At 41.3% G+C, this 144,179-nt stretch overlaps 1 protein-coding gene and 1 long non-coding RNA gene across 2 annotated transcripts; one reads left to right on the top strand and one right to left on the bottom strand.

Annotated features, from left to right (window-relative positions):
• Positions 1-29,637: 29,637 nt before the first annotated feature.
• CAB39 (calcium binding protein 39) lies at positions 29,638-117,679 on the bottom strand. Its single transcript, XM_058533182.1, has 9 exons — positions 117,430-117,679; positions 80,461-80,616; positions 56,321-56,485; positions 54,024-54,142; positions 48,683-48,851; positions 40,654-40,713; positions 36,911-36,976; positions 32,857-33,000; positions 29,638-32,217 (listed from the first exon to the last, which is right to left on the bottom strand). The coding sequence occupies exons 2-9, from the start codon at positions 80,572-80,574 to the stop codon at positions 32,029-32,031; spliced, it is 1,026 nt and encodes a 341-aa protein (XP_058389165.1). The 5' UTR covers positions 80,575-80,616; positions 117,430-117,679; the 3' UTR covers positions 29,638-32,028.
• An 8,116-nt stretch (positions 117,680-125,795) lies between these two features.
• Positions 125,796-128,813, top strand: LOC131399110 (uncharacterized). The gene is made up of 3 exons (XR_009217058.1): positions 125,796-125,945; positions 127,258-127,354; positions 127,855-128,813. It is a non-coding gene; the product is annotated as an uncharacterized LOC131399110 (long non-coding RNA).
• The last annotated feature ends 15,366 nt before the right edge of the window (positions 128,814-144,179 follow it).

The raw sequence follows: 144,179 nt of genomic DNA, 5'->3' as shown, positions 1-144,179 counted from the left end.
AGATTTATGCCTAAGTATTTGATGTTTTTTGATGCTATTACGCTTATTTATGTCATTTTCCAATTCTTTACTGGTGGTACATAGAATAAAATTGATTTTGGAAAATTGACCTCATATCCTACAACCTTAATATATTCATTTATTAGTCGCAGTATTTTTTTTTATAGATTCTTTGGATTTTCTGATACATGTTTATGTCATCTGAAAACAAACATCTTGCCTTCCTGGTTAGAGCTCCAGTACAATGTTGAACAGAAGAGAGTAGACATCCTCACCTTGTTTCTGATCTCAGGGGGAAAGTGTTCAGTATTTCACTATGAATGTAGTTTAGTTGTGGGTTTTCCATAGATGCTCTTTGTATTAGCTTCCTGGAGCTGACATAACCAACTAACAGAAACTAGGTGGCTTAAAACAAGAAATTTATTGTCTCACAGTTCAGGAAGCTAGAAGTCGAAAATCAAGGTTTTAGCAGGGTCACGCTCCCTCTGACACTTGTAGGGGAGAATGCTTCTTTGCATCTTCTAGCTGCTGGAGTTTGTTGGCAATCCTTGGCGTTCCTTGGCATATAAATACTTCACTCCAATCTTGACCTCTGTCATCAAATGGCTTTCTTCAACCTGTGTCTCTGTTTTCACAATTTCCTCTTCTTATAAGGACACCAGTCATATTGGATTAGGGCCTACCCTAATGACCGCAACTTAACTTGATTTCACCTGAAAAGACCCTATTTCCAAATATAGTCACATTCACGGGTACTGGTGTTAGAATTTCAACATATCTTTTCGGAGGGCGCAGTTCAATCCATAACATCCTTCATCAGATTGAGGAAGTTCCCTTTTATTCCTAGTTTTCTGAGAGTTTTAATCATGAGTGGGTATTACATTTGGTCAAATACCTTTTCTTCATCTGTTGAAGTGACCATATTTCTTCTTTTTATTATGTTAAGGTAGCGAAATGCATTAATTGATTTTTGAATGTTAAAGGAGGCTTGCATTCCCACAATAAACTTCACTTGGTCATAATGTATTGTTCTTTTTATATATTGCTGGAGTCAATTCATTGATATTTTGTTAAAGTTTTTTTGCAACTATGTTCATGAGGACTATCAGTCTTTAATTTTATTTTCTTGTAATGCCAGTTTTTGGTATCAGGGTTATGCTGACTTCATAAAATGAGTTGGTGAGTCTTCCATCCCCCCCTTTTTTCTCTGAGAAGGTTTGAGTGAGATTGGTGTTATTTCTTCTTTAAAATATTTGATGGAATTCACCAGTGAAGCCATGTGGACCTGGAGTTTTTATTATGGGCAAGCTTTCAATTATGAATTCAATTTCTTTGGGCTATTCAGATTTTCTATTTCTTTTTATGTCAGTTTTGGTAAGTTGTGTCTTTCCAGCAATTTATCCATGCCATCTAAATTGTCAAGGTGGTGACATTTTAAGTGGAGAGGTCAGTGTGGAAGATCAAGACCCTCAGCAGGCCAGAAGAGAGAACCTTCGACCCAGGTCTTCACCTGGGTTCTTCAAGCACACTATGGAAAGTATACAGATAAAGTCAACCTGGTGATCATTGTGCCTTCTATAAAGGAAGAACGAGTGAAACGTTCATGGGAGTTTATTGACCAACAGAAAATTCTCATCAGGGAGCAATGATGTGCACACAAGTTTGGCTTATGTGTAAGAGTTTGGACTAAAAAAAAATTTTCAATCTAGTTAGATCACTGGTTCTCAAAGCATGGTTTGGGGACCCCTGGGCATCCCCAAGACTCTTTCTGAGAGTCTGGAGTTCAAAGCTATTTTTATAATAATACTAAAGTGTTATTTGCCCTTTTCAATTTCATTCTCTCTTGAGATTACAGTGGAGTTATTGAGAAGCTACATGACACGTAGTATCGTTACAAGTTGGAAGCAGAAGCAGATAGGAGAATTCTGCTCTCTTCTATTAAGCTGGATACTAAAGATATTTGCAAAAATGTAAAACAGCTCCACTGTTCCTATGATTTTTTTTGTTTTGAAAAATATAGTTTTTAAAAATAAAAATGTTATATATGTTAACATGTAATAGGTTTATTATCATTATTTTTATATGAATTAACAAATAAATATTCCATATATTTCTCATTTTTAATTTCCAATATGTTAAAATATCTTTCAATGTATATCCCACATAGAAAGATCTTTAGGCTCCTTGACATTTTTAAGAGTTTAAAGGATTCCTTTGTCTAAAAAATTGAGAACTGCTGATTTAGACAGGTTTTCGGGGGGAAGACATTTTATTGAAATGTAACAAAAATACAGAAATATTCTTTTTTTTTTTTTTTTGATGAGGAAGATTGGCCCTGAGCTAACATCTGTTGCCAATCTTCCTCTTTTTGCTTGAGAAAGATTGTCCCTGAGTTAACATCTGAGCCAGTCTTCCTCAATTTTGTATGTGGGATGCCGGCACAGCACAGTTTGACTGACGGTGTGTAGGTCTGCACCTGGGGTTCCAAACCTGTGAACCTTGGGCTGCTGAAGCAGAGTGCATGAACTTAACCACTATGCCACTGGACTGGCCCAGAGAAATATTCTTGAATTATAAGTGTGTAGCTCAATGAATACCCACAAAATGAGCACACACATGTAATTAACACCCAGATTAAGAAACAGAACATTAACATTTCCCTTCCTGTCACTACTTCTGACCAAAGAGCGACCACTATCCTCATGTCCTGCACAGCAAGGAGCTTTGCCTGTGTTTAAATTTTATATACATGAATCTCACAATATCTCTTTTCTGTTTGGCATCCTTAACTCAACACTATGATTGTGAGTCGTCCACGCTGACTCTTGGTGGTTGGTTCATTCTCATGATTGTGTGATTCTGCTGTGCACCACCACTTGTTTATCCATTCCATTGTTGATAGACATTTGGGTTGTTTCCAGTTTAAAGCTATTAGAGTGCTGCTGTGAACATTCTTGCACATTCCTCAGTAAATGCATGTACCCATCACCATTGGGTACATCCCTGGGAACTGAGTTTCATTTTTTAATGTGTCTTTTTCACGTCACAGACAGGAAGGTGAGCCTTTCCCAGCAGCCGGAATGTTCCATACAGGGGCCACCCTGCGCAAGGTGTGGAATGACAGGATAAGGAACAAAGCTATTCCTTATCAGCTCAGAATCTTCTGCCGGCCCTTTCCTTTATCATCTTGCCACACACGTGGTCCTAGGTGTGACCCACAGAACTGGATGTGTGCTGTTAAAATATTTTGGTGGAAAGTGTTTCTTTGGAGAGAGGCAGTATGGTAATTGGGATTAGGATTGACTCTTCATCCTCATCGTTCGTTACCCAACTCAGGGGCCTCCTCACTCTCTCACTCTCTCCAGTCCCGGGGCTGTAGGAAGAGGAGACTGACCTGCAGTGACTCCACTAAGAAGGCCGCCTGCAAACCATCACACCCCCTAGTTGCTTTGGCACATACCACCAGCAACATAATGAGCAAGACATTCCCTTCACAACAGCAACCACAAATGTAACATTCCTAGGAATAAATTTTATGACTCACGTAAAGAAAGGCACAGCATTTTACTGAGGGGCATAAAGCTTAAGTAAATGGAGAGGTAAACCATATTCCTGGATGGAAAGATTATGAAAATGTCAATTCTCCTCCAAACTAAAGCAAATCCAATCAAAATCCAAATAGGTTTTTGCAGACAAGCAGAAATACCATTCTAAAATTTGCCTTGAAAAGCCAACGCATTGCAGTTGCTAAGAACTTTAAAAGAAAAATGTAATGATGACTAAAGATTTCAACGTAACAAAAATAACAGTGCTAGAAGAAAATATTGGTGACTCTGAAGTTTAAAGTGGAGACTTTCTAAGTGTACAAGCAAGAAATCATGATGGAATATTTGATATATTTACATATCTGGAAATACCATGAATGAAGTAAAGAGGCAGATGTCAAACTGGAAAAATTCTAGTGACTTCTGATGGATGAAAGGAAGGCTAGAAATGTAGTCTTTTTAAGTAGGTCACAATACGCTCAGTGAAATGATTTTTATTACTAAAGAAGAAAGGGAGAGTGGATATTGGGAATCAGCAGTCCCTGCCACAAAAATGCAAAATTTAAAAAAGAATTCATGATTTAAAAAATAAAAATAAAGAAAATGACTTAGGCATTGACACCGAAACCTCGGGAGGGAAAACAAACCTGAAGAAAACAGAAGAAATGAAATTAATTAATGAGAAAATGGAAACAAGGAAGCACTGATAAGTATCTATTTTTTCTCTTTTCTTGGTAATGTCTTTGTTTTTTCTTTTTTTCCCCACCTTTATTGAGGTATAATTGAGAAATAAAAAATTGTACATATTTATGGTATACAACATGATGATTTGATATATGTCTACATTGTGAAATGATCACCACAATCAAGTTAATTGGCACATCCACCACCTCACATGGTTACCATTTTTGTGTGTGTGTAATGAGAACACTTAAGATCTACTCTCTTCACAAATTGCAAGTATACAATGCAGTATTATTAACTATAGTCACCATGCCGTGCATTAGATCCCCAGAACTTACTTATCATATAACTGGAATTTTGTACCCTTTGATCAATATCTCCCCATTTTCCCCAACCCCCAACCCCTGGTAACCACTGTTCTTCTCTCTGCTTCTATGAGTTTGACTATTTTAGATTCCATGTATAAATGAGATCCTACAGTATCTGTCATTCTCTGCCTTGTTTATTTCACTTTGCATGATGTCCTCCAGGTTCATCCATGTTGTCGCAAACGACAGGATTTTCTTCTTTTTTATAGCTTAATAATATTTCATTGTATATACACCACATTTTCTTTATCCATTCTTCCATTGTTGGACACCTAGGTTGTTTCCACATCTTGGTTATTGTGAATAATTCTTCAGTGAACATGGGCATGCAGATACCTTCTTGAGATACTGATTTCATTTCCTCTGGATATATACAGAGGAAACAGTGGAATTGCTGGATCGTATGGTAGTTCTGTTCTTAATTTTTTGAGGAAACTCCACACTGTTTTCCATGATGGCTGTGCCTGATAAGTATATTGAAGAGATCATTCTTCCAAAAAAATCGATAGAAATAGACAAATCTCTGGAAAATCTAATTAATAAGTAAGAGAGAAAATATTAATACAATGAGAAAGAAGATATAATTATAGACAATGTGGTTATTACAAATTATGAAGTATTTACATACAATTGTATCTAATAAATACAAATATTTCAAAGTGGATGATTTTATGGAAAAGCATAAATGGCCAAAATGGACTCTGGAGGAAGCAGAATATCATAATTCCCTATAATTAAGGAAACAACTGAAAAAAGTTCTCGAACAATTATCTCAAAAAATGGTTCTGAGCAGCTAGACCACCTACCTGGATAGTTCTTTCACACTAAAGGAACAGCTAATTCTATTGATGCTACCATTAACTTTAGGCATAGATTATATATTCTGACACAAAAATCTGACAAATAAAAGAGAAAAACATAATTTTAGTTATGAACAGAGACACAAAAATTCAACAGCACATTAAAAGAACAGTGAAAGGCCATCAGGTAGAACTTCTAAGAATGAAGACACAGATTTCATGATTGAAAATCTATTTGGGGAGAAATTGCTTTGTAAAATAATGCTTAAAAGTAATAGCTATTCAAACTTGAAAAGCGTAGAAAAGCATAAAGAAAATAAAACAGCAATGACGACAAAACCCACAATAACCACTGTTAATATTTTGTCATTTTTCCTCCAATATTTTTTCCTTTATAAATGAGTGTGTGTGTGCTGTTTTCTTTTTTACAAATCTGGAACATTATATGTGTGTGTGTGTGTGCATTCTCAACTGGGGGTGATTTTGATCTTCAGGGAACATTGTTTGTCACAACTTGGGGGGAGTAGGTGCTACTGGCCTCTAGTGGATGGCAGCCAGAGATGCTGCTGAACCATCCTATAACACATAGGACAGTCCCCACAAGAAAGAATTATCCAGTCTAAAATGTCAATAGTGTCAAAGTTGAGAAGCTCTGATTAATATCCTGCTTTTTTTTCTCTTTAAGATAATTTCTGCATTTTCTCATGTGGTAGGCAGACAGAATGCCCACCTTCCCCCCGAGGTATCCATGCCTTAATCTCTGGAACTTGTGAATTTGCTACCTTACATGGTGAAAAGAACTTTGCAGAAGTAATTAAGGTTATGAACCCTAAAATAGGGAAATTATTCTGGATTATTTCCATGGTCCCATTATAATTACACGAGCCCTTCCAAGCAGAGAACTTTCTCCGGCTAGAGTGAGAGAGATGTGGCAGAAGGAGAATTCAGAGAGATTTGAAGCATGAGAAGGACTGGACATGGCCTTGCTGGTTTGAAGATGGGGGGAGGGGACAACGTGACAAGGGATGCAGTTGCCCTTGAAGTGCTGAGAGGGGCTCCTAGCTGACAGCAGGAAAATGGAGACCTTGGTCCTACAACCATACAGAGCTGAACTCTGCCAACAACCTGAATGAGCCTGGAAGCACATTTCCACACCAGAGCCTCTGGATAAGGAGCCCAGGCTAGCCGGCACCTTGCTTTTGACCTTGTGAGACCAGGAGCAGGGGAAACAGCAGAGCCCACCTGTACTGTTGACCTACAGGACTCTGAGCTAAGGCATTTGTGTTGCCACTAAATTTATGATAATGTTACAGCAGCAATATGAAACGAATACATCAGGCATGATTAAAAATGGTCTCATAGTCATGAATGTCTTCAGGTGTAAATCTTTGTCCCCATCTCATGGACTTTTTAACAAACATCTCCAAGCTCCTCTCCAGAAATTGTTTTTTCAAGTTATCATCAGCTGTATTCCAGAGAAACAGCTGCACAATGCCCTTTCCATTTGGTGAAATCATTGAAAATGTCTCCTTTAATTTAATAAGCGAAAACGTATACTTTGATATTATAATATTTTGGCAATTTTTTTTTTTTTTTTTGGTGAGGGAGATCAGCCCTGAGTTAACATCCATGCTAATCCTCCTCTTTTTGCTGAGGAAGACCGGCTCTGAGCCAACATCTATTGCCAATCCTCCTCCTTTTTTCCCCCGAAGCCCCAGTAGATAGTTGTGTGTCATAGCTGCACATCCTTCTAGTTGCTGTATGTGGGACGTGGCCTCAGCATGGCCGGAGAAGCGGTGCGTCAGTGCGCGCCGGGGATCGAACCCGGGCCGCCAGCAGCAGAGTGTGCGCTCTTAACCGCTAAGCCCCGGGGGCAGCCCTTGGCAATTTTTTCATTCAAAAATTTTGAAGTGCCAGATATTTGCTAATTATGTATCCTTTTCAAAGAACTACCTCTTGGATTTATAAATTTTTTCTGTTTTCTAATTACTTTATTTCTGCCTTTAAAAAATTAGTTTCCTTCTCTTTTCTTCATGTTCATTCCGTTCTTTTTCTAACTTTTTTTTATTACTAGTGACGATGACCTTTTTTTTCTCATATTCATTCCATCTCTATCTACAAATTGGGGAAAATAAATAATAATATTAGGCTTAAATGAGATAATAAACAGCACAGAAGCTGGAGGTATTTTAAATCAACTCTCTGCTGCTGTTCCGTCAAGCTGCTTCCAGTTTTTCACTATTATAAACAATGCTGCCGTGGACATCCTCCTTGCTCTACACAGAAGGCATCCAGTTCAAACCCACCAGCTCTGCTCCTACTGCTGCTTCCTTTCCACAGCCCCCCTAGCAAGGAGGGGGATTTTTTTATTTGCCATTTAAATCTAATCTTTTAAAAAAGAGTAATGCTGTTTTATCTGCATTTTTCAGAATACTGTTCAGAAAACGAAAATACTGTCGACAAGAATACAGATTTGAAATACATTTTGAAGCAAGCTGTTTTTACCCAATCAAGTAATATCAGATTCTTAATTTTTATTTAAAATGTAAATACTTTGTTTTTCTGAGGATTGATGAAAATAAGAATAATAAGTTTTCACATATTGAGGTATATGGGGAAGCCATTCTGGTTTAACCCTGATTTGGCCTAAAACTTGTTTTACTCAGAGCAGCCTGACTTATGGCCCACCTAACACGCATTGTACATCTGCTTCAAATATTATCCTAAAGCAAAAAATGCACTCTTTTTAAACATAAGGATGAATATCTCCCTTTCTTTGACTCCAATATCAGCTCTTCTTTGAAGACGAGCTTTCCTTCCCAGAAAACCAAGGGCAAGTTGACCGGATGTGTACGTGCTAAGCTGCAGCAAAACTTCTCCTTGTGACTTTGGGGAAAAAATTGTATTTCTGTCATGCTTGATGTATGTTCTTTGTTCTGAAATAGTATATAACCATGCTGTGAACCACGCTTCTCCAGAGTGCTTTCTTCCCTGGTGGAGACCGCACTTCTGGGCTAGTCCTCGGCTTGGCTCAGATAAATATCACCTTATCTTTCTTATCTATAGATTGGTTATTGATTATTTGTGTCGAGAGGATGAATTAAATATATGCATAGTGTAGAATCAGGCAATATAGAAAGTCGGCTGTGTTAGTCAGCGAGGAGTGCCATAAAAATGTACCATACACAATGTTATAAGCCAATATGACCTCAATAAAATAAAAAGAAAAGAAAAAAATATGGTATATATACATACAGTGGAATACTATTTGGCCTTAAAAAGGGTGAAATTTTGCAGTATGCAACAATGTGGATGGACCTTGAGGACATTATGCTAAATGAAATAAACCAGATACAGAAAAAAAAAAAGTGCCGCAGAATGAGTGGCTCAAACAACAGAAATTTTTTGTCTCATAGTTCTAGAGGCTAGAAGTCTGAGATCAATGTGTTGGCAGGGTTGGCTCCTTCTGAGGGCTGTGAGGAAGAATCTGTTTCAGCCTCTCCCTGGGCTTCCGCTGGTTTGCTGGCAATTGTTGGCATTCCTTGGTGTGTAGAAGCATCACCCCATCTCTGCCTTAATCCTCACATGGAGTTCTTCCTGTGTGTGTCTGTGTCCAAATTTCCCCTCTAATAAGGACACCTACCATATTGGATTAGGGTCCACCCTAATGACCTCGTCTTAACTAATTACATCTGCAATGACTCTATTTCCAAATAATGTCCATTCTGAGGTGCGGGGAGTTAGGACTTCAATATAGGAATGGTGGGGAGGGCGGGCACAATTCAAGCCATACCATCAGCCTTGTCCATAATTACTCTTCCCTAGGATAACTGCTGTTATCAATATCAATATGCAGTTGCTGTATATTCTACATTTTTCTCTACATGCCTATGTACGCTCACAAAGTTTATTTTGTAAAATGGGATTACACAGTTTTCTAACCTGCTTTTATCACTTAAGAAAATGTTCCAAACACCTTTCCATGTCATCGAATACAGACTATATGTTAATGAGTGTATAGAATTCTATCCTTTGATGCACCTTATTTTATTGATTGAAGAATATTCCAGACTTTTGCTCTTCCAAGCAAAGCAGTCATGAAGACAACTTGTATGCAGCGTGTTTCCTAGCTTGCTATTTTTCTAAGACAAATTGCTACAGGTGGGTCTGGTGGTTCAAACCGCCTGCATCTTGCAAAATGTTTTGACACATGTTGACAACCTGCCCTTCAGAAAAGCTGTGACACTCTTTGCGCTCCGGCCATGAAAGCATTTCCTCTTCCACACCTGCTCCTCCGCAGGCTTCCACACTTCAGCGAGGACAACTCTGTTCCAGCAGCTGAGGCCGAATCTTGAAGTCATCCTCGTTGCCGGTTTTTGTCTCACATCCCGCATTGAATCTATCGGCAAGTTCCCTGGGCTCTGCCTCCAAAGGCTATCCATATCGGACTGCTTCTCTCACTTTGGTTCACACCATCCTCTTCTCTAGACTATGTCACCCGGTCTCTAACTTGGACCTTCGCAGTCTCCCCTGCCCCCCCGCAAAGTCTGTTCTCCCTTCAGCCGCCAGAGGGCGCACTTTAAACCGTAAATGGACCGTGACCCGCCTCTGCTCTGACCTCCCAGTTCATTCAGCGTAAACCCCACAGACGTGGCCAGGGGGCTCCAGACCCTCCTCTATCAGGCTCTGCCTGTGTCTGTCCTTTCCCCGTTTTTCTGTTCGACTGCTTATCTTCATAAAAAACAGAGAACATCCCTTTGTATATTAAAATATTAGCTCTGGCCATTAGAAGTCACTGCTTTTTTTCCTTTTCTTTCCATTTTGACATCTGCCTTTTTATTGCATTCATGGACCGTTTTGATCTATAAATCCATCAAATTTTCCATTATGATTTCATCCTTGCCTGTACGCTTAGAAAGACTCGCTCCTCTTTAAATTTATATATTCACCAATATTTTCTTCCGACACTGTTATATATAGAATATCAAAATCTTTAGTCGTTAATTTTTTTTTCTTTTAAAGTTCTTGACAACTGTAATGCATTGGCTTTTCAAGACAAATTTTAGAATGATTTTTCTACTTATCTGCAAAAACCTATTGGGATTTTTATTGGATTTGCTTTCATTTGCGGGAAAGTCGACATTCCTACCCAGGAATATTATTTGTATCTCCGTTACTTTAAGCTCTATGGCTCCCAGTAAAGTTTTTCTTTACATAGGTCATAAAATGGATTCCTAGGAATTCCATATTTGTGGTTGCTCTTGTGAAGGGAATATTTTTGCTGCCAGCCTTCTTCCTGGGGACACCATCCTGCGGTGGGGCTACCTGGAGAGAGCGACAGGCACATTTGGGGCCCGAGAACCTGGAGGCGGCTCCCTTCCTGCCTCCGGGAGCCGCCTGCTGGCCACGCTCGGGGTCCGCCCACCCCCGGCCGCAGCTGGCACCCCCCCGGCCTGCTCTCGGCGATTCGATGGCGCCCCCTGATGGCCACCTCTGGGGCCACGCTTCTGCTAATTTTCAATTCCACCTTCACATCACCTCCCTCGATTTTCCTTTTCTGCTAGACGTTTGAGTCACCTCCCGTGAAGGAAGGCAAACGATTCTCAACATTTTAGATTTAGCAAAATGCAATTTGGACGATGAATATGAAAAACTCACCCTAAAGCCAAATCGACTCTTAGAAAGGTAGCAGCCATTTATTGGTTCACTGGACACCCGCTGGTGGAAGGGATGTTAAGGACCAGCCTGTGGCGATTCACAGGTGAACCAAGACAGACCAGGGCCTTACTGTTCTCTTACATCCTGTGTTCTAGTGAAAGGAGACAGACAATAATCAAGTAAATGAATGTGATTATTTCTGAGTGTTAAGTGCTTTGAAGAAAATAAAACAGCGATGTGATAGGAATGGAGGGAGGGTTGGGGTGGCCAGCATTGGCTAGAGGTCAGGGTGGGCTTCTCCGGCGAGGTGTCATTGAAGTGGAGAGCTGAATGAGGAGGAGTCAGAGCCTGAGGATGCGTGTGCTGGAGAATCCTCCCTCTTGTCTAATCCAGAGTCTGTATTTTTTTCTAGAAGTGGAAATTCAATCAGGAAAATAGTGGAATATATGCATCCTTGTTGCCTTGTCCGTTCTGTCATATTCATATTTTACGACACAGTTCTGTTTCACCCACCAGGCAAGAGTGAAGTGCCTATTCCTCCCACAGGGAGACGGGGGTCTGCAGCCCAGCAATTTGTTCTTGTTTAGGGAACGTGGATGTCGGCAGCTGTGGCCTGGGTGTGGGAGGTGTTTCTCTTTAGACCCTGAGCCGTCTTTTAGGCTGTGCTTAAGGACATATTTTTCTGCCGTAATTATTGTTGTCAATACAAAAGCGCAAGTCTAGGAATTAATAACACATAGTGCTGTGGACTGAATCATGCCCCTCTATCCATATGTTGAAGTCCTAACCCCCCGTACCTCAGAATATGACTGTAGGTGGAAACGGGGTCTTTAAAGAGGTAATTAAGTTGAAATGAGGTCAACAAGGTGGGCCCTAATTCAATATAACTGGTGTCTTTATAAGAAGAGGAGATTAGGACCCAGACATGCACGGAGGGAAGACCATGTGAAGACACTGGGAGCAGACGGCCATCTACAAGCCCAGGAGAGAGGCACCAGAAGAAACCAGCCCTGCTGGCACCTTGATCCTGGACTTCTAGCCTCCAGAATTATGAGAAAATGCATTTCTGTTGTTTAACTGAGCCAGTCTGGGGTATTTGTTATGGCAGCCCTAGCAAACTAATACACTTAGATTAACACTGCCTTTAGAATGAAATTAGAAAGAATCAAGGTATAATGGTTGAAATAAATGACTCACGGTAAGAAATAATTTGTAAATATGGGCTTGGAAGGTCTAGGAGCATCCTGCTAGAGTCAGGGCCATGAGATTGTCATGTGGTGAAACCCAAGAAACCTGAAACCTAACTCATGATGCTGTGCCTGGTGTGAGGAAAGACTGTGTTAACAGGAAAGAGGCAGAGCAGGGAGCTCAAAGGCCTGGGACTGGCTGGCGTTCAGAAACTTATTCATTCACCCAACGTTGAGTAAACGTCACCTACCTGCTAGGCGATGGAAGAGAATCAAGCCCAAGGAAGGGACTCATGAAGTCAGGAACAAACTAGACAACAGAGAGAGGCTGTGGCGAGTCAGAGAGAGGTTTTCAGATTTTTCCAGAATCTGCTGAAAGAGTCCCTCAAGTCGTCCCTACCATTACCCACCCTCTCGTCCTGTCGGATGCTCACCAAGTAACCTTTTGGTTTCTAATTCAGCTTTCCAAGTCCCCTAGGAAAGAGGTGTCCATCACCCACCCTGAGTTTTATTCATTGAGTACCTACTTCGTTCCAGGCACGGAGACACACAGTGAGGGAGGCTTTATATTTTGAGTTATGGAGAGAGGTGAGTGGATCTGAGATCTGTTTGGAAGTAGAGTCAGAAGAACTTGGAGAGGGATGGAAGGTGGGAAGAGAGTTCTCAAAGATGACTCCTAGGGTTGGGGCCTACGGAACACAATGGATGGTGGTGAAATGAGAAGGGAGGAGAGTCTAGAGTTTTCTTAGTCATATGGGGTTTCAGATGCCCTTTAAGCATCCAGGAGACATCAAAGAGTAGTTTGATACGTGAGTTCTGGGAGGAGATTGGGCTGCAGATATAAATTTGAGATTCAACAGCCTCCAGATGGAATTTAAAGTCGTGGAACTGGATGGGGCGACCTAGGAATATCCTACAGATGGAGAAGCGTAAGGTCTAGGATAGATTTTGATATGTTAGGCTTTAATTTTCAGTTATATAAAAATATTTTCTTATTTCTTCCTGGATACATTGATTCCTGTGAAGAGTGTTCTTTAATTTCCAAATATTTGGAGCTTTGAGAGAGATCTTTACGTAATTTATTCCTAATATACTTCAACTGCGTTCAGAGAACATACTGTATATAATTTCAATCCTTTTCCTTTCAGATTTGTTGAGACTCACTTTATGGCCTAGCATGTAGTCAATCTTGACAAACATTGCATGTGTGCTTGCAAAAATGTGTATTTTGCAGTTTGGGGTTTAAAATTCTATAAATGTCAGTTACGGCAGGTTGGTTGATAATATTCAAATCGCCTATATCCTGACTTTTAAAAAAAAATTAACTGTATTTTTTAGAACAGTTTTAGATTTACAGAAAAATTACAAACATAGTACAGAAAATTCCCATATACCCCACACCGAGTTTCTGTTATTATTAACATCATACATTTGTATGGTACTTTTATTATAATTAATGAATCAATATTGATATATTGTTATTAACTAAAGTTCATACTTTACTCAGATTTAATTGGTTTTTACTTAATGTGCTTTTTCTTTTCCCGGATCTCACCCAGGATCCCACATAACGTTTAGTTGTCACATTTCCTTAGGTTCCTCTTGACTGTGACGATTTCTCAAACTTTCCCTGTTTTGACAACCTTGACAGTTTTGAGATATTTTACAGACTGTCCCTCTAAGGAGATTTGTCTGATGTTTTTCTCATGATTAGATTGGGGTGCTAGATTTTGGGGAGGAGACTACAGAGGTAAAGTGCTATGTCATCACATCTTATCAAAGATACATATTATCCACATGACTTATCCCTGTTGGTGTTAACCTTGATCCCCTGGCTGGGGTAATTTGGTCACTTTAACTGGGTGTTCTGTCTTTTATCTGCCAATCCTCTTTAGTGGTCCTCTTCGCCTCTGCCGTTGTCCATTTGGAGCGTCAGGGATGTAAGGATACTCTTCAAAATATTGAAGAATTCTTCCTCAATAATTTTTGTCTGATGTATGAACATTCCTTCCTTAAGTTATCAAGGTTTCTTTCAGCCAACAGAGCTCTCAGCACATTACCATAAGCTTTTCCTCTCATGGGAAATAAGCTATAAGCTGGCCTCGGTAACAGCCCATGATTCTTTTGAAGTTTTCTGATGGAAATTTGGCTTGTACACTATAGGTGTCCAGCACAGCTGATCTTGCCATCTGCTTTGGAAAGATTCTCCTCTAACGTTAAAGAGCAAATTCTCTCTAGATTGGGTATTTAGTGAACATTCATTTATTTTTTCTTGCTGTAATTCAGGAAGGACTTGAAATTTCTGCTGGTGCCATTGCCTCACTCTCTCTCTCTCTGTGTTTTTCTAACTTCAGTGAAGTTTTCTCAGTTTGAAGACTTTAAATATGAGGGCCTGGATGATTTCATCTTCAGCTAATTTGATTTCCTTTAAAGTGTTTTAAAAGAACTCTTTAATTGAGTGGCATCAGTTCCTTCAAAAGTCCTTTTGATTCATCTTCTAGGGAGTCTCTGTTTTCTGGTGTGTTTGTTAGATCTGATTTCAAGCTCCCACCATCCATGTTGTCTTCTCCCAAGAACACTAGCAAGTTATGCCTCTTTAGTGAGTGGCCATCCGGAGGCTGGATCTGGTTTTCTTCAGAGGTTTTTTTTTTTTTTTGGTGAAGAAGATTGTCCCTGAGCTAACATCTGTGCCAATCTTCCTCCACTTTGTACGTGGGACTCTGCCACAGCAGGGCTTGATGAGCAGTGCATAGGTCCACGCCTGGGATCCAAACCTGTGAACCCCAGGACACCAAAGCAGAGTGCTCGAACTTAACCACTATGCCACCAGGCCGGCCCTCTTCAGAGTTTTTTAACATTTCATTTTGTTTAATATGTTCACTCTCCCTTTCTCTTCTTTGGCTTCTTGTGAAAGCAGTTTTGTGCATCCCTGACACACATCATTTTCATCCAGAGCATCTTTTAGTATTGTCTAAAGCTGTTCTTTTTTTATTCTGATGTATTTTGAAGGCTGTTTTGGTTGCAGGTACTTGATATTAGATGTGTTTTGATGAATCTTTTAAAGACTCAATGTTTCTTGTAATGCTAGCCATCAGCTCAACTTGTTCTGAGTGTTTAGATTTCTGTTTGGTACGTCCTTTTCTGAAAGCCTCTATTTTAAGGCTAAGTAAAGAGTTGGCCATTTCTAGCTCTTTATTAACGATCTCCAGTTTTTGGGCTTTTTTTATGACTTTATTTTTTTTTAGAGCAGTTTTAGGTTCACAGCAAAATTGAGAGGAAGGTACAGAGATTTCCCATTTATCCCATGTGCCACACATGCAGAGCTCCCCCTACTATCAACATCTCCAGAGTGGTACATTTGTTACAGTTAATAAACCCACACTGACGCATGATAATCACCCATAGTTTACATTAGGTTCACTCTTGGTGTTGTACACTCTGTGGGTTTGGACAAGTGTATAGTGACATATATCCACCATTGCAGTATCATACAGAGTATTTTCACTGCTCTAAAAATCCTGGCCACTCTAATGGGTGTGTAGTGTTATCACATTGTTTTAATTTGCATTTCCCCAATGACATATGATGGGGAGCATCTTTACATCCACTCATTTGCCATCTGTATATCTTCTCTGGTGAGGTGACAGTTAAGGTCTTTGGCCCATTTTTAATTGTTGTTTGTTTTGTTATTATTGAATTTGAAGAGTTCTTTGTATATTTTGGATACTAGTCCTTTATCAGTGGTGTCTTTTGCAAATACTTTCTCCCTGTCTGTGGCTTATCTTCTCTTTCTCTTGGTATTGGCTTTCACATAATGAAGTTTTTGATTGTAATGAAGTCCAGCTTTTCAATCATTTCTTTTATGAATCATGCCTTTGATGTTGTATCTAAAAAGTCATTACCATATACAAGGTCATCTAGATTTTCTCCTACGTTATCTTCCAGGAGTTTATAGTTTTGCACTTTACAATTAGTCCATGATCCATTTGAGTTAATTGTTGTGAAGGGTGAAATGTCTGTGTTTAGATTCTTTTTTTTTGCATGTCCAGTTGTTTCAGGACCATTTGTTGAAAAGACTGTCTTTGCTCCATTGTATTACCTTACTCCTTTGTCAAAGATCAGTTGACTGTATTTATGTGGGTCTATTTCTGGGCTCTCTATTCTGTTCCATTGAACTATTTGTCTTTCTTTTGCCAATCCCACACTGTCTTGATTGCTTATCTTTAAACAATAGTAAGTCTTGAGGTCGAGTAGTGTCAATCCTCCAACTTCGTTCTGCTCCTTCAATATTGTGTTGGCTATTAGGGGTCTTTTCCCTCTTCATTAAAAACTTTAAGAATCATTTTGTTGCTCTCCACAAAATAACTTGCTGGAATCTTGATTGGGATTGTATTGAATCTACAGATCAAGTTGGGAAGAGCTGACGTCTTGACGTAGAGTAGGAGCAGATGTAGTTGCCCATTTCTTCTTCTCCTTCTCCTTCTCCTCCTCCTTCCTCAGAGCTCTGCTGAGGTGTAATTGATACACAAAAGCTGTGCAGATTTAATCTATACAATTTGATGAGTTTAGACCCATTTCTTCTTTTGTTTCTATGGCTCACTTCACCTCAACTAGCCGTTGAGCAACAGGAAACATGTGAAAAAAAATCCCCAATCTGGTGGGGCTCTGGCTAGTGTGGACACTTCACCCTTGGCAGGACGGAGACCATTTTTCCTGATAGAGCTTGTTTTTGACCACGGTAGAGGTTCCACGAAAGAGTAACTAAACATCCACATCAAAGTTGCACGTATTGATGTACCAAGTCATCCCTCCTACACCTTGTCCAAAGGTTACAAGCTTCAGTTCTTGCCCTGGAAGGACAGCTGCAACCAAGAGCTCCAGAATCTCAGCAAACTGGACATTTTGCTCTTCACCGTCTCTTGTTTCCACCTCTGAGTTACTGGCTCTCCTTGGGGACTTCCCCTGACCCCTCCCCTGGGCTGGGCAGCTGCAGCAAAGTTTGGGAGGCATGCAGAGGATGCTGTCTCTGTGCAGCAAAATTACTGTCTTCACTGGCTTTTGTCTTATTATATCAATTACTGAGAAAAGCATGTTTCAGTGACTTACTGCTGCATAACAAACTTTATGGCTTTACCCCAAAACTTTATGGCTTAAAACAAGAATTTATTATTCCCCATGATTCTGTGGATCTGTGGGGGCAGTTCTGTTTGTTAAGATGTCGGCTGGCATCTCTTGTACAGCTACAAACATCCGGAAATTCAACTAGTGCCGGCCTCCCTTACGCGTCTGGGGCCTTGGCACTGGCTGTTGGCTAGGATGTGTGAGTTCTCCTCCATGTGGGTTCTCTGTCTCTGTGTGGCCTTTCCATATTCAGCAGTCTAGTCCAAGGTGTTTTACATGGCAGCTGGCTTCCAAGAGCACGAAAGAGAATCTTCCATGTCTCTTAAGGGCTAGGGCTGGAGCTGGTACAGCATCCCTTCTGCTACCTTCTTAGTCAAAGCAAGTTGCAAGGGCAGTCTGAATTTAGGGAGAAGAGAAATGACTCCATCACTTGTTGGAGGGTGTGGCATATGGTTGGAGGATGGAGGAAATGGCAGTGGCCATCGTTGGACGCAATCTACCACAGGAGTGTTGACTATCCAGCTATGATTGTGGATTTATCTATTTCCCCATTTAGTTCTGTCAATATTTGTTTCATGTATTTTGAAACTCTGTTATTAGGTGCAGACACACAGGATTGTGATGTCTTCTTAGTGAACGGAACTATTTATCATTAAGAAATATCCTTCTTTATCTCCAGTAATACATCTTGCCTCAAAGTCTACTTCATTGATATTAATATAGTTATATCAGCTTTCTTGTAATTCGTGTTTACATGGGATTTTCCCCCCATCTTTTTACTTTTAACTTCTCTGTATCTTTATATTTAAAGTGTATCTATTGTAAAGAGCACATAGTGGACTCTTGCTTTTCTATACAGTCTGACAGTGCATTTAGTGTAAGTATTGATATGATTGAGTTTAAGTCATTATCTTCCTGTTTGTTTTCTATATATCCTATCGGTTCTTTGCTCCTGGTTTTTCTTTTTCTATCTTCTTTTGAATTAATGAGGTATGTTGTATTACGGTCATGTGCCGTATAGTGATGTTTTTGTCAACAATGGACCGCATATACGATGGCGGTCCCATAAGTTTAGTGCCATATAGGCTAGGTGTGCAGTAGGCTATACCATCTAGTTTGTGTAAGTACACTCTAGGATATTTGCACAATGATGAAATCAACTAATGATGCATTTCTCAGAATGGATCCCCATCGTTAAGCAACACATGGCTATATTCTGTTTTATCTCCTCTATTGATTTTATAGCTCTATGTCTTCATTTTCTTTTATTTGATTTTTTTGTTTTTGGTGGTTGCTTCAGAGGTTACTAAAGGATGCATTCTTAACTTATCACAGTCTATGTTTAATTAATATCAGACCACTCTGTATAACACAAGAAACTTACAATTGTATAATTACTTCCCTCTTGTTTTTGATCTACTGATGTCATATATCTTGCTTCGAAATAAGTCATAAACCCCACAATATATTATTATTTTTGCTTGAAAAAGTCAACTGCCTTTTTAAGAAATCAGGAAAGAGATAAAATAGTCTTTTACGGTTACTCACATATTTGTATTTCTGGCACTCTTCCTTCCTTCCTATTAGATCTGAGTTTCCATCTGGTATCATTTTTCTTCAGCCTAATGAGCTCCCCTTAGCATTTCTTGTACAGTGGGTCTGCAGGCTATGAATTCTCTCAGCTATAATTTAACTGGAAATGTCTTTATTTCACCTTCATTAAAATTTTTTTGGTATGATAGAAATCGAAGTATTCTTCTTTATTTCCATATTACGATGATATTTTACTGTTACTTTGTGTTAGAAAAAATGCATTATTAATTGTCACCTTATTTCTCAATGGATTATATTTAGACAATACAAAAAAACCCAAACAATTTTTATGCTATAGTGTTTCCAAATTTTAAGGCAAATGAATAGAAGTAAAATATTCTGTCAAATATCTTTTTTGGGAGTTAATGTACTACTTTTTTTCAATTCAGTGACTTTTGGTAAATTTATAGAATTGAGTAATCATCCTCACCATCCAGTGTTAAAAGATTTTAGTCATCTTAAAATGTTCCCTCATGCCCATTTGCAATCAATCCTTCCTCCCAACCTCACCCCTAAACAACTGCTGATCTGCTTTCTGCCTCATAAACTTGGGATATTTCATATAAATGAAATCATATAACAGGTAGTCTTTGTGTCTGGATCCTTTCAATCAGCATATGTTTTTCAGGTTCATCTATGTTGTAGCTTGTATCAGTAGTTCTTTCCTTTTAACTGCTAAATAGTATACCATTGTATGGATCCATCACGTTTTATTTATACATTCATTAGTTGCTGGACATTTGGATTGTTTCAAGGTTTTCATGATTATGAATAATGCTGCTATGAACATTCAGGTCCATGGCGTTGTGTGGGTACATGTTTTCATTCTTCTTGGGAAGATTCCTTGGAGTGGAATTGCTAAGTGATGTGGTAAGCTTATGTTAACTGTTTGCCTGGTTTATCTTTCCTTATCCTTTTACTTTCGACTTATTTGAGTCTTTAAATCTAAGATGTGTCTCCTGTAGACAGAATCTAGCTGGATCTTGCTTTTTTACCCAGTCAGACTATATCTGCCTTTTGATTGGGGTGTTTAGACGATTCACATTTAATGTAATTATTAATATGTTTGGATTTATGTTTGCCATTTCGCTATTTGTTTTCTGTCTCCTGTCTTTTTGTTCCTCTGTTCTTCATTACTGCCTTCTTTTGTGTTAAATAAGTATTTTTAGTATACCCTTTTAATTTTTTTGCTGATTTTAAAATGACATTTGAAGATTTTTTTCCTTATTCGTAGCTTTAGGTATTATAATATGCATCTTAACTTACCACAATTTACTTCAGATTGATAACTAACTCAATTCTGGCAAAACATAGAAATTTTGTTCCGATATAGCTCAATTCCATCCCCTTTTCCTTTGTGCTATTATTGTCATAGATAGAAAATCGATCTATTATCTATCTATCTATCTCTCATCTAATAAATACAACACTACAGTGTCATACTTATTGCTTTATACAAACATTTCTTTTAGAAATTTAGAGAAGAAATAAGAGAAAAATATGTTTATCTGTTACATAAACCTACGTTTTCCATTTCTAGTACTCTTTACTTCTTCCTATGGATTTAAGTTACTTCTAGTATCATTTCCTTTCACCCTAAAGGACCTTCTTCAGTATTTCTTTTGAGGCAGGTCTGCTAGCAATAAAATCTCTCAGTCTTCATTTATCTGAAAATGTCTTTATTTCACTTTTTTTTTTCCCTGAGGAAGATTTGCCCTGAGCTAACGTCTGTGCCAATCTCCCTCTATTTTGTATGTGGGTCGTCACCACAGCATGGCCGTCAACAGGTGTGTAGGTCCACACCTGGGAACCAAACCTGGGCCACTGAAGCGGAGTGTGCCACACTTAACCACTAGGTCATGGGGCCAGCCCTTCACCTTCATTTTTGAAGGATCATTTTGCTGGATACAGAATTCTTCATTGACAGTTTTTTCTTCAGCACTCCAAACATGTCATGCCATTGCCTCTGGCTTTCATTGCTGTAGATGAGAGAAGTCAGCCATGAATTGTATTGTGGTTCCCCTTACTGACGAGTTGTGTTTCTCTTGCTGCTTTCAAAATTTTCTCTTTTTGGCTTAAATATAGTTGAGGCCCTACTACGTGGATTTCTCTTTATCTTAGTTGGGGTTCATTGAGTTTCTTGGATGTGTGGCATAATGTTGTGTATGCAACCATGTTGACTGTAAACCCTTTCCTTCATCTGGTGCAGGGAAAATCCTTCAGATCCCTCCTAGAACAGGATGAGCTTTGCCTAGGCTGTAGCTTTAATTCAATTCTTTTCTCTATGCTCAGCCCAACTCCCAGCCTCCTGTGCCACTGCCTTTTCGATCTTATAATTTGAACTGAGAACTGGTTGACTTCAATTTCAGATATTTTTTGATTCACGTTTGGATTCAGCTCTGGCAGAGCCCCAGAATCCAGTCACCACAGAATATTTGGGATTATGCTGTTTCCCTCTACTTAACCATCCTCTACCCTATTGCTGTTTTCTTGGCAAAACTCAAAGGAGGAAATTTTTGGGCCAAGTGTTCTGTTCTTGTGGTTGGGGCTCTTCCAGACTCCAATCTGTCCCAGGAACTCACTCTGTTTTCCAAGATCTGGCTGACTTTCCTCTGTCCTCGTGAAGTCTCTCCATCTGTGGTAGTATTGCTCTCTGCCAGACCAGGCATCACCTCCAGGTCATGGAAGATGCCTCAGCTTTCCGTTCACCTACAGATCCTCAGTCCTCTCAGGAACTCAGTTCATCAAGGCTTCCTGCGTCCCCCACTCTTTGCCAGCTTCACAGAAATATATTATTTCAATTTTGTTTGGTTGGTTTTTTGCTTCGTACCACAGGAATGAAGTCATTTTTGACCTTCTAAATCCTGGTTGGAGGAGAGGTCAAATCTGGATTTTCACTCAGGTATATTGAAGTTTAGAATGAATGCTCTCAACCACTGTGTTTTACTGTCTTCATTCCTGACCTCATGGGGCTGTTGTGAGGATTAGACGAGCTGCAGCACACACACCCTCAGCCCTGTGCCTGGTGGGCAGTCAGTGCTCGACAACCAACAGCTGTAATGGTAATTCCAAAGCACGGTGGCCTTAGGCAGGGCAGGTGCCCGGATGTTTCTAGCACAGCAAATGCCAGTGAAGTGGACTTGCTTTTGTCTATCACACAGGGGTGATGAATCAAGGGAAGGCAGTATTCTGAAGAACACTGCTAAAAATAGGACACCTAACGGTTTTTCCAAGCAAGCATCTATTGAGGACCTACTGTGTGCTGGGCACACTCCTAGGTCCTCATAAATACTGGCCTCCTAGAAAGTCTGAGAGGAGGGTCTTACTCTCCCCCTCCTACACAGAGGTGAGGAGACGAAGGAGAGAGGAAATGCACATCTTGCAATTTCACTTCTCTTAAACTCTTGTATGAACTTGACATTTTGTCTTATACATTTTCAAAATAGAGTAATATTTAAACTGACAGATCATTTCACTGAGACAGTTATTAAAACTTTGTCCTTCACAACTGCAGGTCTGGTGTTATGGACTGTAGGTTTGTGTCCCCCTAAAATTCATATATTGAAGTCCGAACCCCCAAGGTGATGGTATTAGGAGGTCGGGCCTTTGACAGGTGATTAGGTCATGAGAGGAGAGCTCTCATAAATGGGATTAGTGCCCTTATAAAAGAGACCCCCAGAGAGGTCTCTTGCCCTCTTTCAACTGTGTGAGGACACAGGGAGATGGCGGTTGTCTGCATCCTGGAAGAGGGCTCTCACCAGAACCCGACCATGCTGCACCCTGATCTTGGACTTCCAGCCTCCAGAACTGTGAGGAATAAATGCCTGTTGTTTATAAACCACCCAGTCTATGTTATTTTGTTATAGCAGCCCAAAGGGACTAAGACACCTGGATCAAAGTCCAACATGTTGCATGAGGCTCCAGGGGCCTATGAGAGTAGAATATTCCAGTTCTAACATGTGAGGAGGGCGCCAGACAAACAGCCTCTCCTCCTGGGCGTTTAAGGTACACAGTTGATCAGAGTGGGTGGCATTCTGGGACCCCCTTTGCCACCACTCATCGGGCCTCGATTATCTGCTCTTGACAACTTTGGAGGAAGGCAGGCATGTGGAAGTGGGTGTAGAGTGTGGGACTGAAGGAAAGAGATGCTGCCTGCCGAGTCCACTTCTCGCTCTGCTACCTGCTGCTCTGTGGCCTTGGCCGAGCGGCTTAACCTCTCCGTACCTGTTTCCTCACCTGTAAAATGAAGATAATAGCGGACCTATCCATCTGAGTGTCATGAGGATCGGGATCGCCCTTGGTAATCACTCAGTCAATATTAATGAGGATTGTTGGCAATTATGAAGAACCTTGAAAGAATGGGGATCTGTTGACAAGGGTGCTTTAGGAAGACTTAGATGGATTTCTTAGATGAATCAGGAGATTAGCAAATATTTACCTACCAGTTACCACAAAATTTAAATTAAATCGATACTTATTCTGTATTGCATCATCATGCTATTGAATTTCTGTTTCCTAAGAAGGGAAAAGGGCTTTCTTATAATTTTAGAAGCCTTGTTACAATCTTTCCAAGGCCGTTTGACTTGCGACCTTGAGACTAAAGCGCTTCGAGGCAGAACGAACAGGATATGCTGTGGATTGGGTGGGGAGAGAAGGTGGGAGACAAGGCAAGGAACAGAGGATGATTCCCGCATTGCTGGCTTAAGACGCCAGAGCCCTGAGCTTGGAGGGCCCTGCTGGGTGGGCCTGCATGAGTTCCAGTTTGGACCTGCTACTTCCGGGATTGCTGGCGGACATCCACGTGCCATGGTCGCTACGCAGTTGGAGAGAGAATTCTGGAGAAGGTGCTGTGTGTGCTGCTCAGTCCCCACACACCCCCGAAAACCGCACGGCCTTTTGCCTTGTATTCAGCAACAAGTGCTGGGCGCGCGTCCTCTCCCTTCTCCCCGCCATTTGTTTTTTTTTAGTGAGGAAGATTAGCCCTGAGCTAACATCTGTTGCCAATCCTCCTCTTTTTGCTGAGGAAGATTGGCCCTGGGCTAACATCCGTGCCCATCTTCCTCTACTTTATATGCGGGACACCTGCCACAGCATGGCTTGATAAGTGGTGTGTATGTCCATGTCCGGGATCCTAACTCATGAACCCCAGGCCGCCAAAGCAGAGTACAGGAACCCAACCACTATGCCACCAGGCCACCCACCCCCTGCCATTTTTTTGATTACTTGTTTTGTTTCCACCATTTTATTATGAAACATTTCAAGCATACAGAAAATGGAAAGACTTTTACAGGGGAGAACATTAGAATGGGAGAGAAGAGACAAATCTCTTATGTAGACAAATTCCAAATAATATATATGTAGGTACTTACTCTTGAGGAGGTGGCCCCCAACCCCCAACTCCTTGAGGGTGGGCTGCACAGAGTGACTCCTCCCTAAGAGGATAGAATTGAAGAGGGAGGTGACGGAGCAGCTTTATGCCGGAGGAACCTGACAAGACAGCCTCAGCCAGGTGCCCACGTCAACAGCAGCTGGGACAGGCTGCTGTCACATGATCCTGATAGGCTGCAACGAGAATGGCACTTGATCTGTATGGTCTTCCTTCCTCAAACCCACAATCTCACTCTGATCATGAGAAAAACATCAAACAAATCCCATCTGCAGGAGATTCTACAAAATGCCTGACCAGAACTCCTCAAAGCTGTCATCAAAAACAAGGGAAGTCTGAGAGACCGCACAGCCAACAGGAACCTAAGGAGACCTGATGAGGAAATGTCACGTGGGATCCTGGATGGGATCTTGGATCAGAAAAAGGACATTAGGGAAAAGATAAGGAGATCTGAATAAAGTATGGACCTTAGTCAATAATAACGCACCAATGTCGGTCCTTTAATTGTGACAAATGTACTGTACTAATTTATGATGTTAATAATAGAAGAAACTAGGTGCTGGGGTGTATATGGGACTTGTTGCAATTTTTTCTGTAAATCTAAAACTCTTCTAAAAAATAAAGTTTCTTAAAAACCAAAATAATTTTATACCCACCACCTAAATTCTACCCTTCACACTTTACTCCCTTTATCACAAATTTATCTATCCCTCTGTCTCTTTTTTTTATAACCTCTCCTGACTAGCCCCTCTTTTTTGCTGAAAAAGGCACTCAGGAAGCCCGGGGCAGCTGGCACACAACACCCAGGGTCTCCGGGTCCTTTCATATTTGTTAGGCTGGATTTGCTCGAAAATGCCCCATTCTCCAGGCCCAGCTGCTGCTAAAAACAAGGCTCTCTCCTGCCACCTAGTGGATTTTTTTTTAATTAAAGAATTGCATGCAGGACAAGCTGGATGGAGGAGGCCCTGCAGGGGGAGGGCCCCTCAGGCTGGGAGGTCTCTGAGCTCTGACTCCACACCACCCTCGCCCCTTCTCCGCTGATCCCCATCCCAGTTTTCGTGGAGACCTGGGCATTTCCCAACTCTGGCCCCAATTCCCAACTGCGCAATCACTTTGTAGGGTTATACTATACTTCTCAAAAAGTCTTTTCTGGAAGGGGGCAGAACATGAGGGCACTGGGAATTTTTCCAGTTTTGCTAGCATTTTTGATGACCATCAAGAACAATTTTGGGGCAGTGGGCGTGGTCTATTCAGCTGCTTTTGAAAGATAAGAGTCTGGAGGCTTCAGCTGACTGGACCTCGGGGCCTGGGGCCCGGGGCCTGGGTCTGGGGCCTCAGGACAGCCTCCTCGGGTGGCAGCAGCTGTGGTCACAGCCGCCTTGCTGTGCTGGGCCCCATGGTACCTGGTGTCGGGCCTTGACACACACACCGTGGCCACAGTCTCTCCTAAATAGTGGGGCGAGAGGGACAGGAAGGGTGCTTCCCGAAGGGCAGCAGCACTGCTCAGCCGTCCCATGGCCTCCTCCTCTGAGGGAGGCCCCTCACCCGGTTGACCCAGGCGTGGTCATATGAATGACCTCTGGCATGAGCCTCTGGGTCCGGAGAAGGAACATGACAAGCATGTCTTAGTTTGGGTTTCCCCAGAAGCAGAGTCTGGGCCAGGGTTTGAATGCTAGTCATTTATTTGGGACTTGATCCCAGAAACCCTGGTACCAAGTGGGACGTGAACCAGGGGAGGGAAAGACTCTGATAAAAGATTGTCATCAAACCATTAACCTGGTGGCTTCGGAGCTCAGTCGTGCTGGGGAGCAGCTATCCCAGCTGAGGGCAAGGACGCTGGGGCGAGGGCTGCTTCTGGGGACATTAGAGGCCGCACTTCCAGTGCCCCAGGCCACAATGAGCCGCGGAGAGCAGAAGTGGGTGCCAAGGGGATGGGGTGGGGCACTGCCAGTCCTCTTAGTGTGTTCATGTGATGAGGGTTGGCACCCAACCCTACCCCGCCCACCTCATCCCCCGCGGATGGGGGTCCAAGGACCATGAGATTCAACTGAGCAGAAGGCGCTATCTGGGTTAGGACGGGTCCCGGCACGATGGGACCCTAGCTGTGTTCTCCACACAAGTGAGACTCTGTAAGGTGGGAGACAGCAAAGATCTCAAGAGTGGAGGGGAGTGTGTGGGTAGCCCCCGGTGAGGAAGGAGAGGAAGCCAGCTGAGGGGCAGCCTGATCTGGAAGCTTCCTCTGGGCCCGCCTGAGGCCTCTCCTGCGGCACCGTCCACAGCCCACCACTGCACGGCACTTGAATCTCCACCAAATGAAGGACCCAGCGACTGAAAACTACAGCGGGACGTCATTTCTCCAGAATACCAAGTATTTAGCTGATAAAAATTTATACCAAGGAACAGAAGTTCTGATGAGCTAAAGCTCATCTTGTGGAGAATGTTGAAAAACATAAATCTTCCCCCCAAATCTCTGGTCTGTCTTCCTGAAGTGTTACCTAGAGAAAAGTATTTCACAAATTGCAAAGGATGTAACCTGCAGAGACCTGGTGGTCACCCTACTTGGAGGCCAGGATCCCCAGGGACACGCCCGGGGACTTGCCCTCAGGTGCATGTGCTCCGCCTTCCAGCCACAGTGAGATGGGCACTGATGCCCCTGGTTTTCAGCTCTCATTTGATACCACACAGGGAACCAAACATTAACAAGGCCTTAGAGGCCCCTGTGAGCAAACTCAATATGAAAGCCTCACGCAAGCTGTGAAGTGATACGGCCCTGTGCAACCATCACCATCTCCTCAGCATGAACTCTGGGAGGTGAAAGTCCCCGTAAGAAGGTTTGAGAGCGTTGTCCCTATTAACTATGCTGTGGGTTGTAAGTGCTTGGTGGAGGAACTCGGTTGATCAGAAGTGAAATGCTGGCAGGCGAAGCTGATGGTCCTCTCTTAGAGTTGAAGTGGGATGTGTTGACTGCTCCTGAGGGAGGTCTTTTGGTGGGTTGGTTTTGGGGAGCCACCAAGATGTGAAATTGTAGCGTGGGGAGTCTTACCTTGTCCTTCACACCTTCTGGAAACCCGGTGTCAGACGGGGTTAGCAGGCTCTGAAAGATGTGGTGAGGACAGAGACATGGCCAGGGGAGAACACCCCGTATAAGCCCAGGAGTAGCTGCCGGGCTGGCTGTCCCATTCCTCTGAGGGGCATTTTTGGCGAATTCTCATGTAGCATTACTCATTTCCTCGGAGTGGCTCTAGCCGCCAGAACGACAAGGTGTCAAACACCGCGGCCCTCAGAGGGCTTTCACAGTCATTACCTTGTCTGATCCTTAGAAATAAGGAAGGCGGGGTAAGAACCACACGTTACCAATGAGCAGCCTGACGCCACGTCCCGGGATTTTCTGGCAGGGGGGAGGGTACACCCGATGGGTGGCGGTAGGAAGTAGAACTTGTACTAAAGTATGAATCCAGCTCTCAGTGTGGCCACTTCCTGTCTGATGTTTGACTCCTGTGTTCACCCAGAGAAACGGCAGTCACAAGTTCTGACCTTATGGGACCCCGTCATCTCTGGAGAACCACAACATACAAGTAGACTGAACTACCTCGAGATGATAATAAACAAGATGTTTACTCTTCAGATGAACAGACGTTCAGATAAACATTCAGATGAAGTGTTTTTGGCAAGAGCATGTCCCTTGCCATCACCCCAGAGAATGGAGATCACTTTACTGACAAGGATTTACTGACAAGGATTAACACACAAGTTGAGGATGGGGTTGAGGACCATGCTACAAGGCGGCCTGGAGGACAGACCTTCTTTCAGGTGCCATTTAACATGGTGCTTCCATATTCTTTCACCTTCATTATAATTTCAGTCTAGCAACTTCCAAATACTGCTGCCAAGTGCTTTAATTTATCTTAGAGTGTTGATAATAAAGGATCAAAGAACCAAAGAGAAAGGATGTACTCCCCAAACGTTATGGCCTAAAAAGTGATGCTGTTAAAAGGTGTAATAAGAATTCCCTGTCTACTCAGACAAGGGAAACAAAAGAAAAAACAAACAAGTGGGACTTCATCAGACTAAAGAGCTTCTGCAAGGCAAAGGAAACCAGGATCAAAAATGAAAAGACAACCCACCAGCTGGGAGAAGATATTTGCAAACCATATATCCGACAAGAGGTTAATCTCTGTAATATATAAAGAACTCACACAACTGAACAACAAAAAAACAAAACACCCGATCAAAAAATGGGCAGAGGATATGCACATTTTTCCAAGGAAGATATACAGATGGCCAATAGGTACATGAAAAGATGTTCAACATCACTAATCATCAGGGAAATGCAAAACAAAACCACACTAAGATATCACCTTACACCCATAAGAATGGCTATAATCACCAAGACAAAAAATAACATGTTGGAGAGGCTGTGGAGAAAAGGGAACCCTCGTTTACTGCTGCTGGAAATGCAAACTGGTGCAGCCTCGATGAAAAACAGTAGGGAGATTCCCCAAAAAATTAAAAATAGAAATACCTTATGATCCAGCTATCCCACTTCTGGGTATTTATCTAAAGAACTTGAAATCAACAGTCCAAAGAGGCTTATGCACCCCTATGTTCACTGCAGCATTATTCACTATAGCCAAGAAGTGGAAGCAACCCAAGTGTCCACTGACAGACGATTGGATAAAGATGTGGTGTGTGTGTATATATATATATATATATATACACACACACAATGGAATACTACTCAGCCATAAAAAAAGACAAAATCGTCCCATTTGCAACAACATGGATGGACCTGGAGGGTATTATGTTAAGTGAAATAAGCCAGACAGAGAAAGATAAACACTGTATGATACTGTATGATTTCACTCATATGTGGAGTATAAACTAACACAGACTGAGAGAACAGTTTGGTGGTTACCAGGGGGAAGGAAGTTGGGGGGGTGGGCACAAGGGGTGAAGGGGCACATTTATATGGTGACTGACAAATAATAATGTACAACTGGAACCTCACAATGTTATAAAGTTTTATGACATCAATAAAAAAAAGTTAAAAAAATAAAGATGTAATAATACTTCACTGTGAAACAAACTAGGCAAGGGAGTCCTGTAACGTAAATGATAATCACATTCTTGACACCAAAAATAAAACCCTGAGTAGGAAAAATGACTTAAGAGAGGCACTTATGTTAATTGTTTCCATTACAGTCTGTGACAAAATTTGTGCTGGTGTGTCTCCTGACGGGGCTGTTCACAGTGACACAAACGCAACTATCTATAAGACATTATAAAAATGGACAATGCTGTTTCTCCAAAATTTTATTTTAATTTAAATTACAGGGCCAGCCAGGTATTCTGATAAGAAATTTACTTTTCCTCAGGAGAAAGGAAATGCTTTCATGGCATTGTTAACAATTGTATACATCTCACCTTTTTTTTAAGGGTTAAAAATCACATTGAGTAACTGACTTACAGTAAAACTAAACCTTTATAAGACAAAAAGAAACCACTTCCAGTATAATAGTTTTGGTAATATGAATATATTAAATGATCATAACTTCAAATGCAACTTTTCAACTTTGAATGTTTTAATATTTTTGTTTAAAAACAAAGTAACCCAAAAAAAGTCTTAACTCTCTCCAGATTCCAATGCGCTAGTAACACATCGATGTTTTCTCTGACATGCTGCACCCTCACTGTTTCCCACACAAAGGGCTCTAGTGCTGATGTCACTGCCAGCGTGGAAGCTGTTCTATTGTTCCAAGTTCTAAGAACCAGCTCGGCGAGGAAACCTTTCCTCCACTTGGTGTAACTGATGTTTTCACACTACATCCTGATACGTGGCACTAGACCACGAGAACCAGAACATTTCACCACAGCCACGTCTGCCTTCCTAAACATTGGATATTTTCATTTCAAGGAGCTTGGATTGCTTTCCCTACTTCCAATAGAAAAACATGAATTATTTTACACAGATTTCGGTCAAGACAGCCTTGGAAAAACCAATTATAATGTAGACTGTCATCTTAAAGAGAATAAAATACATCTGTATTTTCTGGAGCTATTTTTCTAACTGGTGTTCCTAGAAGGAGGTCTTAAAACCTGCTGAAACCTCACTTGGGAGTCTTGTTTTACTGGCTGATACATAATTCAGTTAGTAAGAGAGGCTAGCAAAGGATAATTATATAAATTTCTTAATCAGCTACAGCCATGCTGAACTTGAACTGGCAAACTCAGATTTGTAAGTTGTTAGTTGTGATCTTTGCATCACTAAGATGAACAGACACCATTCTAAGAACTTGACACTGATATATTCTAGGAGAAGTTGTTCTGCCGTGGTCACAGTAACAAAAAGTGGTGCAAAATCAGTTACTTTATAAATACTGATAATTTGCAGCATTAAGGAACAGGACGTTAAAAAAAATAAATTTCCCCATAGGACACCTATGACTAGAAACTCTTCTTTTCCTAAGAGAAGCCAAGGTTTTAATTATTCAGTTTCACAACTATTGTACTGGATTACTTACTCTAAGAAAGAAAAGGTGCTCTACAGAGGTTCCCACACACACAAAGAATCGGCATTAATTTAGCATAATCGGTATCATTCATAGACCTGGCAAACTCATGACTCATTTTAAATGAATAAGGCCAATATTATGCAGGAAAGTGTAGCTGATTGAGTTCCAGGTCTGTATTTTAGTCTATCGATGGCACCCCATCAGATAACTGAATACAAAGGATTGGTTTACTTTTTTTTCTTTTAATGCTGTGATACTTAAACGTTAAATCAGCATTTTCATGTGATCTGAAGTATTTCAATTACATACGAGCATTCATTTTTTGCAAAAACTCAATATTAGGTAATAGTTACATACTAATACAATAACATTCCTCTGCTGTACAAATTAAATCATTTAAAAGAAATGAGCATTCTAAGAATTATATACAAAAGAAACCTGTAAGCATTGTTGAAATGAAATGCAAGATGTCGTTGCTAGCTCTACTGTTTTAAAATACCTTCAAAAAGTAAAATTAACAAATACCCTTCAACATATCCAGGTTTACAAGTCTCAAGAAAATCAAACGTCAAAAAATTCTAGAAAGCTGTGAAAAGCATATATACATTTTCCTTATGACCTTATGAAGCTTCACACTTTCGAGAAGTTGCTAAGTTTCAGTATCAATTTATTCGCATGCCAACTTTATCCGCCCCAAAAGCTCACATCTTGGATACAGTTCCCCTCTGATTCCAAACACAGCTCTGCACAATCTTCCTTTAGTGAAGGCAACAATCTTACCAAGGATCCGCGCTCAGATCTTTGACAAAGATAAATGCAAACACGGAGGTGTGATCTGATAATATCAATGCCCTCCTTCCCTAAACCACTGTCATCCATGCATTTGCCTTCATGAACCCAGCCATGTTCAGAACTCCTACAGCCAACGGAGTCTTTGAATTCTGAAATGACACAAAGATCAAGAAAAAGTCCACGTGTGCTCTAGTGTGCAAGAAAGCAGCAGCTACGTTCTCCAACTTGGACTAAATAAAAACAAAAAAGGTAAAATGAAAAACCGTTCACTTAACAGCAGATTAGTAGTAATGTTCCTCATGAATCGATAAGAGTGCCTGATGCTGAATAGCTAACAGCAAATGCTGAATTTGGATTTAATATTTTAGATGTTTATTGGAAATTAGGCTTCTTGCTGAGCTGGTCTCTTCAAATCCCTGATCTGTTTAACTAAATAGGTCTTCTCATCGTTAAATTGTTCGTCCTCGGTCCTGTCATTCTGAAACTTGCTGAGGAACTCGATGAGTTTGGTCTGGTTCTTGAGGAGGATGTCTAGGATGGGCTGCGTCTTGTTAGGATTGGCTACAAACACCTGCACGGAGAGAAATCAACATCAGTCACAGGGAAGAACCACACAGAGCCGCGTGCGCTGCAGCTAGCAGGGCACATGCAGTACACAACCAACATTCCTTGGGGCACGTGGTGAAGTCAGGAAAATTACTCCAGGTTTCTGGTTTAGAAGATCTTATTTTACAATTTGGAAAAAAAAAAGAATTACATGTTTTAGCACAAAGAGGACTGACATATTCATTTATGCTCTGAAACTTAGTAGCTGATATTATATATATATATGGACTTTGATTTTAGGATAAAATGGGCAGAAATTATTTCTGGGCACAGAAGGTCAGAATGGATTTTAAGAATAAAAACCTCCATGTAAAACACTAAGAAATGGATTCCCCTTTACTTTGTGATTAATAATCTTCCATGCCAAAGATAAATGACACTCCTCTATAAATAAACTTTTCTTGTTTCCAAATACAAATGGTACACCCTGTTTCTGGGTCTATTTTTCTGTTTAAGTGTTGTATCACACAAATATGAAAATTAACTGAACTGAACTGTATCACTTAGATGACCAAAATGAGGCTAATAATATTTCAGAAATTTGTAAATGAAATGAGACTAACAACTCTAGAGGAAAACATTGTTTATGGTTTTAGTACTCTACCTTAAAAACGTGAAAGGCCTCAAACTGGATGTTACGACTTTTGTCTCGTAGAAGGTTCATCATTAATTTGAGGTTCTCTGGTTTACTGATGTATTTTGTCATAATTGTGAAGTTGTGTCTGTCTAATAGTAGTTCACCGAGAAGCTGAGGAGACATTTAAACAATTACTCTTACATTATCATTAAGATTTGAAGTAAAACCAAAGTTTACAAAAGAATTCATTTTACAATCATCATTGTTAAGCATAGAATATTAGTAGGCACTCAAAAGACTGATGAGCTAAACTGAATTATGACCTAAAAGGCTATCGAGTGCCCACTCTCTGCCCCTTGAACACCCACCTTTCCTTTTGGGGTTTAAGCCTATGGTGAGTTGGACACTGTTCTCTGAAGAGGACACTCAAGGCCCATCTGGCCCAGAATCTGAGACTGTCAGAGCCTCCTCTTAACATATGCATTGTGTCATCTCACTAAAAAGAAACTATCCAAGAAAATGGTCAGAAGCTAGTTATTGATAATTCCTGTTTAACTAACTACAAACTTCAGCTTAATTTAAAAATGTTATTTTTTACTTGATTTATCTGAACTTCATGGACAAAGGGTTTCATGTCCAAAGTTTTCCATACACTTACCCCTAAACATGCCAAAGTTGTTGTTTTATCATATCTGACTCAGAAAGATTTATAAAAATGAATACTTTTCTGTTCCTTTTTAAGCAAAGTACCCTGAAGATACTCCAATTTTTTCTTAGTGACTCCTCATCATGACTAACAACATCAATTAAGGTAAATAAAGTCTGTGCCTTCAGCACTGAGTTCTACAGAGTTGATCATACCACATCAGCCCTAAACTTTTAAACTGTCACTGCTTGTTTTGAATTTTTCTTTTTCTGAAACCAGCAGTCAACTCTTCATGCTGTCAGTGTGCCAGCTTCTAGTGGAGGTTGAGCGCCAGGCAGTGTGACCTGCAGTGGGGCAGGAGCCAGGCTGCGGTCCTTGTGGGCAGAGGCAGAAGCACAGCGGTGGAGGGCCTGGCCTGGCACCCGCCTGCCTGGGTTTGAACCTGGCCCCCTACTCCCTGTGAGCTATGCAACCCTGAGCACGTTATTTAACTTCTCTGTGCTTCAGTTTCGTCTTCTGCACGATAGGAGTGTATTAATAGTACCTACCTCTCATACGAATGTAGTAAGAAATAAAACCGTGAATCGTGCAAAGCACATTAGATCTGAGTCTAAAGGGAGACACGGAGTGGGGTTCAAGGGAAGGAAAATGCATGAATAGAGCTACTTCAGCGTGGTATAATTGCCTTTGTTAATTCCTTTCTGGGTTCCTGGCTATGTTCTAGATACCTGAAGTTTCTAGATAACTGATCTCTAAGTAAGTAACACATTATCAAACTAAATAAAAAATAACTGGATGTGCAGTAAAACAAATCTATTCTAGGGCCGGCCCTGTGGCTTGGTGGTTAAGTGCGCGTGCTGCGATGCTGGCGGCCCGGGTTCGGATCCCGGGTGCGCATCGAGGCACCACTTCTCCATCCATCCTGAGGCCGAGTCCCACATACAGCAACTAGAAGGGTGTGCAGCTATGACATACAACTATCTACTGGGGCTTTGGGGGGAAAAATAAAATTAAAAAAAAAAAACAAAAAAAAAACAAAAAAAACCAAATCTATTCTAGTTAGGATTTATAAAGAATTTATAGGAAGAATTCAAAAGCACAGAGAGGCCTCACAGCAATCTGAATCACAAAATTTATAACTTTCAAGGTAAGAAACAACCAGTATTTACTCTTTTGAAGACTCAGAAATTAGTATGAAGTATGTGAAGGTTTATAGCTTTATTGGTGTTCATTTTCTATCACAGAAAGCAAAGAAATACTGAAAATGGCTCATTTCAGTTTGGTTGTCTAGAGGAGGATGACTGGTAATTCTTTCAATTTCTTTTAACATAAAAATTAAAAATTGGAAGTCTCGCACAGGGAATACAAATTTGCTGGTAAAATAAATATAGGAATAAATAAATGCCAACGTGGCTGCAAAAAAGACAGTACTAACTAAAATCCATCTTAAAGTCCCATTGGGCCTCACAATTGCTCCACGTGCTCACGAGGCACTAGGAGCTAAAGGGAATTACAGGAGGGGAGGACGTGATTCATGCCCACCACCAGATCTCACACAGGGCCGCCTCAAGCTTCCTTCTCAGGTTGGTGATTCTGAAGCGGCAGAAAGGTGTTGAAAGCCCTTCTCCTTATCTAAGCAGCCCAAGAGTTCAGAATAAGGTCAAAGTCTACTGATTTGCCAATAAAAATTTTTCCCCCTGTGAGGAGGTCCTAGCCCTAGAAGCTACTATCCGAGGCAATCTTGTCTGGCCTCCTTGGCCTTAGAAGACACTGACTCCACGCAGCTGCTCACTTGGCATGACTGCTGGGGAGAGCAAGACACCTTGGCCCTTGGATAAAAGAGGTCCCTGGCACAGGTCCACTTCACTCTGAGGATCACAGGGGATCCTACACTACATTACACTGATGTACAGGGAGGAAAAATTCCTTCAACAGCTGCCAGAAGTATTGCACCCACCCCTGAAACTGAAGACTGTTCTTATCAGCCATTAGAGTCACCAGCAATCATCTAGCTGGCAGACCAGGAGGTGGGGATAGGCTAAGGATCCCCGACACTGGACTGGGGTGGCTGGGAGGCCAGGCTCAAGCAATAGCAATGAGCGGAAAGCACCCCAGCCTGACTGGACTATTTTAGTAGTGACACATTTCCAAGCTGTGGCTATGATTAGTCCCTGATTGTGGGAGTTACAGCCTTAAGGGGAAAGAAGGAAGCAGGTGGCCAGATGGAGAGGATTCTTTTGGAAGTCTGGATGGTAGAGAGTGTTCTCATCAAAAGACACAAAGTTAACAGATGCTCCTGACGTCCTTTAGTCAATTTCCATAGAAAGCTAAGGTCCTCTGGAGTGATCTCCCCATGGTAGGAGGGGAAGCAAGAATGAAGTCTTGATCAGAATGAATTCAGACACCTCTCAGGGGAAGAACCCTGGGCAGAAAAGAAATTTTTTTATTTTTATTTTTATTTTTTTTGAGGAAGATGAGCTCTGAGCTGACATCCGATGCCAATCCTCCTCTTTTTGCTGAGGAAGACTGGCCCTGGACTAACATCTGTGCCCATCTTCCTCCGCTTTTTATGGGACTCCGCCACAGCATGGCCTGACAAGCAGTGCGTCGGTGCGCGCCCAGGATCTGAACCTTCTGGGCTGCCGCAGCGGAGTGCACGCACTTAACTGCTTGCACCACCAAGCCAGGACCAGAAAAGAATTTAAAGTGGACCTGTCAAAAAATATAAATGGAATTATAACTTTTTTTTTCCAAAATCTTTTGTGATTCCATCTATAGGTCCCGTCAGGATGACTTAGTGACACAATGAGGGGTGTGCATTTACTAACTGCAGTAAGAATTTTCTGGAGCAGGAATCAGCAGACTTTCTGTAAAGGGCTAGAGAGTAAATAAAATAGGCAGTGGGCTGGATTTGGCCCATCGGCTGTAGTTTGCCAACCCCTGGAGTCATAAGTCTCAAATTTAAGTTTCCAATGGAACTGTGTATATCCTATTTTGATACAGAGCAGCCGAACCTGTCTATGGTCCCTAGTTTCACCACTCGCACCCGTCCCCCTCCCCACACAGCAAGCCTGTGCCATTTGGGTAGCATCCTAGGGAGCACACCACCTGCAGGGCCTTCATCTAGTTGATACGATTCTAGGTTTTAAAAATACGCTTCAAAATCTAAAATACTGCATTGCTAAAAGACAAAGTCCTCTTCAAAATTTTGTATCTTCCACTTTGGCATCTCTAATTTACAAGATGGTGGGCAGGGGCCCTGTGTGGACCACTGCTGAACTCCATTCCTTTCCACAAAAATCTTGACCGTGGACAAATGTATTTTCCCCCTAAAGGTCTAAGACCCATACCAGCATTATCTTCCTTTCCTCAAATCTAAAATTCAAACACAGGGTAAAGAGAAATTAACTACATAAAGTCAATGATCCATCATACCTTCAGTGACTGTCTTTTTGTCACATAATTTTCCGAATGAAGTAACTTCTCATACTCACTGAAGAACTAGGAGACAAGAAAACACATTCGGGTTATTTTTTTTTAAAAGATTGGTAGATAACACTACAAAGTTTGAGTAAAACTTCTAACACTGCAAAGTCCAATCGGTGCCCAAGCTCGCCTCCTCCCATCTGTTTCATACTCTTCCTCTCATGCGCTCAGAGACCCTCAGGGTGATGCGCGCTGACTATCTCCATGAAGAGGGCTCCTGGGACCGACCCCCTCCCAGCTCTAGCCAGGCCCACAGAGAGCTTAAATCTGGTCCTCTTCCAACACCCAAACTCCATATGCACAAAACATCACTCCCATTCCCCCCACCGTTTCCTCACTGCTGAGCCAGCTCTTATTTCTTGGTGTTAGATGAGAAATTTACTTTATAGACGAGAACTCAACTAGTCCAAAGTACAACCACCAAGAGAAAAGTTACCTCTTCTTTCAATGCATCAAGCAAGGAGAGAAAATAATTAAAAATAGAAGAGAGGAAAAATTCAGCCCTGTGTTAAACAGGTAGAAGCCTGAGAGAAGGTAGGACTTGGGCTCAAACCTGAGTAATGGGAGGGATTTCATTTAGAAATGAGGAGGAGAAAAGAAATTCTTGGGGGATAAAAAGGGAAGAACACATGAGTGAAGACCTGGAGGACGCAAAATGCTACAGATGTAAGAACTGACAAGGTCCACTAGATTCACAACACGGCGCTCTGGAACGGTGTCACTGGAATGGTGAGGAGCAGAAGCCGGATTACAGCAGGGAAGTAGGAAATGGAAACGAGGGACACACAGGGGCCAAGGCCACACTTTCAAGAAGTTAGGAGAGAAGGCAGATTAGCTTTAAGATTTACACACACATACACACACACACGTTTTGTTTTAACTATGGATAGGTTTTAAAAGTTCCAAAATTTTGCAGTACTAGTGTGACTCTGTTGGATATCAGTGCTTTATTGAGGTTTTCCATTGGCTGTGGTGGGTGGCAGACGAAGCCTGCTTTGCAATTTGTCCATGCTAAAACTATTAGCGCCTATGCTTTATGATGGGTCCTCGTCAGCCATTCATCTGTGGTTTAGAGGAGGGATTGGCAAACTATGGCTCACAGCCCGCTGCCCGTTTTTTATAAATAAAGTTTTATTGGAACACAGCCATCCTCATTAATTTATTGTAAACGAATTCTTTTATGTATTGTTTCTGGCTGCTTTCACAGTACAACAGACAGGAGAGCTAACAGACAGCACACGGCCCACGAAGCGTCAATATTTACTATCCGGCCCTTTGTGGAAAAGGTTTTCTGACCCTTGGTTCAGAGCTAATCCAGAACTGCCTGTGCATTACTTCTTCTGCTCACCTCTCGGCAGAGGTGGGATGGTCATCTATTTAGTATGCAAGCAAGTTAGACTTCTCTCTTTTCAGAGAAGGCTGTTAACCCTACCTTCTCCTCAAATGATCATCAAACCAATGACCAAAACAATTGGATTTGTCTTTAATTAGTAACAGAATATCTACACCTCAAGTTCTTGACAGAAGATGCAAGTTAAGATTTTCTGCCGCATAATTCTTAGTTGTAAGAGAGTTGGAGGAGAACCGCCTAAGAGTATGTATGCAGTCCATGCATTCCTCCAGATATGTTAGATTTTGTCCCTGGATCAGGACAGAGGATGGGCACTATTCGGGCTCCTCAAGGATGTGCTCTCAGGAACTGCACTTTAGTTCAGCATTTTATTGACTGCAGAGTCACCTCGAGGACTGTGTCCACTACGTGACACTGTAATTTAATTCCCCTCTAAGAATGCCAGTGGCAGAAATCTGTTTCAGGTCCTAGGACTAGAAAATGCTGTTTCTTTTGAGCAAGAGGCATCAATTTGGCTTTACAGATACTGTGATCTTTTAATAGATTTTGTTTCCCTCTATGCTTTGGTTATTAGAAAGCTCAGAGCCAAGGTATGCAGGATTTTAGAGCCTATATTTTTGTATAATAACCTCATCTCTTGCTTAAATTACCTACATCTCCCTACTTCCCTTCTCCCTCCCTCGATCTGACTGCACTGTATACATTTCTGTTAGTTGCCTCACATGAATTTTTCTAAAATCCTGTTATTCAATGTTATCCATTAATAACATGTAAGAAAATATTTTATTGCAAAATTAAACCAATGTCACTGCAGTAAATTTCTTGGAAATTAGTTTGTATCTTTGGTAGGCTTTAAATTAAGGTACGAGTATGTTACAAAAATTTGAGACCATGTGTTAATAAAATAATACAGCTAATGTTTATTAAATGCTTATTGTTCCAGGCCTCGGGTCATGCACTTGACACACACATTCTCATTCAATCCTCACAACCACACAGTAGTAAGTTACTGTTCTGAGCCTTCTTTTAGGGCTGAAGGTCCTCAAGGCACAGAAGGTGAACGAAGGCAGCTGCCCAAGGTCTGGCAGCACACAGCGTGGGACCTGAAGCCAGACTCCAGGCTTCCGCTGCCACGGCCCACGTGTCTTAACTACTGTAGAAAGGCACCAACGAAATGACCATGCTGTCATTTTAAACCAGCAAACACACAAAAAGGAAGACACCCATATCCAAATGCACATGGGCAGAAATAAAAATGACCAGCAATGTTTAAGCTATTCATGAGGCTATTTATAAAGGCCCTATTATGTACTCAGCATTGCATTATAATGATACTGGGAGTGGGAGGGAAAGACAGGGAAAAAGGAACACATAAGAATTAGAAAGCATAGGTTTTGCTTTTATAAGATTTTATAAGAATCTTATAATCTAGTTGAAGAGCAAAGTGAACAATGAAGTATTAACAATATCTAAGATTTCAAAAATTCAAATGACGAATGGAAGAATGAAAACCTAAGCCAAATCTTGTGGGAGAAATAGGAACTTTAAGTGGATTGTTATTACTGTATCTTCTCTAAGAGCACCTATGAGATCTTGGACAACGTGTAAGTTAAACTAGCATGGCGTAAGGACGCATGCATGAGCATGGTGGAGAGCACAGCTGGCACGTGGTGGAAGAGAACATCTGAGACTGTGGCCTGGAGGTTGCAGAAGGTCAAGGGCAATCAGGTTATCAGAGCACTCAGGATTGGTTACAAACCTCTGGGCCCTCTATTACCAAGAAGTCTGACATCGACTCAAGCTGGAAGGGACCTTACTGCTGGGCTAGTCCAATGTCCTCATTTTACAAATAAGGACAGACTTCTGAGTCCCCCAGTGGTCATGGCCTTGGCTGTGGCCACAAGGAGTAAGCAGCAGAGCCAGAGCAGAACTGGGTCCTGCCTCCCCTAGGCTAGTGCTCCTCTCACTCCATCAGCTGCTGCCTCCCTTTCTCGCTATTTGCAGGCAGCAGGAACGTGAGCCACTGAGGGAAACGGAGGAAGAGTCAAGAAGTCAGATAATAATTTTCCTTTTATCTTAACTGGAGATTACCATTCAGCAGCAAAGTGCTTTATTTTCCTCTTCTAAAGCAAGAAAAGATGCAAAGTGCAGTGTGTCAATCAAAAAGATAAAGTCTGCTTCTGACCCAGTCACACTCCACCTTGTTTCAGTACAGAAATGACTACAGCACCTTTTTAAAACATTATGCATGCAAAATAAACATTCTGGCACAAAATCTAATCTAATTTCTAGTAACAAAACCGACAATTTGCTATTTCAGGAGAGTATTTCATATACTTACTCTATCATAATGCTGTTCCAAAAATTCTGCACTGAGCAATTTATGTCTTGTAAGTAAATCCTAGAAAAAGAAAAAATATATTTTTATAGTTGTTTTGCCTTCAAGTTCTTTTAGAAAAGTGAATCCTAAAACATTCTGCGCCATTTTACCTGATAAAAACTGTTGTTAAAAATTACTATACTTAGGGCTGGCCCTGTGGCTTAGCGGTTAAGTGCACGTGCTCCGCTACTGTCAGCCAGGGTTCGGATCTGGGTGCGCCCCGACGCACCGCTTCTCTGGCCATACTGAGGCCACGTCCCACATACAGCAACTAGAAGGATGTGCAACTATGACATACAACTATCTACTGGGGCTTTGGGGGAAAAAAGGAGGAGGATTGGCAATAGATGTTAGCTCAGGGCTGGTCTTCCTCAGCAAAAAGAGGAGGATTGGCATGGATGTTAGCTCAGGGCTGATCTTCCTCACACACACAAAAAAATTACTATACTTAAAAACATTTGAGCATGAATTATATCAAAAATGTTGATTCTATATCAGGGTAAATAAAATCCATAATCTGAAATGGTGATTTAATGATTATGAATAGTCCCGTGTCTGTATCTATAGCTCTTAGAAGGAAAAACTAAAAAACCAACATATAAGGGAAGGGAAACATAAACTCAAAGAAAGGGAATAAAGAATCGAAGTGAGGACCGGCCCCGTGGCTTAGCGGTTAAGCACACGCGCTCTGCTACTGGCGACCCAGGTTCGGATCCCAGGTGCGCACCGATGCACCGCTTCTCCGGCCATGCTGAAGCTGCGTCCCACATACAGCAACTAGAAGGATGTGCAACTACGACATACAGCTATCTACTGGGGCTTTGGGGAAAAAAAAAAAAAGGAGGAGGACTGGCAATAGATGTTAGCTCAGAGCCGGTCTTCCTCAGCAAAAAGAGGAGGATTAGCATGAATATTAGCACAGGGCTGATCTCCCTCACACAAAAAAAATAATAATAATTGAAGTGACACAAAAGTAAACAGTTGTGGTAAAATGTCAAATAGAATACCGCTCCTGGTGGAGAAAGAGGAAATTTCTTTTATTAGAAAATGTATTGGAGGTTCCATTTTCTTCCTCCTAAATTCAATTACATTCAGTTTCGCATCTAAAGCAATCTTTTGCAAAGGTAGAATGTTTTTTAAAAGCCCCATCATATTGTAAACATTAGTTCCTAAGTAAGCAGAATAATGCTGCAAAAATGTAGAAACAAAAACTAGTATGACCTTGAGTCCAATTCTGCATTACTATGAAACAGAGCTTATGCTTCACACCATGGATATTCCTGGAAACAACTCAAGGATCATGCATTCAGAAAATATCTACCATGTGCCAGGCAAAGTTCTAGGTGCTGGGGCTACAAAGAAAAAAGATGTGGTCCCTGCCTTCAAGGACCTGGAAGTTAGCAATGGATCAGCCTTGGTCTCACCAGGTGGGAACGAGAATGGGGACACATGACAGCAGGAATGGCCAGTCAATATTTGGTGAATTAATGAGTAAAATTCCTTTAGAGCTGCTTACTGGAGAGGCTGGCGCCAATAATCCGCTTTCTCTGAAGCAACTTTTCCTAACTTGTTTTCTTTGCAGTTTATATTTGAAAGTTACCCAGGTTACAATGAACTGGTGTTTCCTGCAGTATGTCCAAGGGTGATACTGGCTCTAAGCGCTCTAAGAAATGTCCTACGGCCAAACAGATGTGGAAAAGTGCTACAGCTCTGGTGCCCTCATGGGGATCCCCCCGGTCTTGAGAGATTCTGCAGGGAGCTCTTCTGCCGCCTACTTTGTTGAGGTCCTTCCCAGAAAGGCCTTCTCTGCACGCACTTTCCCCTCGGCCCAGTTACCTATTATCTTCAGACCTCAACTCAAGCATCACCTCATAAGGAACCCTCCTGACAGGTCACCAGCATGAAAGCAAGGTCACAGCTGTGACTTTACATCTGTGGGATTATTACGTCTACTGTCACGCTAGACTGTAAATTTTATAAATACAAGTGTCATGTCTATTTTTACTAATCTTTGAATCTCCAGCACCTATGCAGTGCCCAGCACATAGTAAGAGCATAATATTTAATAAATAAACGAATGAACCAACAAAATCAGGGAACATGTTTGGGAAAACATCACATTAAGTAGTCTTCAAACTGTGCTTTTAAGAAGGCTTCTAACTCCACCTCAAAGACTTAAAGGTGTTCAAACTGCTGGACAGGGTATGTGTCTATGTCCAGGAAAGACCTACCCAAGTTTTCCCGTATCTCCCTTGGGGATTAACCAGGCAAAATTAGAAATTTGGAGTTTATTTTAAGTATCTGCTATGAGGCTTCTCCATATGGGGAAGGAAGACATGGCAGGAGTAGGAAATTATATTTCTTAGTATATTGGTCCACGGGGTCACAGGCAAGGGAGAGAGAAACGTGAGAACTTTAAGCGAACATATCAAGGGTGTGTTAGGGAGAACTGCCCTCCTTCTAACATGCTACTGTGGTCTGTTTATGGGGGTTTTCCCCTGTGTAGGAGCCTCAAGGGTAGGGGTTTCTCTGTACAGTCACTGCTGAACCCCAGCACCTAAAGAACAGTGCCTGACGCAAGGCAGGCACCCAGAGACTTGTGGAATGAACCGAACAAACAAATGAGTAAGCAGATTAAAAGATTTATGTGTCAGGATCCATGTGAGACTGAGTGTCAGTTCTACATTTTTTGTGGCTAAATCATTTTGGAGGCCAATATGAGGAAGTACAGCAAAAGGAACCCAGTGCTCGCTGCTCTGTCATAATGTGACGGAAGAGAATGCCAAAGGAGGGGTCTTAGAGACACTGGCTCTCAACTAGGGTTGGATTCTTAGGAACAGGTAGGTAGAAAGCATTACTCTAAAAAGCAAAGGTCCTAACCATGGGTGCAAAAGAATTTTACTGTGAGTAATGTGACTATTTACTCTGAAGGTTATATTTCAAGTAGGAGCAAGAGGCTCACAGCTGGGCCACACATGAAAAGGGGAGCCTCCAATATCTCCCCATCTATGGGAGATCCTGTTTGTTATCATCTGTTTAAAGAGACCAGGAAACTCAGGAAACCATTGCCAATCTAGGAATCAAATCTCAATGGCCTTGGGGTAGAGAGATTGAAAAGGGGTGCTCTGACACTGCTAATGTAGGAGCTGGGCCCCAGTGCATGACAGGATGGAAGCCCTATGTCAGGAAGGGCCATGCCAGGGCCTGGAGGGAGAATAAAACATTAGTAGGAAAGGAGCAGCTGTGGAGAGCCAGCACCAAAAAAAAGACTGGTGCTCAGCTGGGAAAAAGGGAGGTAGGGACTTGGGCAGAGCCTCTATTTCCTGAGAGAGGAGAAGGAACCTTACCCCAGGGACTAGAGCCAAGAGCTTTGGAGAGCTCAAACAAGGGGGGATGACAAAAACCAACAGCATAGAAGACAAAGGGAAGAAGGTCATGCAGTAGCATCTGGTCAGCAACCCGCAAAGTTCACAGGGTGCATGTGGTCCCAGAGCAGCAGAGCTGTCAGTCAGCCAGCAGTGGGGAGAAGAACAGGATTCCTGATTTCCCACCTGTCTAAATTCCAGTAGATCCAAGGCCCTGGCATAACTTGGAGAAAGGTCACGGATCATCTCCCAAGTCCAGCAGATTGAGCAGCCAACTTTTAGGGTGGGCTGAATTAAAAACAGATTCCTAAAAGTTATGTGAGTTTCAGCCCCAAACATCATGTGATAAAGACAGCCCTGGAATCCCTGAAGAAATGCTGCTAATGCAGGGGGCTTACTTTCACAGAGCCTTGGCAGGTCGTTTGGCCCAAATTTCTACTTCATGCTTGACTATGTCCAAAGACAAGAAACTCAATTCTTCTAAGTGTGTGGTTCATGTTTGGAGCTCTTAGACTTAGAAAGTTCTTCCTGTGCTAGAGTCAAATCCTATCCAGAAGCTGTCAGAGCCAACAGAAATAGGTTTAATCCATTTTCTACAGGACCCCACTTCAAATACAAGCAGTGCTCCCACGGCAAGTCACTACCGAGTCTTCTCTTCTCCAGGCTAAATACGTCCAGTTCCTTTAACCACTCCTTGAATGACAGGTTCTGAGTCCCCCTCACCATCTACTGTCTTCTGAAAGTCATCTATTTGTCTATGTGCCTCTTAAAGGGTAGCGCCTGGAATGGAACACATTTATGTGTTGTTACCTGGTAAGCTTATAGTGGGGTGAGACCTTTAACAGCTCCTTAGGTCACACACTATGTGGTCACATGTAGCCTTGGGGCAGCATCATCATACTGTTTAATTTTACTGGACATATTCAGAATTTTGATTACTCAGAGTGGGCTCTGTAGTCAAACTGCCTGGATTCATATTCTGGCTTCCCCATTTATTGTCTGACTTCACTCAACATTTCTATGCTTCAGTGTCCTTATCTGTAAAGGAGATAATAACAGTACCTCTTTCATAGGGTTGTTTGAGTATGATAAGAAAGTTACCTATATTTTAGTAATTATTACACTCTAATTATTACATTCAGTGTTAACTGTTATTATTACGCCCTATTCCTCCAGTCCACATTTATACAGTTGGGTCCTCTCAAGTTATCTGTATTTAATTTCATCCTCTTATATTCTGGCCTCGCAGGATCTTTATGAAGCTTATTTTAGGATCACTGTTATCTGCTATCTCTCCCTTCATGGCTATCACTTACCCATTTGATAAGTATGCCTTGTCACCCTTCATCTAAGTCATTAATAAAAATGTTTAACTGGGCTGAGTCGAGACAAAACCCAGTGGACATCCACTGGAAATTTCTCTCAGGGTGATGGCAATCCATTTTGCAGCACCTTATGGATCCGGCATTCGATTAGTTGTGAATTACTATACTGAAACTACATCTAGCTCCTAATCTTTTTATTGTTTGCATGAAAATAGATCTGTACAATTACTCAACATCTAGCATATCCTCACTGTCATAAAACAATAATTCTAACAGCTACTGTTTACTGCACACATACTGTGTGGGGGACAATAACCCTGACACACTAGTATTATTACCCACATTTTAGGTGGTGAAGAGATTGAGGTTAAACCAGCAGCAGAGCTGGGAAGTGAACCCAGGCAGACATGCTGTTAAGACCCCTGATCTACTGGCATCTAAGAGATGAGTATGACTGAACTTACTCTTAGTGAATCCATGCTGGCTGTGGGTACACGGTTTCCTTTCCAAAGTGCTCAGAAATCATCTCTTTAGAAATCCTTTCTAGAACCTTACTCAGGTATAACATCAAGCTCCAAGCTCCACCAGCCTCTCTGGGGAATCTACCTTCTTTTACTCTGGAAAATTGGAAATATATTCGTTGGCCTTCTGACACCCCTCCCAGCTCCTTAATGCCTCAAAAAAAAAAAAAAAAAAAAAAGAAAAGAAAAGAAAAGAAAAAAATCGCTAACAAATATTGGACACATTTAAAGCAGGTAGTTTTCATTTCCTTTTAAGACTCAGCGCCTTTTCCAGGGCTTTAAATCCAGGGTTATGGGTGAACCGCATTTGTGTGAAAGCTTTTGTGCGCAGACTACATTCTCTGGGGAAGTAGCTCTGGTCACATTCTCAGAGGACAACATGAACCAGGGATCTAGTCTCCTTTTCCACGATAGAAACAGTCTCTGCAAAGAGGACACCAGCAAAGCAGGCGAGGAGCAGCCCTCTTCCACCCCCATGGGCACCTCTGGTGCGAGGCTGAGAGACTGCCCCACTTACCCGTCTCCCTGCTCTGTGCAGCTTCTTCTAGGCAGGGGGAGGAGGTGGCTTTGGTCTGTTTGAAAGGTCTGGGCCTCTCTCATACACTGTCTTGGTTTTGGCCTCTCTCTTATTTCTTGAAGAGCTCTCTGTTCAGGGGCCTCTGTAACTAGCTCTCCCCTTTCTGTGTGATCAGGAGCAGCAGAGATACAGAAGCCAAGCCAGCTTCTCAATGCTCCCTCTTTTAGAGCTCATCCTTAGAACCCTGTGTTGTTTTTTAATGTTTCCCTACTTCAAGGAGAGACGATTTGCCTTGCTCTGCCCAGTCTTTCCCTCTCTGGCTACTATGACCTGACAGGGTTGCTTTACCCACAGTGATTCCATTACTGCCATTTTTTTTTCTTTTTTGTGAGGAAGATTAGCCCTGAGATAACATCTGTTGCCAATCCTCCTCTTTTTGTTGAGGAAGATTGGCTCTGGGCTAACATCCGTGCCCATCTCCTTCCTTTATATGCAGGACGCCTGCCACAGCATGGCTTGATAAGCAGTACGTAGGTCCACGGCCGCTATCCGAACCTGCAAACCCTGGGCTGCTGAAGCAGAGTGCATGAACTTAACCACTATGCCACTGGGCCAGCCTCCCATTACTGCCATTTTTCCCTTGGTGAGAATTTAACTCAAAGAAGCAACCCTAAGTGAGATGAAATTATCAGCAAGGCCAATCAAGATTTTGTCAGATACTGCAAGTCACATTTCTGGCATGTAGTTGGCACATCTCTCTCACTTTTTAGTCAATTTTGCCATCTGTGCTAGGAGCATGTCATCCCTGTCCTCCACATGGTCGGGTGGTCTGCTGCACCGTCCCACACACTGCTGCTCCTCTCTCCTCTTCCCCCACTGTCACGCTCCCAGAGTGTTGCCACTCTCACGCCCATGGCTTTTTTCCCACACAGGAGTATCTCTTCTTGACACATGGTGCTACTAAACCTCCCTTCATGACAGGTCTGTTGCTTTTGAATGGGGCACAGCCTTCTACCACTAGGTCCTGTCCCACCAAGTGCAGTAATACGTAAGACCTCATATTTACCACTCCATGCTGTAATCTCAAACTCATTTCATTGTGCTTTGTACACTGACCTATAGATATCTGAGGTCTTACCTAAGGCTTCCGAGATCTTCTGTAATGGTTTCAGGAAAATAAATCCCTACGTATCTCTCACACTCACTTTATTCTCATTTAATGTGAAGCCCTAATAACCAGGCCCCCAGGCTTTCATCCTATTTTGAGGGTGTTCATTTGCTCCCAGGGACATATTTTACCCAGAGACCAAGGCAGGTATTCATTATCTCAGGAGCTCTTTATAATCATAAAACTGAACCCTCACAAGAAAACTGACCACTTCTCACTGTAACGGTGTTCATGGTTTCTGAACACAGTAGTCTGCAGATTAGTATACTAAACTCTGATCATATTAAAATAGCAGTTCTAAATATTCACTTACAAAGTTAGACATTTTATATAAGGGAATGCAACATATAAAGGCTTTCTCTCATTGTGAAAAACACTAATAGAGATTACTGCTTTATTTATATACCTTAAACAGCACAGAACCTTGCAATTCAAAACACAACTGTCCATGTTATACAGTGGTATCACACCACATGTGTATTTAATTTACACAAATATACAACAGAGAGATAAGGTGGACAGGGGAGGGAGAATACATAATACTTTGAATAGTAATTCTGCCCTCTCCTCCCATTTAATAAACAAGCTCTGGCATGAGCATGAGATGGGAGAGGTAAGTCTATTGTTCCCTCAGCGATGTCCACAATGTGGAAACTTCTGTCCTAAATGTGGTTCGAGTATTTAAAGATATGTGTATTCCAAATTAATGTAGTCCTGACAAGAAGCTAACTACTTCATCTGGTGCTTGACCAAAGAAACCACAGCGTGTTGCAACAAAGGAGCAAAACCCGGTTGTCAGAGGTACCGTACATCTATTTACCGTACTTGATGGGTAACTGAAGAGAAAAGTGTATTTTTGACCACACAGGACTTCTGCCTTTTAGACAGATGTTAGAATCTAACTTTTCCACCCTTTTTAAGCTGTGATTCTACCACATATACCTAAGTCACAGACACATATAAAATATATCTTCTCTCTTCCCGCTAGAGGGCAGCCGTGTATAGTCTAGGAGGGTAGAGAGGGTTTAGGAAAAACAGCACACCTGTTAGTCTGACTTATAAATATATTTAGAGTTCTATAGTTTTTATGTTACCTTGAATGTGGCAAATGCATCTGAAGCTATGTCAAATGTTGACATTTCGACATATCTGAAGAAATCGTAAAACTGTTCTGACCACAAAATGATTTTTGCAAGTGGTTCATGTCTGATGCATTCTCTTAACATTATTCCACAATTTAGAGCTATTTCTGGAGATTCATACCTGCAAAGAGAAAAAATAAACACGGCTGCTCTTTGAAAACTCCAACACTGAACAGTTCACATTTTTAGAACAGGAAGTTGTAGACATGTCCTAAGTGACCAGATCAGGTTACAAATGGCATCTCTCTCACACAGAATATGTGCTCAGGTGGGTTTACTTTGGAGGGGACACACACACACACACACACACACACACATTGATGATGATTGTTTTAACCCAAAGAAAAACCAACAGCCACAAAAGCAATCGTGTGAATAAAAGTTCATTATTTAAAGCTAAAAGATTTGAAGAGAAGTATTTAGGGTCACACCTCCAAATAGGAGTTAGTTTTACATGTGGTGCTCTCAACACTTCAGAAAAACTGAAGGCTGAATCAAAAAACAACATGAAACAAAATAGTTTTTCAAATTCACAGCATCTAAACACATCTATCAAAAACACAGCATTTATACTTCGTTGTCTCAATTCAATACTCCAAATAGCACTTTCAAGACTCTTGGCGACACGTAAACTCTACCAAGCTGAAAGCCTGGCCTTGAAGGCTTTACAAAGTGCCTCATCCAGGATAGCCCTAAAGACTCTCACAGGGGTACAGGGGACCCCTGGCATCAGTTCTCCACACACAGCCTTCCTCTACACCCATCTCCGCATCTCTCGCCTCTCTGTCCCCTGCGTTCAGAAAGAAAACCTCGTTTCCTCTCAGCTAAGTGGCCTTTTCCCTTCTGATATGCACCAACCTCTCAGGCTGGACTCGGCCATTCTGCTCAAACACATCGCTCTCTTTTCCTCCACTGCCCTTCAAGCTGCACACAGTGGTTTAATGTCTTTGCCACTCACAGTCTCCTCTAGTCTCCTGCAATCAAATTCCATTTCCCAACATTCTACTAGCAAAGATTTCCTCTTGGCTAAAACAAAAGGTCTTTTCTCATAACATAAATTCTACTACATAGTCTCTTGACAGTGCTGATCTTTGCATCTCTTTTTAAAAAGAGAAAGAAAACCTCTCCCAGTTTTATTCCTCTGACTGTTCCTAGTTCTTGCCAGGCTGATGTCTTTCCTCCGTTGCCTCCAGCCTGTGAATGAACGCCCATACCATCTCCTGGCTCCCACCAGGAGTCCTAAATTTCCCTCGCTCAGGTCTACTCCTGAACTATGTCAGGCATCTTCCGTGGCCTCTGGACAACTTCAGGAAAAGGTCTAACCACAAACTCTGTCTAAAATCAAATCTTATCTCCCTCCACAAGCCAGCCCCGCTCCCCTGCTTCCTCATTTCTATGATTTGGCATCACTATTTTGTTTCAGATACCCGGCTCTAAAATGGGTCTAACAGAACTTTCTTTGATAACGGAAATGTTCTATATCTGTGCTGGCCATTACGGTAGCTACTAGCCACATGTGGCTACTGAGCACTTGAAATTTGGGAAGCGTGACTGAGAGATTGAATTTTAAATGTTACTTCATTTATAATTAAATAATTACTCGTGGTTAGCAGGTACTGTATTGGACAGCACAGTGCTAAACCTTCCCCTCTTTACTCCCAATCTTCCCATCTTCAGTGTCACCAGTCCTTTGAAATACCTTAGTTTCATTTCCTTTTATCCATTCCCACTGCTGCATTAACTCACACCTAAAGAACTGCAAGTGTCCCCTAACCAGCCTCTCTGTTCAAGCCCTGTCTTAACAAATCTACAAAATCTACAGTGACATACAAGTATATCAAAAGCATTTCCAGCTTAGGAGCTTAAAATGATTTCTTCTTGCTAAGCAGATAAAGACAAACTTCTGGGCTTCATGTCCAGGCCTCATCAGACCCACTCCTCTGGTACAGCGCCCTTTCCCATTCTGCCATAAAACGTTCCCATTATCTCCTTATTGTTGCCAGTCACTGTGTTCATTCCTGCCCCTGTACCTACTCTCTTTTTCCTGCCTGTGCAAATGCTAAACCATCTGGAACTTCAATCTTAAGTCCCATCTCTGGTACTGACCCTTGCCTTGTTGACTAAACCCTCATGTATCCCCTGAAATCCTACAGTATAGTTAGCTAGTAGAATTATCCTTTTGTTGTACCTATGCTCATCACAGATCCTCAACAAGATCAAAATGCCATTCCTTTATATCACCCATGGCATGGCAGCTAGAACGCTGACTGGTTCTTAGGTGATTAAAATGTCTGCTCACAAAATGGCTGATCATACAATTCATTTTTTCTGATCTTTAATAGGCAGAGACTAGGAAGACAAGGGTAAGACAGTTTGGTACAACAAGTTGGGCAGGTTTTGATGGCAGTTTGTCAAGCTTGTCTTAAACGATTAAACCATAAACCAATAAGTACAAGGCAAACAGTTATGCTGTACAACCTGTTAGCACTAGAGTGGAGAGCCCATTAACATTTAAATCGCCAGCGAAAAAACGATTGCTTCCTGATGCAGTCTAACACTAGCAACAAGATTATTTCCAAATGCATATTAATACTGGCAGCATAACTCCCCCGAATGTATAACATCAAACTACATATAGCCTGAGCAGATAGTCACCTTGCATGAAAGGAGTCTAATTAATCAACAAAAGTACAAAAATCTTAAAAGGTAGTTCACAGGGCTCCTTGAAGAATGGCTGTTTCCAGGTCTGAGGTACATACAAAATGAGCAAGGGACATCTCATGCCAGAAAGCAAGGAAGCTATCAAAGGCTAATGGGGTCTTGCCAAAAGGTCACGGACTCATCTTGAAGGAGCTCCCAAGGGCCTGAACGGGACAATTTGGACATAATGAACGCAAATGACTAGATGGAGACACATCAAATATTTAAAAAAAACCCAAAACTTGAGTTCATAGTGATGCTCAAAACAATAACACTCATGGCTCATCTATGGAAGTGGCTAGGGCACCAACTGATTATACAAAAAATGATAAAGTGAAAGAATCAAGCGTTTATTCTGTCTTTCCCAAACAGATTGTATTTTAGGATAACTAAGTCATTGATGAGGAAAGAAACACACTTAATATACAGAAAAGGAATAACAGAATTAGGAAATCGCTATTTGAATCTAGGCAGTGATGTCAGGGGATACTAAAACCATCAGGGGAAGCGTCCATGGAGAACTTCATGATGACGGATTAGACCGACAACACCTGCGTCCACTGATCAATCTGAACATCATCAGAAGTACGACAAGTAGTGTTGTCCAACAGGAAGTCCACAGTACCATCCATGAAGAATTCTCACCCCCCAAAACTGAATCTGAATCTAATCAAACCTTTAGACCTGAGCACTAATTTAAAAGAACAGAGGATAGAGGAACACATTACATGTGAAACCACAGGGATGCAAATCCAAAATATGTGATTTTTCTACAAAACAAAGGACCCAGTTGCTTCAACAAATAAACGGTATTAAAAAAAACAAAAAGAGGGAGCAAGAACTATTCCACATTAAAAGAGAGTTTAAGAGTCCTATCAACCAAATTCAGTTTGTGGACCTTGCTTAGAACCTGATTTAAACAAACTAACTGAAAAATGGCATTTTTTGTGAGAATCAAAGAAATCTGAACATTCACCGGGCATTAGATAATGTTTAAAAAAATGGTATTGTGAGTGTTAAAAAATCGTGTATGTATTATGTACTGAAGTGATGTTCTGTGTGAGGAAGAAAAAAAAAGAGGCAAGGAACAGACGAAATGACGAGAGAATGTTCATCATTGTTGAAGCTTGGTGATGGGTAGGAAAGGGTTTGTTACACTATTCCCTCAAGTTTTATGTATATTTTCCACAATAAAAGCTAAAAAGGGTGGCGGAGGGGGTCCTGTTGCATCCCAGCGCCAGAGGCATTCTCCAGGCTTCTCCCTGCTCCTCCTAGCTAGGCTTCTGCTCTGGCCAGCTCAGATGAGAGCTTTCAACCTTTTCTTTCAATTGTATCTCACAAGTCTTACTTTACATGACATTTAACAATGTTCTTATCATACCCCTGGCTACTCTAAAGTGAAAACATAGGCAGAGTTAACTAATTTATGAATATTAATAACCACTGCTTTCCATGGAAAAGGAAATATTGGCTTTAAAAATACACAAAGGCATCTGGAGGCTGCTCTAACAACGCCAAAATTTCAGACTACTCACTACATGTTTACACACGCACTCTAGATTGATACAACAAAAATTAGATGCCAGAAGTTCTGTATGGCAACATCTGAAGAAGCAACATAGACAGTTAGAAATAGAAAGAAGGAAATAGAATACTGGCATCCAACACACGCACTGACTCACACTTTGTCTAAACAAGTTTGAACTTGGGGGAAGTGTTAAACCACAGAGATATGAATCAGAGTGAGGCAAGCTATAAACCCAGGGGCAAGAGAGCAAGCTGATTCACGCCAACAGCCATGCCAGGAAAACGCTCGCCCGCCAATTTAACAGAACCCCACCAATGCTGGGACAAACAGATGCTCACCGTACCTAGAGCCGGCCAACGCTCTGCTATGAAACAATAGGAGGTTACCTTACCAATCAGAGAGGCTCAATGATGAGGGATAAGAGGATTTGTTTTTTTTAAGTTTTAGTTTTCACGCTTTTTTGGGTTTTGTTTGATTTTTTTTTTTTTTCTTGAAACTGACAGACTACCCAAACATAAATGCCTGCTTAGTCCAACAGTAATTCCAGGAAGATGCACTGTGAATTACTAAATTAAGTGGGTGAGTGAGTGGACACACACAGGTAAAAAGTCCACTTCATAAACATGGACTTTGTTGACTGAAGCTATATAGCAGCCAAGCTCCATTTACTAGGCAGCGTTCATTGCCCCACAGTGTGCATGTATGTCCAAAGAAGATGTCTTTAAATACATGCATTAACTGATATTTCGTACAATTAAACTTTTTAAATCTTAGAAAACAGAAATAAGACCACAAAGGACTTATTTTTTTCTTCAGTCATTTGTGATTTGAGAATTTAAAAGTTCACAATTCACCTACCTTTAAACTCCCATGGGCATTTTCAAATTCAATTTAGCTCACAGGTTGAATTTTAAGGAGGGAAATACGTTCAAGATCCACGGAAAAATGAGCTGACCAACCTATAGAGAAAATGCTTTCCCACAGTCACCATCTTGTTTTTGCCCAAGACCATCCTTCCTTTTTATATTTTAACTGAAAATATAAATTTTAGTACATTGTACATACCCTTTCAATAACATGAACAAAATATTCTGTTGGGTGCAGATGTATTCAACAGTAGGAGTTCTTGTACCAATTTGTCTTCTGAGAATATTGTTGAAAATTTGAGCCACGTCTTTTTTGCCCTATTAGGAATACAATCATTAAAATATTTACCTGACTAAACATCAAAATGCCCATCCACCCTCCCAAATAAACTTAAATCAAGGCATTGCAGATTTCTAATTATGACTGAATATCTGACTTGAAAATGTTCATAGACATTAAATTTTCTTATTTTATTTCTTCATTATAATTGCAAATTCTAAGTTTTAATAGTATACTATTTTTAACATGAACAGTGCATTGATGAAGTGAAATCCCATATAATTTCAACAATTTCTAACTCTGAGAATCATGCTGACTCAGACATGAAAAACAAAACCTTTGCTATATGCTTACAATGTTCAGGGATCTGATTCCCACCCAAATGGAACAAGCAGTTTCAAATAGGATGCTGTATTGTAAACAATCGTATACTTTCCTTCTACAGTGATGGAAGGAGAAGAAGCTGTACTCTGCTAGTAACATAAAAAGAATTTTGTAAGAAGCTGAGCTTTAATGGCAAGTAGACATATCCTCCTATTAAGCTAGGCCTACTTAGGAAAGACTTTATATAGATAAATAATGAAGGTACTAAGTATCACATGATGCAGCAGTTCAGCGATCAGAACTTAATTACACCACTGTACTTTACTAAACAAAACAGCTGGACATCACCACCATACAATGAATCTTATAATCGGAAAGCTGCACAAGAAATTAACAAATGGAGAACTGGACCCCAAGAGATGTTTCAGAATGGCCACTTGTTATGAGGCTAACAAGCCTGCAGGAGAGTGAGTGAAATGCTAGTTTTCCAGCACCAGAGATCATCCTGGGGCCCAGGCTAGGTCAGGAGAAGTATGGCAATCTCTAATAACCAGTCTCAAGGTCACATACTTCTTTTAAATTTATGTCTCTAAAGTCCCAAATGAATACTAAATTCAGTGTCCAGGATGGGGAGTGGGATGGGTGGACAAAGGAGAAAGAACTAGATGTTCCAGTACATTCCCAACATTGCAGAGGAAATAAAAATTGTTGTTGTTGGAATTTGATACACTATTAAAAATACATGATATCAGCTTCATAAATGGAAATATCAGTATTATCTGGATCTATCTAGGATAGAAATAAATTTTAATTCTCTTTTATTATCAATATTATGTTCAAGTAACCTATGAACCACACCCTCCCATCCCTTTCCAAAAGTGAATCTGGCTATACGTCTGTCATTTTCTCCCATGGTTTTTCAAGCACCTGCACAGACATCCAATCACTCAGGATGATAAACACTGGGGCTTAAAACAAAGCACACCCACGACAAAGAACCAGAGAGGAGACTGTTCATGACCATGCCAGAGCCCTTCACTACCATATATGCTTCTCAGACTAGTTTACTCAGACTGGTATCAAGAACCATTATTCTCCCTGTTAAATTCACTAAACATCTAACACGGCATGATCTGACTGTATAAGCTTGGGCGACAATCTCAAATACCTACCAAGGTCAGGCAGGAGATGCAGATGGGTAAAGCAGGCCCTGAGATAGAAAAGCAAGCTGTGCCGTCTACAGCACATCCACCAGGGGTGCCCTGCATCATGGAGTAGCTGCTACTCTGCTCCAGCTCAGGGGCCACATAGGACTACAGGCCCAACGTTGCCAGAGTCAAATTTTTCAAAAGAAGCCAGAAATTCAAAATTGTGTATATAATCTCCCACTATTTAAATGTTATCCTAATTTAAACATTTAAAAGCAGTGCCAAGCAAACAAAATACATATGATCTCTGCTGTAAGGAGTTCTCAACAGGTAAAAAGATCAAGATATAACTGAATGTTCTCTAAGATCTCATCTACTTCGAAAATTCTAACCTTCTATGGTCTTGTTTAGATTGTTTATTCCTTGACAGCCAAGGACCAGCAAATTATGTAAACAGCAACTGTTTATTAAATACAACCTAAATGAAAGGGCACAACGAACACCTGAGAAATGTCACATACGATGTGGTGAAGCAGGGAGAAGAAAACCAGCCTGACCTGAGACACCCTTGAGTCCCTGCCCCGGCTCCACCCATTAGGCAGGCAGCCCGGACATGCTTACTGACCTATAAGCTCCTCAACCAGGAGCCCAGCAGGAATCTTAAGATGTTTCAAAGGAGAGAACACGTGGAAAAGGACTATGAATAGGGTACTGTTTTTGAAAAACAAGAAATTGATTTCTTACCTCAAAGTCAATGAGCTGTAAGTCAGCGACCAGGGTGCTCAGGAGCCCACTATTATAGAGTTCTTGAGCGAGCTGTGCCACGGCTTCTGTCTGTGGCTCTTTTTCATTTGTGCCATACAGAATTTCTTTCATGGCAACCAGATTTTTGGAAACTTCTTCTGTAGCCTGAGTTTGGGGGAGAGGAGAAAAACAATTTTAACAAACAAATATAACACACCTACATTTGTTAAATACCTTCTCTATATATTATATACCCATGGACCTATTTACAAGACACTAAGGTGGGCAAGCTCCAGCCCTGCCCATGGGAGCTGAACACTGCATGTGTGTGTGCACATGTGGGGACTGACATACATGCTCAACAGGGAAGGCCAGCAGGTGCCCAACAAGCACACTTGAACACAGAAAACAATGTTTTATGGTAGAAACAGAAGGGAGAAAAGGTTCAATTCCTCCTCAAATGGGAGGGAAACATGGAAGAGGCACCTGAGTTGACCCTGAGAATGGAAAGACACTGACAAGTACCAGGGAAAAGGAGATACAGGGAAAACGAATGGCTGAGCAGGGAACAGGGGAGAGCAAAAAGCACAAGGTCTGTCAGAGAAAAGGTGTGGAGGGAATAAGGAAGTGATAGCAGAAAATGAAGCTGAAAGAGGCTTTGAACGCAAAGCTAAAATGTTAGCAATAAATAAAAAGTCACTAAAGAGCTTCTGCTTCTGGCCAAGATGGAGGCACAGGTGCCAGATTTACTTTCCCCCATGAAAAAGATGGAAATGAACCTCACAATTGCCCTAGCTTCCTGCCTGGAGAGAATTTCCAGGCCACATCACAGGGAGGGGGAAGCCAGACAGAACAGGTGGTCTCCATGAGTTGAGAAGACAGATCTGGGAATCTGCAGAGGCCAAGGAGACTAGAATTTGCAGGGCAGAGTACCAGAGAGGAGAGAGCTCCAATGAGGAGAGGGTTAGAGATCTGCAAAGACTCACTTTGCTTCTTCAGCTGAGAACTGATAAGCATATGAATATGAGAAAAGCACCCAAGGCCAGGAACAGAAACACAGAACTCACACAAGGCTGGAAATAGTTCTTGTTCCCATCAACCTGATGGAAGACCTCCTATTCACAGGGCATCAAGCAGAGCACTCAAACAGTTTTGTCTCAGTCATTACACAAACTTAGCCCTAGACTAAACTCTGCTCTGGTCTATAAGCTTAAAAGCAAGCCTGGAAAGGATCAAAACTGGAAAACACAACCAATAATGAGGAGAAAAACCAATCAACAGCAAGAGCCCTGGAAATGACACAGATAAAATTATTAAACAAGGACATTAAAAGTTATTATCAGTATAGTCAGTATGTTCAGGAAAAAATGAGCATGTTAAGCAAAGGTATGGAAGACAAAAAAAAAGACCCAAATCAAATAGTCAGAAATAAAAACTACAATGTCTAAAAAATTAAACTGGATGGGATTAACAGCAGATTAGACACTGCAGAAAAAACAGTCAGTAAACATGAAGACAGAGCAATAACAACTATCCAAAATAAAACAGAGAGAGGGGGAAAAAAGATAACACAGCAGTGAGCGGCAGGGTGACTGTAACCAGTCTAACGTGTAACTGCCAGCCCCACAGGAGGGGAAGGACAGACAAGGGATTTGAAGGCAAGGTGGCTGAGCAATTTCCAAGTTTGATGAAAACTATAATCTTATGGAGCCAAGAAGTTCAAAAAACCCTAAGCAAAAGAAACAGGAAGAAAACTACACCAAGGCATGAAATAATCAAATTGCTTAAATTCACTGAAGAGAAAATTTTAAAAGCAACCAGAGGGAAAAACCATTACAGATAAAGAATGAAAGAATGACGACAAACTTCTTGACAGAACTGACACAAGTCAAAAGATAGTGGAGGAACATAAGGTTCTGGAAAAAAACCAAATTGTCATCTTAGAATCCTATACCTGGCAAAAATGTCATTCAGAAATGAAGGAGAAATAAAGAGTTTTTGAGACATACAAAAGCTGGAAGACTTCATCACCAGCAGACCTGATTACAGGAGATGTTTAAGGAAGTCCTTAAGGACTTGAATCATAAGGAAAATGATTCAAGATGAAAATCTGTATATACACAAAGGAATGAAGAGCACTGGAGATATTGTGGGTAAACATAAAAGATTTTTTCCCTCCATTATTTTAACAAACGTCTTTAAAAGATAATTGGCTGTTTAAAGCATAAACAACCATGTATTCTGGGGTTATGACATTTGTAGAACAAAAATATGTGGTAATAATAGCTCAAAAGGGGGTAATAGAGTACAGTGTGGTAAAGGTCTTGTACATGAAGCAGTGTAATATTTCTTGAAGACAGACCGCAGTAAATTAAAGGTATATACTGTGAGTCCTAAAGGAACCACTAAAACTGCAAAACAAAGAGTTATAGCTAATAAACCAACAAAGGAGACTCAGTAGAACACTAAAGATATGTGAAAAATATCAAGGCTATAAAAAGCTATATAAACTGAAGTATTTATGACCAGAAATATAATTCATGGAGATTACTTAGCAGATTCACAGGACATCAGCATTTAATGGTACCTAAAGAATCACCTAGTTCCACGGTACTCCCTTTTACAACCTTCTAACCTTCTTACCAAACGATCCTATTGCTTCACCTTAAACATTTCCAGTGTCCAGTCATGCAGTATTAGCAGATTTCAGAATCAAATAGCAGTTAGAAAATTTTATAATGAGACAAGCATTACCTCATGATAGTGCCTGCTGGTCCTGAGTCTGCACTGCAGATCAGGCAGTATCCTAACTCCCTCCACATAAGGCTCCTCTTTGGAGGCAGCTTGCCTGTCTTCCCTCAACAGTCTTTTCCAGAAAACCTCCACTCAGCTTCTTTAACTATCCTCCTAAAAAGATATGGTTAATGTTCCAACCCTATCCAGAATGGAACGGTGCAGAAGACACTAGGCCACAGTTTCCCTACAACTGTCGCAAATGTCACCCAAGGTCACCTTTAAGAGTTTTTGCAATTATAGCATATAATTCATTCAAAGCCAGATCTTTGAATGACACTGCAATGAGGGCTTTAACTCTTCACACTATTTAATTTAATCTCATTAACAGCCCATCATTCAACACTGTGGAGGTATTTCTGGATTCTGAAGGACATCCAATATACCAGCTATTGCTCTCATATTTGTATCATTTGAAAATCTGATAGGTATGCCTCCCATGGCCTCAATCATTAACCAAAATGCTGAAAGGAAATAACTATGAATGGCGTCTATCATTATGCCTTTGACTCATCATGCTCTTTTCAGATGATCTACTAATCATCTTGGGGCACGGTTGCTCAGCCACTTACATATATACCTATTTCCAAATCATATTCAAAAGGTTTCTTGTTAAATAACTTTGGTAAAATAAGAATATACTACCTCTTCCACATTTTCTGAATATAAGAAAATGAAGTAAAGTTAATTTGGTCCAACCTTTTTACTAAGCCTATGCTTATTTCTACTGACTACTACTTTCTTTTCTAAATGCTTATAGATCATCCTCCTAATAATCCCATTATGAAACCTTAATCAGTATCAATGTTAAGTGGAATCTTTTCCTTTTCCAGTCTGCTATTACTACCCTATTCTGTTAATGCCTCAGATTTCTGACGGTTTGTCATCCCATACACAAATTTTAAGTACCCCAGAATGTATTTAATTAATTTTTATTCTTAATTAATTTATTTTTATTCTTAAGATGATTCTCTGTGACAGGCAAGAATCCGACATTTGGTAGGTTTTCTGAGTGTGTCATCTGTTGATTTTATACCGGTGACCCTAAATCGTCAGCCTCAGCCTCCTTTGCTTCTCTGGTTCGATCAAAGTTTTGAGGCCCTTGGCAACCCTTTAGATGCCACAGTTTCTACTCTTCTTCGAAATCATGACATGATTTTAAATCTGAATTGAGACCATATTCCATGCTCTCTTCTGACAGCAAAAGATGAATACGAAGGGGGTGATAGCTAAAGGTATGGGGTTTGTTTTTGAGGCGATGAAATGTTCTAAAATTGACTGTGATTACAGTTGTACTTTATCTGTGAATAAACTAAAACCCAGTGAACTGTACACTTTAAATGGGTTGACTGTATGATATTTAAGTTATATCTCAATAAAACTGTTTAAAAAAAACAGGGAAGAGAGAAGCAAGGAAATGGAAAGCTATTTGGTACTTCTGAGATGAAAAGGAACCTGGATTCACATGTAAAGCCTTCCTCTTTCAGAAAATGACACTGTTACCTACATTACAGGTGGGGAGGAAACAATGATGAAATTCCTTCATCTGCTAACCATATTCATCTACCTATAATATATACCATATAATCCTCCCTGCTTCTGGATTCCACTCACATTCTGCCTTCTCAGAAACTCACCCTGTCTGTCATCTCCTTCCCATACAGTCAACTGCTCTCACTTTGTTTTCCCCTCATCAGTTTTAAATACGATCAAGACTCCCATTAACAAAATCAAATAAGCTCTCCCTCGACTCCACAACCCCCTCCCAGCTACTGCCCACCCATAATTAAACCTCTCAAAACATCCACTTGTGTTTGCTCTTTATTCTTCAGCCCAATCCCATAAGGCTTCTACACCCAGTACTTTACAGCTCTTAGCCAGTCACCACTGACCTGCCTGCCATTAAACACAATTTTGCCTTCATCACATGTGAGCTCTTGGCAGCATATGACCTTGTTGATTACACCTTTCTTTTAAAACCGCTCCTCCCTTGTCCTCTGTGACTCACCACCACCCTAATGTTTTCCTTCCTGTCTCCCTGGTTGCTCCTCTGTATCCTACTCCGCTCATCCTCCTTGACTAGGCCATTTAGATATTGGGAATTCCTCAAGGCAGGGTACAAGGCCCTCTTCTCACTCTATCATCTCTCCCTAAGTGATCTCATCCACGCCCACAGCTTTAATTAACACCTAAATGCAGATGCCTCACAGATTCCTATCTCTAATCCAGTTCTCTTATTAGTACATTCAGAAGCCTACTGGAAATGTCTTCACTTGGATGTCTCAAGGCACCTCAAACCTAGTGGATCTAAGACAGAACTTGGGAGCCTGCCCGGATGCCTGCTATTCTGCCCTTGTTCTGTTTCAGGGGATGATTCCACTTCTGATGCTCTTATACGCATCAGAAACTTAGGAGTCATCCTCACCTCCTCACTCCATCTCACCCCACCCCAGTATCTAATTCATCACCAAGTCTCCCAAATCAATCCCCTTATCCCCACACTCCCACCCCCATCACCACCCAAGACAAAGAGTTCCCATAGCTCTTGCTTGGACTACTAAATAGCCCATTGATTGGTTTCCTTGAATCTCCCACAATCCATTCTCCACATCACAACTAGAATCCCAACTTTTCATAACACAAACACAATTAAGTTATTCCCTCTGCTTAAAACGCTTCAATTACTTATTGCTCTTAAGATGGAGAAAATTCCTTCTTAACATGGTCCATAAAATCCTGCGTGGTCTGACCCTACCTCTCTGACCTTACCCTGCACTACAATACCTCCCTCCCTATCCATTCACCAATGCTCTGGTCACACTGGTCTCATTTCAGGGTCCCTGCACATGTGGTTTCCTATGCCTGGAATGCTCTTTGTGCCCATACCCTGACCCACCTCCTGGCCAACTCCCACTCTTCCTTCATTGCTCTGCTGCTCAGTGATCACTTCCTCAGAGAAGTCTTTCTAGGTAAATTCTATCATAGACTCTCCTACCACCACATACTTCTTCACAGTGTTTCTCACAGTTGTATACAATTCTGCTTTTTCTTGTGATTTCTAATTAATGTCTGTTTCCCTCTGCTCTATGAGAAGCCCAGTGCTCACAGGTGCTCCACACACACTTGAAGAATGCTTGAACATCAGCATACTTGATCACTGGGATATAAAACACAGATGAAAACTGGATGTAGAGAAATGTGTGAAACCATAAAGTCAAGGAATTCCTAAAAAATGCAGTGCAGATACAGGGACCTGAAGGAAGAACAGCTTGCAACATCTCACCAAGAAAGTTAGGGGAATCTATCTGACAGTTACAGTAGTGAGCAAGGAACCTAACTCCTTGTATTCTCGCAGAGAAAATAGTCTGGAAGAATACACACCAAATGAGTATAGTCTGCCTATGGGGAGGGGTAAGAAGAATACTTTCACTCTCCACTTGCTCTATTTCAGATTCGTTTCATTGTTTTATGATTCACATTTTACTTTTTTTTTTTAAAGAGCAAAATAATGGAATGAGATAAATAGATCAAAGTGTTCACTATGTTCGTACTAATTGGTTTATCTTCTTATTTCTGATTCCGTTACACGTTTCTACTCCTCCTCACAAGACACCCCCCGAAATTTTTAAGATTTATTTCTAACAAATAACTATGTAGGTTTACATATGTAAGTAGGTCTACCAACCACACCTTGAAAAACAGTGCCACAAACAATGCCAGATAAAAAGCTAACGACTAGGGGGCCAGCCTGGTGGTACAGCAGTTAAGTGCATGCGCTCTGCTCTCTGCTTTGGCAGCCCAGGGTTCGCTGGTTCGGATCCCGGGCACGCACCGATGCACCGCTTGTCAAGCCATGCTGTGGTGGCGTCCCATATAAAGTAGAAGAGGATGGGCACGGATGTTAGCCCAGGGCCAACCTTCCTCAGCAAAAAAGAGGAGGATTGGCATCAGATGTTAGTTCAGGGCTGATCTTCCTCACACACACACAAAAAGCTAACGACTAGAATAGGGCTTAACAGATAAAAGGCTGTCTCAAACTATTCAGAAGTAGAGAATGGCATTGGGGATAAGAAGAGACTTCAAGCCTGGGCATTTCCACGGTTAGTTACCATTTACATAGGGTAATCAGCAGCATGATATAAAAGAAAAGCTAAAATTCATCAAGTTTATTATTTATTAGCAGCCCCGATGAGAGGTTAAGTTCATATTTCAACCGATGACTTTTAATTTTATGTATACTTCAACTATGTGACTTCTGTTTCCCATTACATGGACAATTACAAGTCAATTAAACAAACCTTTTTTTCACCAAAAAGAAAGAAATATGTCAAAATATTGCTAAAAGATGATCAGAAGAGCTTATGAAGTCAAGTATTTCACCAGAAAAGGCAATGCAGCAAGTATTTACTGAATGAAGATGCCACACACAGAAAATGAACTTGGGCGTTCTTGTTTTTTGACTTGGTTCTGTTCATCAGCATTCACATTAGTGACCGTGGCCAGTCCTCATCTCTGGCCTGCCTGCATCATGTCAGGATGTTTTCTGCCTCTCTGACTACATCCTCCTTATCTGTCACCTCCTTGTCTGTCCCCTCACACCTACTGAGTCAGCTATTCACACTTACAGCTCCTCCAAACACTGTACCCTTGTCAAGCTGCTGAGATCATCATGTCACCTAATCCACTGGGCTCCTTAATGACCATGTCACCTATCCTGCTACAGACTGCATGTTTCAGTGCTGCCCATGCTCGTAGCTCCAGGTCTCTTGCTCCCCTAAACAGAGGATATCCTTTACTGAAACTTTCTCTACTTCAGCTCCCAGGGTTCTGAGCACTGTAGAAAAAGCAATGGAACCTGTGCACTTGTGCATACCTGGTTCACTAAAATTCACGCCATTCAATGCCTTCAATCCAGTCAGAAACATTCCTTTAAACTGGGTTGATTTCCAACCTGTGACTCCTAGCAGCAAATATTTCAAAATTGCTCCACTTTCCTCAAAAGACTTTAGTTTCTCTCTTTCTCTGCTCCGTATCTGAGCATCTAGCTTCCCCCTTCCATACTGAGATAAGACTTTCTAATGAAAACAGCCTCGACTTCCTCGATCCATCTTGATGCATTTCTGCCACCCTCCTTTGTGTCAACTCTGGAGACACACCAAAATCACTTGGGAGACTTAAAAAAAAGATGCCCACCCCCCCCAAGAGATTTACTAATGACAAAAGGAAAAATAGTACTTTTACATGGAGACACAACCCTAACCACGTGACCAAAGTGAACAGCAATGACACTATTTACTTCATGTGTCTCCTGACAGGACGCACTGCAAACAAAGGGCACAGCATTACTTCTGCGGTTATCTTGCCAAAAAGGAATGCAAAAAAACCTGCACTGAATCATGAAGGAAACATCAGCCAAACCCAAATTCAGGGATATTCTACAAAATAAATGGCCAGTACTTTTCAAAAGTGTCAAGGTCATGCAAGTCAAAAGAAGACTGGGAAATTATTTCAGATTAAACGAGACTAAGGAGGAGTTACAACTAAATGCAATGTGTGATCTTGAATTGGATCCTGGTGCAGAAAAAGGATGTTAACAGGACAACTGATGAAATCTGAAAAATGTCTATGGATTAGTTAATAGTATTATTATCAATGTTAGTTTCCTGATTCTGATCACTGTACTGTGGTTATGTGAAATGTTAACATTTACGGAAGCTGGGTGAAGGGTACTCTTTTTGCAACCATTTTCTAAGTCTAAAAAGTTCATCAATTCTTTTTATTTTCCTTTTCCTTCACAGGTAAGAGGCATCCCTCCTTAGTTCCAAGGCTGATGGCTCCATGTATGTGTGCTGGAGACAGGGCCCCCAGCAAGGAGGAGGCTGGCCTACCTCAAGTCCCTGGCGCAATCTTGCCATGTGTGTGGCCTCACGAAATGTTGTTAGGCCAGACACTGCTGAGATCTGTTCCATTTCTTAAGATCTCAGATTCCAAATAAATGTCTCCCAATTCCTTTTTGCCCCATCATCTATTCTCACTCTCTCACCCTAGACATCTTTGTCTCTGCTCAAGCGACCCTGAAAGCTGAATACTCACACTCCTACTCTCCACTCTCACGCCCCTTCCCTCACTCCCACACTCTCCTCCTCTGTGCCCCAGAAGTTGTCACCTTGTTTCACCCTGGCGTTGTAGTGTTATCTTCTCATCTGTATCTCTCATTTCCCTCACATATATTCAAGGGCTTTGGAAAGGGCTTGCTTATACTTCTTTATACTCCCCCTGCCTCCCACGTCTAAGAAGGTGATTTACACAGGGGCTGACTTCATGATTTTGTTAATTGACTGAATTGTCTGGGACATTTCGTCAATTGAACGTGGTGTTCCGAGACACAGATGCTATACTTGTGTGGCCAGTAAGCCTCATATTACATTTCATGGGCACAGACTGCTTTACTAACAGTAGCCAACTGTATTATATATACACGGTCAGGAAGAGAAGCATGTGAGAGACCAGCCCCCTCAGGAGAGCCCACTCACTTGACTGGAAAGTGCTGTGGACTGTGCCGCACTAACTTGCTCACTGCTGTCTTGTCTAGGTGAGAGGCACAGAATTTTGAGTTCTTAGTTGTTTTCTTGCAGCTTTTGAGAAGTGGTTTACCCTGTGCGATTCCACTAAGCAGCCATACATAGTGGGAGTTAGGGGACACCCAGCAGAGCACAGTCACAGAGGAAAGAGTCTGGGGCTTGGCAGAGCTTCTCGGAGTCAAGGCTCTGAGTTGAAAAGCGTTGTCCCTAACTGCCAGGGGGGCCAGGCATATTAATCATGCTCCATGAAGCCTCACTGACTTCTACATACAACCGATTGGTAACAACTTTATTTTTAATTAATATCTTTTAAAAATATTTTTAAATTAAACTATTTAAGTTACAGGATCAACTTAAGCAGTAACGAATATTCCAAAGTTCACACCTAATGCTCACACCTCACTAGTAACAATATAAGAACTATACTTCTTTCCCTCCCAGGGTGAGGAGACAGTAACTACTTCAAATTTTTAAGGATAGTGTCCATATTAACTTCCCCAATTAGAACCAAGGCTATGAGACTTTCCACTGCCTGCTTTCCCATTAAAAAATAGAACAAGGTGAAAAAATAAGCAATTAGCAAGCCAAACATTGGGACAAATGGCCTATTTCAAGACTTCCAAAAACTCAGAAGATTTCATATTAAATCTCTTACCTTAAACCCAATATTCCCATGGTACCTATCACCATACTATTTTACCATCATCAAAGGCAACTAGTCAGATACAAAATTAGTGATGCAATAATACCATTTTAGAAGACTAGAGGAGATGCTCACTTACCCATTAGTGCTTCCAGATCATGTGCCTGAAGTGCTCACAGCCCTTAGCACCCATCCCTCCTCTGGTTCCAACCAGGCTCAACTACTCAGTAGATCCCAAAGTGGCCTCATTGTAGGAAGTGAAAGGTGACAAGCTGGCTACTCACAGATGGAGGTACAAGGTCATATCTGGTGGGGTACAATTCTGGGCCTGCCCTCCCCCTCGCCCCTGATTTTTAATAGACAGTTTACTGATTAAGCCTAACCTTAATACATAAAGCACACTGAAACATAGCAGGAGTAAAATGGTCAAAGTATAGAAATGGCTAATTCCAAAATTAAAAGGCAAATAACTTTAAAAAAAGATATTCTACTTCATAATAATAATAAACTTAAAACAACACAATATTCTTTTTCCTCCTATCAGAGGCAAAGACTTCTATAAGATACTCTGGTGGTAGAAAAATAAACTGGTACAATTTTATTGTAGGGCAATTTGGCAAGATGTATCAAAAAGCTTTAAAAGGTGCAAGTTCATCTTCTGCTATTATGTCTACATTCCCAAATACACTTCCAATCTCACCCCATCTCTGACTCTGAAACATTGCTAGTGGGAATGTAAAATGGTACAGTGATTCTGGAAAAGAGTTTGGTGATTTCTTATAAAACTAAACATGCGCTTACCATATAACCCAAGAACTGCACTCTTGGGCATTTATCCCAGAGGAAGGAAAACTTATGTTCACACAAAAAGTGTACAAAAATGTTCATAGAAGCTTTATTTGTAACAGCCCAAAACTGGAAACAGACTAGATGTCCCTTAATGGGTGAATGGTTAAACACACTGTGGTACATTCATAGAATGGAATATTACTCAGCAATCAAAAGGAATTACTGATACAACTACTTACATGGATCTCATGGGAATTAAGCTGAATGAAAAAAGCCCACCTCAAAAGGTTACATACTGCATGTCTATTTATAAAACACTCTGGAAATAACAAAATTATAGATTTGGAGAATGGATTAGTGGTTGCCAGCAAGGGTTAAGGATGGGGGAGAGGAGATGGATGCGGCTATAAAGTAACAGCAAGAGGCGGGGCTTTGTGGTGATGGAACAGTTCTGTATCTTGATTGTGGTGGTGGCTGCTAAGAAACCACATAGCTACACAAGTGATAAAACTGCGTAGAGCTGCACACATACACACAATTGTAAAACTGGTGACATGTGGACAAGGCCTGTGGACTATACCAATGTCAATTTCCTGGTCTTGGTACTGTATATAGTTATGTGAGATGTTACCATTGGGGGAAACTGGGTGAAAGGTACATGGGATCTCCCAGTATACTTTTTTGCAACTTCCTGTGAATTAATAATTATTTAAAAATAAGATTTAAAGCAAAACAACAACAGCAAAAGATGTCTTCAGCTCTCTCAGTATATTTTTAGGTTGTATATAAAGCCCTTTTCAAGGGGGCTCACTTCCCACCATTCCCCTCTATCTCTACCCCTATAAAGTCACCCTGAACTTGTCACAGTTTTCTGAACATGCCATACTTTAGGCGGTTTCACATTCCGTTCCCTCTCACTCTTTGCCTGCCAAACACCTTAAAAACCAGTTCAAATGTCACGTCAAACCTAATGCTATCTCTGTACCTGTCTCTGACAGAGGTAGTAACTGCTTTATCCACTTGGTCCCTACAGAATTTCATTTATACCCAAGTATATCTATACCACATTACATTATTCACATACCTATTTCCTCTACTAGATTATAAACTTCTTAAGAACAGGGACAAAATTTGATCCATATGCATGTCTGTCTGTCCACATATATGAGGGCACTAAAATGTCTGTGGAGTCAATCAAGTTGGGAAACTTTTGCAAAAGATGACAACGGAAATAATGACAGTAATTACTTCCGCTGTCATCTTTTGCAAAAGATTGTCCTGCCAACTACTGTGTGCATGAAACGCAGAATAAAAAAATGTAATTCAAGTGAGAATCATTTGTTTATAAAGTCATCTTTTTTAGAAACAATTTTAAAATGATCTATTAAGCAGAATTTTCCATGCTTCTTTCTGTTCACCATTAGTTTACATAATTGAGTTTATTATAATTTACATGTAACTAGTTATTATTATTAAGAAATGCCTCAAAGAGCCCAGAGGTTTTTTTTGTGTGTGGGGGGGATTCTTATATCATTTATTACTTTGTCTTTCATTTTTATTTGTTTGTGTTACTTTAGACCCACTCTTTAGCAAACAAATAATTTTAAACAAGAGTCCTCTAAATATATACCAACCTATATTTACTGCCTTACATATCAATTCATTCTCAAAAAGAGATCTATTAAATGACCTCATTGAAAAAAGGAAGTTCTTAAATCAAAGTAAGTTAGGATAAAGGATGTGAAATGGAATCTAAAAGTAAACTGAGAAATACTGCTGGTGCCAAATATTTGATAATGAGAGCAATTCTATTATCACATTAATTCCTGTATTAAATTTTTTTAAAACAATCCTATGCACACACACGCCTCTCTACTAAAGAAAACGTCTGAGTCTTCTAAGCTGAAAGATCATGGACTAAGAAAAACCTATTAATAACCTGGTGTCAAAGATTACTCTAAACAAGTTTAGGAACCATGAATCACTGTTAAATGGCTATGCTATGAAAAGGCTATTCCATTCCCCCCTCTTAAACATGCCAGCAAACTTATTCCTCTCATGAAATGAGTGAATATAGCCATTCAACACTGTGAACACATGTACTCACAGTGATGAGGAGAACCAAGTATAAGCTGAGCGAGGCAGCCATGCCTTCTTTATACAGCTTGCAGTGGGCAAAGTGTGTGTAAACAGTCATCAGGTACACCAGATCTGTGTGGCTGTTAGCAATGAAAGAACAAATTCCACCCCACCCCACTCCACCCCCACGCCCCAGTTACCTAAAAATAAGGATGGGAAGAGAGACCATTTTTTGCTAAAGGTATAGGGAAAGTAGTTTTCAAATTCTTTTTAAGAGGTGTTGCATAGCTCCTAACAGACTCACCTATTTGTATCATACACAATTCTTAATATGGAACTGTGTACCATGTAAAACAAGTAAAAATACCAACACACTACAAATAAAGGAATAAACATACAAATGTTGTATTTATCATTTTGTCTATAAGATCACAAGAAACGAATGAGAAAATGCCCATGGATATAATGAATGAAGCAGAAACAGGCATAATTTTACCATGGGTTTGGCAGTCCTAGGAGTGAATTTCATTCCTGACTCTATACAATAGGTTACTTAGGAAACAACAGCTTTCTTCATGTGGATCATGAGAATAATAACAGGAAACCATTCTATATTAAAATAAGATGGAGGCCTATTCCAAAGCACCTTGCAAAATATGGTGTGTCAATGTAAGGACATATCAACTATGCAAAGCTTGAATTCCTTCTACAATACCTAAGTGGTCACCTAGCCTATGCCAATAAGTATCCAGAGACAGGAAGCTTGCTATCTCCCAAGAAAGCCAACTTCCACTTATTATTTTTCCTAATAAGACGAAATTGGACTCCCTGCTTTACTTCCACTCATAGGTCTTAATTCTATCTCCTGCCACCGTCTGGAACTTTTCCTTTCCTCATATTAGATGATCCCCTAAAAACATTTTACTCAAGAGCTCTAGGGCTTCCCTTCTTCCTACAAAGTTACACTGCTCAAATTTTGTTCTTTCTACACCTCACATCTCTAGTTCATTCAATTATTCCTCATGGGCAGAGTTCTGAATTTCTGTGCCAGCCTGGTCACTTCTCTCACGACACACTCTAGTTTTTTAACAACCTCAAGTATGGACTTGTCTACACAGAGCAGAAGATGATCACTTTGAATTTAATTAGTGTATTTCTACCATTGCAACCCAGGCTTTCAACAGTCTTTCTGGGTGTTTTATTACATGGTCTATTCTCAGGGGATACACATGTGGTTTCTAAGCCACTTCTACCTCAGTTGGTACATAGATAGTCCTTTCTTACTCTCTTTATTGAGTTATAATTGACATACAACAAACCACACATATTTAAAGCGTACAATTTGATAAGTTTGGACTTCTGTATATACCCACGAAACCATCAAGATAGTGAACATGTCCATCACCACCAGGATTCCTCAGGCCCGTCTGCAGTTCCCTCACTCCACCAGCCCCACTCTAACCCTCCACATCCCCTCCAATCCCAAAGCAATCACTGATCTGTTTTTTGTCATTATGGATTAGTTTCATTTTCTAGGGTTTTGTATAAATAGAATCATACATTATGTACTCTTTATAGTCTGGCTTCTTTCACTCAACATAATTATTTTGAGATTCATTCATGTTGTTGTATATAGCAATAGTTTATTCTTTTTACTGCTGAGTAGTATTCCATTCTATGGATGTGCCACAACTGGTTTATCCATGCACCTGGGCTATTTCTCGTTTTGGACTATTACAAATAAAGCTGCTATGAACATTTATGAACAAGTCTTTGTATGGACATATATTCTTGTTCTCTTGGGTAAATACCTAGGAATGGAATGGCTGATATAAGTTTAGCGTTCTAAGAAGATGCCAAACTATTTTCCAAAGTGGTTGTATCATCTTATATTCCCACGAACAGTTCCAGTTGCTCTGCATCATCACCAACATTTGGTATAGTCAGGATTTTATTATATATTATTTATTATTATTATATTATGTAATATATTTTATTATAGCCATTCTAACAGGTATGTAGTGGTATGTCATCATGGTCTTACTCTGCAATTCCCTAATGAGTAGCATCTTTTCAAGTGCTTATCAGAAATCTGCATATCTTCCTTGGTGAAGTGTATATTCAAATTTCTTGCCCACTTTTTACTGACTTGTTCGTTTTCTTATTGTTACGTTTTGAGAGTTCTTTATATATTCTGGGTGCAACTTTTTATCAGATACATGCTTTGTAAAGATTTTCTCTCAAAGTCTGTCATTTGTCTTTTCATTCTCATAAGTGTCTTTTAAGGAGCAGAAGGTTTTAGTTTTGATGAATTCCAATTTATCAATTTTTTTTTATAGGGTATGTTTTTGGCGTCATATCTAAGAATTCTTTGCCTAGCCCAAGGTCACAAAGATTTTCTCCTGTGTTTTTCTAGAAGCTTTATAATTTTAGGCTTTACATTTAATTGTGTGATCCATTTTGAGTTAATTTTTGTATACGGCATGAGGTATGGGTCCAACTTTTTTTTGCAAATGTGGCTATCAAATTGTTTTAGCACCAATTGTTGAAACAACTATCCTTTCTCCATTGAACTGCGCTTGCTCCTTTGTCAAAAATTTTCCACACATGTGTAGGTTTATTTCTGGATTCTCTATTCTGTTCCACTGATCTATTTGTTTGTCTTTATATCGATATCACAGTTTTGATTACCGTAGCTTCATTAATTCTTAAAATCAGTGAGCTCTCCAACTTGTTTTTGTTTCAAGTTGTTTTGATTATTCTAGGTCTTTTACAATTCTATACGAATTTTAGAACCAGATTGTTGATTTCCATAAAAAAGCCTGCTAGGAGTACAATGAGATCAATTTGGGGAGCACTGGCATTTTAACAACATTGTCTTCCACCCCATCACCAAGGTACATCTCCCACTTATCTAGGCCTTTCACCTCCTAGCAATATTGTGTAGTTTTCAGCGTACAGATTCTTCACTTCTTTTGTCAGATTATCCCTAAATGTTTCATTTTTTTTTTAGTGCTATTCCAAATGGTATTTTTTAATTTCAATTTCTGGTTTTTCATCGCTACTATATAGAAATACAATTGCTCTTTGTATATTGATGTAACCTGTGACCTTACTAAACTCATGTATTAGTTCTACTAGCTTTTTCATAGTTTCCTTCAGCTTTTCTATGTAGATGATCACGTCATCCACAAATACAGTTTTACTTCTTTCTTTCCACGCCTGTTATTTCTTTTTCTTGCCTGACTACACAGGCTAGAACCTCCAAGTACAATGCTGAATAGAAGTGGTGAAGGTGGACATCCCTGTCTTATTCTTGATCTTAGAGACAAATGATTCCACCTTTCACCATTATGTATAATGCTAGCAGTAGGGATTTTGTAGATGCCCTTTATTGGGTTGAGGAAGTTCTCTTCTCTCTCTCTTTTTCTTTTTGGTGAGGAAGATTGGCCCTGAGCTAACATCATTGCCCATCTTCCTCCACTTTGTATGTGGGACACCACCACAGCGTGGCTTGATGAGTGGTGTGTGGGTCCGTGGCCGGGATCCGAACCCACGAACCCCAGGCCACCAAAGCGGAGTGTGCAAACTTAACTACTATGCAACCAGGCCGACCCCATGAAGTCCTCTTCTATTCCTAGTTTACTGAAAGTTTTTACCAGAAATGGAGGCTTTTTTTTTTTTTTTCTTTTCATCTACTGACACACAGCTTGTCAATACAGTGAATTACACTGATCACTTTTTGAATGTTAAACTAGCCCTGCATGCTGGGACTAAACTCCATGTGCTCATGATGTATTATCCTACTGTTGTAAGATTCAATTTGCTAAATTTTGTTTAGAATTTTCGTATCTACGTTGATGAGGGATACTACTCTGCAGTTTTCTAATAATGTCTTTGGTTTTGGTATCAGGATAATCGTGGTCTCATAGAATGAGTTAAGAACTATTCCTTCCTCTTAAATAGCCTGGAAAAGTTTGTGTTATTTTTTTCCTTAAATGTTTGGTAGAAATCTCCAGTGAAGCCATCTGTGCCTAGGTTTTTCTTTGTGGGAAGATTATTAACTAAATTTGGAATTATCATAATAGATACAGGGCTATTAATGTTATCTATTTTTTTTCTTGAGTAAGCTCGGGCAATTTGTGTCTTTCAAGGAATTTGCCCAAAAATTTGCCCAAATTTATTGGTATAAAGTTGTTCATAATATTCTCTTATGACCCTTTTAATATATGTGGAATCTGTAGTGATGTCAACTCTATTATTCTAGATTTTAGTAATTTGTCTTTTCTCCTTTTCTTCTGATCACAGTCTTAGCTAGAGTTTATTGATTTTATTCATCTTCTCAAAGAACCAGTTTTTGGTTTTATTATTTGCTTCTGGTTTTTATTTAACTGATTTCTGGCTTTGATTTTTCTTTCTTTCTTTTCTCCTTACTTTGTGTTTAATTTTGCTCTTCTTTTTCTAGTTTCTTAAGGTGGAAGCTGAGACCTTTCTTCTTTCCTAACGTAAGCGTTTAGTACCATAAAATTCCCCCGAGTAACGCGTGTGCAACATCTCACTAATTCTGATATGTTGTATTTTCATTTTTATTCCACTCAAATAACTTTCTAATTTCTTCTTTGATCCATGAGTTACTCAGAAGTATGGTATTTCATTTCCAAATATTTTAGAATTTTTCCAAGGCTCTTTAATGTTACTGATGTCTAACAATTCTATTGTAGTCATATAATATATGTTACATCAATTTATGTTTTTAAATGTATTGAAACTTCTTTTAAGGCTCAGAATATGTCTACAGTTACCAAAAATGTTCCATGTGTACTTCAAAAGGGTGTAGGAATGTTCTGCTCTTGTTGGGTGAAGTGTTCCATAAATGTCAATCAGGTCAAGTTGGTTGACAGCATCATTCTGTTCTACCAGAAAATTCTTGCTGATTTTCTGTTTACTTGTTCTAGCAATTATTGAGAGTGGGGTACTGAAATCTCCAACTATAATTGTGGATTTGATTGTTTCTTCTTGCAGTTTTATCAGTTTTTGCTTTGTTTCATTTTGCTTTATTCTAATGCTCTGTTATTAGGTACGTAAACATTTAGGATTGTTATATCTCTTGGATTAACTGACCTTTATCTTATCATAAAATGATTTTATCCCTGGTAATATTCTTTGCTCTGTGATCTATTTTTGTCTGATAATAGAGCTGCTCCAGCTTTCTTTCAACAAGTGTTAACAGGGTATATATTTTTCCATCCTTTTACTTTTAACCTAATCATGTCTATCTTTAAAGTGCATTTCTTGTAGGTGCATACAGTTAGGACTTTTTCAATCCAATCTGATCATCTGTGCCTTTTAATTGGGATGTTCAGACCATTCATGTTTAATGTGATCAGTGATACGGTACATTTGAGTCTATCATCTTGCTATTTGTTTTCCATTTGTCCCATCTGTTCTTTAATCCTCTTTTCCTCTTTTTCTGCCTTCTTTTGGTTTAATCAAGTATGGTTAGTGATTCTGTTTTATTTTTTCCTTTGGCATCTAGTCTGTTTTTTCAGCTCCTAGTACAGAGAATTTATCCATATTGCATTTTATCAGTTAAAATCACGTCCTTCCTCCCACCCCTACCCCACCACCCCCAGCTAACTGACCCTTCTTTGGTACCCAATTCAGTCACCTACGGAGTTTGCTACCCATCTCCAATTTTTATCATTCATAAACACTGCTAAACAAGCCCTTTAATTCTCCTCATACATATCAATGACAATAAATGTCAAACAGTTTAGAGTTGAGGATAGTATCCTGCAAAAGATCACTGGAACCCTGCCTAGAAACTCAGAGTGATCCAGTCATCAGATACACTGGGTATAATTATTTATCAAATCATGAAAAATGTCCTCTGAGAGGCCAGCCCGGTGGTGTAATGGTTAAATTTGTGTGCTCCACTTCGGTGGCCCAGGGTTCACGGGTTCAGATCCTGGGCGCAGACCTACACAACACTTGTCAAGCCATGCTGTGGTCACGTCCCATATACAAAATGGAGGAAGACTGGCATGGATGTTAGCTCAGGGAGCATCTTCCTCAAGCAAAAACAGGAAGATTGGCAACAGATGTTAGCTCAGGGCCAATCTTCCTCACCAAAAACAAAACAAAACAGTCCTCTGAGCATCCTGAACTACAGGGGAAGATAACTAATGAACACAAAACTATACGTAAGATACTAGGACCAATAGGGGAGATCTCTTGAGAAGGGTCACTTATCTCACTACTTCTGTGGGTGATGGCACTAAAAGGGAATGTGATACTTGGCCACCACCACACAATTCAGGGGATACCTGGTTATGATATCCTCTTATTAGTCACAAACTCACATACAAATTGTTACAATACTCTGAGTAATACTGTTTTATCCTATTCAGTAGAAATTAAAGAGTTCAGAACAGTGACAAGGTGACAGTGTTGCATGTTAACTCTGGCCTGTATTCTATTTTCAATAAATGCAAATAGTTAACTGAGCTCTGTCTTTGGGAGGCTCATATCTAATGAGGAAGAAATTGTACACAAACATCAATAAGTACTATATTAAAGATTTCTTTCTTAAGCGCTACTCAGAAAAACAGAGCAAGATCGGGAAAACAGGTACGCCAGAGGGCACCGTTGCATTTTAAATATGGGGTTGGGTAAAAAGTGACATTTGGGCAAAGACTTGAAGGTGATAAGAGAGTAAGCCAAGCAGAGAGCTGGGGGAAGAACATTCTAGGCAAAGGGAACAGCCAAATGCAAAGGCTTAAAGACTGGAGTACATGAGGAAAGGAAGCCAGTATGGGGACAGTACTAGGAGAAGAGACCATTGAGGTCAGGGGCCTGACTGTCCAGGGCAAGGGTCAGCATTTATTTTTCTGTAAAAGGACAGACAGTAAATATTTTAAGTTTTGCAGGCCACATAAGGTCTCTGTTGCATATTCTTCCTTGCTTTTTAAACCAACCCTTTAAAAATGTAAAAACCATTCTGAGCTCATGAGCCTTACAAAAACAGGCCTAGGCAGGATTTGGCCTGTAGAACTTAGTTCAGGCCCTTGTAAGGACTTTGACTTTTACTCTAAGGGAAATGTTATTTGACTCATGTTTTGAAAGAATCACTATGGTTGTAGGGAGGCAAGGCAGACCAATTTAGAAGGACACTGCAGTAATCCAGAGCAGAGATGAAGGTAGCTCATTCTAGGGTGGTAACTAGGAAAATGGGCAGAAGTTGTTAGATTCTAGCTTGAAAAAGAAATTTTTTTTCCAGATAAAGTAGATGGATTTGCTCATGAATTGGATTTGGGAAGTGTGAAAGGAGTCATGGATGACTCAAGATTTTTGGCCTGAACAACTAGAAAGATGGAGTTTCATTAAGCATGATTAGGAATTGTGTTTTGCTCCAAAACAAAGTAGAATTCATATTCCCTAAATCTCGCCCCAACTTTGCAGCTATTTTATTTATTCTTCCAGAACTTCAGAATCGTTTTTTGTCAAGTCATAAGAAGATCCTGCTGTGATTTAAATGGAATTGCTTTAAGATTAAAAATTAATTTGAGAAGAAATGGCATCTTAGCTATATTCCATCCAATAACATGGACCAAGTATTCTTTTGTGCCTCTGAGTAAGGTTTTACAGTTTTCTTCATATAGGTTCTGCATACTTCCTGATCAAAGTTATTCCAGACATCTTCTACTTTTTTTGTTGCTATTGTAAATGAAATACTTTTTAAAAAAATTACAACTTCTAGATAGTTTTGATTGGTATTTAGGGAAGCTATGAATTTTCTATTTATTTAGCTGCCCTAGTGAACTCTCATTTTCGCATTGATTCTCTTGAGTTTTGTAAAGATACATGACTATTTCAACACTGTAATTTTCCCTCTTGATTTGCAATAGCTGTATTTTTAATTTCTAAACCACTTCTTTCTGCATTGGCTAGAATTTCCAGGATAATGCTATATAACAAGTCAGAGCCAGCACTCTGGTTTTAATGAGACAACCTTGAAGTTTTAAGTCTTAAGTATGACATCAAAACTGTTTTCCATGGTTTTTAATTTAGTGATTAGATTTTCATCTTTCCATTGTTGTCAGGTCTCACTTCCCTCATCTTTACCATTTGTACTAGTTGCTACCTCCTTTTAAATCTTGCTAAGAAAATGAAACAGAAATTTCAGGCTTTTCCTCTCTATTCTTAATCTATTTCAGAATAATTTGCATGGATTACTCTTCAGAGTTGTCCCCTTCTTTTGAAATGAAAGTTATTTTTCATAAATTCAACTATCTTTCTTTGCTTTGTTTACCCTAACAGCAGGAGGTCTCTTCTTGCTTAGGTTTAGAGCAGCAGTTCTCAACCCCGGTGTTACTGACATTTGGGGTCAGATAATTCTTTGTTGTAGGAGGCTCTCTCATGTTTAGCAGCATCTCTGGCCTCTACTAGAGGTCAGTAGCAGCCCTCCCTCCAGTGTTATAACCAACAAAGTCTCCAGACATTGCTAAATGTCTCCGTGGAGGGCAAAACTGTCTCTGGTTGAAATCAAGTAGATGATGTGGATTCCATCAGACACTAAACTTGTTTTCTATCATTAGAGGACTCCAATGCCACCTCCTCAATAAGGCTTCCCCATAGAACCCATCTAAATTAGGACACTCCCCTACCTGATGCCTCCTACACATACACCTTCCATTGGCTATCACAGTAGATTTCAGAAAGTGTGGACCCCTTGGGGTCCCTCGAGACGCTTTCAAGGGGTCCATGAGGTCAAAGCTGTTTTCATTTTAATACTAACACATTAATTGCCTTTTTCCACTGTATTGCCATTTGCACTGATGGTGCTGACCCCTTAGCCTGAGTAGAGGCAGTGGCACCAAACCGGGTATTATTAGCCATTGTTGTAATCTTCATTACCATAAACTCACTTAAAAAAAAAAAAAAAGCTAGCCAGTTTCACTTAAGAATGTCACGAGGAAGCAGAAAAAATATTCTTTAAAAAAATATTTATTAAATTTTGATCTTTAAAATGTCAAAAAGATAATACACATCTTTTAAACATTTGGTGTGATAAACAGGAAATACACATAAAACACCTTCTGCCCCTTACTGAAATACGATTGGCTGACTTAAGGAAAAGTACTTGTATGATTGTTTGAGCTATGAGCTCAACAAGCTGCTTTTTTATGGAACATCATTTCTGCTTGAAAGAAAAACTGATAAATTATTCAGGCTTGGATATTTGGCAGACATTTTCTCGAAAATGAATGAAGTGAACCTGTCACTTTAAGGAAAACAACTAACAGTATTTGTTGCCAAATGTGAATTTTGAAATTTAAATACAACATGAATAAGTTTGACCACTTCCCGATGTTTAGATTTTTCTGACGAGATCAGTGGTGATATTTAAAGATGTGAATTTTCAATACTGTGTCAACATGTGCAAGATGTATATAAATCAGTGATCCAATACTTTCTAAATGGCCAATGCATGTTTCAAAATCATACATGGATAAAAGATCCTTTCAAAGTGCAGAGTATGAAAAGTTCATTCATATAGTTTCAGACTGTATTACAACCAAGAAAATATCAACTGTCATATTTTTGTGTGATATCAAAAAATATTCAAAATTATCTGAAAGGCTATTAAAATACTCCTCTCTTTTCCAACTGTACATCTGTATCAGGTCAGATTTTCTTTATATACTTTAACCAAAATAACATATGACTGCAGATTGAATGCAAACGCAGATATGAAAATCCAGCTGTCTTCTGTTAAGCTAGACATTTTTAAAAGAAGTTTCATCATATTATTAACATTAACCTACATCGCTTACTACAAGTATGCAAGAAACTGTCTAGAATTTCCACGGAAGATCTAAAGTAAAGTCGAATTACAGAAAATTTTTACTAATTGTAGACTGCTTCCAATGACAGAAAGATATAGCAACTCAATAGCCTGTAATTACAAATCTTAACCCCATGAGTGAAATTCTTTTCCTTGCAAGAACACAGGTAAACCGCAAAGTCTTAGACTTAAAAAGATGGTAGCAGTTAAGCAGTCTAACCTTCAACCCAAAATAGAAAACAAGCTCCTAAAAGAAAAGATAGGGAGGAAAATGCCACTCTAATCAAACACTCATTTAACAAATAGCAAGCATCCAGCCTATGGGAGTCAGGTACTGTGGAGAAAACAGGTGGGCCAGAAATGATACATGGGTCAAAGAGCTCATGGTCTAGTAAGGGAGACAAAAATACAACACAAAATACAACATAAAATCAGGCTGAAGATGGTGGCAGTCCTGGCATTTCCAAGGGAGGTGGACAAATGGTAGAGATTTATTTTAGGGGGCAAGGGTGGGGCAGGAGAGGGAGTATTCTGGGGAGCCATCTAGGAAAAAGAAATGCATAGTGTGGTTCTGAAAGATGAATGGGGGCTGAGGTGGAAATGGAGTGGGGGAGAATAACACAAAGTCATTAAAAATAGTACAAATAGCTGATTATTTCCTTTAGTTGCTTTCAATGAACAGAGGCAGGTTGAGATTGCTAACGCATACAGAATAAGGGAGAGAGGGGTTGAAATTCATCTACAGAAGCAGAGACCAGGTCACAAAAGGTCTTGTGTGCCACGAGAGGAGTCTGCACTGAAGCTTGAAGGCAGGGGAGATATTTTAGAAAGAGCACTAAGGAGGCTACTGCTAAGGTCCAGAAGAAAGGTCATGAGGATCTTCCTCAAGTAGGAATGGAAGTCATGGTCAATTCATAAACCCCTTAGGAAGTAGAAGTTCATACTATTTAGTGAAAGATGGTGTTTTAGAGAAGAGAGGGGCGAGAGATTGGGATGAAAGTCAGGTTTTGGACAGTGGTGATTGCGTAGAGAGAGATGCTCATCATGGATACAGGGACCACAGAAAGAAAACCAGGAGAGCTATCTCCTCAGGAAGACTCCCAGTGGAAACACTGATTTGAGGAATCGACAAACCACTTCAGCAATGAAAAAAAACACAAAATGTAAATAAACTTGAAAACCTCAAATGAAAAACTGAGAAAAAAGTTAGAAATATATTTGTTAGATGGTAGTACAGGAGAAAACAAGGTATGCAAGCAGCAGCAAACGCCACTTTAGGACTATCTTTTAAAACCCCCAAATAAACCCAAATTGGGAGTTACTGATTTTTAAAAATCACCTCATAATTTGTCTTACATTTCCCTCCTAATCAAAAGATTCAAAATATAAAATAAAGCCAAATACATACCTTTTCTGCTTTTTTGTCAGAAATGTCTTGCTTTTCAAGAACGGCCATGCTCTCCTTCAGGTTCTTCACAATGTCTGCTGGCGATTTGTGAGACTTCCCGAATGGGAACGGCATGGCGGCAGCGACAGACGCCTCGCTGGGCTCTGCCTGCTTTACCTGAGGACACAGCACAAGACACCAGTAAGAAAAAGCGGAGTCAACAGAAGACATACTTTCTAATTCCTAATCTGAGAAGAAAACCAGTATTTGAGAAAGTCATTTTACAAGACTTTTAAAATCAGTAGGAACTGGGAAACGCACAAATATGAGAGAAATGATAATACAGAGATGTATCTTAGAATTACAGAACACTTCGTACTTTTCAAAACGTCTTTTTTATCACATCCTCTCCTAACCACCCATTTGAGGAGGAACATGCTGGTGCTGATGATGTAGGCGGCAGCAGCTACCACTCACAGGCAACTAGTACTGCCAAGCCCCAGGCTAAGCATCATCTCGTGGGATCTTTTCAACCATTCCCTGAGGGACATTATTACTCCCATTTACAGGAGAATTTTAATGAGGTTAAGAAACGGCTCAAGGTATGAAGTGCTAAAACTGGCTCAGGTCTGTCTTGATCCAAAGTGTCCTTAATCACCACAAGGCACCTCCAATTAATAGATATTTCTATTTCACAGTTGAGAAAACTGAAGCAAAAGTCACGTCAGGAGCTTAGCTAACAAACGTCACTAGCAGTCCACTATCTAAGTCTCTCCAAATGCTCCTTTTCCAGTGTTCTTGCTGCTTCCTCCTAAGCACCCCAGTAGGCACACACTTCCTCGGCACAGCCATCTTCCTCTTCAGTCAGTCAGAGGGTCTCAGAACTGAAAAGAACCTTGGACGGAGCCTTGGGCAAATCTCCCATCAGATCCTCCCATCCCCTCAGTGACAGTTTCACTGTGTGCTCTTTCTGCCTGGATGTGACTATCTCCTACAAAGGAGCTCACTGGAGAAAACCCTGGGGATAACGAACTTCTGAAAGTTCTTAATTTTTTACAGGTAGCAGAAAACGACATTTCAACCACATAAACCGCAATCTTACATCATGCAAAAGGAGGACATCAACTATTCCAAGAAGTCACCATGAAAAAAACAAAGCTAACAGGACAAGCAATGGAAGTAACTTGGGAACATGCCGGAAGTTCTAATTTCTTTCACTAAATAAACTAAAAGAAGTTACACTTGTAGGCACTAAACAACCTCATATGACACCAAAAGATAACACTTTTGAGAAGAACCTTATGGATCACTTAGATCGGTGGTTTTCGAACAGTCAACTTCCCAACTCCTACCTTTAACTGCCCCTGGCACCTACTCCCCACCTCCGCCAAAGCAGGGAGAGGTGGGTCTCAGATATCCCAACCCTACTTTGTCTTCTCCACATCATCATAAAACATCTCCACCACACAGCATCATAACACTTCTTTTGAACTTTGCCTAAGACCTCATTTGAAAAATTTATGTGAATGTTTTTTCTCTAAAGTTTGAGATACAGTGATCTGCATATCTCTTTACAAATAAACACTGAGGGGAAAAGAGCACGCAAATGAATGCTAATGCTAAGCCTACAACTAAATCATGAACAAGTGTGTTATTTCTTGGCACGTTTTGATATGAACAGCTCTGACCAATCTCTAGACCCAAATATCACCTATATAGCTCACCTTCTCTCAGCTTGAAATCTTTTTTGATCAAATTAAAACCACATCTTCATTAATCAAAGGAAAATGTCCTCAAACACAGGTTGTCAAAATTCAAAGATGCATAAATTTACTTCTAAATATCCTTTCCATGACAAGAAGTTTTGATCAACCACAGGTGATTTACCTCCAAGTGGTGTTACACCATCTCTCTGATTACCTGGCTAGATGGAACACAAATCCTGGATCATTCTTTTCCATTACTTTTTCCTTTTTAATCTATTTTTTTTGAGGGAAGTGCAGGGCAATGCAGGTTGCTTCTCCATAAACAGAGTGGACTCACACTGAGAATAAATCCTCTGAAATATAATCTTTCCTATTTGTACTCTGCAAATAATAGCAGTGATGCTACAAGTCACTGCTGGGTGGAGGGTGGGAATGTAATGGTATTTTGCAGGAAGTGTTATGGTGCTATGCAACAGAGATATTTTCAGCTCTGGCTCAACAGTGGAAGAAGTGACTCTCCAGGGCAAAAGGGGTTTAAAAAAGTCCTGCCACACACCAAATACTGGTCACAGCAGAAAGAGTATAGCTGTCAAAGAGAACACATATGTGAAATGCCTCTGCAAGGGAAAGGGGAAGCATGACACAACCATTCCTCTTTATTAGTACACAAGGCAGCCAAGATTCTGCAGAACATATAAACTATTAAGACTGTACTTTGAGGAAATACAGTTAGCAACAAGTACCCAAAACAAGAAGTGGACACTCCTCAGCAGGATCCAATTACAGTGGTGAAGCTATTCATGACATGCTCATATTTTCTCCTCCCCACCCTCCCTCCCTCTCTCTCTCACACACACACTTTATGTATTCTTTTATGATTTATTGTTTTTAAAATGCAGAGTATAATCATTAAGTAAAAGAATAAGTACTATATAAATAACTTTATTATAAAACTTATAAGAATTATCTAGTTCTTATTTTAAAGTATGAGTGCAGTAATTAAACAAATCCTTTTATTTCCTTCATGTACATCCTCAGATTCACTAATTCTTATGCAACACAACCCTCCAAGATTTTGGGGGGCAAAAACAAAGAAATCACAGCCCTTAAAACTTTTGCATTAGAATTTCTGTTTCTTATGTCTAAGTTTGCTACATATTAAGCTTAAATATCTTATACTAATGATATAGTGTATGCCACTCAGTGATCCAACTTTTTAAAATAATTGAAAACAGAGAAAAGTTTAAAATTCATGAATGGCTTCTAAGTGATGACAAAGTAGGTAGACAATACATACGCCTAGAACATTGCTGAAAGGGTAAGAAGAGTAATGCTTTAAGAAATAAAGTTCTTAATAAACATGTTAGATTAATATGCATAGAGCTACTAAGTATTTATTGTGTTACTGAATTTACAACCAGTACAATAAAGAAAACAAAAGCAGCTATTGAGGCTAATGTTACAAGTAATATGGTGAAATCATGGATGTGTCACGTAAGCATGTTCATTAAAGATGTGGAGAAAGATTCCAGAACAATCAGTCAAGACTTGAAGGGTGCTGCCTCCAGAGAGCAGGAAAAAGGTGGGGGCGCTGGTATTTTTTCTTATAAGCCCTTTTTGTAACTATTTGCTTCCTTCAATTATACACTTGTATAATTTTGATATACATAAGAACTGAGTTTAGAGAAATCAATGGATGATATAAAACAATCTATCTTTAATACATAAAAAGTACTACCCATAAAACATTTGAATGGAAGGCTAAATGACAGAGAAAAGTAAGGCTGCCAATTTACTAATTTTACTTTGAAAGTTAGAGCCAACCGAACCAGCAGTTTTTCAAACTTTGATCATGATTTACAACAAACAACTTAATGTTACACACACGTGCATGCACACATACACACACACAAGGGTAAAAATTTCTATTTTATTCAATTCTTTTTTTTTTTTTTTTTTTGTGAGCAGGACCAGCCCTGAGCTAACATCCAATGCCAATCCTCCTCTTTTTTTGCTGAGGAAGACTGGCCCTGGGCTAACATCCGTGCCCATCTTCCTCCACTTTATATGGGATGCCGCCACAGCATGGCTTAACAAGCAGTGCGTCGGTGCACACCCGGGATCCGAACCGGTGAACCCCGGGCCGCCACAGCGGAACGTGTGCACTTAACCGCTTGCGCCACCGGGCCGGCCCCTCAATTCTTTTTTTTTTTAAATGATCAAACAGCACTTTTCCAAGAATTATAGAGTTGTTTACTATCAAGAAACCTAAACATTTTATACATCAAATCCATAGGAAACTTTAGGAAATATATGGTCATCTCAATAGAATTGATGATTGTGTTCTGGATCTATTTTTTAAAAAATACGGGTGACTAAACAGATTTCATGAATCACTAAATGATTTTAGTGATAATAAAGAGGAACAAGAAGATTTAGAACCAAATACAAACTTAGTTTTAAAAAGAGTTGAGCTTCATGCTTCAACTCTTGCTTCAGTCTCCTTACTTCAATCCTTACAAAAAATGAAAGTTAATCCCTTCACAGAACAACACATGACCTTCCAACAAGGCTCAAATGCTCACAGCAAAGGCATCACTAACTCTTCAGCCCCCACGCTTTCTCCCTGGAGTGGAGACGGTGTCTTCAAAAGGGCCTGGTCCACCATCCAGCGGTACCATTCAAAGTGCTCTGACCCTGAAGGACGTGAAACACATAGGCATATATCTGAGCTTTGGAAATGACAATCCCAAGAGTACGGAGAAGCCCAAGCTGGAGGCAGCAACGGTTAAACACAGGTTAAGATGGTTAAAAGACAACTTTCACCATAACAATCTGCTTGCCTTTCTCATTTTCCCCTTGCCTCCTTTATCAGCAGCAGTATTTCGTTAGAAGTATCTGGCGGAATTTTAGGGAACAATAAGAAGAATCGACTGACTAAGGCCCTTCAGTAACTTTCCATTGCCCTTATTATAATAAAATCCGAACTCCTCACCATGGCGCTCTAGGCTTTACTCACCTCTAACTCACAGCCTGGCACTCTGGCCTTTATCACAGAGGTCCAGCCCCACTGATGTCCCTTCTGTTCCCTGAATACGCCAACTGCCTCTAAGCCAGAGTACCACATTTGCAAATATGGTAAAAATCTCAGTGTGTAAATCTAGACGGTGGGAATATGGGTTTTCATTGTTACTCAACTTTTCTGTATGTTCAGAATTTTTCTTAATAGTGTTTTAAAACTGCCTAATCTATGTTTTGGACATAACTGGAGTTCATGAAGGAAAATGGACAAAAATGCACATTATAATTGAAAAAATTCATTTAGCTTTCAAATACAACTAATTTCCCTCTGTCCCTTCAAAAAAAAAAAAATTGGTTCATAATAAACTTCAGCAGGATTCCTTGGGCTGAACCAAAATTATTAACACAATTGGGATAAAGCCAGCCACTGTCAGGATTCTAAGGAGGGCTGTGGAAACCCACACCTACCATCTCTCAAACTGGGCGTAAGCCTGCTCCTGATGGTAATTAGTGATGTATGCTTGAATCCCAAAGATAAAGAAGACTTGGAGGGGAAATTTAACTGGAAAATTTGGGGGGCTGGTGGAAGGGGAGAAGCAGAGAATAATTTAACATCCTACTCTCATATTAAAATTAACATTTATGGGGCTGGCCTGGTGGCGCAAGCAGTTAAGCGCGCGCACTCTGCTGCAGCGGCCCGGGGTTCACTGGTTTGGATCCCGGGCGCACACCAACATACCGCTTGTCAGGCCATGCTGTGGCGGCGTCCCATATAAAGTGGAGGAAGATGGGCATGGATGTTAGCCCAGGGCCAGTCTTCCTCAGCAAAAAGAGGAGGATTGGCAGATGTTAGCTCAGGGCTGATCTTCCTCACAAAATAAATAAATAAATAAACAAAATTAACATTTATGGGATTGCGTGCTAAATTTTGCATGAACATTTAGCACTCTACACCCCCTTAGCTTTCATGCATTGCTCTCCCCTGTTTTCCTGTCTCTCCAAATGCCCTTTCTTTCTGCATTTAATTCAATGGCTCATCTTTACTCCAATGTTGATGTCCTTAAGGTTCCATCCTTGGCTGTCTTCTTCCCCTATATTCTCTCTGAGTGATCTCATCTACCCATGATTTCAACAACCTGAAATCTATCTCCTGCCCCAATCATTCGGTCTACATGTCCAACTGCTACTCCCTATAGATACTCTCCAGACAACTCAAACTTCATCCCCAAGTCCTGCTTCTTTTTCTAAGTTCCCTTTCATGATGAATGGATCCATTGTCAACCAATCACAAAACATGGTCACCATACCAGACTCTTTCCACTCCTTAACTCTTCCATATACACTCGGTTCACAGTTTCAGTCAATTCTATTTTCTGAATTTCTCTATCCCTACAGACACCAAGTGAAGACCTTCACTATTCTCCACATAGGGCAGAAGTTGTCAATGGAGCCAATATCACTCCTAGGGGATGTTTTGGAAAATTTGGTTGTTGCAATGATTGGGACATTTATTAACCACTGGAATCATTAAGAAAAAAAAAAAAAAAGAAGCACTGCTTTTTGTGCTGTTGTTTACATAAGCATAGCCTTCTGCTAGCTTCTGTATCTTTGTGGCCCGGGGGCGGGGGGGGGGGGAGGTGTCAGAATAAAGAAAATCTATCTATTCCTGCATCTAAGTCCACCACTGAGAGTTAAACTTCTAGCTTTTAAAAAATGATTATGCTGTTCATTGTGCAAAATTCAAACTTTAATGGGACTACATAAGGTAGAAAGTGAAAATCACCCACAAAGCCTGTAGAGACAGCTGGTATTAACAGTTTAGTATACATTCTCCTTTTCATCACTTGCTCTATATTTGTGGTCTTTTGCACAGGGAGCCAACTCTCTTCTCTGAAACAGATGGAGACCAACTGATACTAGAAATGGTCACTTCCATCTTATAAAGCACAAAAACTTCAAATCACTGCTCTGTTACATCATTAAAGTTAGGACTGTTGGTACTGCCCTTCTTAGACAATGTGACTGCTTTTGGCTTGTGCGATATACTCCTAACTATAACTAACTCTATTCACCTATGTATTGACAAATCCTGGAAAGTAGTCAAATGGTCCATAAGCCACTCATTAGGACATTCAGTCACTCAAATACCAACTGCACACTCACTATATGCCACAAACTTAAGCCATCAAGAGCGCCTGCTCTCAAGAAGACAACATTCTGGTGTGTACGGATGTGGGTGTGTGTTTAAAGATAATAATGAAAAGCTGCTGAATGACAACACATTCCTAGACAGTTGAGTTCATAAGACTCTACACTAACATATCTGTTAGAGCTGACTCATAAACTTGGTGGTCAAATGCAAGAACTGCAAACAAACAGAAAACCCCATACACAACAATAAGATTGTCGCACACAAGGACTATTAAGGTACTTAATCAAGCAATTGTGGCAAGGGTGAAATGTTGTACACACCTGAACACATTTCTTTAGATACCCCGCTCTGACTGCTTCTAGGGTTAACGTTACTTAATTCAAATAAATACTGAATATATACAATATGCCAGATATTGTGTTAGGTGCTACTCTCAATTTAACAGTGCGGAGCAATTATATAAAGCACAGTAGTTAGTTACATGGGCTTTAAAGATAGCCTGGGTTCAAATCCTAACTTCACCATGCCTTAGCCGACTTAAGACTTTTCTAAGCTCCCTTTCCTCATCTCTAAAATGGGAAAAATGATAGCTACCTCACAATGTGGTATAAGAATTAAATAACGTGTTTAAAGTGCTTAGCTCAATATCTGGATGTGGTAAAATCTGAATAAAGAGTAGCAAAGGATAGTTATGTGGGTTTTTTTTTTTTTTTGCTTCTAAAATCTGATTCATGACTACTATTTCCACAACCAAAATGGGAAAAACAGTATCTACACAGACTGGATAGCAATATAAAATGAGTGATCTTAGTTTTCTTTTTAAACCTATATCTAAAAGTTTTGATTCAGCTTTTGGATTTGTAGCTTCTTAGCTACAAATAAGATACAATGACTTAGTTGCATTAAGGTAAACCACCAGCAGTTTGAGAAGGAGCTGAAACTCTGGTTAACTACCAAAGCTACCAAATACACTGCTCCTCATCAACTATGTCAAAACCAAAAGTAAGGGTTCAAGTGCATACAAGACTTTGGAGTGTGTTTTGCCATGAATATATCTTGACCAGACTTTCAGGGGCCAGTGATGTTCTACATTGGATACTATGCAGCAGTCATACTAACACTCTTTTATAGCCTAGCTGGTAAACCAGGTGGTTGGAGTGGTGTACTAGTAGCAGTATTTAAAATAATGTAAGATCTCTGAAGTACTACTACTCTTTACAATTTACAAAGCATCATCACTTCTCTGTTCAATCTCTCCCCTAGTGACTTCTCATTTCACTCAGAACAAAATCCACTCCTGACCATGGCCTACAAGGCTCCTTGTGACCTACTCCTCTCTGTTCTCATCTCTTACATTCAAGGCTTCAGCCACACTCCCCGGTTTGACAGCCCAGGGCCAGGCCTCCCTGGCTAGGCCTAAGTACATTCCCCATACTGTTCACGGAGAGCTCGCAGCTCAAATCACCATGGCTCTCTTCCTCATTTTACTCACACTTCTACTCAAGTGACAACCTGTCGATAGGGTCTTCTCAGACCACTGTTTCCAAAATAGCACCTCTCCTCACTCGCATCTCCTTATCCTGCTTCACTGCTCTTCCAGTACTTATCACCACACCCCGACACATGTTTACCTGCTCCCTTCGCTATTAATATTAATCTAAGTCCCATGAAGACAAGGATTCGTTGGTTTCACTCATTCAGTGCTGTATACCCAGAACCTGGAATAGTGCCTGGCACACAAAGAATATCTGTAGAACGAATGAACTATTTCTTTTGATCTTCAAAGAAACAGTAGAACTCTTTTGATCCTTCATTCCTAAGAGAAGTTTTTTTTCTTTTCTATCGATGAGTAAGCTATGGCTCAAAAATATTGGATGATTTGTTCAAACACCACGAAGCTAGTTAATAAAGTAGAAGAGCTGGGACTTCAAGCAAGGTTTTGACTCCAAATCTTATGCACTATCTATCAGGTTATCCAGTATCTTCCATGTTGCAAAGAATACATTCATTATATATCAGTCTGTTTAAAAATGCTTCTCTCTTAAACCTGCTTCTTTACGATTTATATATCAAGATGGCAACCAAACAGTTATTTAAAACTGGAAAAAGGGGGAAAACAACAAAATCCTCAGACAACATAATTGAACATTATGAAGTCATTTAAAATCAATGCTTCTGAAGATTTCTACTAACACAAAAAAATGCCCACAGTTCCTCTTAAGACACAAAGGTGCGTAAGTATATATTATACTCTCATGTGTGATCTATACATGCAGACACATATGCTAACCAAGAAATAAAATAGCAAAGGTTAATAATGTGGTAGTGAGAATGTGAATTGTATATTAAATTTTTCTTAAAGTTAAGAATTTACAATGTGCATGTAATACTGTTTTTCCTGCTTATGAAAGTGCTATTTAAAAAATTAAGAGAAGATCATTCCCACTAAAAAGAACCAGGGCTCCATGAAGGAGCAGGAAATACACAAGATGAGTCTGGGACACGTTACCTCAGAAAGCAAAGATGAATGGGGTCATGCCAAGCAAGACAAAAGGAGCCAATCTGAAAGGCTCCCTCAGGCCTAAGATGGTACAATTTGGGCATAAAAAAGAAAAATGACCACAAGGAACTGACATGCAAATTAAACATTTGCATATATATGATATATAAATTATTATGTATATAATATATACAATATACACATATACACAATAATATAGCTAATATAAGTAAAACATTAAGATCTATGAAAATTATAACACTAAAAAATAAAAAATTCATTGGTCACCTTGGAGTATGCGGGAACAACAACTCAACACCCTAAAAATTGGTAAATACAAGGAAGGGAATGGCACATTTAGCCTGTTTTTTCTGTATAGCCTGTATTTGGGGTAACCAAATAAGTCACAAGGGAAAGTTCGTTATAGGAGATTCACATAGTTAATAAATGTAGAAAGAAAAACAGAAAATACCATTTTGTAATCCTTGGTGAAATAATGGATCTAGGCCACAATCATCAATGACCACTAAAACCAGTAGGTGAAATGCTGATCGAGAACTTCCTAGTGGATACACTGGAGCTGACAACTTGGAACATGCCGATCTATCACTAAAAATAGGACAACAAGACATCAATGTGTCTCATGATACCATGCAATAGGAAGTACAAAGCTCCATCTATAAAAATATTTGACCTCCTTTCCCCCACTAAAAAAAAAAAATTCTGAATCTAATCAAGCTTCTAGATCTATCAGTCTACAGGAAACAGGGGATGGAGAAACAAGTGAAACAACAGCACAAGGAAGCAGTGAGTCAAACCCGGAACAAGAGACACGACGAGACAAATACTGCGTTTCTCCAACAAATCAAATAGCACCAGAGGAGGGAAAAAAAAGCAGCAAAGAATGTTCCACGATAAAAGAGGCTCACTAGACATAGTCAAATGTATGGACCTTCTCAGGACCCTGATTCAAATAAACCACAATAAAAAAGATATATTGGAAATTATATACTGGGTATGATAATCAAGGAATTACTGTTAGTTTTGTTAGGTATTATAATGGAAGTAGCAGATATGTAAAAAATGTCCTTATCAGATAGACATACATACTGAAGTATAGTGATTTGGGATTTGCTTTAAAATATTCCAGTTCGACCCCTCCCTAAGAGTAAGTGGGGGGCTAGATGAAACAAGGCTAGCAAAATATGAATAACTGTTGAAGTTGGAAATTCATTATGTTAGAGTCTATTTGTATATGCTTGAACATTTCCAGAGTTTTCTTAAATTAGTAATAGGGCAAAGTTTTAATTCTGAAGAACTGGTATGTTTCTTTTAATTACTATGTCCACTGTGTTTTGCTTTGGTTTTTTTCCTCCGTATTTGCCCAAACATTCAAAGTTAAATGCATGTGTAACTGCAAAACGACCACCTTAATCCACACTTCTGATATAAAAACAACCCTTCCTCCTCTATAGAGTCTCGAAGCCACCTTACTTAACTGTTCCAATCTACATGTGTTTTCATTTTGTCCAGTGCAATTCAATAAACAAACTAATCTGTTGACAGCAGATAAGAAGAGAAAGAGTCTCTATAGAGGAAACAGGTTTATGGGCAATGCCTTCAATAGCTGACTTGTAGTGCCCCTCTCCGCAATAACTCTTGGAAAACTTCAACAATGCCAAGTTTTGGCATTGTGTAGCCCCTCCTTGGGAATGCTCCCACTTCTCTACTTGTCCAAAACCCTGCCTATCGCTAGCTCTGCTTTTAAATACCAGCTCCGTCATGAAGGCTCCCACAGTAAAAGTAATCCCCCTCCTCATACTCCTAAGCTTTTAAAATCTTGATTATAGTGTGCTATTATTATTTACATATGTACCACCCCCAACTAGTCATAAAGCTGCTTGGTGGCAAAACTGAATATTAGCCATCGTATTATATACTCATAACATTTGGCATACTGCTTTGCATAAGACTCCAGACACATTTACTGACTGGAATTGAAAACCACTTCTCAAAACAAAAACAAACAAACAAGGCCACAGAAATGAATGATACATTAATAACCAGAAGTTAACTATAAAGTTTTAATCTGAAACCCAGAAAGGGATTAGTGGCCACCTAGATGGTCTTGGAGGGTAAATGAGCAGGAAATCTAGAAAGCACCTATAATTTACCTATTGCTATGCACAAAGCCAGACCCATACTTATTGAGCAACTCTAATTTGTCCACCTGTATGCTGTCTGTGCCACAAATATAAACATGGCAAAATTCTGACTAAAGTGTGATGGATTCGTGTAACTAACCAAGATGGAATACTGAAAGGGCTGGTCTGGGTTCTCAAGACTGTGGCACAACTTGTAGAATCATCCTGCTTCGGATCTTCACAATTTTGCATTGACTGTTTTTATTAATATTAAATTAGAATGAACTTAATAGCACCAATCACTTGGGCATTATATTGTGATGTGTATTCTCTAATCCAATATCTATAACACTCTCTATCCATGAAACTACCCCTGCCCACTTTTTCCAACTCCTATAGTAAATACTTCCTGTATGTCTTCAGATTCACATAAAAGGCTGGCCTCGAGATCCCATATTGAGCATATGCGTCAGGATTCAAGGCAAGTCTCTTGACTCCAAGTTCTACTCTTTGTATTTATTTGTCCTGTCATCTTACATACGGATCAAGTATTCCAAAAATGTACAACATAAAACTATGATTCAACTATCAAAGACAAGTAACCAGAAATAAATGTTCACTGAGTGATTTTTTAAGAATACTGACTTTTAAATTCTGATCAAATAGGCAAAAGGCAATTCCTAAGATTATGAGTTAAATAAATATGAAAAGGATCCCCCCGAATGCTCCCTTACCACCCTCCCCCCCTAAAAAAACCACCAAAAAACAAAAACTGGCCCATACCTTCGTTTCATAGCTTTTGAGAGGATTCTTATTTTATTGCTCATCATTGACAACTCAAGTTCCTTTTCTATTAAATCTCAGAAATGTGTTGCATGGAGAGCTGGGCTACGAATACTGTAGACTACTTTCCAGTTCCAACCCAGTCTCCCAAACACATGCACAGGTCTGAGTGATCACGAGCTTCTCCATCCACTCATCCTTCGGGAAGATGCTGTCTTAACTAAAACAAAGCTCTTTAGGTATATGCTTCTATTTTTCCAGAACATTTTTTAAAAAGAGATTTTCAGAGACTTCAAATCTTTTTAACGTTTTCAGAATTTAGAGGTGTAGGTGAGGGTAGACTCTTGTTAGTGGAACATTCATGATCCTAAAGCTAAATGTACTATTATTATATATGTCATACGGACTGTTAATTCCATTTTTGTAATCTGAAATATTAAATAATTCTTATGTGAACCTATCTTTAATAGTATTTGCACAAGTTTAAATTTTTAGAACAAAAAATCCTACCTTAAATTAATAGCTTTTGTTCTGAATGAATTACAGAACAAGTACTTAATGAAATGAGCTTAGTAAATATAATGTTTAGAAATAATTTCACTTCATGTTCTTCTAAAACAGGCTTCTGTTAATCCTTGAAAGTTTCTTTTACTCACACTAAACATGAGAATATCAAATTATGAATGTTTATGAAATATGCTCTAATGGTAAAGTTGATTATTCAAGCTACAAAGCAAGAGACACCTGCTTATAGGACAGGGCTTTGCTTTAGCAGCTGATTTTTAGACAAAAGTAATTTTACAAGGATTTTTCTAAAGCACCAGCTCTTGTAAAAAAAACTGTGTGTTAATTTTACAAACAGGAACCTCATGTTAAACCTCAAACACTAATTGAGAGAATCATACTACTAGTGTCAAGTTTTACTGTGGTAATTTCAGTGTACCATGCAGTCATTATGGATTTTAAGACTAAAGTTATGATGATTAAGTACATTAGAATATTTCAAGCTGCCTTAAATCCTTTCTGCAACAAGGCACGGCATGTATAAACAACCACTTAAATAGTTCTAGAATTCACTTAAAGATATGATTGGAAGTATTTTTACAAACTGAACATAGCTAAGTAACTCTTAGGAGTTAAGAATGTATCATGTATCAGAGGTCTATGACTTCATTCTCGTTAAGTTTAAATAACCTTTAAAAAATATGTATATATACACACACATACATACACACGTACCAACATGATTTCTGACTTCTGCAGAAAAGTTTGCTCTTTTTTATTTTTGTTTTTTTGTCCCATTTGAGTAGTGGCTCCAGTAGCAGTTTTCAAATGTCTTTTCTTGTTTAAAAGAAAGGTAGTTTGCTCAGGACTGAAGTAAGTTGCCATGAATGGGAGTACTCTTCTAAATGTTTTTCTTCCAGTTGTGACTCAACAAAAAGTTCTAAATCAGGTTAATAATACTACAAAATAAAGTTTTAAAAATTAAGGTCTATGTCCTTATGTTTCAATTTTCTATATGAACGTAGCTGGGCAAAACTTTTAATATTTTATATAAATAATTCCACATAAAATATGCCTTTAACAATGTCTTTTAAATTCATTATAAAAGTAAATTACACGCACACTTTCTTCATAACTGAAATTGTTGGACCAACACAGCTTGTTTCTGAGTCAGCAGGGGGTCACTTCAGCATTTCTCCAAAGGACAGACTGTTTTGTACTTATTTCAGCAAAACTACTCAGGTCACAGGCTTTGTGTCTTACTTCTAATGTGTTACTACACGTCCCTTCCCGTCTCTGCAGGACCTGCCCAGCTTTACTTTGTCTTAAGGACCAGCCCGGTTGTCCCTTATCTTTCTCTCTAGTAGTCAGACCTATATGACTCAGGACAGTCACTGAACATAAGTGTCAGTTCTTCGTCTTTATAAAAACCGAAGAAATGACCCCTGACCTGCCCACAATAGAAGGCAATTTTTCATAAAGAATGACTAAACAAAGGGCTGCTCTGGCCACAAAAGAGCACACAATGTTCTGTGCAGTTCTGTATATCAGATACTATAGTAAAAAAAGCCAAGGAGATTCTGAGTGACTCAGGTAAGATAGCAGTCTGGAGTCAAAACATGACAATTCTTAACTTGTACCAAAGCTTATGCCAATTTATACTGTCATCGACAGTGCGTGAGGGCAGCCATTTCCTCATCAGCTAACCAACACCAGGCCCTATTATTCCTTTTGATCTTTGCCAATCTGTTGAATTAAAAATGCTATTTTCTTGACCTCTTCCTCTTCCCACCCCTCTCTTCAATTCAGTTCTTTTGTTTTGAATTGCTGATCACTGGTGACAATAAATATATTTTCGTGCCTATTATCCATTTGCATTTCCGTAGTAAAACTGTTTGTACATTTCCACTGCCCATTAGTCTACTGGGTTTGGAGTCTATCTTTTTCTTATTGATTTGTAGGATATTGTATAACTATGAATATTATCCCTTTGGCTGTTATTTTTTTGAAAATGTATTCTCCGAGTTTGCCGTTTGATTTTCAACTTAGTCACTTAATGTATAAAGTTTTCATCTTCTCTTAGCTTTATCTAGAATACTTTTCTTTGTGAATTCTGGATTTCCTATCAGGCTTATAACTGCATGTTGAATACGAACGCAAGATTTCATATTTATAGGTATCAGACACTATTTACAATCAAACAACAGTATCCTTTTCTGAAATAAGTTTGAGTAGAATCTATTTTACCAACCTCACTATATTATCCAGTTTGACAAAGTGTAGCAACTTTCACACTAGCATTGCTTAGTTGTGGGAAAAAGTCAAAAAAACCACTCTAACATGAATTCATGATCTTTCTTCAGTTAATCACCAACTAATTAAATTATCTGGGGGGAGGGGCGCAGAATATACTCTTTATATATGGTAACTAAATTTAAATACATATTAAGTATGACATTAAATAAACATTCAAATTTGATATTTTTCAAAATTATAGGCCTATGATTTGAGGATATTTGTAAAAATTAATTTATAGATGCACCTTTTAGAGATGGATTCAACCGATGATGTGACAGACTTCTCATTCCTAGACTTCATCTCAGTCTAAGCCAAGCCACAGGCAAATACTAGGATTTAGAAGTAAATTGACAGCATATACCATAAAATCTGGGCAGCAACTTCAGTGGGCATCAGGTAGGAATATTTTGCAACAGACCTGTATCCTCATGTCCTAAGCACTGAGGCATCCAGGACTGGAATACAGTCATGCATCACTGAACAACAGGGACACGTTCTGAGAAATGCATCGTTACGCAATTTCGCCCTTGTGAGAACATCACAGAAGGTACTTACACTACATGGTATGGCCTACTACACATCCAGGCTATATGGTACTAATCTTAGGGGACCACTGTCGGATATACGGACTGTCGTTGACTGAAACATCATTACGCAGCACGTAACTGTAAAGTGAAAGTGCGAGATGTCATACAGAGAGAACTCAAAGTATTTTGAACAGTTCAATGAGACATGTTAACATATAAATTACCATCACTACGTGAGCCTGTGATCTGTCTGGGAGCAAGAGCCATAAATTCATATTCCATCTGCACTACATTTAGCCTAGTTGGCAACCAAATTCCTATAAAATTTATCTACTTGTGGTTTTGTTACAGGTAAAGATGAATCTTGGAGGAGCTTACTCAATCAGAGGACCCCCTCAGTTATTCTCCAGGCATTCTAGCTTGTCACCGTCCCTCACAAGAGTGTGGTGTTTCAAACTGCACTCTATACTCTATATGTGATCTGACCAGCCAAGACTACCCATCCATATATTTCATAAACGTAGTCTTAAACTCCATTAATAGTTTTGATAGGTCACATTACATGGCTGCTCTTTAGTGAGCAATTTAACTGATCTACATCTTTTCCACATATCCCATAGTGAGCCACATTGTTTACCATTGCATTTTAGGACATACCTGCAGGACTGAACAATTATTCCTAATAATTCCTTCTGATTTAGATTCAGTATACCGTACGACATTTAGAGTTTCTTCTTGGATCTTGACTCTGTTATCCAGTGTATTATTAGCTTTCCCCATTAGATCCCTGTAACTACAAATCTGATCAGCAAGCCACACAGGTCTTCTATTACTCCCTGTTAAAAGTACAAATACTGGAGCTTTCCAACTAAAGCCTGCCACCTATCTGTATCAGGTGTACAGTCATTTAAACAACCATAAGGCCTCCAGGCCACCTAGCTGTATTACCACTAGCAGTGATCGTGTACAGACTTCTCTGACCTCACGACACACATCTATTCACGTATAAGAAATAAGTATCCCACACGCAAAAAGTATACCATACAAAATAACTATACAAAATTACACTGATATTCTCTATTCTATTTCCTTCTATCCTAGTCCCTTGCTCCCTTCCCTCCTGTCTAAAATGCTATTCATAGCCCACTAAATTGACTTTACAGCCAACTAATAGGACGGAACCTGCAGTTTGTAAAATACATTTGTAATCAGTCTGAATAGCTCTTTTACTAATGATAGCTATCTTATTAACAATGCTGAACTTCTCAAATTAACACAAGGCAAAAAGATTTCATCATTTGGTTTAAGACTTGAAATTACATTTACATATCACAAATCATTATTTAGAAACATCTGTAATACCTTAACTGATTTCCATGAATATGTGAAAGGTCTTTTATCAATAAGGATCTGCCATCTCTCATTTTACCTACACTGATTCATTCACAGATATCCAAAGGAATTAAGAGTTACGTTATCATAGTTTTAGAATTAGTTTCAGAAAATATGAACTTCAACTATTTCTTTACAAATTAGAACTGTATTTTAACAATACAAAAGGTTAATCAATGTCCGCATTTGAAAATGTGAAACCACCAGTCTTCAAGGATGAAATTATAAATCCATTTTTCTTCTGGTTAAATTTGCTACTCACTTTACTAAAAGGTTATGTAAACACAGTCCATACGATTACGGGCAAACATCACGGCCTCATCCACGTTTTGGTAAATAAGAAAAGCAAACAGCCAATTCTGCACTTTTAAAAAGATGATAATTCCTTAAAATGAATGTGTAATTCAAAACTTGAACTGTAAACAAGTGGGAAAACTTAAAACCAAGTTCAAATATAAAAGAAAGCCTTTTTAGAAAATTTTTGTGTCAAAAATTAAGATAGATTAAAAAAGTAAGAAAATGCTGTGGTTCTATAAAGCTACACCTAAGAGGGGTGAAATGATTTTTATTTTTTCCCTTTAGTCCTTCCAATGAAGAACTGTATTTTGAAGCAACAATTTCCTTTTTTAAATTTACAACCTTAAAACTTATTTCTAAAGGATCAGATGTAAACCTGGAAAATCACTCTCCTTCAAGCATTGCTATTTCTGTTCTGGCCAAATGCCCACAAAAGCACAAACATGCCACAAAACCAGCCTGAGCTGAAGCACCATAGTTGGAGATCTGAAGGTCTGTTTTCTTTTTAAACTGCTCAAAGGCCGTTGTATGGTGGTATTTAGTGTAAATAGACTTTTTCCAGCAGAAATATTTAGAGTCACAGAATATACAATTACATGGCCCTTTAGAGGATCCTGTAGAACATTTTACCCAAGGATGACTTCTCTGAGAATCCTAACTGGTCAACATATCCTTTCCACTCTTCCATACCAACACCCTAACTGGCATATGGAGGCCCTGCTAGGTTGAGAGAAAAATTCTAGATGAAAGAATAAGGCTAGAAACCATTTCATTCCAGAGCAAGTCACTGAAGTGCCAACTGACTGGCATGATCAAATATAAAAGCTCTTGCTTGTGCTTTTGGAAGAAACAAGTTCCCAATCCTACAGCCAAACTCAGCTCGTGGACAAAAGACGTGATCACGTCTCATCATGTGGTGCACATCCACTGGGAGCTGTTCCGGGACTTGGAATACAGCTGGGAGACAAGGCATACACACAGGAAGACTGAAATCAATGGGAGACGAACACACGCCACCAGACCTATGAAAAACCCAAATAAGTGACATGAGTGGCAAGTTCAGAGGACGGACAGGGCACTGTGTACTGAAGGCCTCAGACTTCAACGAGACGCTTCTTGAGCTGCGCTGTGTAGACAGGATAAATTTGGATAAGAGTCAGAAAATGTATTACAATTGACTGCAGAGCGTTATGCAACAATCTGAACTATGATAAGGAAACAAAAATTATTTTGTAATTTCAGCAAGCTCTGGTGTGTAATAAAGTATCGAGTGAAAAGGAAGGCAGAAGGTGAAAAATTCACTGTAAACCCATGTGCTGTTTACAGAATAATCACATGCCTTCTCTTATTGCTCAAAGAACATTCCACACTTTATGGAGTGGTGCTTTCCAGGTGAGCGCTGACATCACGATATAGTCACAATGGAAAATTTGCCTTTTAATCTGAAAGCTTTATCTAAAATGTACAGCAAAAGCATTTTATAACCAATGGAATATAAAAAGTTTTAGGTAGAGGCCCCAAAACGTTCAGAAGAGCTACAATGGATACATCTACTTAAAAACTTATTTCCTTCTATAAAAATTTTGAACGTAGGATTTCATTTTTCCTTTATTATTTCAGCAGAAGAATGTTACTAACTCAAGTGAATGTGATGGCTAAATAAAATATCTGTGAAAGTGTTCTGTAATCTACAAAACAAGCATACAAATAGAGACTATCATTTCTGTGCAGGACTCAAAAATCTACCTTCTTGGTTTTTAACTTGATCTTCCAAGTGTTGGAATTATTGCTAACTATACTGCCAACCTGTCAGAATCTTAGTGGCTCAAACAGGAAGTTAATGTTAATTAAAATTAGGTTTTCTACAGGTGTTCATGGGGGTAGGGGGTGCATAGGTTGAGCCTGCTCCATACAAGTGGGAGCTTGGTGATCCAGGCTTTGAAATTTTTCCAGACTAAAATGACTGAATCTCACTGTGGCTTTTAAACCTCGCTCTAAAGTCTGGAGCAGGTGAGGGTCCATCTCCTCTCCAGCTTAAACACCTCTCTCCCATCAGTTTTTTATATTGGGCTTCTGTGTCAGAAATTTAACCAATTTTTTACACTACTAATTTGTGACATAATACAAGGTACATTAAAGATGTCTGCATGTTGGACACAGAACTATTTTCTGAGGAAAGCACTGACCTGGGCTCCAAGTCAATTTTTACAAGTAGATTTAAAATCAAGTCCTAGGTAAGCTTCTCAATTTTCAAAGACAGATACTGGTGCTGCCTGCCAGCTCAGCTAACTGTTAAAGCAAAGTAGTTACTAGAAAACTATAACCTTGGACTTCTCCAGTACCCATTTTTTTTTTTGTGAGGAAGATTAGCCCTGAGCTAACATCCGATGCTAATCCTCCTTTTTTTGTGAGGAAGATTAGCCCTGAGCTAACATCCGATGCCAATCCTCTTTTTGCGGAGGAAGATTGGCCCTGGGCTAACACCCGTGCCCATCTTCCATTGTTTTATATGGGACGCTGCCACAGCATGGCTCAACAAGCGGTACATCGGTGCGCGCCCGGGATCCGAACCTGCAAACCCTGGGCCACTGAAGCAGAGCACGCGAACTTAACTGCTACGCCACCAGGCCAGCCCCTCCAGTACCCAATTTTAATAAGAAGTTCAGTGGTATGAATAATTATAGAGGGCGGCTTCCAAAGCTCCAGAGCATCAGAAAAGTAATGACTTAATTAAATCACATTCCAGCCTAATATTATTCCTTATGTCTTGTACTAAGATAGCTTGAACTTGAACTCAGGTACTTCACTTTTACAGACACTGTAGAGAATTGAGAGAAGTGTACTAAGGACCCCAGAGTCTGCATTAATAGAGGATCCACAGGGTCTCGATTCTTGGAAAAATTATGCTTCTAAGTGGCTGGTTTGTTTTTTACCTTAGGAACACAGTCTTGGAATTGATCTTGTTTTCTTCTTTGTTCTGGCTACTCAAACCCAAAGCCAAATGTGTGGTCCCCATCTAGCTAGTGTAAAAGACATGCATTTATTTGTGTACTAAACCTGCTCCCAAAATCATTTTATTTGTCTTATTTTTCCTTTGCTCTTATCTAATTCTTTGGGGTGAGAGGGAAGATGGGACAGAAAAGGGAAGAGAAGGAACCATACCCCTAATTTTTTCCATTTCCCTAAAATAGAAGGCAAGGAACATGAAAAAATAACTAGCTAATTTTAGTGTGAGGGTATGGCTTTTACCTTACCACCCTGATAAATTTGTTAAATACTGCAAGATCTAGTGTCAATTTTCTTGCTCTGGTGGAAACAGGTGACACTGCTAAGGGGACATCCTGTCTGGTGAGAGGTTACTAAATTAAGTCTAACAGGGAAAGTGTATCAAGGCAATCAACACGTACGGTGTACAGGAAAGTAAGGTGCTTCCATCATCTTTCTTCAGAGTCAAATAATTTCTATCTGTGAGTAACAATGGCCCAGGCCTCCTTTGTAATGTGTGAGATGGTCATCACAGCCCCTCCATCTCTCAGAGAGCTCCTACCCCAGCGTGCAGTGCCTGTTCAATCCCTGTCATTCTCCTTTCTGGTAAGTAAGGATAAATAAAAATATTTCAAGTTTATTCAGTATATTTTTCAAGCCCCTATTATGTGTGAGGAATTACAGACATTAAGGTCTAAATGGCTGCTTTTATAGAAAAATATTTTTTAACCAGTTATACAAAATGTATTCTATTCAACTAGTGTAAAAAATACCATTCATAAATTAACAGCTGAGCTGTACTTCCAAATCTCTATTCTATATTCTACTCCTATTTCTGGGAAATTAGGGAAAACAACAGAAGATCCAGGGAATGAGGGTAGCGGGGGAGGCGACGGGCGAAGGGCACCACGTAAATGTAAAGGAGAATGAGGAGATAAACCAAAATGCTACCCAATCAACAAATGCTGGCGTTTAGACTGAAAGCAGATTGACAAAGCAGAACAACGTTCCATCCGTGGGTAGCAAACACTTATCCCTCTTTCTGTATTTCTTGGATTGTTGAATGAATATAAGCTAGGGACTTTCTAGTCAGGGGTGGAATTCCTTTGGGATCCTGCAGTCCAGTCCTTTACAGACTCCTCTGGGCCCTCAGAATATCTATGGCCAGAGGAGCTTTCTAAAAACGGAGCCTGTTTTTAAGGCTAAAATGAGAGAGAAAGCACAAAATAAGAATAGGAAGGAATATGTGGCCTCAGGGCAGATAAATAACCAAGAAGTCTGTTAGAACTTATATCTTGGACATCTAAACAAATCAGACAGGAGGATAAGAACCCCAACAATCCTCATAGTTGGGGAGGTCATAGGGTCACTCTATATTGCCCCCAGCACCATCTCCTGGCAACTGCCCTCCCCCAACACACACCATCACATAGCTCCAATGGGAGGCGCTATAGTCCTATAGGAACTATACCTCTGCTGGCCCCAGCAAAGTAACCTAGAAGGCAGGCAGATGTCCCGTTAAGTCTCTACGGAGGGGCTGAAGCTCCATGAAAGAACATTTATGAAATGCAGATGGCCAGGATCTCTACCAGGAGAAACTGGTCTGCACAGAGGATGGAAGGGGTAAGCAGAGAATCACAGCAGCAAATGGACAGTCATAATGGAGTCTGGTTCTGGCTGTTGGTGAGACCCATGTGCACCTCTGCCTTTTCTCACACCTTGAGTATCTGACTTTTCCTCGAGATAAACTTTCACTAAATTCTTCTCTTGTTGGAAGAAACAAGAGAGTTCCAGGTAACACAGAGGTGCCCTCTTGGGTATCACTGCTCCCATCCTCTGCCCCATAAAGGCAGCTCTAGGAAGGGCAGGGTTCAGGCACTTCTCTTAACCTTGTAGAGGGCCCACACTGGCCTGGTGGAGACTGAGAGTGGCACTGTCTTTTATTTTTCCACGTACTCTGCAGACCTACTTTTGGGGTTGGAGATCTGAATGTGTCATTAAATGACAGAGGAAGAAACATAAAAAAAGTGAAAATGTGAAAACAGATAAGTCTGTTTATTCTCACAAATTGAGAATAAAGTTCAAGATTATATCAGCAAAGGCAAGTTAAATACAATTTTTTTTCCTGGCCATCCTAAACTGAACTCCCAAGACAATCTTGTGAAACTTCTGATCTTTCCCTTGGATACAGCTGGTCTAAAACTTGGAAGAAATATGGAAAAGTAAGTATAAAGAAATAAAGATTACATAAATATCTAAGTGTAAGAATACTAATATATCATCTTCGTAAACAGTCCTTTCTAAGAGTTATCCGGCATCCAATAACAACCATTTAAAAACTACAATTCCCCAACTTCTCTTTCTTCAAAAGTTCCTGAGAAGCTACATATCTGAGAGTCAAACGGGGAATTCAGGTGTAAACAAGGTGTTTACATTTAGACTCTCTCCTTTCAAGAGTCTGACTTGAGGCAAAGCTGAACACTTGAGTTAGAACATCACAGTTCCCATTCAGAGAGAAAAGTCAAGGCAATCTACTCATAACCCTTTTGGTTCCAAAGGACCAGTAGCTGCTATGGCTCCAGAATTAGCGCCTCAAAATCAAATTACTATAGGGGGAAACACCTGAGGATCTGACAGCCTTGCACCCTAAGCATCAAAAAAATGAGAGGAAGTGGCCAAGAAACAGCTAGCTTTGCAATTGCTAAACGTTAGATGACATAATTTATCATCCAAACAAGGACAATTTGGGGAGTGGAAAAGAACACAATGAATAATTACATGGGGACAACGGGTATAAACCTGAACTTTCCCTGGCAAACCAGGACACTTGGTCACCCCTCCTAAACTGTGGCTATCTTGCCTCCCTGATGAACAGCCAACTTTTCTGTTCACGTAAACTCTTCCATTTCCCCTGATCTGGCAAGGGCAAAGCCACCAACACTTAGAGCAGGGCCTAGCAGGGTCACCTGCACATAAGCATTTGTTAGCGATGATGAAAATAAGTCTCTAGGCAATATTTGGTATTTCAAATCAACAAACATCTACAATTTACTAGGTTTATGGAGGAACACACCCACGTCATAAATAACTGTAACTCTTCAACCTCCCACCACTACTCTTTCCTCCAGGGCAGGTGGTCAATGAGTTGCCAGTTCCCCTACAGGCACACGTTTCAATATTATCATGACTCATCCCATCCTGCTCTCACTGTGAAGGGATCAGAACAGGCTGATCTACTTGATCTAATTTCCCCAACAGACCAATATCTCAGTGTGAGCTTTCTTCCCCCCACTGACCCTCTGAGCTTTTTTACCTTGGCTTATGCACTCTCATACCTAAAATTATAAAAAACACATTTCATGCATCCCCCTGGAAAGCAAGGGATCTTCATATACTCTTCACAAGGTGGGATACTAAAGGAAAACCAACAGTGAGATTGTGTTTGTGTGCATACTTAACTTTTAAATGAAGGTGAGGTGTATGGTGTTTCCTAAAACCCAAGCATGGGGTGTTAAGACTGACTCTGATAAACCTGAAACTATAAAACTTCTGAGCTCTCTGCTAAGAGATGACTTCACTGGGCTACCAGCTCTCTCCTTTGACCACTAGGATATTCTCAGCACTAACTCCACCTTCTTTAGGTTTATGATACTGCATCAAATAGAATGTACCAATAAAATCAGTGTGACATCAATTGGAAGAATCTAATGTGTTCGAACATCTTTACCAATTCAGTGATTCAGAGAAGCAAACTCTATTCTTATCTTCCACCAAATAGCTAAAATAGCTAGATATTTTAAAATAGCTTTATGGAGATACAATTCACATATCATACAATTCACTTATTTAAAGCATACAATTCAATAGTTTTTAGTACAGTCACAGAGTTGTGCAGCCATCACCACACTCAATAAAATAGTAGGTTTTTTTTAAGACACTGGAGGTCACTTGTAGTAAGAACAGAAAAATAAATACACATTATTTCATTTTTCCCTGGCTTACATGAAATGAACATCTTAAGACTCTGAATATGTATCGGACCAAACTATTTCCCAGAAAGGCCCAATGGGCAGTATATGAAAAGCCTTAGCTCATGTCTCAGGGCATCCACACTAGCATAAGCACTACCACTTTTAAAAATCTCTATTTAACAAGACTCCCGCATTGTTTATTTGAATTTCTTTTATTTAGCCACTATCTGAATTGACTATTTGCTTACCCAGTGTTTCAGCCTTTAACTTGCTTGAAAAATAGCATGCTTTAAGGGTTGAGAGCATAAGCTCTTATCAGACTCTAGTTTGAATCTGCCCTTTGGTAGAGTTGTGCACCAAAACCCTCGGGCAAAACATTTACCTCTGAGTCTCAATTATTTACAAAATGATAGGATGATTGTTAAAATTTTAACATGAATAAAATGCTCAGAGTAGCATTTGGAGCCTACTAATAAATGGCAGTTATGAGTTTGTCTCAGCTTGTACTACACGGAAGTAAATACTAACCCTTTGTCTACCATCACACAAAATTTTTTCACCCATTTATCTCAGGTTTTTTTCTTTCCATTACTTGACAGCAATGAAAATAAGCCTGCTTCCTCATCCAAAGGTCTGATAAATATTCATATAAATGTTCTTGTAAGTTATGTTTTTTAAGTCATTCTTCCATCAGATTTATTTTCATAAAGGGTAGCTTAATTATACTGATTTTTCCCAAAAATAGATGACCAATTGCCTGAAAACCTTTTGCTAAATAATCCTTCCTCCTTCTCCACTGATGTGTCACTCACATAGTAGGTGCATATATAGCTTTTACTGAGCTCCCTAAGTTGACTTTTAAAAAATATGACATATTCTCTGGCCAATGGTACACTAACTTAACTTGGGCAATTTTCTTGCTTCATAACATTCAGTCTTCACATTCAAGAACATGGTAACTCTCCATTCTTAAGTCTTTTTTCACTCAATTAAGTTTATAGTTTTCTTCAAAGATCCCAAACATTTCATCCCCCCATCTTAGGTATTTCATTTTTTGTTGTTATAATGAGATTTTTCTCCCAATATTTTTATTACTGGATATTGCTAGCAAGAAAAACACTACCAATTTTTAAATATCTTTATGTGGTATACAACTATTTTACTGAACTCTTATTTTTAGTTTTTCAATTGATTCTGTTGGTTTTCCTAGGTTTAAGATTGTGACATTTGCAAATATTCCTATTTCCTATTTTTTCTTAACAGTTATATCTCTTTATTTGATGTATTCTTGCATTAACCAGGATAATATCAAACAATGGAAGTGTTATTGGGCATGTTGTTTCATTTTCTGATTTCAAGGAGAATTCTATCAGTGTTTTCCCATTAGTAGGTTGTTTGCTGTTGATTTAAGACAGATATTCTTTTATCTCCTATTAGCTTTTAAAGAGTTCACAATCAGGAAGGACTATTTTTTTTTTTGTGAGGAAGATCAGCCCTGAGCTAACATCTGATGCCGACCCTCCTCTTTTTGCTGAGGAAGATTGGCCCTGAGCTAACATTCGTGCCCACCTTCCTCTACTTTATATGGGACACTGCCACAGCATGGCTTGACAAGCAGTGCATCGGTGCGCGCCCTGGATCCGAACCCTCGAACCCCGGGCCACCACAGCAGAGCACGCGCTCTTAACCACTTACGCCACCCGGCCAGCCCCATAATCAGGAAGAACTGTTGAATTAACACTGTTATCTTGGCACATACTGGGATGATACAGCATGAGGTTCAATATATGCTGGTGCCAGACTTCAAGCGTTCAAAACCAGGCTCCGTGACTTACTAGCAATTTATCCTTGGGCAGACTATTTAACTTCTTGGCCTAAATTTCTTAATCCGTAAAATGAAGATAGTAATAATAACCTCTTTCTTAGGGTTGTTGTGAGGGTTAACTGAAATAATGTATTAGAACAATGCCTGGCACAGAATAAATACCAAGAGTTACCTGTTATTTGCCCTCTTTAATTAAGAGAATTTCTTATTGAATTAAATTTGCTGATGTCTTACTTAGGATTTTCATGGCTACTTTCATAAGTGAAATTGGAACATGGTTTTCTTCCTTTGCACTGTCTTATCAGGTTGCCTTTCTTATATTTTGCTAGGTTTCTAAGAGTTTATGGTAGTTTTAGAACATGTATTTGGTATCTTTTGGTATTTTTATAGAATCTAGGATAAGTGAGACAGTTTATTAAGTTTTCCCAAGTTTTTAAAAAGAACATATAATGTCTCTACTATCTAGAGGTCTGGAGCTCCTCTCCCTTTTTTGGTTGGGAGGCCATGGCCTTTAATATATATTTAATATACTCCCTGATTAACCATCTATTCAAGTGCTTTACTTCTTAAGACAATTCTGAAATGCAATCAGTTCCATTTTCATCATTAGATCTTTCGAAGTTGTATATGACATACAAATTTAGACCAAGTGTCTCTCTGGTCACTTCCTTCTGGATGTACTCCTGTCTTGTCCCTTTTCCTCCTCCCTATTTCTTATTCCTTCGTCCTCTCAACAACAACAAAATCCTCTGTGAAAGATAGTTTTGCCCTTTCCAAACACCTATGGGGTGCTTGTATACAATACCCTATACTAAACACACTCATCCCTCTGTTTTCCTTTTACTACACTTAATTTTAAAAGTGGGGGAGCTTTCATAAGATAGAAAAAGCTAACATTCTCTGCCCTCATCACCCCCCTCAAGTCTTTAGCTTCTGTGAGGAAGGAGTGCACTCTACTGTCTAGCCTTCTTCCCATCAACTCAGCTTCTACGCATTCACTGTGGAGTCTTCAGGAACAAGAGCAAGACCAGCTCTTGAGTCAACAAATGGGTTATGACCAATCTTAAAGGACAGGGATGAACAATTTCAACAATATGAAAGTAGGAAGTATTTACTTTGCTGTGTGCACACACAGGAAGATGTTACCAGTTCTAGTTCCTTCTTGCCTACTTCAGAAGGCAGGGCACAGGGATGCGGGCCACTGTATCTGCAACTAACCTGCCATATACAGCTTACAAAAAGCATATTATATAGCTATATTCTAATACAATGAACATAAGTAACATGATCTTGTAAAAACATCAAGATGGCTTTTAAGTCCTGGAAAATATTCCAACTTAAATGATATGATTTAACATTTTTCAGATAATCTCAAATATGAATGAGACTATTAATCCTTCCAGATATCCATATCCTGCCTACATCCTTTTCCAATATCCTTAACAGAATCCTATTAGGAAAGGAAAGAGTTAATAAATGGATGGTAGCTTCTAGAAATCAACACTTTGCAAAAGACTCACTTCCTTCTGGAATTTGTCCAGCAATCAACATCAAGCTCAGTCTCTATGATTTGTGGATTCCACCTGTTCCTTTTTTGGAAAAATAGTACATTAGCTTCTCTAATCTTCCTGCACAGCTCCCTCCCTTACAGCTCCTCAGACCATCGACAGTAACTCAGTAACCTGAAAGTTCTCTCAGTGTCCTAGGATATCACACATCCTGACCAGAAGGTTTGACCTCATCTGTCTCTGTAACAGAAATTCCCTATGTTTCAGGATGATTCTACACCCATCCAGTATATTGTGGCGGAGGCAACAGAGTATGGTGGGTAAACAAGTGCATGCTCTGGACCAGGGTGTCAAACTTCGGGCACCTTTGTAGGTGTATGACTGCAAATCAATAACTTAGCTTCTTTTTCTCCGTTTACTCACCTGATAATATGGGGATGAAAATAGGGTTTATTATAGGATTAAATGAGGTAAATGTATATGAAGTCTTAAACTTTATACCAGCAGGTAACAAAAATGTGCCATGTTAGCAATTATTTATTCTTTTTACCTCATTCCTTTTGCTTAGACAAGTAGAGAATCTTTATGCTACTTTCATACTGAACTGGTATGCCTCAGTGATGCTGATTGGAACCTCTCATTTCAGCAACTTCAGTCCATACTGAGGACAAATGGATAATAAAAAAAACAGAGAAACATTTAATCAGAGCTAGACAGCACAGATGCCTCAGGAGGTAGCATAAATGTACGGGGTAGCCAGCTACGTTCAGGACAACAGGGAACAGTCTGTGGACTGGATTTGGCCCCACCATTGTTAATCTCCTCTAAATGTCCCTTTTCTTAGGTCAGGACACAAAATTAAACCCCCAACAGCAATATAAAATATTGAGCATGGGGGAATTTAAAAAACTGCAGAAACGGGGATAGAACGGAAAATAGCAACTTTTACCTTATTCTTCTTTTAGTGAATTAAAACTATAAGAATGCCAAATTAATCACTGTTGTAGGTATGTGCATATCTGTATTTAATTACACGCTATAATGAAAGATTATTCTAAATTTAAGATATTGTTAAAAAAGAATAGTTTAAAAAATACACAATAATATAGCTCAGCAACTATGAGTCCATCTGCAGCTATGAGGCACATCAACTTTAAGTGGGTCTTTTTGGCTATTTTAAAACTTAATATTCCAGAGGGCTGGTATCACAACAAATGATACATTCAGCCACAGATCAAGAGTCCAGCTTCATTTGAAGGCTGTCTCAACACTTTCAAAGACTTAGAATATTTTTGAAAGTATGCATGTCACAGTAGAAAGAGTTTCAGAGTTTCAGCTATCATAAAAGCCAAAATGTTTTGGGCACTTACAGCACGTCAGACACACTGCGCAAAACATTTCTCAGTGCACCCTCCCAACCGCTCTTGCTGTTTTACAGATGAGAAAGCTGAGGCAGAATGGGCAGTCAACACCTTCCCCAAGAAAACACAACCAGAGTCCAAATCCAGGAATTCTAAGGCTGGAGCCCTTCTTCTCTCTAGGCTGAGTTTTAGTTTTCTCCCTCATAGTAAGGCCTATGTATTGTTTCATGAAACTTCTTTTTCAGTTTTGACAGTGCGTTTATGCAGGTGCTGGGGCACTGATCAAAAATGTAATTTCTCACTGTGGGCTGAAGTAAAAAAAAAGGCTTGAAAAACTCCTCACCTAAAGTGTTCATTCTTTTCTGAAAATAAATGGTTCCAACCTTAGCTGAATTCTAAACCTGATATAAGTAATCATCCCAATCAAAAAGTCAACGCTTTGACTTCCATACTAATTCCATACTAATAAGTATGTAAATAAGAGGGTTCCCAAATTGTGTTCTAGTAGAGACCCTCTTCAAGATATCTGCGGGTATTTCCTGGGGGAGGGGGTGTTCTTGTGACTTGGCAAATTGGGAAATATTGCACATAAGATTTCCTTCCTGGACACATGACACAATGCACAGTCACAATGCACATTATTAAAAACACCAACAAGCTCTGCAGAAAAGCAGTAATATAACCACTATGAAAAATTAAAATCTGATTAACTGTTTTTAACCCAGTGTGTTCCCAAACTTAAATTTCGTTCTGGAACCTCTCTAACCAACAACTATTAATCTCTCATAAGACTAGTGTTCTGCAAAACACAATTTGGGAAACGCTGCTTTATGTGAACTCATCCAGAAAAGGGAGATCCTAATAAGCACCAGCAATTATAGTATGTAAACCTCATTCAAACAAGCACAAATATAGCAGAGAGAAACAAAATTTAATTTTCTGTGTATTTTATTTAAGTATTTCATCTCTGCTGAGCAGTTTTATCAGAATATTACATAGCTGTATCATTTAATAAATATATGCAGAAACAATGTATTATAATGTAACAACACGAGGTGGGGAAGAGGGGAGAGAAGAGATATGAAAAAAGGTAAAAACAAAAAAAAATCTGCAATTCAAATAAATTAGAATCTAGTGTACAAAGTTTACATACATACGAAATCTACTGAGACAAAAACTTAAGTACATAGGAAAAACTTACAACTCACACACCAACGAAGGCTGAAGAGAGAATGAAATCGTACTGTAAACAGAGAGCCAAAAGATCTGCAAGGATCATGCTGGTGGCCTGAGTGTGTCTCCCTGCGAGAAAACCCAGAAGTAAGTGACACGGCTGACAACATGCTATCAGAGGGGAAGAGCTCTTTACTTAGACTAGGAACCCTTTGAGACCGGCATATAGAACAATACCCAGCATAATGGGCAATGAAAACTGTTTGTGGAACAAATTAATTCATAATAAATGTCTAAAGAATAGGAATGCTCAGGGTGGTGACTATCACCATCACCTCTTATCGGTGACAGAACACCGCGCTTTTTGGAAGCAACCCTCTGATCGTGGCCAGCATACCACCTTTATGTAGGTAGAGGACCTGTACCAAATACAGCCAAAGAATACTATCTTAAGCATATTCTTCATATCCTCAAATTTGATTCTATATTTTTGGTTCTTTCTTTTCCACTCTCATTGCCTTTGGTTAATGTTTTTCCTTTCCCCAAAACAAAGAGCTCACAGAACCTCACAACACATAGTACTTAAAAGTTGACAATGAAACTTGATGTGAGGCTTGAGGATTTGTTAATCATCAACTCGACTTACTAAGCTTGTACTTTACAACCACGTAACATTTAATTTTTAACCATTTATTCATAAGTACAAAAGTAGAAAATTTAAAAATATACATTTTGATGTTACTCACATTACCTGAAGCAGAAAACTACTATACTGTGAAATTACACCAGGCACCTGACCAACCAGGAGAAAAAATGTGAAAGCATGGTTACATGCCATAAAGCTCTCATAAATAAACTGACTTCAAGACCACAGGCAAAAGGAAAGCTATCAGTACAGGAGAAAAAGGCAAGTCTTAGAAAGCCTACACCTAGGATCACTGAAAGTAAGAGCAAAAGAGACTGAAGTGTTTTTCAATCTGGTCCCTTTGGTATAATCATGGGATGACTGAAGCCCAGAGAGATGGAGTGACTTGCCAGGCGTGACATGATTAGTCACTGAGTGAGGACCCAGCCCAGATCTTCCAATTCCCAGGCTTCCCACTGTAACACAAGGTCTCCCATCTTCTCTACAAGACAAAAATGGAAAATAAACACTACCTATTGGCCTAACTAAAACCATAAACCACTAATCAGATTATGACTCTACACTACTAGAGCATTTAGAATTAACTATCTCATTTTGTATTATAACATGTGGTTACTGTCTGGAAACCTATTAAAATCCTCATTAGGCCATATTTACAAATCTTCATTCTAAAGTACTAAGTCAAAAACGGTTAGCAAGAAACCAAGACCCTAGGGAGGACAGTAAAACTATTTCATATGAGAAAGTCATACCCTACTCCAGGGAGCATGCATTTTGAAGTGAGGCAGATCTGGGTTCAAATCCTAGCTCAACTGTGCAATTTCTGCATGACCTTGGACAAGCCCCTCACTTTGGTTTCTGACCTGTAATGATGCTGGGGGACACTGCTACCTACCACAGAGGTTTGCCCAACATTTAATGGTACTCAAATGGTAATTTTCTCCGCTAATCTATTTTTGTCCATCTTTCCTGATTCTTGGTCTATTTCAACTTTTAGCCTCATACAACCACCCCCCCCCAAATTTGCCAGACACATCACAATTATAAACATTAGTACATTAAACATCTTTGAAAAAAAGGATTATGTGCCAAAGAGCACTTAATATGTGAATATAATCTTTGTAAATGTTAGTGAAAAGGTTCAAAGAAAACATTACTGCATAAAGTATCAAAATTTCTTTCAAGCAAACTGGATAAAGAATGAAGAGAACCAGGCTCTAGATCCAGTCCTATGGCTAATAAGCCGCATAACCCTTAGCAAGTGACTCCACGTCGCAGAAAGTTCCATCAGGTACAGCTCAAAAAAAAAAAACCCACTGCTCTAGTTACGATGAGCCTCAGTGTTCCCATCTGCAGAAAGTTCTCACGTTTCTTCCACCTGAAACAGTCTAGCATCAGCATCAGTATCATCATAAAACTTATTATGTCCAGCACTTGGTATGTACCAGGCCCTGTTCTAAGAACTTTAGACGTAGTGACTCACATAATCCCCGACAATCTTCTCAGCTATGGTCTATATCACTGCTATCCACGGATTCTAAGCTGGAGAGAAGGGAAGGAACTCACCTAAAGCTACAGAGCCCACAGGAGGGGCGAGGATTCAACAGTCTGGGGATCCGGCTGCACCTGTGCTTTCACTGATTTATTTATCTTTTTATTTTTATTTTTTAACCTGGCTTCTCCTATTTGTTTGTTTTCTTGAGGAAGATAGGCCCTGAGCTAACAGCTGTAGCCAATCTCCCTCTTTATCTTTTTTCTCCCCAAAGCCCCAGCACATAGTCGTGTATCCCAGTTGTAGGTCCTTCTAGTTCTTCCATGTGGGGTGCCGCCTCAGCACGGCTTGATGAGTGGTGAGTAGGCTGGCACCCAGGATCCCAACTGGCGATCCCCTGGGCTGTGGAAGCAGAACGTGTGACCTAACTGCTACGCCACCGGGCCAGCCCCTGCACATGTGCTTTTAATCACTAGTAATACTGCCTCTCAGAATTCTATAAATCCCAAAGTAGACCTAAACTATAGACAAGTAAACAGAAATCTGTTCATGCTATTTTGTTCTTGTGCCTAAATACAGCTGATATACAATCTACTGTGGAGGGAGAGAACAGCGACTAACATGTTAACAGTACCCTGTAAAAGAGCAAGCTACAGTCCGTTAGACAAAGTTATAAAGTTGCAACTTAATTAAGACCAAGCTACAAAATGTATATTTTGTTTCTCAAACATTTTATCCAAACAATCAAAGTGCTGTGATGTTTTAACATCATCATACTTCCTTGTCATCAAATTTATCTGCTGTATAATGCTCCCAAGGAATAATTATCATGTAAAATCAGACTGCCACTAAATATTGGTTAAGTAGATTTTCTCAATCTTTGTAACTATGCATGTGAAAATGCATATATACATATAAATAAGCAAACACAAATCTACAACTTAAACACTGTATTGTGAGTATCAAAATCTCAAGTTACACACAACGTAGTAAGGATTGTGCAAATAGGTATGTGCTGGACAATGCCAGAGGAAACGGCCAGGGCAGGCTTTACCTCCCTCCTCTGAGGCCACTTCACACCTGACTGACCTCTTGCAATTCTCTGAATGCCATTCTTCCTTCCTCTGCCAGCTTAACATCACAGTTGCTAATCAACCACAATTCTGCCGTGCTCTCACCCCTTCTATCTCAAGCGAAAAGTTAAAAGCACGGTGGGGCCAGGAAGCTCAGTGAGATAGAAATGGCACATCAGAGGACAACACACACGTGCACATGCACACACACCACAAAACAGAATTCTGATGGCAACCAGCTGTTAACTTTAATTTCACCACCATCAGTATATATCATCTGCCACCCAGCCCTGTATTAACTCTTCCCACAATCCTTGGAAGGCCTGAGAAACAGAAGCAGAACAAACATTTAGCGCTTACTCCCAGACGGGTCTACTTTACAAATGCTGGTGGTAGAAATATTTGCCTCACTTTGCTCTACCCCACACTCCAGACTGATAAAGGCAGCGATTAGGGTCCAGTTGGATAGTCATTAGAGTGGTGAGACACCCAAAGCTCAATTCCTTCTTTAATTAAGGATGGCTCCAACACGAGTCTTCTCTCCAATAAAAACAAAATATACACTGATGACTAAATGTTATGCAATTTTTAGACTACCTGGCTTGATCTGCATTCACACAAATACAAGATCTTTACACCTCAATAATTAAATAACAAAACGAGTCACAAGCAACCTAACCCAGAGGTTCAGAGATTTGATCTTCTTTCCCACGATTTTATCACACAACATTTTGCCAATATCCATACTAATCCACCTATCACATTCCTATTTCTGTAACACCAGACAACATCCATAAAATCAAATTCCTAATTAAAAGGAGCCATGGAAAAGAGGAAAATAGATTTTTGAAATAGAAACAACACCAGAAAAGTAACCAGAAGACACTACCTGAAATGAAATTCGGCCCTATATTGGATTTTATTTTTGCATGGTGTTGGGGGGGTGGAGGCGGGGGGGGGGGGCACGATCCGGATGTATGTCTGTATTTTTATGACAGATGGCAAAACTGTGAATGATCAGTGATCAATCCCTCCTGGAAAAAAGGCAGTGATGATAGAAATCTATAACCTACAAAAGTTGATCAAAAGAAAACACTTTAGTAAATATTCAAAAGTAATAAACGATGCTTTGTGGTATACATACTTGCAATATACAAATAAAGATTTAAATAAAACCAAATTATAAAACCAAACCCCATACTTAAACTGGACTTTCTTAGCTATTCTTTTATATTAACTTTATGAAAATTTATACAGTCTAACTCAGCTTCTCACTTTATACGCCATTAGAAAGAGAAACAGAGACCTCATTAATACATTTTAAAATGTAAAGCACCAGGGAAAAAACTGGTTTAAACAAAAACCTGCAATCTGAAATGCTAATGAACTAATAATGAAATGCTAGTGAACTGCTTTGAATCAAAAAACATAAAAGCCCCTTTTGTTATAGCAGCAAATTATTTCATGATAAATTCTATATTTTACTAAAGAAATACCAATAGAAAAACTAAATACATCTAGCCTGAATCTTTGTGATGTCATGATCAAAAAGTGGATGGCCCTAGCATAAAGACTATTTTTTTCGGGGGGGGGGGTGAAAAGGGAAAGTGAGGTGCATTACTGTATGGGAGATTATACCAGCTATGAAAGTAATCTTTTTATAATGCCTTTTTAAAAGTACATCCACTCATATAGCAGAGATGTGAGATCTCTCCCATACCTGATGACAGCACGCACCCCTAGTAATAAAACCTTTCTCTAGTCAACAAGCAATAGGACTCAAATCTTACAAAGAAGTTAATAAATACACTTCAAACAAGAAGCCTTTATAACAAGTTCTGTCCACAGTAGCAGTTATTAAGCATGACTACTGCATTTTATCTGAGGTAAATAATGCAACCTTGTCCAAAAAAAATAATACATTTAAGACTTCCCTTACTTGAGTAAAAATATTTTTATATGAAGACATTTAATGACCAAAAAAGAAAAGCTTAATAAAAGTTTTTTACACATATGCAGTTTATTTCATCATGTAAAGAAAAAAAAGACTGAAAAGGAAACCAACAAACGTTCTAAGCTGCTCCCATAAATCATATACCCTAGACTTCAAATACAGCTGCTAATTATTTGCTACTAATTAGAAAAAATGTACAAAATAAAGCTAAAGACTCACTTCTGGCTCTCCTATAAATATTTTCATAACTAAAAACTCCAAGAAATTTTTACCTTTCTATAAAAGGGTTCTATGTCCAATTTTCAATCTCAGATTAGTAACAATCTGATTTCTTAAAATCATCAATTTAGATTGGTTTACACAAAGGCCATCTCAAAGAAGTTATGTTCAGCTCAGTAATCCTGAAGTGTAGACACCTAATACACAGCGCAAGAAGTTTTGGTGCATTTTAGTGAACTGCACCAACAGAAACGCCTCATGCGCACACGAGCTTATTTTATTCACATCTTTCCATTAACTCTTAAGAGCCTAACATCTAATGAAGCTTTTTGCAAAAGGTACTTTGCTTAGTCTGGACATGGATTTATTTGAATATCCGGGAAGCTGTCAAAATCGATCTCAAAGTGCATTATATTCAAGGCACAGAACGTCAACTCCTTCCTGGGCTCCTCTCTTTTCTTTCACAAGAGCGCCTTTAACATCCCCTAGCTTACATTTCCGGACTCATGAGTCACTCAGAAACGAGCTCTAAGTTTCCCTCAGAATGGCACTCAAACAGCTCCTCTACAGCATTCAAGGATCTGGCCCCCAAATACCTCTTTAGCCCATCCCCACTCCCCCACCACGGCCCTAGGCAACAAACTGAATTATTCACTATTGCTAGACTACGTCTTTTTACCTTTGTCCTCTAGCTTTGCTGCCCCTCCACACATCGTCTCTTCTGCAACCCTCCTCTCCCAAATCCCATGGGGCCTTCAAGACCCTGCTTGGCACCGCCTCGCCCAGGAAGCCTTCCAGATTTCTGCTGGGCGGAAGTGATCGATGGGTCGTGTCTTCCCTGGGTGCCTTCCTAGCACCTTGCAGTTCTTTCACGGGACTTATCACCTCCTTCCTGGTATCGTATTATTTGTGTGCTACTCCTCTTATCTCCCACACCAGAGCGGTAGCTCCTCGGGGGAGGGGACCGCGGGCCCCGCTTCACCTTTGAATCCCTCGGGCGCGGACCGACCGGGGCGCCAGCACGCAGTCGGCGCTCGAGGTGGCTCAACCGAACTCGGGGACGCTCCGGCCGCGCCGTTCCCGACCGGAAATCGGTTAGGCATTTTCCCGAAACGAGGATCACAGAGATGCGATCTGCCTCCCGGGAACAGGAAGTTGCCCCGGGGCCGGGAGCGGGGCGGCCGGGCCTGGGTGCGGTAGGAGTGACAGCTGGCCCGGCCCGCACGTCCCTGCCCTCCCGAAGCCGGCCGGGGACGCCCCCGCGCCGCGCGGAGCCCCGGCCGCAGGCCCCCGGGCGCCGCGCCGGCGAGGGCAGGGGAGGCTGCGGAGGGGCCCGGGCCGCCGGGCAGGGCAGGCCCGAGAAAATGGAGGCACCCCGGGGCCGGTGACGGGCCGGGCAGGGCAGGGCAGGCGGAAGCCGGGCAGCGTCCGCGCCGCGAGCAGGGCCGGGGTCACTCACGGGGCTCGGCCGGGCGGCTCCCTCTCCGCCTCCGCGTCGTCGCCGTCCCCGTCCTCGGCCGCCGCCGCCTCGGGCTGCGCGCTCGGTCCCCGCGGCGCGGCTCGGGCGCTCGGCCCCTCCGTCGTCTTCCGCCCGCTCCTGCTCCGGGCGACGGGCTCCCGCGGCGGCGGCGGCGGCTGCGCGGGCGGACGGCGGCCCAGGGGCTCCCGCGAGGGCCGCCGCACTGCTGCTCGCGCTCGCGCGCTCGGGCTGCGGCTGCGCCTGCTGCTGCGGGGCCCGGCGCCGCCTTAGCCCCCTCGCCTTCCCCGGCTCCTGGACGCTCGGTCTCCCCCAGGCCGCGCCGCTCCCCGCTCGCGGCCCGAGCCCGGCTTTGACGTGCGCACTGCGCAGCCGCCGAGGGCGCGACGTCGGGCGGCGCCGCAACGCCCCCCTCGGCCTCGGGCGCCCCCGGGCGGCCGGGCGGACTCAGCGCCGGAGTCCGCGCCCAGGCCCAAGCGAGAGCGGACGCAGAGAAAAGCAGAAGCCAGGGCGAGAGTTCCTCTTCTGTCATCTGCCTCTTAAATGTCGGTGCTCAGCCCTTTCTCGTCTGTCTAAGCACTCGTCCTGGCGGAATCCCTCGCCCGCTTTCTACGACCACTTCCTCAACTCTTAACAAAGCTTTATTTCTGCTAAAGGCCAGGAGCTGACTTGGTGTAGACGACTGTTTCGTACTTTCGATGGACTTAACTCTCACTTGAGCATCCTCTGTAGCATCCTCTCCTGCGTGGAAAGTGATGGAATGATCCAGATTAATAGGACTCAACAGCCTGGATTTAAGTCCCAGCTCCAGGGGCCGGCCCGTGGCTTAGCGGTTAAGTGAGCGCGCTCCGCTACTGGCGGCCCTGGTTCGGATCCCGGGCGCGCACGGTCGCACCGCACCGCTTGTCTGGCCATGCTGAGGCCGCATCCCACACACAGCAACTAGAAGGATGTGCAACTATGACATACAACTATCTACTGGGGCTTTGGGGAGGAAAACGGAAAAAAAGGAGAAGGATTGGTAATAGATGTTAGCTCAGAGTCGGTCTTCCTCAGCAAAAAAGAGGAGGATAGACATGGATGTTAGCTCAGGGCTGATCTTCCTCACACACTCACAAAAATAACAGCTGAAGAAATAAAACATATGTTATTTAAAAAAATAAATAAATCCCAGCTCCATCATTTAGTATCCATGGCCTATTTCATGTCCCTGTGCCCGGGTTCCTTCACACACACGCAAGTGTAATAATAATAGAGCACCATAGGCTTATGAGAATGAAGGAGATAATGCATTGCAAGGCTCTGACAAGAGACTGGTACATAAAAATGCCATACATGTATATTTTTGTTTCTTTGTTTTTAATTGGTAATTGAACAGGTATTTTCAGTATCCACTGTGTGCCAGGCACTATTCTAGGTGGTGGGGCAGTGAACGAAACTGTCCCTGCTCCTGAGACAACCAACTAAACAAACCAATACACATTATGATACTGGATGGTCTTAAGTGCGATGGAGAAAAACAACACAGGCTAAGGAGGGGAGAGAGTGCAGGGTATCTATTTATAGTCCTCCCACAGGGAGCAGCTACAACAAGAAAGAGCATGCTGAGAGCTGCGTGCGTGGAAAGGCAGAGGGAACAGCAAGGACCAAGCTTTTGAGGTGGGAATGTGCTGTGGAAGCTTGAGGGGCGCAGTGGAGCGCATCAAGGCGAGAGCACTGAGTGAGGGGAGCCGGTAGAGATGGGGTGAGGGGTGTGGGTAGCGTATAGACGAAAGTGAAGACTTTGGTTTTTACTCTGAACGAGATGGGAAGCTATTTGGAGGGTTTTGAGCAGAGAAAGGATGTGGTCTGACATTTCAAAAGGATCACGCTGCTCCTGGTGTGAAGACCAGCCTGAAGGGCCTGAGGGTTTCAGCTGGGAGACCAGTTTGAAGGCTTTTGAAACAATCCTGTCAAGAGAAGACAGGTTTGGTCTAGGGTGGTAGTCGTGGAGGTGTAAAGAAGCGGTCAGGTGCTAGACACATTTCAAAGGTAGAGCTGACAGGATTTTGCTGATTTCTAAGTTTTTTTTTGTTTTTGGGTTTTTTGCCCTAGCAACTGGAAGATACAATTTGGTGAAGTGGGGAAGACAAACAGAAACAGATGTGAAGGGAGGAACTGGGGAATTTATTTGGGGGCATATCAAGTTTGAGCTGCCTGTTAGACACCCAAGTAAGAAGCTGGATCTAGAAGTCTGGGGTTTGAAGGGGAGGTCCAGGCTGAAGAGAGAATTTCGAGAGGCTTCAGAATAGGTAAAATCTCAGGACTCAATGAGATCATTTAAGAGAAAGAGTGTTAATACAGGGCAAGGCCAAGGACGAGGCCGAGGCCCCCGACACTGAGAGGTCAGGGAGATGACAAGGAACCAGCGAAGGATTCTGAGCAGAGGGTGGCAGAAGGAGACCCAGGAGAGCATCGTGTGCTGGGCGACCAGGGATGGAGCATGGATCAGTGCCACGATTGCGGCTGTAATGCAAGGAAGGTTGATGTTGGTGTCAGCACCACAGAGGTAACCAGTGGTGTGGGGAAAAGCTATTTCAGCAGGGATGGGTAGGAAAGCCTGATTGGAGTGATCTCTAGAAAGAATGAGACCTAGAAAGATCTCTAGAAAGGATGGGGCTCTAGAAAGAGACACCACGAGTGTAGACAACTTTTTCTTGAAGTTTTGCTCTACAGGGGAGCACAGAAATGGGATGGTAGCTGGAGGGGAATGTGGGGTCAAAGCTGATTTTTTTGTTTTATTTCGTTTTGTTTTGCTTTTAGGATGGGAGCTATTACAGCCGGCTTAAGTGCTGATGGGAATGATTCAGTAGTGAGAGAAAATTTGATGATGCAGGTGGGGGGGCATTTTCTGGGGAGCTGTCCTTGAGTGAGCAAGAAAAGGTTGCCGCGCACAGCGGAAGGGCTGGCCTTGGATACCAGCAAGGCGGCGTCCACTCACAGTAATAGAGGGCAGGCAGAGTGTAGGCACAGAGGCAGGCAGCCAGCTGGACAAGGCGCTGGCACATGTGGATGTTCCCTTCTGAAGGCTTCTGTTTTCTCAGGGAAATAGAAAGCAAGGTCATCAGCTCCTCGTGTGGAGGGTGGGGAGGTGTCAGAAGTTTGAGGGGAGAGGAGATGTGAAGAAGGACCAGTCAGAGGGGTTATTCTGTGTTTTTCTGTTGGCCACGTTTTGCTGGGAAGGTGCAGGCACAGGAAGGTGGGGAGTTGGATGCAACCAGGGTTATTTCTGCTAGATAACTCCATGGAGAGAGAAAGGGGAAAGGAAGGCGAGGGTTATATACAGGAAGTAATAATAATAATGACCAACTGTTGAGTCCAAGCCAGTAAGGAGGGAGTGAGAAAATGCAGATGAGTATGGGGGCAGTAGGAGGGGAGACACCCTGTAAAAGTGATAGGATCAATGGAATGAAACGTGTGTGAAAGGATTGTTAGAATCAGCACCGTAGGGAGAATGAGCTGGAAAGGAGGAGGTGCTAGCTGAGAGCCGGGTTGCTTACACTGAGATTACGGAAGGAGCAGTGTACAGTAATGACAAGATCTGGGGCGTCTTCTCAAACGGTAATGTCCATATGCGTTACCAGGGGTCTTGTTGAAATGCAGATGTCGATTCCATTGGTTCAGGGGAGGGCCCATGATTCTGCATTTCTAACAAGTTGGGAGTCGGATGGGATGCTGATAATTCTTATTCTTGTTACGGCCATGATACCAAAGCCTCAATAAATACAACACACACAAAAAGAAAGCTAGACTAATCTTGCTAGAGAATATATATGAAAAACCTAAATAAAAAGTATGAAATAGAAGTAAAATAACAGCGTGTTAAAAGTGAAGTCCATCCCAATCAAGGACAATTTATCTCAGGCAGAAGCCATTAGAAAAACATAGCTGTCTAGGGACTGTTTCGGCTCGGAGGGAAATCAGCTGAAAAATCCCTAGCAGGCTGGTTCGTGGAGCTTCTCTTCGCTTCTCTCTAGAAACTGTGGAAGGGAGGGAGGTGCACCACCCTCTCCAGTGAGCCGACTGCAAGTTTTATCTAATTTGAAACTTTGTTCAATAAGACTTCACTCCCACGGCTTTTTTTTTTTTTTTAATTGTAGTCCCAAGGGGAGGCCTTTATTGGGCTGATATTCCACAAAAACAAGTCAGGACCTAATTTCTCACAGAATAAAAGAACGCGTGGAAGTGGATAATCCTATATGCAGGAGTTTGAGTCCTTTGCTTTAAGGGTCAGAGCAGGATTCCAGGTTAATCTCTTCACTGGGATAAGCCCACTACAGTTGAGAATTGTGGCAGCCAATTTCTGGAGAGGGATTTGTAACAAATTCCGAAGCCAAAGTGGAAGGAGCCATGTCATTTGCCCGCTTGAATTTACACTGGGAAGACACCTTCTCAATCCTTCCACTGAGCTCTCTGGAAAGCCCTTTCTATTAATATATTTCTTTGTAGGTACAACCTCTTTCTGGGAAATTCCACCACCTCTTCATCTTGAAACCCTCTCCAGAGGCCCCTCACTCTCCTGTGCAGTGTCTGCAGAGCTCAGGTTCATAAGGCAGGGTCGTTATTATCCTGGAGTCAGTGTTGATCCTGTCAATCCTGTAACTCTTCCCTCACTTTCATTTCCTTTCCTCTCCTCCGATGAAGCTGGGCCCTCAGTGAAGGCACCTCCCTGCCTTAATCACACCATCTATGAAAGGACTTTGGAGCCTGACTCATGGCTTCCTTGCTTACCCCACCCCGTATCTGACGTCTCCTGGGCAACGCAGATGCCACTCATCCAATACGTTGGGTCATAATTCCCTCGTATTCTCTGCTCCAGTGACCTTCACTTCCATTCCTCTTCAACAGCCACTTGGTTAGCCCCACCCTGGTCTCGGCCATCACCACGACTCTCCCTTTGAAGCTTGAACTCTGTGACTCTCGTGTTTAACTGCTCCTCCCATCCACCCACCCTTCCCACTCCCTCATACCCACCAAACCTGCTCTAAATCTCACTGAAACTTTGTTTATTCAACAAATACTACTTGAGAGCCCATAATGACTGGACACAAGCAGTGGGGATGAGACACTGAACAATACATGGACCCTGATCTCAATGAGTTTGTAGTCCAGGAGAGACACACCAGTTGACAGGCAATTACAGAAGAGTGAGACATGAAGCATGAATAAGATTTAGCCTATTAAAGATGGGGGTAAACATTCAAGGAAAATCATGTGAATAGCACCAAAAGCAGAAGGCACAGTGAATTTGGGGAGGTGCATATGATGGCTCAGTATATAGAATTTAGAGTTTGGGGAATGGAATTATTTTTTATTGCTATTTTTTTTCCAGCTGTATTGAGATATTATTGACATATAAGGAAGTTTAAGGTGTATGATGTGGTGATTAGATCCATGTACATATTGCAAAATGATTACCACGATAAGGTTAGTTAACACCTTCATCCCCTCACATAAATTATGATTCGTGTGTGTGTGTGTGTGTGTGGTGATAACATTTAATATCTACTCTCTTAATAACTTTCAAGTACACAATGCGGTATTGTTAATGATAGTTGGCATGCTGTACATTAGACCCCCAGATCTTATTTATCTCATAGCTGGGAGTTTGTACCCTTTGACCAACATCTCTCCATTTCTCCCACCTGAAGCCCCTCGCAACCACCATTCTACTCTCTATTTCTATGAGATTGGCTTTTCCTGCATATAAGTGAAAACATACAGTATTTGTCTTTCTCTATCTGACTTATTCTACTTAGCAGAATGTCCTTAAGGTCACAAATGGCAGGATTTGAGGAGGGGAGTTGGTACCAGATAATGTTGGAGAGATAAGCAAAGGTCCAATAATGAAGAGCCGTATCATCCACGTTTAGGAGACTGGGTTTCAACACCCCCAAGGCAGTGGGGGTAGGTTGAGTGGAGTGGGCATTGAAACTTTAAACCATGGAATGACAAGCTCAGATGCGTGCTTTAGCTTTAGAAACAGCGCTCTGATCCTGTGTGCACTGTGGATGGGAAGAAGATCAGATTAGGGGAAGTGAGACCAGCAGGAGGTTATTCTCATTCTGGCAAGAGATAATGGGGCTGAGCTAGGATCCTGGCAGTGGGTATGGACAAAAGGGAATCAGTTAGGAAAAAAAAATATTTAGAAGGTAGTACTTGGTGATTTGATGGATATAGATGGTAGGGGGGAATGAAGAATATAGGATGAAAATCAGGCTTTTGACATGGGCAACTTGTTGCATACTAGGGCTATTTACTTAGATGGACACCATCTAGGAGCAATCAGAAGATAGGAGGAAAACCAGGGAAGTGTTATGTCCCACGGGCATATTTTAAGAGAAAGAATAGTCAACAGTCTAGTGCTGCAGTAGGATCAAGTAATACAAGGTTGGAAGTTATCGGCTGGATGTGGCAACAGAGGATTTTGGTGACCTTGGAGAAAGCTGTACCAGTGGATTGATGAGTGAAGAAGCACCCGGATGGCAGTGGGTTTAAGGTGCGAATGGGAGATATGGAAATGGAAATAATGAGCATAGGTGGCACTTTTAGGCAGGAAAGTGGAGAGGAAGGCCTGGTCAAGAGAGGGTCTGGAAGATAGCGGAGACTTGAGCATGCTTAAATGCTGATGGGAAGGAACAGTTAAAGAAGAGGTTGAAGATCCAGGAAAGAGAAGGGATCACAGATGCCTGGAGGTCCTTAAGGAAGGAGGAGGCTTCATGGGATCACAGGAGAAGGAGGAGGGCTCCTTCTTTGTAACAGAGAAAGAAGAGCATAGAGGTCCAGGGAGAGGGCGGCTGAGTGAAATAGGAGGGAAGTTCCTGGGAGTTGAGGTATGCAGGATATGTTTTGTTAAAGAAAAAAAAGAGTAGTCTTGTCTTAAAGCAAAATGGCTGGTTGTTCCAGAACGAGAAAGAGGAAAGTGCAGGACACAACCTAAATGGATATAGAAAGTTATAGAAGCTTCTAGAAAAGGGAATTATATTTGTCATGGTCAATGCTGGCTAAGGTTTGATGGATTTATTTACAAGATTTTGAAAAAGAGATTCAGTATCAAATATACTGATGTAAAACTAGAAACCTGTTTTCTCTCTGTTAAAATGACAAAATTATAGGTCTGTCCTTCATGAGAGGTATGTGGTAGATTGAATAATGGCCCCCTAAAGATGGCCACAGCCCAATCCCTGGAACCTGTGACTATGTTACCTTACACGGTAAAAGGAACTTGCAGATTAAGTTAAGGACCTTGAGATGGGGGAGATTATCCTGGATTATCTGGTGGGCTCAATGTACTCACAAGGGTCCTTATAAGAGGGAGGGTGAGAATGAGAAAAAGGTGATATAACAACAGAAGCAGAAAGAGATTGCAAGATAGTTTGCCGCTGGTTTTGAGGATGAAGGAAGGGCCACAAGCCAGGAATGAAAAGGGGTGGAAAAGGCAAAGAAATGGATTCTCTCCTAAAATCTCCAGAAGGAACCAGTTTTGCTGACACCTTAACTTGAACTGAATGAGACTGATTTTGGACTTATGATCTCCAGTACCATGTGATAATAAATTTATGTTGTTTTAAGCTCCTACATTTGTGGTAATTTGTTAGAGCAGCAACAGGAAATGAATATGAGGTTGTAAAAGGTTATTCTTTGCCTTCTGTATAGTTTGCCTAGATAACAAAGATGTCGTGTTTTTGGACAGGGAGAACAGTTTGGTGGTTACCAGTGGGTAGGGGGTTGGGGGGTGGGCACAAGGGGTGAAAGGACACATTTATATGGTGACTGACAAACAATAATGTACAACTAAAGGTCACAATGTTGTAAACTATTATGACATCAATAAAAAGAAACCTTAAAAACAATAAAAAAAAAGTCATGTTTTACCAGAATAACCTTCTATGATTTATGCTGACTTTATTATGTCCTTGATTATTTAAGAGAACAAAGTTTTCTCACTTAGGAAAGAGCTAAGATCCTTTACAATCATGTTGCCTCCTATGTTTATTTTTAAAGTCCTTTATTATCAGTTTAAGTAAGTAGCCAAGTACTGTTTCTCAGGAATTCATGATCTTATCTTATAATCAGGTGTTCAAATCTCTTGACAACTTTTGATTTTTTGCCTTGCCCAAATTGATTCTAAATGATATCTTTTGCACCTAAAATTGTCTTTGAGATTTCCTTAGAAAAAACCACAGAGGATTTGTTCTCTCATCTTGTAAAAAGAGGAATGCTAGGAAATAATTAGGTTTATTTGAGGGTTACTATTGATGAGTTGCATGGGAAGGGTTGTTAAATCAGAAGAGATGTTGCTTAGCCTTCCCCGGGTTCAATCAGCCAGCATGGTAAAATGTAATTAAATTCAGATTTCAGGACCTGTATGCTGTGTGGGAAATTCCTAGAGCTTTGTCAGTGCCCTCGCTGGCCCTGATGGTTCCTGGTGCTTCTGTACCTGACAGTAAACAACCACAGTAGGTGTTGTCAGTCATAATTTCAGCTATTTCTTAAATGGTAACTCGGTCACAACTTCTTTACTTTGAATCTAGCATCTACTAGGGCAGCAGTTTTCAGCTGGAAACTCAGATCCCTTAACTATGAAGTCATATGAATATGCAAGTGTTTAGGATCTTTTCCAGATTTCCAGTTTCTTTACTTGATATTCTTTACATCTTCTTAGTGTATTCTAATATATGTTCAGTAAATTCAGGGAATATTATGTCAGCATTATTATATGTTATATCTGAACATTTTTTCTCTATAAAGATTTTATTCCTCTATTTTTTACAAATTAGTTATAATATCCACTCATCTTTGAAAATAGAGTTACTCATTCTATCGATAGATACTTTGTCTAAAATATTTTCTGGATTGACTGTATTATTTTGGTTTGTATGCCACAGAAACAACCAAGTTTCCTTGTCAGTTGTACTATTCTTGTTATGAACTCCCAGCAGATCTTTTGCTTTTGAAAATTGTCAGTAATAGGTTTACCATAGCCATTTTATTCTGTCATCTACAGATAGTTTTTTGTTTTTCTCTGATGCTTCTCTGAGAGCACTTGCAATCAGCGACAGACTAGAGTGAGTGTCTTCGACAAAGAAGGCCTGTCTCAGAGCGCTGTGGAAAAGGACTGTGTTAGGTACTTTTGGGTGCAGGCTTCTGATGGCCTCGTTTGAACAACTTTGAGCCCATACCAGTGGACTGAGTCAGGATTTCTAGAAATCTAGTCAAGACACAGATGAGTTCATGAGACCACTAACCCAAAGTCCAGTGGAATAAGAATTAATTACCTAGGACTGAATGAATGGATGAGGGATGATAGTGAGTTTTGTTTGGAACATTGTTGATGTTGTTTTAATACTCTGTTTTCTGGATATATAAAGAACCTCATTCTCTTTTCTCTTAAGCTATCTGTAATTTATAACAATTTAGTAGACTATGCTTTGCTAACTAGAAATGAACCATTTGTGAATATCTTAGTCTCCCTCCTTGACTTCTCCAAAATTCAGAAACTCTTATGAGTATTCTTAATTTTGTCGCAATATATTTATCTGCATAGGTTCAATCAGAATCTGTCTTCCTTGTTAACAGAACATAATTGGAAACATTGGTTATAAACTCAAGGCTTCGCCTGGAAAATCATGTTTGAAAATGTTGCTCATTTAATCAGAAATGATCTTACACTTTTAAGGAATTAAGGTTGACTTTGTGGAGCCAATGCTTACAAAGCTGTATTGGGAAAACTGTCCTGGTGCCTGGCTTACAAAGTTCTCGGTCTTACAGGTGAGTGGAAGGTCACTTCCTAGCAGGCCCATGAACCTTAGGATATTTGGAGGACCTTGAGAAGAGAGGAATTTGCTCAAATTTATAATTACTGCTGGTGAGTTTGATGGCAAGTTCTTGGCTTGGCTTCCTAGCCTCAAGAGGCTTTCAAAAGTCCAGTCTGAGGTTCCTTACTAAAGCTTCCAGCAAAGCAGACTTAAGAAGGTCTATATGGTAAATTGCCTTTCTTGCTGAACCATGTAAATAGTCAGGCCAAATCCAAGTAGTCAGGTCAAAATCAGACCAGCCTTACTTTCCTTGAGATTATCTTTGTCAAAAGAGGGGTGACTAAAAAGAGAAATTTTGTGTTTCAGTATATAGTGCACCCTTCTAGCCTATCAGACTTTCACTATGTTCATTGCCTTGGAGTTTTCTTGTACCTCCTTGTAAATTGCAGATACCTGATAACTGTGCAAACTGTCTTGTCTGACGAGATTTCATTGACTTCCTTCCCCCACCCCTCGTGGAAAAACCAGTTTTGGTACCTTCCTTTAAGTTGAACTGGATCCTGTTGCCTTGTTTGAGTGTCAATCCTTACCAAATTTTCAATTCTTTCAGTTCTGACTGCAATCCTCCAGACTAACTTCCAATTTTCTTCCTCCCGCCTGACTCGGCATCACCAAGAACTGAAACTTGACTGCCTGGATCCCTCTTAGCATTCCTGGTCACCTTGCGGCTGATCTTTCTCCTCAAGAATCTGAAAAGGCTCTGCAAGCTGAAGCCCGGTGACTTTGCATTCACCTTGAAAGACCCAGCACTGCAGCAGACCATGCATGGGCTGGAATTCTTCCTGGACAAGCCGCTGCTGGACCACTAAGGAAGTACAACAAAATGATCGGGTCATGCGCGCCCTTGTGTGAGAGGTAGCCAAGACTATGCACAACATTACCAGGAGCATGGACGTCTTAGCTTCAAGAAACTCAAGGAGTGGTGCTGCAAGACTTTCTTCAGCTGACCTCTGGAACCCACGGGACTGGTGAATTCTCCAGGTTCAACCCCTGGCTCTTTACTTTAATACAACTTTTACAGTATTATTTCTCTATTTTAGGCATCTCTCTTTTAAGATGTCTGATCTCCAGGACCCGAAAACAACTGACCTTAGCCACCACCTCTCTACAGATGGTTCAACTGGTTTTATAAAAACAACCAGCAAGAATCCTAGAGAGACAATTTCTTAGGCCCTGCTTCATCCCACTCAGGAGATGCATGCTCACCTCTGAGTTGTTCAGTGATGAATGATATTCATCTTCAAGAAAAGGGATGCAACCTCAGCAGTGATGGTTAAGAAATCCTCCCCCCACGGTTGTGTTTCGGAAATGACAAACCAGCTAACCACAAAGGACCACACTGTCCTCAGAGTTTCCGAGAGAAGCCTCATCTCCATCTTTCTTCATGACTCCCATAAGATGACTCCCTTGTTTACCTGCCTCTATAAAAGCCCAGACCCCTTCCTTTTTTTTTGAGATGTTCCTCATTAATGAATGTTCTTCTTAGTGCAATAGCCTGAATAAAATTATCTCCTTAATTATCTGGTGAATTTTGTCTGTCTCAGCTTCAGTGAGGACCTCGCTTTGATGGCAGCCAACACATCACTCCTGACTGTCCTGCTGGAGTGACAATCATCTGTGCCCTGAAGCTTTGTGCTGCCCTCCTGTGACTTAATCCTGAGGACAACCACCCTTTCAACAGCTCAAGACATTAAGTAAACTCAGAGAAGGACAGCATGGCCCTAGGTACCTCAGGCAGTGGTGGAGTTGTAGAAAGGAAATGCCCACATCCTATCTTAAGTAGCACAGAAAGGAATCAGTCTGAGACACTTCTGAGCTGAGCTGGAGGTAAACACACCCAGTTATGCCTGTAAAGGAAAGAGGAAATGATATCAAGGCAGCTGAGGTCCCAGCATGGACAGGTGCTGGGCAGAGCGCAGGCTGAGGCAGAGCTGGACCAGAGCAGGTGCCACCCAGGTCTGAGGAGCTGGCAGCGTGACCAGGATGAAGGCCAAGAGTGAGCCTGGAAGTCGGAAATGCCAGAGCACAGCCCTAAAAGCTGGGGGAAGGGGATGCCCCAAAGAGGGAAAGTCCAGGGGATCAGACTGGCCAAAAAATAAAGGGTGTGCAAGCCTTTAACCAGTCCTGGCCTGTCTCTTTCCTCTTCTTGGCGGGGGAGTGGGGGCAGGCAGAGAAGGCTCCACTGGGTAGAGTGTGCACAGTCAGGGGTGTTTGTAGGCAGCATATGATAGGATTAGCCACCTCTGCAACTTTACAGGAATCAGAAAGTGGCCATCCCAATTTCAGCACAGGCATGTTGCCGAGAAGGGTGAGGAGTCCAGATGATGTCTCCATTCTGGAATCATTTCTCTGTAGCCTGAGGGCTCTAGACATCCGTAGTAGGTTTTTCTCTGATGTGTCAGATATCCGATTCCACTTGGTAAAGCAAGCATATCTGGGGCAAGGTCCTAGGGGCCAATGATAATCAAGGAGCCCCTGAGAACTATCAGGGCCCTTGGATATTCTCTGTGCCGTCTCCAGGCCCAGCACAGTGCCTGGGACTGACGAGGCATTTCCTGGTGCTGGAGAATCTGTACTTACTGTGCAAAGTGTGTTCTGGGTCATATAAAGATTGACAAAGCTAGGAAACTCATCAGAGATGGGTAAGGGAATGAGTCATGCTGATTGTATGATGTGTAGCCAGGGGTGATATTAAACATATTTAATAACTTGAACTACACAGACACATACTAAGCAGAATGGATTCTGGCTGAAAATCAGCCCTGCGTATAGCAATGGTAAGACCTCTTTGGGGTCTGGCTCACTTATTCTTTTAACAAAAAAGGGGGATGGAGAGATGAATTGACACACTCTGGGCTTTGAACTACGCCTCCAGAATTGGAGAATGCAAACTGAGGCACTAGGTAATCAGTGTATTAGAACCCACCCTTGAGTCGTAGGACTATGATGGCTGGAAATGGGGCTCTGGTCCAGTAGATCATGTGCACTCTCTTGATAACATCATCCATAACACCTACAGTTCAAGGAGCCAAGACCATTACAGAGTCCAGTTTTTCAGGGGCTTCTGGCAACAGAGATGAATAAAGGAGCTTTCAGGGTCCTCTTGGGCCTTATCTTGCCCTGAGCATGTCTTGCCAAAAGACCTGATAGCTGGGATCTATGATTCTGGTCACCAGTTCCAATGTGTGGGTTTTTTCCCCACACCACCAAGCAATTCTCCAACACCAGCTGGGTGTCGTACAATTCAACTCAATTCTGACACTACCTACCTAGAAAGAGTGTCAGATCCCACAAGTTAAGGAGTCAGTCCTACAAGACTGCCCCACTCCCCCAACTTCAGAGGGCAGTCGAAAGCTCAGGTTGTCACTTGTGCTTCTGACCAACTGGCTATAGGTTAGAGGTTCCCATGACCCATTCCTTGGGTTCATTAATTTGCTAGAGCAGCTCACAGAACTCAGAGAAACATTTTATTTATAGATTACTGGTTTATTTTGAAAAGAATAACTCAGGGACTGCCAGATGGAAGAGATGCATAAGGCAAGTTATGGGGAAGGGGTGCACAGTTTCTATGCTCTCTCCAAGCTCTCCACTGTCCCAAAAGGTCCATGTGTTCACTAACCCCAGAAGCTCTCCAAACTCCATCTTTTGTGGTTTTTATGGAGACTTCGTTACATAGGCATGATTATTTAAATCATTGGCCATTGGTGATCAATTCAACTTTCAGACCCTCTCCCCTCTCCAGAGGTCAGGGGGTGGGACTGAAAGTTCCAACCCTCCAATCACATGGTTTGTTTCCCTGGCAATCAGCTTCCATCTTTTGGTCCTTTCCAGAAGTCATCTCATTAACAGAGACTCAGGTGTGGTTGAAAGGGGTTTATTATGAATATTAAGATACCTTATGGCTCTTATCACTTAGGAAATTCCAAGGATTTTAGGACCTCTGTGCTATAAATGGGGATGAAGACCACACATACATTTAACTACAATATCACAGAGTTCTTCTGGGTTGGTGCCCTGACAGCAAAACATACCTGTGTTCTGGCTTTTCCCCAAGGAACATACTGGAAGGGTCATAATGGCAGAGCAAGCCTCCCCTGTCCCCTGCACTCTGGAAGTCCCTGCAGAATGGTGAAAAACCTTGTTCAGGGGCTGCTGAACGCAGCTCCCTGGTCTGTTGCTGGTGTCTGATCATGCTAGTGCTTCTAAGAGTGCTTGGCTACAATTTTCTCAGAATGGAAAATCTTGCAGGAGTTAGGGTGGCCTTGGCTGGCTCATGTTGTTTGAGTTCATGTGATAAAGTTTCATACAAGTGATGGTCTAGGCTAGTTATTTGAAAACTCCAATCATTGAAAGTCAAGTGTCCACTCTAAGTGACCAGGGCTAAGTTTTCTTGTCTCTTAGAGTTGTCTCAAGCCACAGTGGTCGGCCTTCAAGGTCTACTGATGCCAGTTTCCGTTGAGTTCATCTCTCTAAGCCTTAAAGCCTTGTTTAATGTCACTCATGTCCTGGTAGTCGGCTTCAAACAGAACTAGATTCTTCAAAAAATAGCCACAAAAGCAAAAGTCCTCTGGTAATATGGTGGCCCCATATACATGGTTGGAGGCTTCCAGGCCAGGAGGACAAGGGTGGGCTGAGTTAGGATAGGCACAAGTCTGTGGTTTCCTGAGGAGTTTTTGCTCACTTTGAGGTCCAAAGAATATTCCTTTTATTTTGAGGAAGTCCATTGACAAGATGGCGATGGAAAAGTAAGATTTGAATACCTACGGTATACTAGAGAATTTTTATTACTCCTGGTGTTGTAAGAGTATGCCACTTGACTGCAGAAACCTGGTCACGTCAACCTGAAGTACTTTGAATATATATTTGGGGGAGGGGGCGCTGGCCCACACGTTTCGTAAAGACAGGGTCCAGGAAATAACTGTGGGTCAGGACACCATCAAGCAGGGCTTCACCCCTGGCCAGGAGGCCTTGGAAGATCACACCTTGTGTCCTCAGAATCCATGTGGGTGGCTCAGCACTCAGTGTATCACCAAATACCTGGGCTGGTCCAAGCATGTCCAAAGGCCTTCTCTGCTGGCCCACAGGTCCACACCTGAACTCTTTGTCCTCAGAAGGCCCAGCTTTATGAATAGATTGGCTCCTCTGAGTTGGCTTCACGTGTTGAAAATGATCAGAAGAGAGTAATTGTCTTTTATTATGATGGCCTTGATTTGGGCCACCAAAACAGGGTCTGGGCCCTAGTGACAAGAAATAGAGGTGGGGGTTGGACGGCTGAAAGTTTTTATGTGGAATTTGTGTGAATATGCAACACAGTTAGATCCTAGTTTCCCTTCCAGACTGACTTCTCCTGTCTTGGTGGCCCCAGCCCGGATTCTGGGCAGTTCTGTTTTAGCTGGAGCTCCCAGTTTTCCTTCTTTACAGAGACATCAAGGGTATGGTCAAGGGTTTGCTAACTCCCTGTAGTAAGTTTCTTATAGATTGTCCTGGATGGAAGACTGGAGGTTCAAAAGATGAACATACCCATTTAGCTATGCTTCTGGTATGATCTGGACGAAGGACACCTACCTAGGAGAGTGCTGGTTGCAGGAACTAGATGAGGCTCCATGCCCAAGTATTCAAGTGAGGCTGAGACCATGGGTTTCCAGTTAGGTGGGGCCAGGAGCAGTGGGGCTTCCAGCAGGGGTTACAGCTAGCAGTTGAGGAGCTTGTGGGTATGCTTTCGGCAGCAGTGGGACACCCCAGTAGCAGGGACTCATCAGTGCTGTCTGTCTGTCCATATTGGTGTGAGAGTTCTGAAGCCTCTTTGACACCCTGTAATCTGCCATGATGAAGATCATAGTTACCTGCAATTCCACAGGTGTAGCCACATCCTTTCTGCCCTGAGTCTTAGGGCGGAGAGTTGAGTCTTGATTCCTGGTGAATGACATCATTCTTGGGAGCTGGGAGGGGATGGTTGGAAAGGAGCATCTGTTAAGCTGAGGAATGTGCCGTGGTTCCCTTGGGTGGTTTGCCCATTTGGCTGGAGGGAGTGTGTGCGTATGTGTGTGAGGTGCATACAGGTGAATGAGTGTGTGTGAGAGTGAGCATAAATGTGTATAAATGTGAGGGAGGTGCAGCAGGAGGTGGCCTGTAACACTTATATAGGAAGCTCACTGACCCACCCCAGGCAGTGCATGCTGGGCTAGTCAGAAAGCAAGGAGATGTAGAGCCCTATTAACCTGGCATTGCTGCCCGGTTCATTCCCCACCATAAAAAGTGGGTGAGCCTGCCAGGTGGGACAAACCCCAATACAGGCACTCCTGACCTCCCACTGAAGGGCAACCAGTGACCTCTGCCAGCATGAGCACTGGCTTACCTTCTGGAAGAAGAAGACAGATCCAGGGGTCAGGGCCATCCAGGAAATGGGACAGAGGCACCAGGCCCACAATCAAACAGCAGCCTTGGCTGGAATCCAGCCTTCTCAAGATTCTGCTACAGTGGAAGAGAGCCCAGGGATGCTGCCAGCTACTGTGGTTTAGTCCCACTGCTTCCAGAAAGGATTGTTCAGACCTAGAATGGTGCAGAAGACAGGCTCTTTCCGGTCCAGGCATGGTCTGGGTGACAGCACACCATGGCACACGCCCGGATTGGTGCAGCTAGAATGCAGCTGACGGACTTGGCACCTGGCCTCCACTTGCCAGCAAGGCCTACAAGAAGGAGCTGCAATATCTCCAGCTATTTTAGGATCAACGCAGAAGATGTTATTTGTCTTGCCACAGTGCCTGAGGAACAGTACATAACAGTACATAAGGTACATAAAGTGTGCTGGAGATGGCCCAGATCAAATCCATCAGACTGAAGCTTGATTTCTTCCAGGCTGAGGATCCACGTGTATAGTCACAATCTCATTGCAGCTTCTGCAAACCCCAGTGCATCCAGCCATACCAATTCACATTCACAGCACACTACACTAGCCACTCCCAGGATCATGCAAATAAATTTCCAGCCATGTCTGGCACCAGACCAGGGATAGGGCCTAACTATGTAGTAAACAAGTTTCAAATTAAAAGAGATAAAAATTACTTTCAAACTATATAAAGTACCAACAATGTAACATCTTCATTAAAAGTGTCTGTCGTCCGTTTGTAGGTCTGAGTCGATCCCTAGTGTTCAGAGGCTCAGGCCAATTTTGTAGTGATTACACCACAAACCACCCCAGAGCACAGGCAAGGTTATGCGTAGATGACATATCTCAAAAAACAAAATCCTATCGAGTTCATCAATAATCATTGCATTCCTTCATTAAAATTACCAAGCAAATTAACCCTATGAAATGTTTTTAATTAAAATTACATTAAAACAACCCAATTCTATTTCAGCATTTCAAATGTAAGTTCCATCACTGACTGTTTTAACAAAAATTATATCTCAAGAAAAGTCATCTTGATTAAATTAAAGCACAGATTACGTCATAGAAAATATTTATAAACATGTTGCTATTTGCCAAGATATCTTATGATCAAAAACTCAGTTCTGCATTTTTGTATGATCTGTATTTTCTAAATATAAATCTGTTATACAACTTTGTATTTTCATTGGCAGCGTTGGCCACATTTACACAACCGTATGCTGAATTATATACAAAACTGAGCGTCTTCACATTTGCTTTATTCGGCCGTAAAGGTAACATAACAATTGGTGATTCTACCCCGAAAGAAATTCATTAATAATTCCCTCCCCCTAAAATGAATGTCCTGAGTCACTACTTACATAAATTTTTTCATAAGCTCATTTATCTTGATGTTTTCATGTCCTTCCCTGATTCTTATAATTGGGACCTGCAAAACCATAAACCTTTGACATCCTGCAGAACTTCTGCAGATCAATATAGATCGAACTCTGATTCTGCCTTAAATATCACCCGACTCCATTAAGTAATGAAATCTTTTTATACAGAGCATTTCAAAAACTAAACCAAACTTTCAAATATTAAGCTTCAGTACAAATACCCAGATAGTCACACACTAACAAAATTCTAACAAAATTGATACAATTCAAATGGAACAAATCCCTTGTGATGGTAGCGGTGAGTGAAGAGAGGGGACAAGGAGCTGGATTCTAAGCCAGAGGTCCGTTTAGGCTCTTTCCAGATCTGCTCTCATGTTCCTGACAGTGTTCCTTCATTTCTTTAAAAAGCAGTAGGAAGCCTTGCACCAAACGACAGTATCTTTCCAACTAAAGAGAAAAAAGAAAAGAAAAATTCATATTTATATTTTCAAATTCCAACTTTACCATAACCAAAGTTCACGGCTTCTCAAGTCCTTCAGGTCTCTGGTTCTCAGAGGTTAAGGACTATTTGTTCTTCTGGATGTTCTTTGCTCGTTGCTGAGTCATTTAAGAGGCTTGATCAGTTCGCTCTGGCTCATTTGCCTTTCCCAGACTCGGGCCGACATCTCTTCCGTTTCAATTGCCATTGTCAAGTTCCAGTGAGGTGATCGACTATTATTTCACCTTTAATTTTCCCTCCTGAAAATCTGTTTTTTCTCTCTCTCTCTCCCCTCCATCTTCTAGCCTTTATTCCACTATTCCATTCCCACCTGCAAAGTCGGAGCACTTCACACAACAAGTCTTGCAAGGGCACCTCCTAAGGCCCATAATGACAGTTGTACAGAATCTGAGGGTAGAAATCTAACAGTTCACAAAGACTTTGAAGATTTTTTTTTTTTTTGCAGGGAAGGATTCATCCTGAGCTAACATCTCTTGCCAATCTTCCTCTTTTTTTTTCCCCCAAAACAGCCAAATGCATGGTTGTATATCATAGTCGTAAGTCCTTCTTGTTCTTCTACGTGAGCCACTGCCACAGCCTGGCAACTGACAGACGGGTGGTGTGGTTCTGCAACCGGGAAGCCAACCTGGGCTGCCGAATCAGTGAGAGCAACGAAATTTAACCACTAGACCATCAGGGCATACACTGTTTTTTAATATCTTGAAGTAATAGGATTAAAATAGCAACCTTTTTTAAGATTCTACTATGCACAGATCCTGTGCTAGAGGCTTTACTTACATGCTTGCTGATCCTAAAGCAAAAGAGAAATACTATATTTCACCAAATCTAAGACACCTTGCTTATAAGACTTACCCGTTACTTTATGTAATGTTAAGAGAAAAAACCCTATCACGGATACTGTAACCTGCCATTGATTGCAAATTGCATCCTAATTTCAGAGACATTAAAATGTGGGGGAAAAAATGCATCTTAGAATTGATGAAGAGGATAGGCCGGCCCGTGGCTCAGCAGTTAAGTGCGCGCGCTCCGCTGCTGGCGGCCCGGGTTCGGATCCCGGGCGCACACTGACGCACCGCTTCTCCGGCCATGCTGAGGCCGCGTCCCACATACAGCAACTAGAAGGAAGTGCAGCTATGACATACAACTATCTACTGGGGCTTTGGGGGAAAAAATAAATAAAATTAAAAAAAAAAGAATTGATGACGAGGAATTTTACACACAAGGAGGCTGAAACTCAGAGAAGCTGGGTACTGTGCCCAGAACCGCAGAGCTAATAAGAGGCAGAGCTGGGTTTAGATCGTCCAGAGTCCACTGCCTCTCCAGAGGTTTGAAGCTTTTTTTTCCCCTAAGTAGTTTCTTTTTCCTTGCCCGCCTGTTCTCAGAAACCAGTTTCTAAGCCATCTGTCCTGGAAAACAGGTCCTCCCCTTTAAGTTACCCAGACTGCTAACAGAGCTAAAACGACTGCCTGTTGAGCCCGCTTCCCCTCTTCATGGCGCCTAATTATAGAGACTGCCCATTCTGCTGTTGCTACATTATTTTTGGTGGTGGTGGGGTCAGAGGGGAAGGAGTGGGTGTTAGTGATGGCTATGCACCCTTCCCCTCTTCCTCCGCAGCTCCTTGCTTCGGGGATGACCGGGGGTCATCCAGGGATGACCATAGCACTGCAAGTGGGTTCATAAAAGCTGACTTAGGGAGCTAGAGGCTGCTGGGGAAATCTCCCTTGCCTCTCCTATCAGATCTTTCTGCTCTTCTCTTTCAAAATGAGCTGCATTTCTGATGCCCAGCTCACCCCTTAGACGTCGGTTTGTTCTTCTCTGAGTTGATGTTCTGTGTCTCCTGGGGTGAATGCCCCATTGCTGAGCCCACTGCCCATTTACACAATTTATTCATTTGGTGATTTAATCAATATCTGGTGAGCTCTTACTGCATATAAGTACTCTGAAGATCAGTGATAAGCCAACACACCCAGAGTTCCTGCCCTCCTGGGGTTCACAGCCTAGTGAGAGAGACAGATGTCATCAAAGAAGCCTGTACATTGTTGTAAAATGACAACTGTGTTAAAAAAAAAAGTTCTCAGGACAAGCTGCTGCAGAGTCAGGTAGAGCTCCCCAAATATTTTGTGGGCTTTCCTGTATTTCCCACCCCTCCTCGTAGTTTAGGTTGGGGCCATGTGATTAATTCTGGACGTGATGGGAAAGACATCCAGGAAAGACTTTCACCTCTAGGGAAAGACTTTAAGAGCTGGTGTGTTTCTTTCAACCCTCTTTGCTCTGCGTCAATGACCTGAGCACCAAGTGTTCCAGACGGTGTGGCTACAAGACGACGGGCTACCCAACCCACTCTGAACCTTACATTTAGGGGAAATAAACTTCTATTGTGCTTGCTCACTGAGACCTCAGGTTTGACCAGTAGCTGGTGATAATTACGTTAACTAACACAGAATCACATGTTCCTAAGACGGAAAAGAGAGCGAGAACTGATCAGGCAAAGGGCCAGGAAAGGCATCCTTGGGGAAGTGATATTTGACCAGGGTCCAAAGGAAGAGTAGGAGTTAACTTGGAGAACAATGCGGGAGGAGTATTCTGGGCAGTCTGATAGCTTGTGCAAAGGCCCTGTGGTTAGAGGTGCAGGACACATTTGATGAAATGGACGAAGGGCAGAGGGACAGGAGGAGCTCCGTCTGAAGGGCTCCTCTACCCACTGTCTGGATGATCTGAGACAAAGCTGGATATCAGGCCACACACTGAGAAGCCACTGTTGCCCAAGTTCCCTGGACTGCCACGGGCTGTACCCAGGCTTGAAATGCAGAGTCACCTTTGCCCTCTCACCCTCCTCAGCCCATTGCAGCCAGTTAGTAGCCACGTGGGCAGTGTCTCCCGTGGTCTGCCCCTCTGTGCTGCCCTGTGTAGTTCTGCTCATCCCACCAGAGGGCCCTGGGGAGGGGGTGGGGGCAGGAGTCCTGGAAAGCTCTTACTCAGCTTTGCTGGGGGATGTAACCAGAATACTGTGAGAGGAGCCTGAGGGTCCCTGGTCAAGAGGACCAGCATCAAGTGAGAGGACCATGGTGGGGACCACAGGGCATGGGGAGGAGGCTTGGGGGCGGGGGGCACTGAGGCCTATGGAGGCCAATCTGACCTGAGCCCCCCTCTCACGAGGTGCCACAGCACCCCCCCTTGTGAGCAGAACAGGGTGATGTAGCAGGCTGGGTTGCCCAGCTCACATTTCTTGAGTTCCCAGAGGCCTAAACGAGGTGCCTGAGGCTGGGCAGCCACTGCTCCCACCCAAACTGCTGCCGTCACCCTCTCCTGGCCCCCCTTCATCTGACCACCTCCCTGCACGTAGCTTTGCCTGTCACCTCTGCTCAGAACCTGCTAAGAGCCCCCTTTGAGCACAAAGTCAACTGTGGCCTGGAGTCCAATGACCCCTAAACCCTGGCCTCTGACCACCTTCCCAATCCTGCCCTCATCTGGACCTAACAACTGTCCCCTCCTTCACTGGCTCAAGTCCCAACCCTCTGGGGCAGGACAAGATTGCTTTTATCACACAGAAGACCTGCTGCGGCAGATCTCATCTCTGCCTAACAATATCCAGTCCCCTTCCTTTCTTGAATTTAGTTTCATGCAGCAGTGCGCCCAGCCTCAGGGCTTACATCTACCATGGCAGTCTCGTTCCCAGTTCTCTCGTTCTCTTGCAGTCAGGGAAGGCCATAGTTCTCTCAAGGAGACCTAAGCAAGAATCTGCTGGGGATAAGGAAGTGTTTTCTGGAAAAGCTTTTGCTTTCCTGATAACAGGGGTTATATACAGTTGGTACCACCTTCCCTCCTCCTTCTGTCCTTGACTGCAGATATGATGGCTGGAGCAGGGGCAACCATATTTGAACCATGAAAAAATGGATGAGCGAGACCACCCTGTTATCTAAAGGCTTTTGAACCATCAGCAACAGTTATCTATTTCTGGACTGCTTATTAAGTAAACCTCTTACTCATTAAAGCCACTGTAGTCATGTTTCTGTTACTTGCAGCTGACTGTCATCCCTACTGACACACCTATCCAGGATCCTAGCCTCAGATTTCTGATACACCTATCCAGGATCCAAGCCTCAGATTTCTTTGATTTCCTCAATTCCAGTGACTCTCACCTCTGCTCCATTTCAGCACCATACCATATCCATATCCTGGACCTTGTTATCACCTGGAGCTACTCCATGCCTGACAAATCTGCTACAAACTGCTCATTTTCTGACCCAAACTCCGGTCCTTCCTTATTCCTGGAGTGACTGTGCAAGAGTGCTATTCACTTGGAATTGGAAAGTTATTCTGGACTCCCTTTGGAAAGGGTCAGGATCCGCGGGTAAGCCCTTGTTAGTATCTCTTTCCAGTGTTCCCCATGGATTGAGTGCTACTGTAGCTCCCGTCATCCTGCTTTTCCTGTGTTTTACACAGACCCTTGCCTTGTCTCCAAGGAGCAGGCGTTCCTCCTCATCGTCACGTCAGCCCCTCCCTGAGTGCTCTGGACTCTGTTCCCCTGGTGCCTCCGGGACTTGCTGCATCTACTCTTACCTCCCTCTCATGTCTTCAACCTCTCCCCCTTACCCTCCACCTGGAAACAAGCTCAGGCTTCCCCTGTCCCCCAAACACCTTCCTTTGACCCTGTACTCCCTCTTTCCTCCCTTTTGCCCTGAGCTTAGTAAAAGAGCCATCTTCCCTGGGTAATTCTACCCCTCACCACTCAATCGCTCTCTACCCCTCGGCACCCTGGTCCTGTCCCTGCCACTCCCTGCAACTATTTACAGAAGTTTCCAGTGACTTCCAGGTTATCAAGCCCACTGTATACATTTCAGTCCTTATCTTTCTGCACCGCTTTGTTGATTTGACATGGCAACCACACTCTCATTCTTGAGACTCGCCACCTCCTTGGCTTCCAAGACAGCCTCTTGCCTGGCGTTCCTCCTACTCTTCAATCAATTCTTGCGAGACTCTGTGATGGAGGCTCAGGGTCTTGAGACCCCATTCTTGCTCCTTGGGTTCTGTGGTCAGCACAGCACTCTTTTCTTTTACCCCCTGCCTCATTTCTCATCCTCATTTCTCATCCACGTTAGACTTTCTACCACCTCTATGCTGCCAATGCTCTGATATATATCTTCAGTCCTGACACTGCTTCTTTCTCTTTCTTTCTTTCTCTCTTTCTTTCTCTCTTTCTTTCTCTCTTTCTTTCTCTCTTTCTTTCTCTCTTTCTTTCTTCCTTCCTTCCTTCCTTCCTTCCTTCCTTCCTTCCTTCCTTCCTTCCTTCCTTCCTTCCTTCCTTCCTTCTTTCGTGAGGAAGATCAGCCCTGAGCTAACATCCATGCTAATCCTCCTCTTTTTGCTGAGGAAGACCAGCTCTGAGCTAACCTCTATTGCCAATCCTCCTCCTTTTTTTCCCTCAAAGCCCCAGTAGATAGTTGTATGTCATAGCTGCACATCCTTCTAGTTGCTGTATGTGGGACGCGGCCTCAGCATGGCCGGAGAAGCGGTGCGTCGATGCACGCCCGGGATGCAAACCCGGGCCGCCAGCAGCGGAGTGCCCGCACTTAACCGCTAAGCCACGGGGCCGGCCCCTGACACTGCTTCTAAGGTTTAAAAAATTATTCCATCGCCTATGGATTGCGTCTCTAGCTGCCCCATGGACATCGCTGCATGACTGACCAGCAAGTCCAGGTTCCTCAGGATGACATATGTGCCCTCCTGTCTCAGCTCCTGCTTTCTCTCCCGTCTTACTCGCTGTCTACTCACTCCAGACTCACAGGACTTCCAGTACACGCCGTGATGCCTCAGACCTCTGCGTTTTGATACACGCAGCCTGAAAGTCCCTTCCGCTCCTTTCTTCTCTGCCTCATCCTTACTCATCCTCAGTGCTCACCTTGGGCATCACCTCTCTCTGCCAGGAAGCTTTACCTGCCTGGTGTCCTCAGGCAGAGCCATATGCCCCTCTTCTGAGCACGCCTCTACCACTGCACGTATCGCAGCACATTACCTCAAACGGCCAGACCCAGCTTCTCTCTCTGTTCCTCTCCGTGTCTCCATCTCTCTGTTTCTGTCTCTCTCTCACACAGCTGCCACCCCTCTGCACACTTGCTCCACTCTCCCCTTGACAGCTGCGGGAGCTTTGCCTTGCAGGTGGCACTGCCACCAACTCTACGTCACCTCCCAGCTGCAGTGCCCACGAGCCAGCTTCCAAGCAGCAGCAGCACCTCTAGGACTCGGGACTCACTTCCCCATCCCCAGGAGAAAGTGGTTGGGCCAGCTTGGGTCAGGGATGGTCCATGGGCAAACTTGGGGTAGGGGTAGGAGAGGGATCTCCTGGAACACAAGGCTGCCTATCAGAGCTGTGGCCAGGAAGGAAATGATAAAGAGAAACCGTGAAAAGAAACTTCTAGAAAGCAGCACTAAAGCTGGTCCCTCTTACCCATGCCCCGAGCCAGCCTCTCAGAGTGGAGTATGGTTCCTACGAAGCTCTCTGAGCAGGGCTGTCTTCTAGTGCATCTGGCTGTTAGTGCTGCATTGTGAATCACATGTCTATTGAAAATCAGTGTTTGAACCTCTTTGCCTGAGGTCCTCTTCTTTAAGGGCTCACAGAAACAATACTGGCTCGATCCCCAGATTGGTTTCCAGAGGGCCTGAGCTGGCAGGGGCTGGGATCCTGTTGAAGCCTGCCTTGCTTTCCTGGGCCCTCACTCCGTGGAGACTGGTTGAGTGATCTGGGTAGAGGGAGGCATGGATTCAGACAACTAAGGCATCTCTGGGCTCTCAAAGGGCAAGTGGCCTTGCATATGGCAGCACTGATGGAGAGGACCACTCAGTAGGGTGCCCGGCTAGGCCTGGGGGCCCAAAGAGAAACAACCAAATGTGTGTCCTTCAGGAGCATGCGGTGCGAGAGACACACACAACGATGATCTGCCCACCATCCCACATGCCTCATCCCCTTGGCTGCTTTGTTCATCTTCACAGAACTTCAAATCTGACATGCCATGTAGTTTACTTATTATTTTATTTGTTTCCGTCTCCCTCCCATACAATCTAGAATGTAGATTCCACAAGGGCAGCGATTTTTTTCTTTCTTTTGTTCACGCTGCATCCCTAGGACCTAGGACAGGTGCATAGTAGGTACCTCCTTTGTTGAATGAATGAATGAATGAATGAATGAATGAAAGAAATACTGGGAGCAAGGTCTCTGCAGGGTGCTGAAGAAGTTTAGTCCATACCAGCGCTTCAGAGATGGCTTTCTGCAGCCAGCGTGCCTCAGCTGCATCTCTGAGCATCAGCCAGATGACTCCAGGTAGGAAGAGGAAAGATGGCATCACCAGCACATGCTCAGAAGGGAGGAACAGCCTGGCGTGTGCTCAGACTGGCTGCCCACAGTGCAGAAAGGCTTCTGGACGTGGGTGCAGCTGGAGGGGTCATGGGGTAGGGGTCCAGGCAGGCAGATACTGACTATCAGGAGGAAAGTAGAGCCGAAGCTACAAGTGTCCCTCTTTTGGGTGAGTAAGGCTGGGTGACACCCAGGCCCTCACCCGTGTGTGTGTGTGACTCAGTGTAGGATCAGAAGGGCGGCCGTGGTGTGTGATAGCTTCTTCCTGTGATGGGATAGCCAAACCCCTCTGCGGTCAACCACACCGGACCACAGAGCCCAGGGACACTTTGGGACTCAGCCTGTAATAGGAGAGAGGCTTAGGATCTTGGTCAACAGAATCTCAGAAGGGGCCAGGACCTGGCCATAAGCACCCCAGATGGCACAGGATTCCAATGTCAGGGGGACAGTGAATGGATGGGAACTTCAATCTGGCTGTCGTTGCACTGGCCCCTGCCACGTAGAGCTGCCGCCGGGAAAGGGTCCTGTGCAGAAGAAAGCTCCCTTGTTCCTGCTTGGGGTGGTGCCCTCACTCCGCTTCCAGCCCCGATGGCAGGGCAGCCCCACCCTTGGCTTCCCGAGGTATGAAAATTCGATTTATAGTCTCACGCTCAGCTGCGGTCTCTGAAGGCTGCTCCGGGGGAAGCCAGGTCAGTCCACAGGCTGAGCGTCACATTCTGAGCCTTCCTGTTGATCTTGGGACCCAAGTCCTGTCACCACCTGTCCTCATAGTGAGCTTCCCTCCGAGGCCCTTCCTGCCACCAGTCCTCATTTGGGAAGGTCTCAATTCATCAGAGATGCTCTTATGATGCTGAAGGTCAAAGGCCCGGGGGACTGGGTTGATTTTGTTCTGGGAGGTTCTGTGGTCCTTGTGCAAATGTGCCCACCTGTCCCCAGGCCAGCTCTGCAGAGCAAGCGGACGGGGTGGTGGCGCTGAACACTGGCCGCTTCATCCTCGGAGACCATTCTGTGGCCCGGCAATGCTCCCAGCACATCACACCACTGACTCGCCCCACCCAGCTCCCACGGGGGCCTTCAGCCCCTCTGAGGTCGGCCTGGAGCTTGCACTTGGTTCCTCATTAGCGGTTCGCTTACACCCTAACTCCTCTGCTACCATGGCCCCCTCTGGGAAGCTCCCCAGCTGGACTCGCTGCTCCTTCAAAGTCCAGCCCGTGCCCCTAGGATCCAAGGGTGGCTTGGCAAAGCTCAAATGTGGGGTGGG

Source organism: Diceros bicornis, chromosome 37 (genome assembly GCF_020826845.1).
Source record: "Diceros bicornis minor isolate mBicDic1 chromosome 37, mDicBic1.mat.cur, whole genome shotgun sequence".
In the NCBI taxonomy this organism is placed as follows: domain Eukaryota; kingdom Metazoa; phylum Chordata; class Mammalia; order Perissodactyla; family Rhinocerotidae; genus Diceros; species Diceros bicornis.
The sequence above is the reverse complement of the archived record's forward strand: the minus strand, read 5'-3'. Positions and strand labels throughout refer to the sequence as shown.

Coding starts and splice junctions, on each gene's coding strand:
- CAB39 (XM_058533182.1), bottom strand. CDS start 80,574: ATGCCGTTCCCATTCGGGAAGTCTCACAAATCGCCAGCAGACATTGTG. Junction 54,143..56,320: donor TACAGCTCATTGACTTTGAG/GTAAGAAATCAA, acceptor TATTCCTAATAG/GGCAAAAAAGACGTGGCTCA. Junction 36,977..40,653: donor TGGAACAGCATTATGATAGA/GTAAGTATATGA, acceptor CTTGTCTCCTAG/TTCTTCAGTGAGTATGAGAA.